Raw genomic sequence first — 144,179 nt, forward strand, 5'->3', positions numbered from 1 at the left:
CAAAATGATAATTTCTTAACCTAATTTTAATCAAGTGAAGTTTAATCCTTAAACACTCTTTGAAGGAGTGACACAAAGTAAGAACCTGCTAAAATGTATCGCTTTTCTCATTTTACCTGAGAACTGAAAGTGCTTGACACTACACCCAACATTCATGCCCTGTTTACCTGCTAAGTTACAGCTGCTCTGCGTCCTCACTCAGGAGGTCTATAGGGGTAAATACTCTGACGCAGACACAGACAGCTGCAGTAATCATTCCTGCCTTGTTTTATTCAGGACATGTGCAAAGAGCATCGTGCCCACCATGTGATTTTTTTAAAAATGGAAACAAGTAGACCCTTGTGCACTCACAGGCAGCGATACTCTAACACCTATCCAAAAATCCAACCGGTCCTCAAAAAGATAGGTGCACGGGCTAACACACACTTTGAGGGGGAAGAGTGAATGTGGAGGATTGCTCTCACTTGTCAAAGACCTATTTTTGTTCCCATCATTTTTACAGTTTTAGGACTATCCAAATGCCAAAATCCAGATTGGAGAAGGGCTGAGTTGATCAAAATGCAAAAACTCTCATCTGAGTCACCTTGAGTTATTACTCTGTGCTCACAGATTTAAGCTTTACAAGCACTAGCAAATCATTTTGTGGATCTTTGTGCCCCGTGGCAACATTCAGCACAAGCTACCCTACAAGGAAGACTGCAGGTCACTACTTAAAGCGATAAAAGTCATCCAACTGTTCGGCATTGTTTTTGCAGAAATAGATCATCAGAGATTCATAAGTGAAAGATAATGGCACAAAGATAGCATTCTTTATCTTACTCAGTGAGCTGCATGCAGCATGGCTCCTGCTTAGTGGTGTTGTCAGTCTCATTAGAACACACATGCTTTCCAAGTGCTTGGAAAACACATATCTTTGCTATGGATGGGGACTTTACACACAAATAGGAGTGCTTTGGAAAATATATGCAGACAGAGTAAGAGACAGAAGGCATAAGCGCAACGATCCATGCAATCTTTCTGAAATCCCATGATGTTAATAAAGCACTTACAGGTATTTAGTTGAGCCGAGAGCACAGAATATCTTCCACATACTCTCATTTACACACACACAACATAATCCATGCTGTTGGCACTGGAGTCTTGGAGCAGTTGCCGTGCTGCACACACTGAAACATCATCTGGCTACTGAGAAAAGCCTGTCAGCTATCACACATTTGGACAGACGTGTACAATCCTGAACTTGCACATCCACATACAAGTACAGTCACACACTCTCGAAATGTCACAAGCACCCACATCACGCAATAAATTATGAAGTAAGCTGTGCAGATTGAATGTAGGTGATCTTCTCTTCTCTCTTAGAAAGGAACACTTGAGCTGCACAGCAATGAATATGACCTCATGAATTCTTCACTAAAACTCTATCAATAAACAAACAGAACAATAAATAAACCACTAAGTTTAGTTGCAGCAAGACAACAGACTGGCAGGAAGGCAGGCAAAGAAAGGCACGGAGTGTCCCATTTGTCTGTTAGCTTTTTGTGTCTGCTTGAGATATTCTGCACAACAATGCACGCAGTAATAAACTTGAGACATTGTTGATTATAGATGGGGTGCAGGGATTTAGAGAGTGATTTACAGGAGAAAACATCCGGGAAGGCAAGCTGGAAGGAGACAAAGGCAGTCTGGAGGACAGTGGATGCCTGTATGCTAAATCATATGGAGAAATGTGCAGCACCAATAGGATTTTCTCAGAGGAGTCCAAGGTAGTGGGATTTGGGCAACAGGATTAGCTGCTGTGTAATAATGTGGATGTGATGGGGGCAGCATGCTCAGAAGGTTCAGCCCATGTGGTGTGTGTGTGTGTGTGGAGCGGGGGGTTGAAGAGAGCAGTCAAAGGGATTAGGATGGTCCTGAGAATGAAATGTTCTTCTCCGTCTTCCTTTCCCAGTTGACAGATTTGATGTATCCATCCCAATTTTAGGGCGTAATGTAACAAGAATGAGGCCGGCTTGGTTTGCTGGTTTGGGGCCGTTCTCATCTCTCTCTCTCTCTCTCTCTCTCTCTCTCTCTCTGTCTCTCTCCCTCCCCCCCCCCCTCTCTCTCTCTCTCTTCCCCCTCTCTCTCTCATGCAGCCTACACATGCACACTGACACAAACAAGACCAGCCCAAACACAGGACTAAGCCTCCCAGTACAACAAGTATTAATTTTAGAGTGAACATAAAAATAATCCCCAGTGTTTTTTGATTCCCCACATCACAACAGGTAAAAACTCTGAGGTGAACACAAGAAACAGTTATCAACAAATTAAAAATAGGAAATGATAAAATACTTTTCAGATGCAGTCAAGAAAAACATTTCCAAACAATTCCTGCTCTGATCCTTGAGAGCAGATTTTTCTAATTTGGGCATTTTTTGAACAACTGAAGAAAACATCATCACATTTATGAATTCTGCTACTGGGAGTAACCACCGTGGAAATTCACACTCGGGAGGCAGACAGAGTAAACAAAGAGCACACCTTTATTGGTGTGCAATCAAAAGAAACAAAGTCCGTGAACAAAGTAACCTACATTGAGGAGAAATTCTGGGAAACACACCAAGAGGTTATACAGACACTGTAACAAAGGACAAAGGGAATATGGCAGTATTTATACACACAGACACACTAAAGGGAATAGGAAACACTTGGATAACAAGCCACAGATGAAAACAATCAAAACAACAACACACAATGAAGCCTCAAGGGCACAGATACAGACAAAAAGGGGGGAGGGGGTTGTCAGGTATTTGCATGACAGATGTCAACTTCTGTGCCAACACTTGCAAAATACTCTGAGCTGTAATTAAAGTTGCATCTTTTGACTTTGAAGGCAATGGTCGCCGTTCCTGATTTGCATTGATCTTTTATAGCTTCGCCACCTTTCTGTTTGCAGACGTTTGGTAGTTGCCATTGTCCGTGAAAATTACTGCCGACTGTGGCAACCTGCTTGAGACCAAGAAAATTGCAACTAGGTTTTCACTGCACTACCAGGAATTTCACACTAGTGACTGCCAGCAACCACTTGCCAAACACTTGCCAACCAGTTGGGGAATATAGATTTTTCCCTTGCAAAGTCCTTCTCTGTGAGGTTGAAAGAGCGGCAAAAAAAAAGAAAAAATGTTTGGACTTTTCTCAGAGGAACCTAATATTATTCTTTTTTAAACTTGCTCAGTCAATCCTATCTGAATCCATTATCACCATAGCTGTTATTGTTCCTGCTGTTTTGTTTTTCAGTGTTCCTACTCAAAAACTGTTCACACCTGATAAATGTTTAGCCAGCCTGAGGACTGCTTTGTTAGAAAACAAATAAAATAGAAAGACATGAGATTATTGACATTCTGTAAACCACTCACCAGGGCTATATTATCTGCTGACACATAGTAAAGCTAAATATGTGAAGTACTGGATTGCGGGGAGACATTTTAACTAAGAAGACATAAAAAACATGTTTAAATCATGCTGATCTGGAAACCCAGTCAGTGTATTCGTAAAGACATCCTGTTTTCCACCACAGCAGGAAGAATGTCCGGACCAATGTCTAAATCCCAATTAAACAGAAAAATAACCTAAAAACTGTGGAAGAAATGCACCACCGACACACTTTTCCTTGTCAGCTAGAAGTGCACTTAAATGCAATTAAAGAATGATCTTTTTTATGCTAACTGTGCCTTTTAAAGCAGAGACACTCAAAAAAAAGACAATTTAAATGTATTGATTATATAACTAAATACATTGTGTCATTTTTAGACTGTCATGCCTCTTGCACAAATCATCAAGAGAAAAAGCAGAAACATTTACCAAGTAAAAATGCAGGAGCTTCCTTATTTTGTCAGTGTAACAGATGCTGATAGCATTATCTGCTGTGAAGCGTGTATTGTCTACAGTTTCTGTCCAGATCAGACAATTATCACCATCAGAAAACCCAGTCAAGGTCAGACTGAAATTTGCTGAGACTAATCAAGTGGTTGTGACATGTACCTCTTGACCTTTGCATGTTATTACATTCCTCTCTGCAATCCCATATCTTTTTCTCCACTGAAAACCAACTAATAGAAAGAACTTCAGAGGAATCATATCCTAAAATATCATCTGACTTTCTGCCTATCTTTTCATATCTCTGTTTACTATTGCTGTGCTTTGAAGCACATATATTAAAATAAGTAGATGGAAGTGATATTGCTGTATTTTCACCTCAAGATACCTGCAGATAAAGAAATACAGGCACAGGGAAAATGAATCTAGATGAATGGAAGAAATAAAAGAAAGTCAGTTTGCATTACTGTGGTTTACACAATACTAACATGGTTGTCCCTGGATCCACTCTGCCTTTGTTCTTGCCTGTGCTTCATTTAATATCACTGCTAGAAAAAAAAAACCCCACAATAAACACAAATATGTCATCTCATATCTGAAATAGGTTGACTTCAATACCTGTACATAGCTTTCTGCTCTCTCAGTTAACAAGCTCAACTCTCTCTCTCAAATATTTGTATCCTATCATCAATGTAAGTGCATTTTTAAAATTGCGTCTCAAAACCTCTATTTTTGTTTTTTGGGGGGCAGTACACTGCAAAAGTCTTGACCCAACCCTCAATTATATTTATTTTGTTTCCAAGGAGCCAGACCAGACTTAATTGTAATTTTTTAAAGTGGTCTTAAGCAATAGTTCTCCAAACCACTTCTTCATTCATTCATCATTCACATTGATTTTCAGTCCGGTCCTTAAAAAATAGTAGGGGACTGGATAAGTGGAGGACAAAAGATCAACAGTATCTAAAAGTATTGTTCTTAAGAAATAGGAAAAATTCAGCAAAGACCTGACACAGGACCTGAGAGTTGCATCTGGCCCTTCATTCCATGTGCTGTTCGCTAAAGCTCAATCAAAAAAGGATCAATCGTGAAGCCCGGAGAACTATCCCTGAAGACTACTTAAAGAAATATCGAGAAAGCTTGCATAAGAGGGTTCAGGTTGCGTTAAAGAACAAAGGTGGTCATGCTAAATATCAACTTTCAAGCTCATTAGAAACGTACAAACCTTGTTTTTGCCTTATATGAAATATTTCTTGTATGTTCGCACGTTTCAATAAAGTGCTGAACCTGCTTCTGATTTTTCTTGCAAAATATACAAAAATTAGGAGTGCTTGAGTTTTTTGGCACAGTATTGTGGAAAAATGAGTCCATTAGACCACCTAATTTACTGTCCAGTTGTGATTGCTTGTGATTCAGAAGTTGTCCAAATGAGAGATATTTATTAAAGATTATTTCTAGGCTTTTCTTTTTCTTTCACTAATGCCCCCATGTTGGAATCCAAAATACACCCTCATTTCTCTCAGTACAATCCCTCCAGCTCCAAACCCAAAGGTATTCAATTATATTCATAAACAGCAGGGGAATGTAAAATACCCGAGAGCCTTGAATCCAAACATATTTTGCTTTGTTTCCTCAATGCAGGAACTTACAGAGGCAATCGATAATCAAAATCATTGCTATTCTGCTTCCAATCAATTAAGTGAAAAATATACCCTTCTTTCTATGTGTAGAATGTTCAATACAAGCTGTAAACAGAGCTATTTATCTTTAGTTGTTTATGTATGTTTTTATTTAGTTTGTTCCTTATCAACTCTTAGAACGGTATATCTTAGAAAAGGCATCATATGTATGTATGATTTGTACTTTTTTCCTTGTGTTGCCAGGTTTTAAAGTGTAACCACCAGATATTCTGTCTTGATTCCTTTTATTCATTGTGATTTTGTTGGTTTATTCAAGTCCTGAAATATTTCATTCCTCATAATTTATGAGTTAACAGTAAAGTAAAAGATTCATCGTGACAACATCTAATCAAACTTAGCAGGTTCTACTGGAAGAGAAGCAATCACTTGACTGAAAATTTAATTTCCTATCCATAACTTCAGGAAACTCTGTGTTGAATTGGCTGGATTGGTTTGTAACACACCATGTTCACTGAACTAGGGAGCAGAACTTCCCCATCAGGTCCAAATGCAAGACCAGCTACAGCTGCAAAATACCCAGAAGGATGTAACAGTCAGTCATCCCTCTGTCCTACTTTCCCTGTTTTCATATTCCTCCTCCTTCTCCTCCTCCTCTCACATCTTCCCACTCTCTAACTCCATCCCTCCATTTTACTCATTCAATGCAAGAAAATAGCATCACTGGTCTGATTGCTCTAAAGTGGCATCAATAAAAATAAAAACGCCACTTTGTGGATGTATCTGGGAAAATTCGCCAGAACGCTGAAGGTTGTTCTGGCTGGCTTGGATCATTGGATATTAAATTACAGATGCCCTTCATGGGAGACAATTTGGGTAGCAATTCTCTAGTTCTCGCTTCATATGTGCAGTAGCTAAATATTAGAAATGAAATAAATTATAAATACGCACAAAGGGTAACTAAAGAGTAGATGCGTGAGAGTCATTCCAATATTGATAAATCTCAAAATGAACAAGCTGCAGAAACACGTAAGTTTATTTCTCATTTCTTTCTTTTCGGTGTCCAAAGAAAAAGCGCCGAAAAACCAAGAAAGGAAGTCAGTATAGAGGCCTGCAGTGTATTAAACTGCTAACTACACATGTAGTATTTAAAACAGCAACTTGTGCAATTCATTCATACACATTTTTTTTTTTTTTTTTTACAAATGTTAAAGCTTTTTTTTAAGATGTGCACACATCACTGTAATTCTCTGCTTTGATGGGGGTTTTTAAAGACACATGGGCAACACAACAAAGCCTATTTCAGTCTGCAGAATAGTCAGGAAATTGTATTTATTTATTCGTGTTTTTTCAAAGAAATTGTAATACTTCCGAATCCAAAGAACAATAAAGTCTGCATATTGAGGCAAGATTTTGAGTCAGAGCCAGAAGTCATTCATTTAATAGACTTGACTTTAAATCCCAGCAGCAATCTTATAATACCAATAATAGCAAGTTTTGGCTGTCATCCTCTGTTTACCCTCTTTTTCACTTGATGTTTGGTTAGGTTGATTAGCTTTTGGCAACAAGAACTAGATCATGTTCTGAGTTAAAATAAAACTTCTACCAATCACTTTGTTAGGTGCAGCTTGCTGGTATGGTGTTGGCCCCACTTTTGTCTTCAAACTGCTTCATGGCAAAGATTCAACAAGGTGTTGGAAACATTCCTCTTAGATTTTGGTCCATATTGACATGATAGCATCAAAGTAGCCGCAGATTCTAAATTGATACTGAGGGGCTCAAAGTGTGCCAAGAAAATATCCCCCACACAATTACACCACCGGCAGCCTGAACCATTAATGCAAGGCTGGATGGATCCATGCTTTCATGCTGTTTCTTGCCAAATTTTGATCATTGCTGCAGAAATCAATACTCAACAGACCAGGCAATGTTTTTTACATTTTTTGTTGCCCAATTTTGGGAAGCCAGTGAGAGCTGTGGCCTCAGTTTCCAGTTCTTAGCTGACAGGAGTGGCACCGCATGAGGTCTTCTGCTGCCTAAGCCCATCTGCTTCAAGGTTCGACATGCTGTTTGTTGTAACGAGGGTTTATTTGATACTCTTACTGTTGCTTTCCTCTCAGCTTGGAGCCTGGCCATTCTCTTCTGACCTTTGGCACCAATAAAGCGTTTTTTCCCAGTGAACTGCCCCTTAGTGGATATTTTCTCTTTTTTAAACCATTCTCTGTAGACCCCAGAGATGGTTGTGTGGGAAAAATCCCAGTAGATCAGCAGTTTCCGAAATGCTCAGACCAGCCACCCTGACACCAACAAACATATCATGTTCAAAGTCACATAAATCACCTTTCTTCCCCATTCTGATGATCGGTTTGAACTTCAGCGGGCTATCTTGGCCATATCTACACGCCTACAATGTGTGTACAACTATCTTCCCACAACTTGTATATGGAACAAAATGTAACCCTTCCATTCCAGAAGAGCATAACCAGCAAAAATCATGTCTGGTTTATGAATGTGGGACACAGGATTCAAGATTTTATTGGTGAATAAAGTAATTTGCCAATTATGCTTTAACTGTGCTGGACATACGAAAACTACAGAGATGCAGACAGACAGACACAGAGAAAGACGGCGTGTCAGACCAATAGAGGCAAGGTCAGCAGGTGCAGAAGACAGGAAGAAACACAGAGAGGAAAGGACATTGACAGACATATAAGACAGAGAAAGACGAAAGGCAGGAAGAGAGGAGGATGGTGAGCTCCCCTGGCTGTGAACCTGCCATGTGTAGAGGCATGCTGCACCAGCTGTGTTGAGACTGTTTACGTAACACACCGCTGCCGCAGAAACCCTGCAGATGCACACCCCGTACCACCTTGCCTAGGACATCACAGGGCAGGGCGGTGCCATGCTTCACTTCCCAGAGCAATGAAAACAACAACAAAAAACATCCACAGCAAAATCCAATGAAAACAAAAATAAAAGTCAGGATATACACTAGACTACAAACACATGAGAAAAGAGGATATAAAGTTTTACATTAAAACATGTGTTTTTAGATTTCAAGAAAGCACTGGCAATAAAGTCAGAGCCAACAGCAGTCAAGAGGGAAAGAAATCGTGCAATAAAAATGAAAGAACTCGACAGCCCGATACTGCCAACACTCGTCACCCTGTAACAAAACATGACCCTAAACAGCAGTGACAGCCATTGACTGTTGTCTGTCATTAGACCCAGAATCACAGCTGTAAACAATGACCCAAGATACAACCACCACATTATCTGCTGAAGCTACGCACTGAGAACAAAGAGAATCAAGACAGTGAAAGAAAGAACAAGACAGAAAGAACAAACAACAGAAGTGATGTCACACATATTGACAGAGAGGGCAAGACAAGGCAAGACGTGAGTTTTGTGAGAAGGGAGCCTAACAAGTGTGAGAGGAGGAAGGGCAAGTGGGGTAAAAGTAGACCATGAAAAAATCGCCAGGGAGGCAGGGAGAGTCTAGTGCGTGTTGACAGTGCTGTCGTGTCTTGGCAGTGCCAGTTAGACTCTGGAGACGTCTTCAGCAGACATCGCCGCTTTTTGTCCAGAACCAAACCAATGTCCACAGGGAGGTGGTGGTAATTATGGTGGCCTCTTAGACTTATTTCGCCGTCAAGCAAAATATTAAAATTTTCACTTCATTTTCATTCCGTTTATTTATATAACAACAATTCAAGACAATAGTTGGCTTGACATGTTTTATTTATTTAGTAGGCTAGAGCCCTTACTTAGTCACTTAGTACTTAGTGACAGTGGGAAGGAAAAACTCTATTTTGACAGGAAGAACCAACAAGGACAAGGGTCAAGAAGGGCCAGCCATCTGTCATGACTGGTTGGAGGTGAGGGGAAAGTGAAGAAAGTATAGGCAGACAGGGCAAAAGAGACATAGAGTTAAATAATTACTAATGCTGGTTTAAACCTCTAAACGCAATAGTGGTGTATAAACACATTAAGAATGAAAGGAGGTGAGTGAAGGAGAAATGCTCAGTTCAGTGGGAATGCCCCTCCCACCAGAAGCGTTCCTGATCGTGAACCATCTCTTAGTGTGTCTTCCAAAACCAAACTGGAGGCAGGTTCCACAGCAGAAGGGCCTAATAGCTGAAGGCTCATGCTGTTCTTAGTTTTTCAGCATCACTTCGAGACAGGATGTTTCTAATTTTAGACTGCAGTAGGAGGCACAAGAAGGCAATCCTACATATTTGTTTAATGAATCCGTTGAAGGACATATCCTGGTCAGAACTACAGATTCCTTAGCTAAGTAATGTTGTGCATTGCAGCGAGGAGTGCTCAGACCTCCGCATAGGAGAAACCAAATAGCCACCCCATAAATGCATGGCACAACATAGACGAGCCTCCTCGACAGAACAAGACTCTGCCGTACATCTGCATCTAAAGGACAAAGGTCACAGATTGTTTAAAAGAGGCACAAAAGAGGCCATGCAAATCCACTGTGGACAACCATTTTTGAACAGTGGCTGTGGTTTATGACACCAACTGTCTACCATACACAGCGCAGTTTTGAACTGAAGAAGCTTCTTGGATGAGAGGTGTCTTTGAGAAACTTCAAGAAGTCCAGTCCAGTCGCATTCTTTCTAAGCTCTTTAGACTACCATCAACTGGATGACTGAAAACCTACACAGACATATACACAGTGAAACTGTTTGGATGATTCAATTTAACCTAGCCTGCTAGCATTTGTGGTAATTGAGCATAGTGTTGGATTAGATAGGCCACCGAACTAATCCTTCAAATTTGGTACATGAGCAGGGGACAGTACGTTTTAGTTCGTGCCCTTCTGTTCATTATTTTAACAAATCTAATCTGGCATCTCTTATTTAAGTTCCCTTAGCCTGACTGCAGTTGGTGCTGATTCTGCAAGCAGCTTTGCAAGCCACCTCCAATTCCAGCTCTTCCTCTTCACATTGTGTCTGATTTAATCAATGTCATGTCTGTTCTGCTGTGGTAGCTGATCTCCTCCCTTCACATACCAGTAAGGGAGGGCTGGGAGTTCCCAGAATGGAGTATTTACTAAACAAATTACTGTAGATGAGAATAAATACCTACTTTTGACTAAAGTGGTCCAGACTGACAAAAAAACAAACAAACAAGATTTTAGCAATATCTGCATTAACACAACAATAGCTAATGGCATTATTTTGTGGAGCTTGAGGTTTTGTTAGAAGAAAAAAAGACAGAGACAAGAGCATCTAAGTCTAAGTTAGTTAATCAGTCCTGGATTCATTGTGCACAGTTTTTATTTGTGGACATAAATGAAACAGTGTTTATTGTCATGAAATTAAAATGATGGGTGTTATAAGTAATTGGTCATTTTAGCCCAATTTGGTAAGTGGTTGTACATATTCTGATTCTGATTTTGATATCATAAAGACATAAAATGTGATGTAGAAAAGACTCTTCAAGGTCTACAATATACTTGTATGCCAAGTTCGGCTGCCCATTTGATGTGCAGGACTAAAGAGAAGCAACTGTGTTCTAGAGTCTGATATCTTTATCCTAAAATCCTTCCCTGATTCTGTTACATTTTTCTTACTCATTACTGTTGTTAGGGGCAAAACAGCTAAAAAACCTTGGCTTTTCTTTCATCTTCTCTACACGGATCATCACCTGTAATAGATAAAACCCTTTAGTAGGACTGCGTTTTTAATCACTCTGCGAGCACTTGCTCAGAGCAGCCTTCTGTTTCTTGTTTTGCCCTAACGCTTATTTCTGTTTTGTTTTGTCAATCAGCTCCTTTTTCTGGTCCGTGAACCCGACTTCCTGCTTTTCCCACCATTGTGATTTACATTCCCTTCCTTATTGTGTGTCTCCAGTGTTTTTCCCTTGTCGTATTTGTTTCCCTGATATTGATTCCCCACCTGTATACTAATCCCTACTTGCCCACTAAAGACTTGCCCTGCCTTGTCCTGTTTTGCAGTCGTCTGGTTGTTAGACAACTACCAGAGTTAAGTAGCTAAAATAAGCTTTCATGAGTGAAACATGAAAAGCTGCTTCTCTGCACATGTTGATAGGATACAAAAGGTTATTTGAATAAAAATCTGATTAAAAATAGTAATATCATAAAACCTAGGTAAATACAGCACCCGAGTGCATTGACAGAAGCTGAAACTGAATATGAATGTCCTATAAAGTCAAAGGGACATGCAGTATCAAGGTTTCTGTTTCACTGAGAGATGCAGAGCACCATATGTGAGACAAACCTGCTTCAATGGCATATATAATTCATCAAAACACACAGAAAACTGCATAAAAATATTCTTATGCCACAGTAGCAAACTTCTTTCATTTATGCCAGGTGAACTTTGCCTGCGCCAAGGTCGTCTCCATAATATCATATCGCAAGATCAAAACCGCAACTTGTTTATTGGAAAATCTGCCCATCTGGCTAAGCATCATGGCTGGCAGCAAGATGAAAAGATGACTCACTGAAATAATGTTGGGGAATGAGGGAAAAGCAAACGATGTGAATCATGAGTATAGCCTGGCAGCACCCGATTGGTTCTATAATGGAAACCAGACTATACTCAGCCAGACGAGGCTGGGTGCCCAGCATTGCCACCTAGGGCAGTGGACCAGCAGAGAGGCACTAGCTGAATGAACATGCCTATTCAATTTGCCAACTGTGCAGCAGAGCATGGAGGCAGAAACAGAGAGAGACAGAGAAAGATGAGAGTTTGAGAAAGACATCATGGTCATAGCTAGAAGGGTTTGGAAGAGCAAAGACTTTGGAAAAAAAAAAGTGAGGATGGAAAGGAGGACAGGAAGTTAGTTTTAAAAGAAATAATGATGTATCTGCTTTGAACAATGTGGACAGCAGGACAGAAGCAGAGCTATGACCTTTCAATGGAGCGGCCTTTGTGGTGTTTCCTGTGCTATGCTTTTTAGTGATGAAACTTTGACAAGTTTAAGTACTATGCAGGAAGCTCAGCAGGCTTTAGTGTCGTAGCAACACTGCATGTGTAAAGATTTCAGACCCTTTCTGCAAGTTTTCTGCATTTTGGTTTTACACTAATCTTACACTAATCATGGAGTGGGGGGTGGGGTATCTATGCACCGTCATTTTTTTTTTCTTTCCAAGATGCTGTATTGGGGTCAGGCTTGAATTCTGGCTGTGGCACACTTGGACATTCACTAAGTTTTCCTGAAGCCCATCCTGAGCTTTCTTGGCTGTATGTTTCTGGTTGTTCTTTAGTTGGAAAAATGAAAACCTTTTCTCTAGTTTCAGCTCCTGGACAATCTGGCTTAACATTTTTTTTCTGCATCCATCTTTCCCCTCTGTCCTAACCACTCTCCCAGTCCTTGTCACCAAAAAAACATCCCCAGAGCATGATGCCCCCTCCCCTGGGTTTGACTGCTGTATTGCTTCCTTTCAGATATGACAAAAGAGATGCATGTAACAATATCTGGTGCTATGAAACTCTAGTAGATAGGAGGCAAGTGGAAGCAGGGCGTACCAAAAGAAGAAAACTGCAGTTCAAAAAGAGAGTTATTCCCCATACTGTCAAAATACCTATAAGGAAAAAAACCATTGCCAGCCTAGCACCAAAAATGATTGATATCTAATTTTGCTCGGCTATTCTTACGGGACACAGTTTGGAATCACATTCTTGCTTCAACTGTATTTAGGTAAATAGCTGAGAGCATTTACACTTTTAACGACAGATAGGTGCCAATAGCAATCTGGGTTAGCAGAAAAAAGCCTTTTCTTTCTCTCAAAAGAACATGGTAGCATTGGTAGTATTCCAGTGTCTAATGTAAGGCCACCTATCTGAGTACTAAAGTTTCAGTTATTGCTGCGAAAGGTGGTTCTTGGAGTTACTGAATGATTAAGGTAAAGTTTTTCACAGGACTACATAGAAAGTCCTGAAATTAGCTTTAATAGCTAGCTGTCTGCTAGATGTTCCCTTAGCTAACTCAAGTCACTGAGCTGGATTTCATGAACCAGTTGGTGACCTCTTGGTATATGCACCCACTTTTTACAGACAGCTACACTGAAAACTGTGTTCATTGCAGATTTTTTTTTTAAAAAAATCTGTCATATTATTATTACATGGTAATTAAAGTACCACTGTTTAAAAAAATCCCCACTTTCTGTTAAATTCATGGAAGCTCTGAGTTTTGAGTTTGTCTCAAATCCACTTAATTTTTGAGGTCCTTCCTTGCTCGTTTTAGTCTCCTGAATTCTTGAAACTTGTACTAATTAAAGCACGACCTCCTGATTGCTGCTTCTCAAACTGTGATCTTCCTCAGAAACAATCCCATGAAACAGTTGTCAGAGAAGTCCCTGCTTACATTTGCATTACCACAAGCGTAAATGCAGCTTTGGCAAGAAAATAAAGGTGACTCATTGCCAACTGTGATAGATGTCATGCCAACTTCCAGCATCTACGAGATAGTTTTCACATTTTACTATCATGAATGAAACAAATGACTCCCTGCAAGGTAGAAAACAAATCAGTGAACTTGTGTTCGAAGATGCCTGGCAGCAAGATAAAGTACATGATTTGTAGTTAATAGGCTAAAACAGACCTTTCATGCATCCCACTGTGGAAAAACAACAACACAGTTAGCATATTGAACTGTTTCAGCATGTTGCAAAGGTTAAAGGAGCATCAGTTTATTATCTTTAATTTTATTGACAGTTATTTATCATGCTTTGCCATGTCCAACTTAAAAAAAAAAGAAATTAAAAATTTATATATTGGAGCAGTTCAATGTCCACATTTTTGCAGACATAAGTTAAGAAAGTTGAGTTTGAAAAGGGAAAGCTGGAGAAGGAGTTTTAACATCCCCTGTCTAGAGGAGGAATACTTGGTTCTGAAGCTAGAGAGGAGCTTATATGTGTAGAGCAGACAGAGTTTGGAAAGTCACGAGAGAATGTTGTAAAAATCAAGACGATGGGATACGAGAAGACAGAACCTGTGAGAAGCTGAGTGCCCCAGTTCATTTTTAAAAAACAAGATGAAACTCCATTCAAGTCAGCAACTTTCATATAAACATGCAAGGAAGATACCGCTGCTATAACTTTTCCTGTCTGTGCCCTGCAGCAAGATGTTAATTCTACAAGGATAATAACAGAGTGGAAAAAAGAAGAAATACATAATACATACATAATTGGAAAGAAGAGAGTTTTAGAATAGAAGGGAAAATCATAATTTGCAAAACATTTGTTTGTGTGAGGACTGACCACAGGTGGATTATTGGGGCTTAAGGTTGAACGGCCAATTTGGAAAGAAAACAAACGTAGAGCACCACTGAATATCTGATGTGGCGATTCTGCTCGAAACAGCCAGAGGAATGATATATGACCATTTATCACCGTGAGACCATGAGAAAAGTAGTGCATTCTCCTAAAACATTCCCAAATTAAACCAGCTACAAGTCCAGAACTATAAATCATGTAACAGGACAGAACCCCTGAAGGGTCACAAAGGTAAAACATTGATACCTTAGCTTGCAAAAACGTTTGCATTTCTTCTAGCCCTTACAAGAAAGCTCAGCTGTATGATACAGTAGGCTATTATGTACAGTAGATTGCCTCTTGTTGTACAGTACAGCTGGAGTAACTGCACTCTCAGCTCTAGCAGCACCGGCACAAGTTTGCACCATTGCATTTAGAAACAAAACCAAAGAAAGTCACTGACCAGCTCTCAGACTATAGGTTAGATTATGACTGCAGCCTTGGAAAATATGACCAGTTAGACAAAAAAGCAAATCAAGTACCTGCCATGATTCAGCAGTTTGTAACAGCAATAGCAAATTTACTCTTCTTTTTGACTTTATCTGCCTGTCACATTATTGTGGAGGAATTTTGGCTCGCTCTACTTTATAACGTTGCTTCAGTTCATTAATGTTTGAGAACATTTTCTTATGGAGCCATTGCAACACCTTGATTCTTTTCTCTTGTTGCAGATGCATATCCCAGTTCAGCCCAAACTTTAGCTGTCAGCCTCACGTTTGACTACAGTCATGGTGCCCAGGTCCTATTGCTACAAATCATTCCTAAATCATGATCCCGCCTCACTGTGTTTCATGGTGAGTATGAGCCAAACGTGTCACTGTGACCAAACATCTCCACTTTGGTCATGTTTTAAACATGCTACCTGAGCCCTGAAGAGTCTGAGATGTAGTTTTTGCAGTTTTTGTGATCAGTGCATGGGTGAATTTGCAATAGGAACTACACTCCTGGGGCACGCACACACGAAACGAATGACAGACTTGCTACTGGCCCAAACTTCTGCTTTTATGCAGGTGGTCGCTCTTACTGATAATCAATCAATTTGATTATCAGCACCTGGCTGCTACTTACCGTCTTAATTCCTATGGAAGCAGCAAAGGTACACTTTCTTTTTCACATTACTGTAGCTGTCATAGTGATCTATCACTGGGGCTTATCACAGCAAAAGAGATAAAAAGGAAAATAAAAAGCTATTTATGCATCATTTCTAGCACTATACTCAGAGGTTAAAGTGGATTGGAACAAGGGCTGCTGTCCTTCTACAGAAGAGGAGCCGGCATAAAGAGAGTAGTAATGTTTTGTGGCAGTTTATTTCAAATGCAATCTTCTAACAGCTCAACAAATATCTGTCACGGTCCTGGGTCTCCTGACCCAGCGTTTTTAGTTCTTTGTGATTTTTGTATTATTGTACTTGTGTGTGATTTATTCTATGGCTTCTAGTTTTGATCCCTTGCCCTTCATGTCTCTCTGTGTCCCCTCTGTTCTGTGTAATTGTGTGTCTTTGCATGTTTGAGTTTCTTGTTTTCTGTCACTCTGCATTGTGCATTATGTTCTCATGGTTGGTTTTTTGTTACTCTCTCTAGTCTAGTCTCTTGTGTTCCCAGCTGAGTATTTCCCTGTGTATTTTGGTTCTTAGACCTCTGCCTTATGGTTTATGTCTCTGTATTTCTTAGCTGCTGTCTCCACTGTGTCAAGTTCGCGTCTCTGTGTGATACTTCCTGTTTTACTTTGATGGTCCGTGTCTCATGTGAATGCGTCCTGCTTTGCTTGTCTCATCAGTCCTGATTTCTCCCAGCTGTGCCCTCCTTCTGTGTCTCATTCCCCTCGTTACTTCCCAGTGTATTTAAACCCTGTGTTTCTCTGAGTCAGTGTCGCGTCGTCCCTCATGCTGTGTGTGGATCTCCCTGTGTCTCCTTGTGAGTTCTTAGTTTATGGTTTCCCAGTTTAGTCTAGTTTTGTATGTTTGTTCTACCAGCAAATAAAGCTGTGTTTTGAGTTCACCTCCCCGAGTCTGTGAGTCCTGCATTTTGGGTCCAACTCCTGCCTGCCGCACAGCGATTCATGACAATATCAGCAAACACACAAACTGCGTCTGTTCAGCGTGACACACAATGTGCCTGCTAGCTAAAGGTACGGCTGCTTTATTTCCCAGGGAGAAAAAAGACAGTGTGATAACTTCACTCAGAGATGGAAAAAGATGTGAGAAAGAAAGATTATTCTTTTTTTAAAGGCAAGCGCTGCCCAGTGACATTTGATAAACTGGAAATTTAAAGCTTACACGTAATGTCCTCATTCATTCTATTTTTTGAAAATAAATCTGATATTGGATGTGCACATGATGGGAAACATCCTGCGAAACAAATTGAGGTAACACAATAACTTTGGTTTATTCAAAGGTGCATAAAAATAGTTTGCAGTTTAGTGCAGGCTACAGTGTTTAGTTTGCAGTGCTGTGGGGAATTCATAATAATAGACTATGTTGGACTGGTGCAGAGAGGCTGTGGTGTTCAGCGTCAGTGTTACATCAAGCGTAGTAAACATCAGTTTGAATTTAAGCTGATGTTGGTGGTTAGATTCACGCACTTTGCACCTTTGCACTGTCTAGATGTTGGAAATCAGCCACGATAGAGCTCGTGTAACCTGTAATCTGTCCATATTTTGATGAATTGAGCATGTAAATCCACAATGAGCAATAACCCTCAGAGCAGCAGCACCAACACATGTCAGCTGATCACAGCCTGTACACAAAGAATATCTACTTCACTCAAAAATATGAATTAATGTGACATTTTTCTATTTTATTTGTTTCCTCCCATATTGCACTACATATTGCACTTTGAGATGCAAATGAGGAGACTTCACTCAGGCAAGTCTGCTGGACCAGACGGAGTGAGTCCCCTTGTCCTCAAGACCTGTGCCCCCCAGCTGTGTGGAGTCTTTCATAAACTGTTTATGCTGAGTCTGAGTCTGCAGAGGGTCCCGGTGATGTGGAAGACATCATGCCTCGTCCCTGTACCAAAGACGCCACGTCCCAGTGGCCCCCAGGATTACAGGCCCGTGGCATTGACCTCCCACATCATGAAGACCCTGGAAAGGCTCATCCTGGACCAGCTGCGACCCATAGTAAGACCACACCTGGATCCCCTTCAGTTCGCTTATCAGCCTCGTCTCGGAACTGAGGACGCCATCATCTACCTGCTCAATCGTGTCTACACCCATCTGGACCAGCCGGCGAGCACTGTGAGGGTCATGTTTTTTGACTTTTCCAGTGCTTTCAACACCATCAGGCCGACCCTCCTGGGTGATAAGTTAGCAGCGATGCAGGTGGATGCTTCTCTGGTGTCCTGGATTGTTGATTACCTGACAGGAAGACCACAATATGTACGTCTCCCACAGTGTGTGTCTGACAAGGTGATCAGCAACACAGGGGCACCACAGGGGACTGTCCTCTCCCCCTTCCTCTTCACCCTCTACACCACAGACTTCAGCCACTGCACAGAGACATGCCATCTTCAGAAGTTTTCTGATGACTCTGCGGTGGTTGGATGCATCAGCAGGGATGATGAGACAGAGTACCGGGCTGTGGTCGACTCCTTTGTCACGTGGTGTGAGCAGAATCATCTGCAGCTCAACGTGGCAAAGACCAAGGAACTGATCGTGGACTTCAGGAAGACCAGGAAACACTTGACCCCTGTTTCAATCCAGGGGGTCAGTGTTGACATTGTGGAGGACTATAAATACCTTGGAGTACACATTGACAATAAACTGGACTGGGCTAAAAACACCACAGCACTTTACAGGAAGGGCCAGAGTCGTCTCTATTTTTTGAGGCGACTGAGGTCCTTCAACATCTGCCAGAAAATGCTGAGGATTTTCTATGAGTCTGTTGTGGCCAGTGCGATCCTCTATGCTGTTGCATGCTGGGGGAGCAGGCTGAGGGTCGCAGATGCCAACAGACTTAATAAACTAATCCGTAAGGCCAGCAATGTTGTGGGGACGGAGCTGGACTCCCTCAAGGTGGTGTCGGAGAGGCGGATGCTGTCCAAGATAAAGACAATGTTGGATAACACCTCCCACCCACTCCATGACATGCTGGTCAGTCACAGGAGCTCGTTCAGTGAGAGACTGAGATTACCGAAAAGCACCACTGAACGACACAGGAAATCATTCCTGCCTGTGGCCATCTCCCTGTACAACGCATCCACTTAACACACTGTTTGCTGCTACAGCTACACATGTTTCTTTTCCAACTATTTATTTATAAGTGACTTATGTATGTATGTATGTATATATATGTATATATTGTACTATTCTTAGTTAGTGTATTGTCTGTCTTGTCTTAATGTTGGTTTAAAATGGAGCACTGTAACAAAAAATAATTTCCCCCAGGGATCAATAAAGTATTCTGATTCTGATTCTGATTCTGAAGACCCATCTGCCACATTAAACCCTGACTGTATTCAGTTTTCTGTTCAGGTGTGGAGGTAAAGTGACTTTACTTTTTCACTTTTATTTAGAAACTATATTTTGTGCTTACTTGTGTCATCTGTGTCTAATGTTTAAGTGCATTTGATCATCTGAAACATTTAAGTGTGACAAACACTTAAATGGAAATCAGTTTGTCACACCTCTGAATGCAAAACATAGTTTTTTTGGCCTTGTTGTAAATTTCTCAGCTGTAACTGTTACTGACTCTGAAGTGGAAATCAAGCAAAACAGTGCTTGACAGCAACCTTCTAAAAAAGGTTGCATAGCTGACACAGACTGGTCCCAGTACAGCAATTTCCAAGTTAAAAGGTGGTAAGAGTTGCACAACCTAAATGCGTGAAGACACTTTTGCGCGGCGTATAACTGTATACCTTAAGCCGTGGAAGCAGTGTGTAAGTTTAAAAAAAAAAGTGTGTGTGACAGGCAGTAAAGGGGAGAGGAAGTGGCATAAAAACAACTGTTAACAAGTGAAGAGTGAAAAAACAAATAAAAGCAACTGAAAGTGCAAAGTTTAAAAGGAAATAATGAGTTTAATGAAGAACTATCAGACCTGCTTTTCAAACTATCGCATGGATGTATCATTGAAGTCCAACCTCAGAGGTGAGTGTAAAGTTCAGGTGTTTAACTGTTTTCATATTTGTCTCAGAGTTGAATGTGTCCACTGGTTTCCAACTCTGCTGTAGATTAAAAAAAAATATCTGCACTTCTTGATCCACGCAATTTGAGCTGGGATCATGATACAGCTTTTCTAATGGCTCGAGCTGACAACGTGCCCTTAAATCGCATCAACCCCAGAATGCCTCAGATATGTCACAAAAAGGCTACGGGGGCAGGGTGACATGTCTCAAGGTTGCGGATTACACGAAGAAAGCAGCCCGATCTACATTATTACTAATTTATTTCACATTAGATATCCCTCAGCCCATTTCAGAGCTTGTTGGAAGCCAGAAGGAGTTGAGCTGTGAATCCAAAAGTAACTCAAAGTTTTAATAATTCAGTTCTCACAGATCTTGTGACAGGAAAGAACCTCTTCACTCGAATGCTCGTCATCTCTTAAATAAACAAAACAGTCAAAATAAACGTACCTTATTAAAGAGCTGTCCTTATTTGATAAGCTGTTGTTTTTGCTTCATGTTCTTTACTGGCTCTGAGTTATTGTATTTGCACAGTGGTTGCAGCTTTAGACATTCATGATGTCTTAATAGACAAAGTGATAGATAATGTGCACTGGAAATAAGTAGCTGCAAGGGTTTTAGGAATCACTCAGACTCTAAAGATGCATCAGGAGAAATGCTGTTCCCTGTCATTCGTAGGTGGAATTGCCTATATACTACAGTTGTGTACATTGCCTGTAAATGCTCTCAGTGTGTTATAGCCTTAGGAGAAATTATATTACTTGTCAGTTTTTGCAGGTGTTTCACATTTTGCAGCATCATGCCTTAACACGCCTCAAGAAACACATCAATTCAGAAACGTGTTCGGATATTTTCGTGCCTCAGCGGTAACAAAATCACTTGCACAGTGCATCTGTTCAGTAAACCTGACGGCAGCCAATCAAATTGCTTGAGAAAGACATCACTTGTTCATGGTTGGAGGAGAATAGAACTTCTTTATCTTGCGCTAATAAAACCTGAAACTTCTTTAACCCTGTCATATTACTGTTTATGACCTTTTAACTAACCAAATATGCCCCAAATAAAGAGTTTTATTGAGTTATATTTGGTTGTAGTGTCATGCATACAGTGCACTTCATTCTGATGTGTTCAGTATTTTACCATAAATGTGGAACATCAGCTGTTAAACAGTCATAATTGTGATGATTTTGTGCTTTTGGGTGTCTGAGAATAAGTTGAGAAAATACTTTAAAACTAAAACCACAGTCTGAATATTTGCAGTAAAATGAGAACTCATTTTAAAAGGTGAATAAATACATCAATCAATCATTAATTCATCAATCTTACACTGGCTTTCCTGAGCCGGCTGAGAGATGCAGCCACAGTAAAGACAAAGTACACTCTCTCAGTACTATAATAAAAACAAATAACTAGTCTTTATCAGGTCTTAAAATACTGGCTCACACTTCTTTACAACTTTGCTTCAGTTCATTTTGGTTTGTGGGCATTTATTTAAGCACAGCTCCCACCACAGCATTTCAATCAGGCTGAGGTTTGGACTTTGACTCAAAAACTGGAATACTTTGATTCTATTGTAGATTTGCTTGTTTGCTCTCTTTTTTCATTGCACTGTCCTGTCACGTGAACAGAGGCTTGTAGACTCCCTCTTAAGTTTTTTGCAGTTTCTCTGAGCATTTCACTGTCTGACCTTGAGGTTAATTTGCTGGGACATCCATTCCTGAGAAGGTTGGCAACTGTCTTGAACGTTTTCCACTTACGAACAATCTTTCTCGCTGTAGAATGATAGATTTCAAATTGTTTGGAAATGGACTTATAACCTTTCCCAGATTGATGGGCAGCAACAATTCCTCCTTGGCATTGTGTTAACACACACCTAAATGCTTCAGACCAGCAAACTGCCCAAATGTCTGCTTTGATAAAGGTGGCCACACTTGGTGATGATCATTTAATAATGAGCACCTGGCTGCTACTTACCCTCTTAATTCCCTTGCTTAGTTTTCCACACACTGCTTCTGCATTTTTGGCTTAGTTTTGTTAAATAAATAATGACACGGTGTAATATGCCATGTGGTGCTGTTCATCAGAGGTTATATTTAACCCTTTAAGACCTACCATAGAACCAAGTCTGCCAGAGCTTATAGTATATTTTTACATGCTGCGGAGCCATTTTTTGGAGCATTTCAAGTTGCTATACATCAATACAACCATTATAGCCCAAATTTTAATAATATGTATGCATTAAGTGCATAGTAATTACATAAATTGCAAAAAAGTGCAATAAACTACAAAAAATTGAAAATCGTTTTTGATTTTTTAACATATATTTCTAGTTAGAGAAATTTAAGAGGCTTATCCCTCAAAACTGTAAATACAAAAAAGTTGCACAAACTAGTTTCCCACCAAAGGAAATTTATTTTAAGTGTCTTCATAGTTTTATTTTTGAGATACACCAATTTTCATATACTGCAGGAAAAACGAAAAAATATATTATAGTGCAAATTTGCAAAATAACAGCATATGCATCAAAATAAACTATTTCCAGCAGTGCAATATGAGTCCTCAGCATCCCAGAAACGACACAGAAAGTCATAAAGTCAAACATAACTTTAAACACAAGTATAGGCTCATAAGGCCACGATGGTTAAAAACTACATTTCCGCAAAATGACGTCACTTCCGGTTTCGGTAAGGTCATGCGGTCATGTGATAGTTCACGATGGAGTAGGAAGTGTTACGAACAGCTGATCGGATCGGCAAAGCGTGTTTCTGGAATATTATATTTTTGTTGCTGCTTTTTAATGCAGTTTTTGCAAAGCTATATGTGGAAGAAAACTGTGACCTAGGACAAGCTGATGGCATAAGATGTAAGTACAACTCCTCTGGTTTCATATGCAAAAAATTTTATTGCGCTAGCTTACGTGGTTGCAGTGCTACCGGGATTTAAAAATAGTTACGCAAAATGGAGCGTGTCCGCTCCGACCGGCTTTAAAGGGTTAACTAATTTTAAAACCTGACAAGGACCAGATTATTTTTATTATGTTTTGATAAGTGGGTGTACTTTCCTTTTACCTTGAATATATAATCACTCAGTTTCTAGGCTTGCCCCGGGGCCTCCTGCCAGCTGCATATGCAGGAAACCCTTCAAGGGGAGCTGGATGCCACCATAGCTGTCTCCTATCAGCGTGAAGGAACATTAGCTCTATTCTGACTACTCTGCTGACGTCTGTGCTCCTCACCTTAGCTTCAAGTCTGAACCCAGCCACAATCTCACTCTCTCCTATTAAGTTGAGGATTGGAAGTTGGGTTGGAAATACTTCAGCGTCCCACTCAGCGGTCTCTTCACCACAACGGTCTGCTTTACACACGCTCCATCAATCCACACATCCATATCTCACACGCTACCTTCCCATTATAGAAGACGATCAGGATCTGGAGCTACTTAAACTCCTTCTCTCGAGGCAACAGCTCTTTCCAAATCAACAGGGACAAATCAGCCATTTTCATCAGAGAACTGTGGCCTCAGATTCAGAGTTACAGGCACTAATTCCAGTCACTTCATACTCAGCTGAAAAGTGCTCCAGTCCATCTTAAAGGTCACATTTTAATAAAACCAACCAAAAAACAAGAACCTGAGTTTGCACTCTCTAAAATAAATATATATTCCTTGAGATTCTGTCTATGGTAATCACAAGAATGATGGCAGACAGGGGGCAACCCTCTCAGAGTCCAACACCCACTGAAAATATATTTGACTACCTGCCAAGGACACAGAATGGCAAAAACAGTTCTGGAAATGTGGGAGGTATAGAGGTAGGTCAAGCTGGTCCTTTTATAACTCCACTTTCTACTGGAAAGAACATTTTAAACGTTTTAACAACCAAGCACACATAAGAGACAATGACATGCAAAAACAAACTGCTCTTGACACGACACAGATTTATTATGACTACCTCTCTCCCCGCCATTGTTCACTTTCTATTAGCTGCTCATGGCGTGCGTGTCCATTGTGAAGGGTTGCTCGTCATAAAAGACTGGTGCTATCTGTGCAACTTAATACTACTGTTGTGACTCTCAGCCGTTGTTCATCTCTTACAAAAGACACTCATGATCTTGTCTCCTTTGTTGTTGGAAAGTAGCAGTTGTCAAGCAGGCCCGAGACAAGCGTAGCTGTAGAGACGGGGATTAGACATGTGAACTTACTGTACACACACACAAGCTCATTGTCCACTGTTTAGACATAACGCCTTTATAAAATATAATAATTATACAGACAAATGCAAACATCTATGCTGAACCAAAAAAGTTACATCTATTTTACTTCATGTACAAATTGAGCTAGACAACATGTTTTTGGCATAATTGGACAAATAATCCATAAGAACCTTTCCTATGAATTAATTTTTTCTGTTAACTGGACTCTTGTACTTCCTCTTGGTCCTCTTTTTAGATTTGAGAAGATCTTGCCTGTGATAGAAGACTCTGACCAATCACAAGGCTAGATCAAGTGAACAGTGAAAAAGTCTGCATATGAAAAAAGATGCAGTTAAGCAAATAAATTTTATCTGGTTACTAGAGCTTCAAATATAAGGCGAACCAAAAAGTTTGCACTGATTTCCTTTTAGAGCTTATAAAGTGTGTGCATATGCTAATCTGATGGGAAGGGCTACAAAAACAGAGGGGAGAGACACATGATGACAGCCTATTCTGAATTTCTGCCTGTAGATTTCCTAGTTAAAAGTCAGTTAAAAAAGTAAAAGCTACCAAAGGTAATTGGATGAGTTATTGAATGCAGAGCACCTAATCTTGAATGCAGTGCATGTATAAGCTAGTTTCTAATGTAACAGTTATTCTGTACCTACAAGTCTTTGTTATTTCTGGCTCTGCATTTCTTTATTTCTACTTTTTGGTTTGCAAGACCTTACTCCATTTACATCTTTAGATATTAGCTTTTGGTCACAGCAGCTTTAAATCAGTACCCTTCAATGAAATTGCCTCAGTTTGCCCAGATCAAGTACATTCATGTGGCACTTTCACATTCCAATGTCAAAAGTTTCAACTTTTCACATGTAAATGTGCAGTGAGGACTGCTCGCCAACTGCTGAGTCTGAAATTGAGAAAGCATCCAATTTTATACAGACGTGTTCTACTGACTAGGAAGCACCATGAGTAGAGTTTTCTCATTTGTAACAATTTGCCTCAAACTAAACTGGCGACATCCAATGACGAACCCTGCACAACCTGCAAGCCACCATTTCAATGAGCTTGGAATGAATTTCACAGGGAGATTTTTTTTTGCAATGACCAGGCACTTTAAAGAGTATGGGTAGGTTGTGTTACTGCTTCTTTTTGTATTTGCTCAGTCTGGGTTTTTCTTGGTGTAACAGCTTGCGTAAACATTGTTGCAACTTACTTTTAAAAAGCTTCCCTATCTGCAACACATAAACCTGTTTTTTTTTACTTTACGTAGAAGGCATGACTGAGTAAAAACGAAGAGGAAAATTGAGTCAGTGTTGTGGGTAGTGGCGCACTACTGAGTTCAATTGTTTGTTGGCTTTTCTGTATCCTAGAAGGGAACTATCAGTGTCTGTCATCTGTGGGTCAGCACTGTCAGCCCTACAGGACCACAGCCACATATGGAGGCAAGCCCATTTGAGACTTATTAAAGCTAGACAAGTACAGCATCCCCCGACTAGCTGCTTCGTAAAAAAAGTGTGTTCCTCTCTGCGTGGTGTCCAGCCTGACTTAGTTTGCCTCATAACACACACCAGAGCAAGTAAACTGCTTTGACAAGTACACGCAGAGACCCAACTCACCAGACATTAATACACAGGCATAGACACATACTCCTCCTATTCCTCTCATTGGGACTGTGTGTGCTGTATCTTGCTGGATCTCAGTGTGAGTCTCAGTGTGTGAGTGTCTTTTTTCCTCATCTTTTTTTTTTTCTTTCCAGGCATCCATCTCTGCATCTCGGCCTTGCCATCTGTTCTCCATGCTGTGGAACATGGCGCTCCCTCTGGCTGCAGGCGTTTTCACATGGTGGCAAAAATTGTCAATTGTGGAGTTTTTAAAAAAAGGGAAAAAAAGCTGAGGACAGAAATTGTTTAGGATGTGGTCTAAAATGCCGCAATTCAGACGTGTGTAAGGAGTGTGTGTAAACATGTCTAGTTTTGATCTTGTTTGAAAGGTGTGGATTATTTATATATACGTCTTTGCATATTACTTTGGAAGAAATAGCAGTTTTATCTTTCCTTTTTTTTGCACTATATTTAAATAGTTTAACAGTTGCTACACTAATTGGCAATTACTGGACCTACTGCAAGCAGGGTTCCCATAGTAAAGTTTTTCCATTTTAAAAGCTGGAAGTGGCAGTAATTTTGTTTGGTTGAGTGCGCATTTTTGTTTTTATCATCTGTCTACCTGCTGATTATCCTATTAACAGAGCTTGCCACCTGCTAAAGTTGGACATAATCAGCAGTAGAACCACATGAAAAGTTGCCTTCTGACTGAAGGAGAACTTTTTGAAATGCAAATATAGTTTGAGATTTTTTTTTTTAAACATTTCCAAAGCAAAGACAGGCATGAGAAGTTTCTCCTAACGTCATATTTACGACTCAATTTCTCCACCACTAATCTGGCTTTAGAGCAGCAGCTTGGGGTTAAGAAAAGCAGCTTTCTCCCCAACATCTTTCTGCCAGGAGGAACCAGAGGGGTTCCTCAGCCAGGTGGCATTTATTATCACTCTAGTGTGTTTTGCACACGACTCATGAGATGTCTCAAATGACATATCCAAGATGCATCCTGATCCGAACCCCAAGCCATCTTAACTGGATCCTTTGAGCTCCTCACCCTCTGGCAAAGGAAAATTCCAGGCATCCAGCAAAGAAAGCTGATGTTTTTCATTTTTGAGTGTTTCTACTGATCTAAAGCCACAGCTTACTAACACCAACACAGCAATACACCACGAATCGCCGGCTGATGTTATCCTGACTCATTAACAAGACTTCTGATGTATTTGCAATAACAACCTGCTCCAAAAACAATCCCAAATAATTTGTCTTCAGAGAGCCACAGACAGAGAAACTAAGTCACAGATGGCTGGAAAGCAGCCTTACTAAATAAATGTTGGAGATCAATGTCTGAGGGCAACACATCAATATCACCAGCAAGAAGCATGAATGCTTTCTTGAAGTTAAAACGCCATCTCTTAGTAAACAAAAGAAGAATCATGACAAGGTACAATCTGTTTCTTGTATGCTCATAAATTGAACTTGTAATTAAGGCCTCAGTCACACAAGGCAAGGGGCTGGTTGTCCTGGCAACCTCTGGTTGCTAGGGAAAAATGTATATTCCCCAACTGGTTGGTGAGTGGTCGCTGTCAGCCCCCGAATGAAATTGGTCACAAAGAGGCCACAGCACCCAAAGCTTCCTTGTCATGGCTTTGGTCATTAACAGACTGGTGCAGCTGCCCATAGCTTGTATAGAAGATGTCACGATGTTTGCAAATACTTGCCAACTACTAGCTGGGCAGAAGGCAATGCTAAACAGTGTGTTGCAGTTTTCACAGTTTTGTGACTGCTCGGTTAGTAGTAAGTGTTTGTGGGCGAGTTGGTGCCTTCCATGGAAGTTTGGGCGACTATGGCAATCTGCTGGTGATTAAAGTTATTACAAGGAGGTCTCCTTTGCCACCAAATCCACCTTGTGACTGCCCGGAATCATTTTCCAATTATTTGAAGAATATACAGGCCACCCTCCCAGCCAGTGATTGGGGTCTCTGAATAGTCTCCAGGCCTGCATCACTGGGGCTTTTACAATCAATCTCACCCTAACTTCAATCTCTAGCAACCACTTGCCAGTCTGTCAGGGAGTACACATTTTTCCCTACCGGTGGTTGCTAGATGTTGACCTACTGTTCCCTCTCTGGTGCCTAACGGACTTAAAATTTCAAAAGCCATGTGACAAACACTACATAGGTAAACAAGTTTGAACATATACACAAATAGGAACTAACACCATATACACGCCACTGACTCTACACTTTACAAATGAAATTCTTCATTTTGCCAGACAAAAAAAACCCCCAGTCTAACAGATCGAATCACCAGAGAATGCAGAGAAGAGCTATTGGATAGATCTAATAAAGTAAATGGGTTCACTAAAGCTCCAGGGGAAAACAACACCTGGGAATTAGGGAACTTCTCAAGCTTTAGTTCAGTGTGGACGCGAGGAAATTATGCACATACAAGCATACACAAAAGGGCAGACGCACAAACAAGGACACAGTCATACACCCATGTTCTCACAGACACACAATTGTGCACACAGTCTCATACACACAATCACGCTGGAGGTCTGCTGTGCCTCCCAGAACTCCCATCTGTTGAACCAGCAGTCCAGGTTGGTCTTAATGAGAAATAATGAGCCTTCACTAAATAACAACAGCTTGGATGGATTTCACCTCCACTTCAGATTTTATTAGAATGCCATGGAGAGTAGTTCATTCTTCAAGCTACACAATGTATTTGTTGTAGTTCAAAAGACATTTTGACATTTAATTTCCTTTTTTTTTTTTTTTTCTGAGAGTACAAAGGAAACTTGAAGCTAAATGACTGTTGGCACATTTTCATCATCTACATCTTGTTATAAGGAATGTATAAGGAAAGCAAGCATTAATTTACTAGAGGGTGGAGAAAACATTATTAAACAAACTTGTTCAAGTACAACTCATACTGATGAATTTGGGGTAATTTCCCGCTATAAAATCCAGGCTCTGAGTAATGAGTGCAAAAAGGAGTTCAAAAGGGAACTCATTTCTTCAAACTTGACATATTTCTCAAATAAATCAGAGCACAAAATTTAATTGCTAGGCCTCTAACAGCTGCATGGCTGTCAGCAAAAACACCATTAACATATAGTTCGTGTGCTTGAGTGTGTCTGTGTGTGTGTGGCTGTACAAAGTCCAAAAGGCATCATGTCAGGGAATCCAGCTGTCCTTGGACGATTTCGAGCTGAAAGAAAGAGGGGAAATGATGAGTTTTTGGAGCGAATGTGTGCACAAAAGAATGACACAAAGAAGGAGAGGAAGTCTGAAAGAGATATTTAAAAAGATCGAAGTATGAAGGAGTGCAAAATGCAACATGGATACTTGGCACAAAAACACGAAGATGATGTGGCATGAAAGTGGCACGGACACACACACGAAACATAATGAAACAAACCTTGTTGTACAAATCAAGCAGTTGCTGGTGGTTAAACTCCACGAAGACATTTTCCTGAACCTGGAGAGACAGAGAGAGAAACGAGGTTAGAGACAAGCAGAGAGGCATGACATTTATGGGAGGAAACAATCGAAAAAGTAAGAAAACTTCAGAAATATACAAAAGCAGCAGCGATGAGGAGAAGCAGCGGCGATGAAAGCACATAGGTAAGAGGCATGACGCAGATTTCTCGAGCTGGCTTCTTGCGCTTTCTATAAAAGCCTTCATCAATTATTACTGGTCTCTGACCAGTATGCACGATCTTTTAAGTCTTATCCATCAGTTGTTTAAAAATACACAGAAGAAAAAAAGCTGTCCACCATCTTGCACAGGGAAAACCCATCACTGTCTCCATTCTGTTGGCTTACTTTAAAACCGTGTCACCAACCGTAGTACAAAACTACACACGACTCAATAATACAGGACACTGCTTCTTCTACACTGTCAAGCATATAAACCATCATCCGCTTTCTATATTAGAATTAAATAAAGCAAATACTCTTTTTTCAGTTTATTCTTTAACAATGTTTTTTTTTTCCATTTCATAAAACAAAAAATATCAAGTAATATAGATTTGAAACACCATGAATGCAATCATGTGATAGTTTAATGAAATTAGTCCTGTTCAAGAAACATTTGCATATGCATGGTGTGACTTTTAGAGCTAAAAACATTTCGATTCATTTGTCTACATTTTTGCTTTTACCAGCAGACAGGTGTAGTGTAATGTCACAAACAGCGGGTCACCCAGGGGAAGCTCATACAGCACACTGACGTGAGGTTAGCACACTGCAGACATTCAAGAAAGAAATGTGTGATTTGAGTAATGGGGAGCCTGTGCCACAGTAGATCTTTATGTCTAACAATGCCTCTGGCTCCTGTTATAGACTCAGGAGTGAAGTCATGTTAATGATGGATCACGAAAGTTAGAGGAGCTTTTGTTTTTTTATACATTAAATGATGCATTTTTCATCTGTGAAGCTGGAATATGAAACTAAGATACATGAACAGTCCAAGTTTGCCTTTAGTTTCATAAAGTTTACTACTTTATGTGCTAATTCTTAGGTTAACACTGGAGCCTTTTTTCTCTGCAGACTCTGTAGAAAACTATACAGAACCAAGGGCAACCATCACTGAACTACCATCATCATCATCGTCATCATTATCCCATCAGAAACTCAGACTCAACGATAATCCACCTATGTGAGCGGGCGTAATGGGGAGACACTTTATCAACACCCATCACAGAGAAAATGAGAACAGCAGTTTTGTAGCCAACTAAAGTGCATTTATTGATGTTACCCTAAATGTACCAAACTCTGATCCAAGAAGGATAGCAGACAGGACGGAAAAGACAGAATGAACGAGATAGACATGAAGGGGAAAAAAAGGAATTAAATAAGTTCATGCTGAAAGGCAGTAAAACTAAATGTGGGTTTTCTGATTGTACACTCCCATCTAAAGCTCCACTCCCAGCAGTTCGGTGCTTGGAGACTAAACGGAGCTTGGGGGCTTGAAGCTAACTGGCTGGCTGGTTGGGTGGGTGGGTGGAGGGAGGCCATGTGTCATGGTAAATTAATGACAGAGATATTAATTAGAAGCTACATTAAAAGTCCATAAAAGAGAGAACAGAGGGCTGTTATCTCTTGTCAAAGCTCCCACTCGACAGCAGCTTCACAACACAAGGAAAATGTAGGACAGCCTTGAATTTAGCTACAGCTGAGGGAGCGCTGCAAGGACAGCCCAGCAGGTACTGAAACAACTAAATAAAATGTTGTTACTGAGCGAGATAAAATGAAAAGAAGATGCACATCAAAGAAGATCTACGAGGTGATAAATCATTTCTCAGAGGAAAGACAGTTGCCGTTAGGAAATGATTTGATTTGAAGGAAAAAATTGTGCATGCAGTGAAATTAGTTGAATGATGAACACGTTTTGCTTCCAGTAGCATTAATCAGCCTCAATTCACGCAACTCCCTCCCATTGATCTCCACTGTGGCAAACACTATTATAATGAGCAGACTCCTGTGCTGCATAATAACTTATCTCGGTTAACAGTCTTTAAGTGTGCTCGGGTCACAGCAGCACCAGGAGACTTGGTGGAAAAGCAGAAATAAACACTTGTCAGCTGGCTGAGCTGCCTATTGTTTTCTGACAGAGGTAAGACAAGGAACAGCCAAAATGACGGTTGTATGTGTGTGACTGTGATCAAAACTAACCTATGAGAAAAAGCGTACAACAAACCGCAGTAACGCTCGGTGTCTTCATGTGAGACTGACACTGTGTTCTGATAAGATTTTCAAAAGACTGCTGTGTGTGTGTGTGTTTTATCTTGGAAAACGCATTCCTAAATGTGTATGTGTATGTGAGTGTGTGTTTGGCCCATCAAATTGTTCCTCAGGGTTGAGATTTTGCCAGGCAGTAACCCAACAAGGCTCTGACAGATCTGGGCTAACACTAATGGGGATAGGATGCATCATCCTTGTCATCACAGCCCTGTACAGCCCTAAAGTAGGCGCACGCACGCACACAGATATACATAAACGTTTCATCTGTCGTAGTGCTAAAAAACAGAAAACAGGATAAACCCATTAACATAATCACAGAATCACTTGCATCTGGTGTTCCATATGCACTACATGTTAAACCGTATATAGGCTAGACACTGAGGGAAACCCAAAGCACGAGGGAGAATGAACAAGCAAAGGCGTAAATTAGCAAATAAATGACCTATAAAGTCATAAAATAAATCAACAAAACTCCTTGAAATATATCCTTGAAATGTAGGACAAACTTTTCTTCTCTCAGTGCTAAAAGCTCTCAACAATGTCACTTGTACAATTCTCAAGATGAGTCAACAAAGTCACAGAGGATAAAGACTCTTTGGGGATTACAGCATAACTCACCATGAGGACACCCTGTTAATTCTTTAGTCTCTGGACACTTGAAGCAAAATTACAACATGCACATGATTTCCACAGCTCTGGCCTTCAGTGCTATCAGTAATAACAATGTTATGTCAGTTTCTCCAATCTGGATGTGTTGTTCGATAGCAGAGAAACAAAGACAGTGAGATATTAAATGGATGCACATTATAGGAAATGTTATTTAGAAGGGAAAAAAAGGTACCATTAACGAGGAAACTGGCTGTAATGTCAATGTAACATCATTATGTAATAAATGGTTACTGATATTCTGGCTGTGTTCACTTGAACTTTTACTTTTAAATCGTGGTAGACAACCTGTCTAATTGGCAGCTTTAAAAACTGGACCCCAAACATCCACCAGATTCACCAAATTTTTTATTGCACAAAAATTGGGTTAAAATTCTGTTGTGATTATTATTATTTTCGTTATTCCATTTTTTATATATGCCTTTCATCCCCAGGACTGCCTTAATTCTTACAGGTACTGGAAACATTCCTCAGAGATTTTAGTCCATATGGACATGATAGCATCACACAGTTGCTGCAGATTTGTCAGCTTCACATCTATGATGCAAATCTCTCATTCCATCACATCTCACAGGCGCTCTTCTGACATCTGATGACTATGGGGGCTATTTGAATACAGCAAACTCACTGTCATGTACACAAAACCAGTTTAAAATGATTTTGAAGCTTTGTGACATGACACGTTATCCTGCTGGCAGCAGCCATCAGAAAATGGGTACACTGTGGTCATGAAGGGACATGATCAGAAACAGCAGTCAGGTAGGCTGTGGTGTTTAAACGATGCTCGGTTGGTACTAAAGGGCCCAAAGTGTGCCGAGGAAATATCCCCTACATCATTACACTAACACCTGGCCAAACTGCAGGTACAGAGCAGGATGGATGCATGCTTTGGTTGTTGCTGTTTTTGGCAGATTCTGACCCTACCCCAGCAGAAATAAAGGCTCATAAGACCACACACTGTTTTTCCAACCTTCTACTGGTCAGTTTTGGCGAGCCTAGGTGAACTGTATAACAATTTCCATTTCTTAGCTGACAACAATGGCACCCTTGAAGCAAACGAGCTCTAGTTGCTGCTATAGCCCATTTGCTTCAAGGTTCAACTGTTGTATTCAGAGATGCTCTTTCCCCTACTTTGTTTTGCAACAAGTGGTTATCTGAGTTATATCAGCTCGAAGAAGTATAGCCATTTTTCTCTGTTCCTCTTCGGCAATACAACCCTTTCTCTGAGAGATCTGCCACTCACTGAAAATTTTTCTTTTACCGTTTTCCCCTTCTGATGCTGGATTAGATATAAGCTATTTGTATTAAGGATAAACTGTGGCTGTTGCTCAGGAGGCAGAGCAGGTCATCTACTAATCGGAAGGTCGGTGTTTCGTTCCCTGGCTGCTCCAGTCTGCATGCTAAATATCCTTGGGCATGATACTGTGAATGTGTGCAAATGTTAGACAGAAAGCACTTAAGCACAAAAAGGGCTTATATGAATGCATGAATGGGGTATGTTGTATAAAGAGCTTTGAGTCCTCGAGTAGAAATATATAAGAACCAGTTGCCCAAGTGTACCTAATGAAGTGGCTGGTGAGTGTATATAGTTTTCAGAGATGGATTTCTATGAACTTGCCACATACATTTGTTGCACCTAGGTGAGGAAACCTAGTAGCTCCAGTCATCCCCTGACTTTGTATCCAGAGCTGCAAACACCAAATCTTTAAATCTTTCACAAATACACTGAAATATTTCAAAATTAGATGTTGGAATTCATCTCTTTTTCCACCAGCATGACATTTGTGATTCATAGTGCAGGTCTGGATGAACCTTAGATAAACTTCTTAGGGTGACCCGACTTTACTGGTCCATTGACTTTCCATCGAGTGTCACAATCAGGTCAAATAAATATCGGCATATTTGTATGACAGGTGTGTTTTCTTTATGACCTCAGAGAGTCACGAGTGTGAATCTTGTCTTGTTCTCGTACAACCTGTTTACTCTTGGCCTTCTGAGTTTTTTGGGGGTTTTTTTGGCTTGTCATATTTTATTTTACAGATCTTAGTATTTCTGATCTGAGACATTACTCCGAGGAACACAACAAAATTTGACCATGACCTAAAACCTAAACCCAAACTGAAGCATTTGAAACAAGAATTTCCCCTTTAAATAAATATGAAATGGAAAAACACTACTCCTCCTGAAGCTCAGAGGGGCAATCATCTACTGTCATCTAGACGAACAACGGGTAACTGCAGCACTGACGTTGAGAACAGAGCAATTTCGTGTTATTCAGCTTAAAGAGGTTTGTTGTATTCTTGAGTGTGTTCCAATTGATAAAGAAAACGACACTTTCAACAAATGGTGCTTTTATCTCATCAAGTTGTTACTGTGGCCAGTTCTAACAATTTTAAAGAGACTGTGGTGGACAACATGGAGCAGTAGCGGCTTTTAATTCACACGAGTTCATTGGAATGGGGCTAGGAGGACGCAAAAACGCACTCTTCATAAATTATTTGCTCCAGTACAATAAAGTAAAGCTTGGATTTGAAACACTTGTCAAAAGGAGTGATTTTTTTCTTTCCTGAGTGCTACACAAAAACTGGATTTCTTACTTCTGACAAATATAAAACAAAGAAGGGCATGATGGGAATAAGGAACGGGAGAGTGAGTACAACATGAAAAGAAAAATAGAATGACAAAAAAAGAGAGGATGGGAGAAATGAGCAGCATACTGAAAGAGTAGAGGACAAAGTGAAGAGTCTCAAAGACAGAATAGTATCTTAAAGGGCAAAAGAATTGTGATTATCTAAGAGAAGGTTCTTTGTGACAAACAAAAAAAACCTCTTCTATTACTTAAATCCAGAAATTTGCAAACCAGATATAAAAACACAGCTGTGGATAATTTCACGGAGAGCGATAGAGACTCAAAGCGGGCACTTTGTCAGCTGTCTGCTGGGTGAAGCAATCTTAAAATATGCATGGCAGGGTCGATACCAGACAGACACGATGTGAAGCAAATCAGACTCAAGTGTTGAATACAAGTGACAATCAATCTTCTGCAGAATAGTTAAATGATATGTGTGGCCGTGTGAAGGGGCATCGCAGTGGTGCCGCGGTGAACACTGTCACCTCACAGCAAAACAATTTTCGTGTTTGATTGAGAGCCTTTCTGCGTGGAGTCTGCGTGCCGTCCCTGTGCCCGTACAGGTTAATTGACCATAACCTCGAGTGTGAGTGAGAAGGGTTTGTACTCTCGCATTTTTGGAAGATTGTTTGCAAATTTAAAGTTAGGTTCTCAGAACAGCAGTTTTTTTGTGTTTGTGTGTCTATTTTCAAGGCACATTCTGTGAAGTTCAGGGTTGACAGCACTCACAGTCCTCTGTGCAAAAACATGCTCACTGTACAGCTTTGTTTTGCTGCTGCGCTCACGACAGTTTCAGCTGAAAATAGTTGTGAAATACGACTGCGCTCGTCTGTATCACTTCTCAAGAAGTGGCGGCATTTACAATACAAACACTGTCCTGTCATGTCTGAGGTGAAACTAATCCTAACTGTGACTAACCTAATTATTTTGATCTACTGAACAAAATACTTTTTAACCTTCTAAAAACAAGCTGTTTTCAAAAAAAGCCCCTAAACAAACAAGGTCATTAGAGATTCCAGTGCCTGTGAACACAGACCCTTAAATTTTTCTGCAAGATGAATTCACGAGTTATTTTTTTAATTCTGGTGCAGCGATCATCACGTGATTACTTTCTGTAACTTCTCAGCCTGCCTCTGTCTCTGTGTGTGTAGAAGCAACCAGCTGTGCCATAGACATGACACTATCTGGGAAAAAGCATTTCCCCAGATAAGCGTTTTCCCTCTGGGGCACCCAGATACCCATGTGGAAGGTTTTTAACATGAAACTTGGCATATCTTCCAGAAATGATGTCACATTCATGAGAGGTCTTAATTAGCAGAAAGAAAAACATGAAGGTTGTGAAAAGTTAAAAAGAAAAGACTCATCCTCTTGGTATTTACACAAACTGTAAAGAGTAATAAAATATTTTTAGGCCTTGATATGTCCCACATGTTTATGGCAACTGACATAAATGATTTAAGAAGTTTTGAAGCCACTGATTCTGACAGATTTTGAGAGCATTAAAGTTGAAATATTTAGCACGAAAAAATGTTTTGCAGTTCATCTCAACCAAAACAAATGTGATGCAAAAGTTTTAATGAAAAACTTTGAATAAAAGTGTTATTAACCTGCCTTTCTGGTTCCTTTAATACGACACAAGAAAGAAAGAGTTGCTCTAATTTCACCAGCTGAAGAGCTCTGCAGTAAGAGGATACGGTACAATCTCTATGACTTTGCTGCATTACAAGTTTTCTGTGACTATGAGCTCTTTCAAAGTTTGTTCAATCGGCAGACTCTGTTGACTTTTCCAGACAAAGAAATCTCTATTCTGAAAGACAAATAGATAGATAGAAAGGGAGATGGATTATGCAGGAGGTTAAGCTGTTGGATTTTCCAGGCCCTATTCTCACCACACACACACACACACACACACACACACACACACACACACACACACACACACACACACACACACACACACACACACACACACACTTGTAATTAGTGACCATCTTTTGATGGGAATACACCAGCTGTGACACCAGCTCTTGGACCTCAACTGCTGTGGAAAATATTATATTTTAATATACATAAAATGATTTTAAAAATTTTTAAAAAACTACAGCGGCCTTGAGAGGTCAAACACATTGCAGCGTAAGAAAACACCCGCAAATAGAACAATGTTGGAAAAACCTTGCAATACACAGCGGAAATTAGGGAAGGTAATGATGCTACAGACACTCTGTAAATGGCAGAAACTGAAATATGTGAAAGATTACACTGAGACACACTTAAAAGAAGTGGAGGATTCATCGGTACTGTGAGGGGGAAAATATGCACGTTAATGTGTGTTCTTATTGCTTTATTCAGATAATACTGTAGTTACAGGCAGCTGCTCCAGCTCAGTGTTGACTCCTCTAAATCACTTCTTTTTTTCTGTTAATTTGCTGGTCTTTTCTTCAGTTTCAGTGTGTTTGACCTAAGGTAAGATCAGAATCAGAATCAGAATCAGAATACTTTATTGATCCCTGGGGGAAATTATGACCATGGGATCGTTGCCTGTCCCACAAGGCTGTGAAAAAAAATGTAGGTACTCAATAAAACGAATTGATATTAAAAATTACTATTGGATTAGGTATGCATTGGTAACAGCAATAGTCCCGTCTTCACCTCCTCCAGTTAAACGACTTATAACCAGCATGTTTGCAGACTGGCAGGCACTCGCAGTGGAAGTAGTTCATACCAAGTTAAGCCCCAGTCACCCAGGTTTAGATAGTGACCTAGTAGCAACCCGAAATCCTTGCGATGTCCGGTAATTGCTAAATGACCAAAATAAAAATTTTCATTTGCTAGCTTATTTTCCATTTGCGGTTGGTGTGTTGGAATACACATTTTTCCCTAGCGACCATTGGTTGCCAACCCGTCACTAGGCCTGAGTGCTCGGGGCTTTACTCAGTACTCATATCTCAGACCAGATCCATCTTCAGACTTTAACTTCATTTGAAACCACAGCTGTAAAATTTGGGCTTTGCATAACTAGCGCTGTTATTGTGTTGACAAACTATCTGGACAGACCGTCATAAAAACATCTGCCAAAGTGCTCAAAACCCTCTTTGTCCTTCTTTGCCCCTCCAGGGCCAGACTTTGTCGAGATGACACACAGACACACAAGGTGAAAACAATACAAGCTGTGCTTTGGCGGGTGGTTACAAATACACCCTTCCCTTTCCTGGTTGCTATACGGTATTTTAAAATACACATATGTTCTTTGTTTCAGCTTGGCTTCACTGAACATACAGAGCATTAACAAAAAAAACAAAAAGGAGCAACAATGGAATGAGCGTTGGTTTATCTTATTCTTGTGGCTCCAAGTTGTCTTTATGCTTGACTGCCGTCCTATCTCTCTGTAGCCAGTTTACAGTAAGTCCTCTGTACACCCCTGTTTGTCAGTTAGCCTAAAGTGCACGCATCACTGCAAACCTGTCTGCTTCTCTGTGTTCGTGCAAGCCAAATTTCACAAGCTCTACCTGGCGTCTCTGTTTCTTTCTGTCATCTTGCTGAAGGGTGATCAGCAGGAGTTACTGAAAGAGGATACGCTCGTCTTTCACTGTGCATGCAGACAGGTGATAAAACTGTGGCATAAAGACTGAGTGGCGTTTAGGAGAAAACAGCAATTACATCAAATACGCTGGAATCTCATCATTGTTGATGTACTTAATAAAGTTGCATACTAAAACTTCCTTCCTTTTCAAAACACATCTGTTGCATCACAGCAAAAAAACAAAGTCAAAATCAAGTGTGAGTCTAGTTTATTTATATATAAGAGTGCTTTTGGTTTGTTTGGTGGCGCATGTGTTTCCATGTACATGGTTGTAAAGGCGCAAAGCTGTCTGTCACTAACAACTCAAATACTGGCAGGTGTGCTGACAAAACAGTCTTTAAACCTCTCAAACATTTTTGTTGTTTGCAGCACAGCCACAGGTGTGCTACATCCTGTTTCATGCCACGAGTGCTTCTGTCAATGTGTCTATCTCATCAACACTTCTGAAATTTGCCTAGATTGCAGCCACCTGATTCACCTTGTTGGATGAAGAACTCAGGTGGGAAAATCAGAGACAGGTCAAAGTTGCAGCTGAGGAGAAAAACTAATTTGTTTAAGCATTATACTGTGCTGGGGAGCTTTAAACTCATTATGGCACACCAATCAAACAAAATGTAATGTATCATAAATCTAACATGTGCTGTAACTACATTTTCGGAACAAGCACAGGGTGCCATAATAAGACAATTACAAAATGGTGACTACTGACCCTTAAAACTTCCAAAATGTCATGATCTATTAGAGCCAGCATTTCTCAAATTAAGGCATGTTGCTGGGTATTCCCTCAGCCAGTTAGTGGACAGGCACAATACATGGTATTAGTATTCAGAAGGTTTTATGGGGTAAAGCATGATTTGCAAGTAAATGGTCACTACTGATTACAAGACGTAATTAATACAAAGATGTTTCTACTCAAGAACTCCACCCAGTGAACTGAAAACTGCCCACAGGTTACAGATTATAGAATTATCCTATCCTAGCATCCAACATTTGCACTATTTTTGCGTTAACAAAAGTGCTACCTACATAGAACTTCAATAAAGTATGACATCCTATCTCTGCAAAACCACAAGACAATTACCTGCTTTTTTGTTTTGCTATTACTTGCAAAAAGGGCGACAAGGTTAAAGATTGTTTCATCTCCCTGAGCCGTCAGTGTCTGACATTTTTGTCCTCACATACACCACCATTAGGCAAAGATCAGAGTAGTTCAGTGCTCTTCAGTGCTGTGATCTAACTTTCGTTTTAGATATCTGATTGCCAGAAAAGTGAGTCGAAAACACTGAAATACTGGTATTATTTTAACTTTTTTATTTTATATTGTAGTAGTAAAATGCACAAATAATAATAGAAATGTGAAAAGCACATTTTCAGTAACATTAAATCTTTCTTTTAAAAACATACAGTGTAACAGTACACAATAGCTCTTATGTTCAGAAATGTAAAAAAACAGAAATCACCAGCTCAATAATTAACCATGTTTAATCTTCCCATGACCCATTGAGACCATAGCCATTGAGAAAAAGCAGTCTATAGGAGCCACATATGCTCTGTGCATAAATGCTGAAAGAGGGGCAACCATTAACTGGTATCCACTCTACAACACTGCCCTGTAGCCATCACACAGTGACAGACATGGAACCTCAAAACGTCAGCCATTCACCAAAAGCCCGTTGAGTGCAACAAATAAGAGCTGTCAAAGCCAAACACTAGAAACTGTCAATCACCTCTGGTATTTATAACAGAAACGGGCACGAGCAGATATGCGCGTACACGTGCACTCCCCACACAAATACACAGAGAAGAAAAGTTATTTTCCAAAGCTCTGTCAGACTTATGACATACAATAGATGACATGATGGAAAACCCATCCTGCAAACGGTAAGTCAGGGGCCTTCTGAAAACATGTAATGGGGCCAACACGTCACTCAGACTTTCTAATTTCTTTGATTTGGAAAAAAAAAGAAGAAAAAAAAAAGCATCGAGCAATAAACTGGCCCACTGACTTTATCCCTCTTAATATTTTCTTCCTTTTCCAACTGTCCTTTTGATAAAACCCTCATTTTCTCTAAACTCTGAAAACCACGGGGAGTAACTAAAAGCATAGAAGAGTGGAGTGCACGTCAGGGGAGACAGTGGGAACTTTGACGACAATAAAAAGATAAATAAAGAAGGCAACACAATAAACAAACTGTAGCTCTTGTTTTGGTATGAAGACAAGAGGAAGCAGCAGGTTCTAAGCCCAGCGGGTAGGATTCCTGAAAGCACACCAGGACACACACATCTCTAACTAGCCCCCACGACAACAAACAAAACATAACACATATATTATAGGCTCGTGGGGACATATATACACAAGCATGCATGGGTACAAAAGCTCACCCACCCAATAACACAAACAATAACCATATACATATTTAGGAGGAAGTAACTTAGAAGAGTTGCTTTTATGTTAAAATGCTATAAAAAGCACCGTTTGTTTGCATGTACACTAACACATCAATTACCCTCTGGATGTTATATTAGGCCATTTATTATTTAAAAGCGGTTGCTGCAATGATACAAATAAATAATTAATATTTTCCGTGTTGGTCTGGGTGAATATGTCAGTGGCCATTAATTTCTGATGAAGGACACCTGCTAAGTGGTTCCAGTTAAGCTGTCTGTTCATTGTTCTTGATTAATGGGTAGCCTCTATCTCTATCTATCTAAGTTTGCCACCGTGTTACAACAGTTAGCGAGTTAACCAGACGATACCAAATTAAATAATTCACACGAAGCACGGTCTAGAACAACGCTCACAACTGTCAGTGATCTGGTTTTTTGTTCTTATCGTAACACCACGCATCACACTGTAGAATCCTACGTCAAGGTCTTGGAGCAGCTGCTCCCTGAATTTCCTCCTGATGAAACATCTGCTTGAAAGATTGGGAAGTCCTGTGTTCAGAAAGTCGAGCGAATTTCTGCCCACTTCCACCAGGAAATTCTTACCCAACTTCAAAACGTTGGCTCAGGTGGCACTAAAACTAATTCTAGTTTTGAGTGGGGCAGTAAAGCCTAAACTCATAGTTTAGAAATTATAAATTAAACTGGACATGAAAAGCAGTTACTCTGGGGCCAAAACTTGAAAGCAAATGACAATCACCTCTGTAGGCAACCTCTTTCAAGTAAGCATCTACTTCAAGTCTTTCTTTTTTTATCAAAACTGCTTGTTTAAGCACAAAGACTGTGGTGTTTTAGTAACATGGGAAAAAAATCATCTGCTTTCATGTGATGCCTCATTTTCATCTCTTCTGTCTATCCCCTTACAAATGCACACTCTGTTCTCCATCTATCCATTTTCTTTCGCTTATCAAGGTTTCTGAGAGGCTGGATCTATCCCAGCTGTCATGGGGTGGGGTGCAGCCTGGACTGGTCACCAAAGAGACAGATAACCATTCATGCTCGCATTCACATTTACGGTCCATTTAGAATCACCAGAGATTATTAGGAGAGCATGTAAACTGCACACAGAGTTGGAGCTGGTAGATTTGAACCCAGGACCCCTCTTACTGGGCCATGACAATCCTAACTGCCACACCACTGTTCCACTAATGCGCATATCTTTATACTCAGTCTGCTATGTTGGTTATTATTGTGATTGTTTCTTTTAAACTACTTCAAGTATACAAGAATTGGGATGCAACTAATAAAACAATAAAACTGTGAAATGTGCAGTTAATACACCGAGAGTCCTTCTAGCACATAGAAATGAAGCATCTCCCCTATGAAAAACTGCACTGCCGACGCTCTGAATGTGAAACTACAGGAGTTTAAAACTGCTGTGCACTCCAACAAGTCAGATAAAAATGAAGCAACTTTAGGGTTGGTCTACCTGCAGATTGACAAGTTGCTACCACGCGGGCATGCAGTGTCCCTCAGTTTCTTAGTCACCTCTACCACTTACTCGTCATGACTAGTTTCAAAAGCGCTCAGCTAAATGCTTTAAAAAGTTATCTGAATAACAAATGGGTGATGTCACAATTGCCAGGACCTGCCAACACATTTGCATGTTCTAAATATTTACTTAATGTGTTTTAACTAGGAATATATTTAATTTAACTACCTAAAATGTACTTTTAGCTGTTATTGTCAGCTAAGTAGTTCTGACGCAGGTTATTATTGTTCCAAATAACTGGCAGCCAAGTTGGTATCAGCTGAGCTTTGAACATCTCCTGTGGTAAACCCAGTTAGAAAGCGTCGCACACACAAATCACAAGTTTGCAGACTCACAGAGATACATCACTGCTAGTACGTGACCTCCTTCCTGTCACACATGCCATGTGGTTTCACAATCACTGCCCTCAGATTGCAGTAGCATGAGGTGAGGTTTTGCTCCGTCTCCTTCTTCCTGTTGAGGTAATTTCTGCCTCCCTGTCCCGCTTTCATCTTTCCCCCATCTCTCACTGGCAAGAAACACTACCCTTTCTTGATGTATGCTTTTTTCTTTATCTCTGTAACTTCGCCTCATCTCCTGTCTTGCCTTGCATTAAGTGACGTCTTGTTATAAACAGCCCATCAGTGAGCTGTCCATCCGTAACCCGCCCGTGGACTGACATTTATTAGGAGTCAGCTTTGCCTGCAGTCTCCCTGCCTCGTTCTGCATCCCCACATGAATACAGAGAACCAATTAGAGAAAGAACAGGGCATATGTAACGTCTACATGCTCAGAGAGGTTAAGCCACATACACAAACAGATATCTAAACAGAGACAGCAGACAGATGGAGGAATGGACAGAGAAGAAGAGGAGAAGGGGACAGAGAGCAGATGAAAGAAGATGGGAGTAGATGAGAAAGAAAAGGGTGCAGGGGAGGATTTGAATGAACCTCAATAAATAGAGAAATAGAAATACTACCTACGGTGCTAAATGGCTGCTGCAACAAAGGCAGAGAACGGAAACACACTAGCTAAATAAACACACAGCACCTTTATTCAAGAGATTAAAAACACTGGGAGACTGCAGACAAGTAAATTGTGCAGCAAACTCTCATTCAGCAATGATGAGTTTTGACATTTACCATGAGCAGCAGGAAGCAGCTCCTGGGGCTATACAAATAATGTCCTCAGTGGTGGACTGAATAGAACGAGGGATATTTTGCCTATTGGTTTAGTCCCACATGGATGAGGTCACCTATGTCCTGCCTGTCCAGTTTCGGTGTTTGTGCTTGTTCCTTATTTGTTTGTGTGTGTGTGTGTACAGTCCACCACATCCTGTGTTGTGGCTAGAGACAATGGGACATGACTAGGTTTCCACATCCGCCTCTTGAACCTTCGCATGCTATGCAGCAAAACACAGCGCAACACAAACACAAACACAAGTGACTTATTGATGATGAGCTCCATGTGACGGATTAATTTAGGCATGAATCACACTCGGACGAGGCAGGGAGACACAGAATGAAATAAACTCCAGTTAGGTATGACATCTGGAACAAACATTGTTCTGTCTGCCTTAACCTTACACGAACAGGTCTTCACTTTGAAAAAGTTCCTTCTGAGCCTAAAAGATCAGAAATGCAACACAGAAAGTTTATTGCAGGCACAAGTTGAGAGACTGTTTGCATTCCTTACAGCCATCACATTATCTCCCCCTGAGCAAGCAAAGACTTTTCTATTACACATACATTTTCTTCCACATGTGCAACTTTGATCACGTACCTTGCAGAAGTCTAATGCCTTCAGAGTAAATCTCCCACTTTGAAAAGGATTCTGTGATCAGCTTTTTTACCTAAATTATGAGGTTTAAGAATGTAAAATTTTAATCTAGGTTTCCAGTGACAGCCTTTGAAAATATATGGTCATTGAACTTTAATTAAAATCCCTACATACGCCGTTTACTCGCCAGCGTTTTTCCTTAATACTCCTCTTCTCGGGACGGTATAAGCAAAAGTGCTGACTGATACGTTGTGTTTTCATCATAATCGAGCTACGAAAACACATCACAAAAGACTGCCTGAAATGCAGTGAACTGGAAAAGATATTTTAGTTACCTGTCTCATACAGCGTGCAGGATCATTTAATTTCTTTGCGTTGGGATAGACTGTTTAATGTCTGAGGTTTCTGTAAGCACTATTAAAGCAGAGACACACACAGGAACAATATACCTAATATGGATACTTCTATTTTATTACCAACTATTATCACCACGTTGAAAAATATTATCCCTAATCACAGATTTTTCTCACATCATGCAGGCTGTTATTAGTTTATGTTCACAGCATAGTACCGCACAATTTCATTCTGACTGGAGGATTAATTAGCATGATGATTGAAAACGTGGAGTGTGTGCAGTACCTTTAATCCTGCTACGAGCAATGCTTTTCACTCCGCACGTAGTAAACTTTATTAACAGGCAGAGTGGGTATAAACATGTGGAAAATAAATGGTTTATGTACTAATAAGTGCAAGCACACCGGTAAAGGTTTTATTTAGATTCTTAATAGTAAACCTAAATGTCTAAAAACTAAAGAGCGTGAATTACTGCGTAAACAGTAGTAGGTATGTAGGTAAACAATAAATAAACAGTGGAAGCCACTTGATCAGTGAATTCTCTGCTAAAGGCAGTGCCAATCCTAACGCTGTATCTCAAAAGTTTAACGAAAGTGATGCCAACACACACAAAAATTGATTTAGACTTCTGTGGGAAATCTACATCTTCACTCACGTAGTAACCGGACACTTCTTATATGCCTACACTGCAACCTTCTACACCATGCAAGTTGTAATGGTATGTGTCGACCCAATGTGTAGTTACATTTCTCTGGAGGTGCACATCAGGTTACGTAGAAGGTTGTTGTGTAGGGTTAAAATGGGCTTCTGGTTATGGCGTAAGTTTTTATGACTTGTTTTGGCTCATTGCACTGACCAGAGGAAAACAGGCAGAATTTACATGGATGCTGAGATAATAGTCTAACCACACAGTCAGACAGGCAGCAACAGTGGAGCTGGGTCTGAGAGAGAACAGTGCAGCGCCTGCCAGAGGTCATTTGTCAGGCCATTAGGTTCACCAGTTAATGCAATAAAGGAATAATAACAAATTCCCCTGTAATGTCCAACACAGAGACTGGCTGTTAGTGTGGAGTCCTTTTTCACCCACCACTTCACATCCTACACACATATGAATACATGTACACACACACACACACACACACACACACAAGAACTGTCTTTTCTTTCTGGGTTTCTTTCTTTCTTGCACACATACACACAGAGCTGACAGTCTCTAGGTGGGCAAGGGTGGGATTTTCACACGCCTCACTCCCCAGAGCACATTCAGTACAGTACAGAGCGTGGCAGCAGGACATACACACAAAGGCTGGGATTGTCGGCACCCCATAAGCCACTCACTGAACTAGAATGACAGAAACACACTGAAGCAAGGATGCACACACATACACAGGCTCCTTGGGGGCATGCCTGAACACACACACACACACACATTCACACACACACACACACACACACACACACACACACACACACACACACACACACACACAGATTCACATTTTTCAGAAGTCAGCAGAGCAAAAGCTTTGCCTTTTGGGGCCCCACGACAAGAATGAAGACATCGCCATACAGATTCATTATTTCATCCAAAAAAAAAAAAAAGCTAATTATGCAGCGATGCAATCACTCAACAACATTAAACTCACACACTCACTCTTTGGCGAGCTTTGGACTCAGGCATGTTGTTTACAAGCTCAACAAACACAATTTCAAAGAGAACCAATACTCTATATGCAAATAATACCCTTATCAACCTGCAGTCAAGCCTTTGCTAACTTTAATGCATTTTGACAAAAGTTCAGCTGTTCCACTTTGATGGCCCTCCTGCAGAGTCATACATTTTTTAGGCATTTTTAGCAGTTAATTCATAAATAATGACCAAGGCCACAAAGGACTCTGGAACCTAACTGAAATAAACATCCAAATCTCACTTACTGTTCGCTGAATAAAATATTCTGCTCTCCTTATTTTATCAAGCATGGCAATATGAAAAGCTCCCTGTATCTCTGTCAAACATGGATGGTTTCTTTCAGGACTGGCTGTTGACATGCTGTGCTGAAAGGTTCATAGAGAATGGATAAACAGTAGAGAGTGGCATATGCACTAAGAGTGCTAATTGTTAAATTTCCTTTCAAAGTGTGGTTTGTGCAGTTTGTTACAGACAACACTTCAGTTTTGTTTTTTTTACATTTTAAGTACATTCTTATTCTTTTCTTACTTCTTTACTTCATCCCTCAGTAGTTTAGTGTCTTCCCATTAAAGGCATTATTTAACTTTTGATGCTTTTTCTAGAAGCAAAGTGACACACTTAAAACAGCATGCCAAAATATGCTAAAAACAACAAAACTGAAATAACAAAAGTATAGATTAGCTGTCTAATAACTGACATTATCACTTCTCCAAGAAAATAAATAGAAAGATTCTTTCCGCTGCTCCCCTCCTCACAAGGCGTTCGCATACTTGATCTGGCAGATTTTATGCTGAATGCCCTTCCTGACATAACCCCCCAAAGGATTTGTGTCTCCTCCCTGTCTCGAACTGGAGACCTTCCACTTCACAGCCAAATGTGTAAACCGCTAACTATGGACTATGGGCCACTGCAAGAAGGAAAATAAGTCACCCTTGAAAGATCAAATTGAAGTGCCTACAGTAATTGATCTACTTCACATGCAATGACTCCACAGGAACACAATTAAGAGGTAATAATCAGCATCCAAGCAGATTATGAGCATCTGAACTTTTAGCCTTTGTCGACCTCGATGAATACTTAAAAAGACACTGTAATTATTAATTACTGTAATGTTAACAAGTCACTTGGGGAATCAAACCCTGGACCTTTGAATCCTCCGAGAAAATTACTCACTCGTATCTCTGGGAGACGTTATTTTTCTCACTACCTACAAGTTGAGGCAACAGTATCAGATGTCCAAAACTATTTACAGTTAAAAATGCTAACAAATGTCAAATGAGTGAAAAAAACACATCTTTCTGCTTGTTTTGAATGGACTGTCAAATACTTTGGTGAGGTTTGATAAAAAATAAATAAAAATGCTGTGCATACGGTACTAATTACAGTGAGGAGGGATTCTGCCAGTGTGTTACAAATCCCAAGAAGCACCAGACTGACCCGTTGGCTTAAGACCCAGGAGATTTAGTACTTTAAGATATTTACGGATATAAACTGCAACTGCTAAGTCAGCTAATGTATCTTATTAGCTAGTCTAACCTGAAAGGATTATTAAAACTCTAAAGAAAAGAAAAAGCAGTTTAAAAAGGAACCAAACAGATGTTATGTCTAATAACTGTGTTGCTAAAGTGGTTCATCAATATAGGCTGCGTTACATTTATATTTATGAAGTGGGAAATGAACTCCCTATTGTATCTCTCACTCTTTGCATCAGCAGGAGTACATCAGCTGAGTCGTAAGACCTGCACCTATGCAGCTCTGCATATTTTAGAGCAGATGACCAACAGAGCAAAGATGCAGATGATCCCTGAGTTTTCAAAGTCAAGTCAAAGTCAACTTTATTGTCAATTCTGCCACATGTACAGGACATACAGAGAATAGAAACTACGTTACTCTCAATCCCTAGATAAAATAGCAAATGAACATTTAAATATAAGAGTGATTAAAAAATGCAGGTAAAATAATTAAAAAGTAAAAATTTAAATAAATACAATACAATTTTACATATAACAAGAAAGCTATACAATATACAATATAATGGGTAAATGACATTGGGTGTAAACCAGGCAGAGTAGTGCAAATAGGCAAATTTGTGGGCTGAGTAGCAGCTAGAACCAGGATCTGACACTGCATTTGCATCATATGTGTGCATTGGACATGTGCACAAAACATGATATTAGTATGTGACTTTAAGTTAAATGAAAGGCACAGGTGACCCAAAATCAAAAATTTCAGACTTTTCCTCTGGCCTGTAGTACTAATCCTTCTACCTTGTTTTACCGAGGGTTGCTTATATTTTGAAATACAGGCTGTAGCTCTACCTTCTTCACTGTAGCTAGCCCAACACTAATACTGATTTCTCTGCTCTGCACTGATGACATAACATTCACTTAATTAAAGAAGCAAAATGTCAGTTTGGGCCAGAATGTTAAGAGTTCAAATAGTTGTGTTGATAAAACTCTAACAGATAAAACGAAATTAATCATTTTAAACACCAAAGCTTCCATCTAACACTGGATCTGATGAGAAATCTTATCATGGAAGATAATCCCTATGTCTTCCAGATAACTGTGTCATGACTTCACTGGAAGGCAAAATATCCCCGAATTCACTTAACGTTTCATTAAATGAGCCAAAGCCATAGCCTGCAGGTACAAAAATGCAATGTGGATTTTAAAGCAAGATAAATACAAGCTGACAGATACGTTTGTCTGCTTGTGATGAGACGAAGGGTTTCTAGTGACTTTCATAAATGGGTGAATGTCAAGCCATGATGTTTTGGAATAAATCTGGTTCACATCTTGCAGGGGCGCGCACTCGTGGTGCTTCAGAGGCAGCATCTGTGCTGATCAGTGGCCTCTTTGAGGCTAAATGACAATGACTGGGACTACCGCATCACTTCCACATCCTTTATGCATGTCTGTCACTGCTTAGCAGCCTCAACTTTAATCAAAAACACAAAAACATGCTCGGCCACAAAAAACTTCTGTGGGGTTAAAAGCAATGCAGCAGTTTTTGTGGTGCCAGTGACTCTTGTGAACTTCCATGACAAATGTTCCGATTTCTCTCCTCCTTCCGTGAACTCTGTTTCTCCAACTTCACTCAAGTGAGGTGCAGCCAAATTATTATTCATCCACATGGGAATCTCTCTCTTCTTGCTCAAGGGAAATATGACAGTTCCTCAATCCCTCTATCCTACTCCTACTCCTCCCTCCCGACTGTGGTCACTGTTGTATAGAAACAGAGCCTGGTTCTGATCATTCTTCTAGCACGTCTGCAATGCGTCATCTGCCATATGCTGCGGTTGCTGGGTTCTCCATGGCTTCACAGGCTCTAAGCCTAAACCAATATACAAGGAATAAGTGCTTGTGTTATTGATTGGCTGCATTTTCACTGCCTAATGTTAATATGCATCCCCACTGCCTAAAGATTAAACCAGAAATCAATAATTCAAGCTTTCAGCGATGAGAGTTTTTCCTTAAAAAACACCACGATGTTATTTTAGACTGGCTGTGGTGGGTTTTTTCATTCATTCATTTATTAATTTACTTTTTTTGCTTGGTCATTTTCTCTGCCTAATAACTGTCCTTATACCAAGCCTCATGTGTCAGCCAGGTTCGATTATGCTTCCAGGCAGCATCGCCCAAAGCTGAGCCAACGGCAGCAAAAAGGAAACAATACACACCATAGCATCTACAAAACAGCTTTTAAATTTTTAATAACTGAATCTGGGGCACTTTCTTCATTTTTTAGAAGACACTGAAATACTTATTGAGGTTTCATATCAAAAACATCCCATCCATTTGATATATAGTACATTTATTTCTATGCTTTCTGTTGTACTGAGTACATTTTAATTCTGTGCCTGACACACTATACTTTGATATATCAGTAATTCCCCCTTTGAAGCCCAGCGTCTGATGCATGACTGATAACTGCTCACAATAAAAGAAAATACATGCAGAAGGCTTTATTAGACTCTAATTAAACCTCTCCATATGTGGTGCGGGAAGAAGCAGTGAAAGCCATTAAGTTTTTTCTACATCAAACCAGTCCCCCAACCACCTAAGCTTGACAATCTTAATGTGACAAACCAGAGCAGTTCGTGACTATTTCATTGATGTATGAACTTGAAAATTTGTAACAAAAGCCTCCAGAGAGTCTTTAAATCCAAGTGCACCCTTAAAAACTCATCTGAGACAAGGCTCAGGCACCTTTTCATCATCGCAAGAGGAATCCTGAGGTTTCAACCCTGTAGTAAATTTCTGTACTGTGAGATGCACAAAGCAAGAAAAAAATACATTTAGCTCCCACCTACAAACCTCCAACTTGTATTTCACGCTCTTTAAATTCGCCCCTTGTTGTATCTTCCAAAAAACAAGCGCTGTTTAAGCTACTACCAACGTATTTTACTCATTCACTCTGTTGTTCTGCTGTGAAGCTTATGAGTATGGGATTCACAGAAAGAAAGCTGCACTTTGAGAGGAATTTGGTCAAGATGAGAAAGTCAGCTTAATGCCAGCTTAACATAAGTGGAAGCTTGTGTTTAGGCACTATGTTGTGTCTGCAAAAATCTTCTCTGTACCTGACCTCATTTTAAATATTTTCTCAACAAAGTAAATCATGAAATGACAAACTGGAGCATTAAAAGATAGAAGATACTAGGGAAAAAGAGACAAAGAGAGCATGGAAGAGGACGTGGAAATAATCCAAGAGCTGGGACAGCAAACTGATGGAAGAGGACAAAGAGAGAAGCCCAAAGATGAGCAATTTCATTTTGATTGTAAGAGAAAAAAAAGTTAATCCATTTCATAGTCACCCACCACACCACCCATCATATGTGGTCTGTGGGAGTGGCAAGGGCTGGGCTGGCCTAGATACATGCAAAATGAATAAAGCTATATTATCCTTTGATACAAGTCTTTGAAACACGTTCAGCTTCGAGCAGCATCTGTTCCCACTTTTAATCTGGTTAGGGTATTTCTCTAAATACAGCCAAGTATTATCGTCATCAGCAGGCGTTACGGATAGGGGGATGTGACATGATCAATGGAGTGCACTAATTTAGTGGAAAATAATGTCAATAATCCTTGTTAATTCAATTTCTCAGTGTACATTTTTAACTCTGTCAGCGACTGTGAGATCCGTATAGGAGCACCGGAGGAAAAACAAAACCCATATAAACACAATAATGTTGATGAATAATAAAACAGCTAATTTGGGTGTAAATCTGAGAGAAAATAGGTTTGCTATTTGGCTCATACTGTGCTCTATATCTCCAACAATCTCCCCTATGTGGCCTATTTAGCCCAACTAACATCCAGCATCTGAAAAGGACCAGACCTCAAAGTGTGTGAAGCCTCTCCCCGTGCTCGTCATTACCATGTTTGTTTATCTACTGCTCACTCCCTCAAAGGAACACCCAGCCTTGTTAAGGAGGGAGAAGAAAGCTTTAAAAGTGGAAATAAGGCATACATTTGAGTCCGATCCCAGGACGATGCGCAGCGCCGAGCTATTTCCATAATGGTAGCTTAACGGGAGCTAGCCGGCTGAGCGAGGGGCACGTCGCCCTCATTAAGGCACTCGCTCAGGAACAGATTAGCGCTTCATTAACATACAGAGAGAAGCGGGGGAAATTACCACTCTCCATTTCACAGTCTGAAAGGCAGGCAAAGACCAGTTAGAGATAAGTGGTAGGGAAAAGATGGACTCAATTTAGGGGATGATAAAAATCGGTGTATGGTATAAAATTTCCTATTAAAGCATCCTGAATGTCTCTGACCATAAATGTGCATGACAGAGTTTCCTGTTTCTGTCCCCATATTTCTTTCGCTCCTTGTCAATCTCTCTTTTACTCTCTCTTTTTAACAACTTTGGCACTCTTACTGCCCCATTGCTTTTAAAAAGATACCTTCATGGCCATCATTATACATTAGTTTGAAGAGAATGCGAGTAGTTGCCCTAGGCTGTATTGCTATATCCTAATACCCTAAGTTTCTGCACAATCAGATGCATCAACAAAGCCAGACTTCCCTCTTCCTAATTAGCCTGATGCTAAACGGGAGGAAGACGAGGCAGGACAGTGTGTTGAATAATGAACCAGCATCTGAGAAGCCAACCTGCCGTTATAGCAAGTCACACTGAACATTATGAATCTTAAATTTTACTTGTAATGAGCTCCTTTAACTATCTCAAATCAACAATGTACATATGAAGGTCGTTTGATGTTCATTTAAGTTGGAAAAAGAATACCGTTGTATCGTGGTGGGTCCCTTCTGTCAAAAGTCGAAGCTCAGGGAGCACGTTTGGCAGAAAAAGATTAATTAGCCCTTTGTGAAGAATTTTAAAAGAAACCAGAGTGGTAAAAAAAAGCCTTTTAGAAAAAATATGATTAGGCTTTCTCCAGCCAATTCTCCAAATGCATATGGACAATGTTCACAACAATTTCCTATTAACCTGCCCTTCACCTTCACAGTCTCATGTCCGATCTTTACAATGATAAATTCCGCTAAAATGTATTTACTGGTTACATTTAATGCGCCTAATTAGTGAAACTACCTGTCAGAAGACGGCAGAAATAGAAATGACCCTTTTGTTAAAAACTAAAACTTAGCTTAAAGAAGTGTCTAATTAGGGAAGCTACCTGCAACAGGACATTTTCACAAAAAGGGAGAATGAACTTTTCTCACCTCTAACTTCATGAAGCGACTTTTACACGTTTCTGCCCTCATGTTAGTGACCCTCACAAAATTCCATATTTTAACCTTTCTAGGATGTTTAATTAGGGAGAGGTCTGTCTTGGCGCTCTGGCCAATTAACATAAGGAAGATGTGAGCATATCCTGGATCCTCTCTGTATATAGGATAAGTATACAGCTATGCTAACTGATCCAAATGCAAACTGTAACAAAAATATTTTGAGCCCTGCTTGGCTCTAATTAGCCTCTGGAATCTAACAAAGACAACTTAGTGCTGAAGTTAACTTACCTATTTTATTCCTCCCCCCCCCCGCTGGTATTAAATAATTTACAGTAATTTCCAACCTACTTAGAGAATTTTCCCCTTTGTCAATCTGTTCGCTATTGATACCTTTCTTTCACTTTAACTCTCAACTGGACTCTTGGAGGGAAGCTTATTATCCAAAGGTTGGCAGGGTTATTATTATCTACACAGTCTGAGCTGACTTTGGCCAGACGGACTCTGACTGAACAATGTGCTCCAAGTTAATAATCTGTGCTTCATTCTATATAGAAAAGAATATATATCAAAGCTCTGTGAACTACACCTCACTGAAGCCATATATTAAACTTTCAGGAGTTGTTTTAAAATCTCTGGTGTCAAAAATTATTTTTTCCATACACATTTTTATTTAACCTAAGCCAGAAGGTGAAGCATGAGATAAAAGCAAAAAAAAAAAAAAAAAAGTAGTCTGGTGTGACACCACACTATGTCGTATTCTCCAAAATTCAAAGCCTTAACCCATCAAATTTCAAAATAATCAACAACACAGATGATTTTTGCCTTCAGGTTTCCTTTTGTTTTTGCAGCTTATGGTGAATTAAATGACCAGTAAAAAGCTAATCTACTACTACAACATCACTTTAAGTTAGAGCTGGGCGATAGAACGATAACGATATGTATCGCGATATAACTTTTACTCGATAGAGAAATTAAGCTATCGCGATAGACCTCGCCGCTCTTGTCCTCTTAAAAGGTCAGCCAATCCAAATTAAGTAGCGCAGAGCCGAACCAATCACAGCCGCAGCGTCACGTCGCGTGACTTGTTACGTACAGCACAAGTGCCAAGCCGCACGTGTGTTTGTTTGGGAAGCAGCCAGCGGGTAATGGAGCCAGCGCGTAATGGAGGAAATGAGTGTGCCGACTAGAAAAATCAACCGAGCGTGACCGAAGGTTACCGAAGAGAAAACAGATGATGGTTCCAATGCCGGAGAGATTGTCGAACGGAAGAGCCAAAGAAGCTCCGTAGTGTGAAGGTATTTCGGCTATTTCAAGTCTGACAAAAAACAGTAGCGTGCACTGTAAATTGTGCCGAAAGCAAGTCTGGAAATACAATAAACTGGTGCATGCGTCACACTGCGCCACGTTATTGTTTCGGTGAAATGAATTTCTACAATACTGTTACTGTTAATTCTACTCTCTGCAGTGTTTAAATGCTTACATATACACACAGTTACTGTCCGTCCACACATACGACTCTGTTCTGCTTCTATGCCCCAGCTTTGTTTACTTTTTCCCACCGAGGCTTCTAGACTTCTGATTGGCCAACATTTCTGCACGGTTAGGAATCTAGCGCCACCTGCTGCTTTGGCATGTTCATAGCAGCGTTTTCCTTCATTTCTGCCTTTATGTGTGGACGGAATTATTTTTTAAAACGAAAACGGAAAATCTCAGTTTTCAAAAATACCCGTGTACGTGTGGACGTAGCCTCAGTCTCTGACTGGAAGCGCTAATTCGTCATTCGGCTTTTGTCAGACTAAAGTAACTGTTAAAACTGTTTGAAAAGCTCAGCTATACAACAAGGAGAGATTGAGAATTTCCTTTTAGTTCTCAGTTTATTTGATATTGACAAAAGTTAGTCAGTTTTGTCTGTTCTTCTGTAAAACAAACTAAGATTTATTTTTAGAATTAATATTTTGTTTCTAAGTGGAATTGACAATTTAGTAGTCTGTTTCGTTTGTTCTATTTTGAAACTTAAACGCTTTAGCGGCTGCCTTTTGTGTAGTTTGCAATATTTGCCTTTATCTATCTGAAAAAGTCTCATGTTCCTTAAGTACATCTACCCTGTCGAACTTATTATGGGAAATAAATATTTAAATAAAAACAAGCTGCTGATTATTTCACATTTTACTTGTGAGCAACGGCACATTTAAATCTTACAAATATAGTTATTTGGCTTATATCGTGATAGATATCGTTATCGCCTGAAATGAAAAAAACATCGTGATATGAAAAAATCTCATATCGCCCAGCTCTACTTTAAGTTAAAAAATAAAATGTAAGAGCTACCATTCAAATTAACCCCAGCACAACATGACCATGAATCGGATAAGTGAATAAGAAAATAGGTGGGTTGGCAGTAATATGTTTTTAACAATACTGGATATCGATTTTGATTTCGGCTTTAAAAGCTGTCCACAGTCTTGCAGTTTGGTACTTGAAATGATTTCTTGAACACGTAGGAATATTTGCAAAGGTTGTCTGAGTAGTAAGATTTCTGTGCTGCTCTGTAGCTCACATAAAAACAGAGACCTGTCGGACACCAAAACAATATAATTAACATGGAGTTAGTGGTGTAAGATACACTGGACTTTAACTACAGCCTACAGATTGTGATAACTTGCAGTGCAATAATTAAAATTCACATTTTAACCTTCTCAACTCTCACAAAATTAAATGAATTAACTTCAGCTCTCATGCAGTAGTGTTCTCCTCTCCCCGAGGAGTATGTCAGTAAGACTACAGTTGGAATTAAATGATAAATGAACCATACAGGCAGCACCACTGCTGACAGTGAGAACACTGATTTACAACTAGTGATGGGATTTCCGGCTCTTTTTAGAGATCCGGCTCTTTCGGTTCGGCTCACTAAAAAGAGCCGGCTCTTTCGGCTCCGAACCGGCTCTTCAGGTTGTTTTGTTGCTTTAATTAATTTATTATTAACAATAATATAAAATTATGCACAAAAGGAATTACTAACGTAAAAAAAAGTGGTTTTATTTGTACATGTTTATATATAAATATATGCGGTGGCCCCTAGAGACAAAACACGTACAAACTCCAAAACACATTTCTAGCATGAACGGAACTTCCAAAGCAGAGCTACTAGATCACTTAAATTACACAATTGAAAGCATGTGTGTATTGTTTGTGTATTTATACACAGGCACTCATATATATTCAAATAATTTAAAAAAAAAGTTCATTTACCTGTTACTACCACACACCGAATCCGGTCGTTGGTACTTGCTGGCTTGTGTAGCCACTAGGTAACAAAAGCTCAACACTGCGCCCAGCATCCTGGAGCACTTCTGTTGTCTTTTGTACGTGTTTTGAGTTTTTATGTGCTTCTGAGTTTTTTGTACGTGTTTTGGAGTTTTTACGTGTTTTGGAGTTTGTACGTGTTTTTACGTGTTTTGGAGTTTGTACGTGATTTGAAGTTTGTATGTGCTTTGTCTCTAGGGGCCACTGTAAATATACTTTTATTTTTTCACTCCACATAAAATGTAATAAATAAATCATATAATACAAAAATCAACTATTCACATTTCAAATTTTAACTATTTAAATTTTCAGCTTTTTCCTTTTACAAATTTAAAGTGAAAACAACACAAAACACTGCAAACCACAACACAATTAAATATAAATTATAATATGAAAACAAAAAGAAGATGCATATTCTCTGTCATATGGACCTGCATGAATAAACTTTCTGAATCCTTTATCATCTGCAACCGAAAATAGTTGTGGATGATTACTATACCTTTCTAATGTGACGTTGTTGTCCCTGGCTCTCTTTCTCTCTCTCTCCCTCTGGCTCTGTTCCTGTGCTACTGAGTGTAACTACCGCCCCTCCCCCCTCTGCCCAGCTTAAAAAAACGCTATGCGTCGCCAGGTGTTTCATCAGATTTGAGGAGTTACCTCCTTTGCACAGTATCAGCTTAAAGCACTTGTTGCAGGCTGCTGAGTTTGCATCTTTTGCTGAAATAAACCGAAATGCACCGAAATAAAGCACCGAAATGTGCGCTGCTTTTTGGTCTGGTTACTACCGTTTAAGTCAGAACCGGTGCCATCCGGATACTGGTACCCATCCCTACTTTTCTATTTGTTATACAAATGAGATAAAATGTAATAATTAGACAGCCTTAAAGGTGTCTGCTGGCAGTTTTGTTTTAGTTTTTCACTGAGCCAGGATAGCTGTTTTAAACTGCTTCCTACACCAAGCTAAGCTGAGCTAAAATAAACCAAGATAAGATAAGCTGAGTTGCTTTGAGCTCTTGCTTCACATTTAACACATACAGCAAGACGCTATTTCAAAGTTTGGATTTAATCGTCAACTCAAACCAGCTTTTACTCCCATATTATCCTGATTTTATCAGAATTCTCATGAACTTGAGTAGAAATCACATTAAACATCAACTCGATAGACAAAACATTCTCAACACAGGAGCCAGTAAGATAGCAGAGGTGTCCACATTTTCAATCGTATCACATGATCTTCCTTAGCAGATGGAGGTTACACGGTTATGATGCAAGGAAACAAGTTCAATCTCACCTCCAATCTTAAAAAAGGCATCTGCTGAGCATTTACCAACAGTTAATGTTTCCAGTGCTGTAGGTGAACTCATTTTAACTTCAATATTTCATACTGGATGTCATATAGTGATATACAGTGGCAAAACAGTTAAATTATAATAATTATTAATTATTCTATTAAAAAAAAACTATTTGTATCCACTGCATCATACTGAATTATAAGTTTGGTCACGTGCAAGAAAATAATTTTTATGATTTCATTTTAATGGAGAAAGACAGAATATCCAGCTCCTGTGGACTGGCCATGTGCCCATGTGGCACAAAGATTACAATCAACTAATGCACAAGGCTGGAATATCCATCAGCAATAAGCTTGGTGAGAAGGTGACAACGCCTGGTGCGATTATTTGGGAACTTAAATAAATATAAAATGACCGTCAGTCTCACTCGGTCTGGAGCTCTGAACAAGAACCTCCTTCTTTCACCCAGAACATAACAATGACCCAAAACATACCGCCAAGACAACAAAGGCAGAGCTAAAAGAAGAAGCTTATTGAGATCACAGAGTGGCCCGGCCAGTCTCCAGACTTGAATCCTATAGAAAATCTGTGGAGGGAGCTGAAAGCAGCTGCCAAGAAATCAAAAAGATTTAAAAAGTTTCAGTCAAGAGTCATCTTTTGCTTAGAGGTCAAATAGTAGCATGCAAATCAATTTTGCAATCAAGTCTTTCTCCATTAAAATGAAACTACCATAAAACTTAGACACTGTTTATTTCTTTGAATGTGAGGAAACTTGCAAATTCAGCATGGAATCAAACAATTATATTCCCCCCAGTTTACCTAATCAGTATTTTACTAGTTATTTAAATATTGTTGTGAAAAAGATCCCAACCTCCTCACCTAGTCTAAATAGAAGAGTAAACATTCATTCATTCATTATTCAGATTAACTGAATAATTTCACATGCAAAGGGAACATATGTCACAATTTCAGCATGCTTTAAAATGATGCATTCCTGAAATAAAATTCAACCCCATAAAATAACATCACAGACTCAGCTCATCCCAATGCAGTAGCCTAGTTTCTGTTTCTCTCTTTCAACATCTCACAGAGGGGGGAAGAAAGATATGAAAGCTTTGATTGTACTTTATCCTTGAAGTATGAAAAAGTAAACGCACAGAGAGAGAGAACGGGGGAAAAAAAGGTGGGAAAGGAGCTTCAGGTGCCATCCAGATTCCACCGCTATCTTTTAGTCTTTCATGACCAAATCAAAACATATCTAGTGTCTCGTCTTTATTGTCAATCCCTTTAATGTCTTTTCCCCTGCTTCAGCTCCTCCATCCATCCATCAACCCATGTTTTTCTAACCTTAAAGCACACAAAGGCTCATGCACAGACAAATAAACACTAAATAGTATCCCATCCATCTCACACTAACAGCCATAACCACACACTTATTACGCAGAAACAACACATGCCCGTGCGCTTACACATGCACGCCTGCATATGCCACCCATTCAGAGAGACACACACCTCAACCACCTTTAACCATTCCTGTCTCCACACTCAAGTCGTGATGGCTGCTTCCAAGATGTGGGAGACAGTAGACGCGTAGCCTCTGCTGAGCCTCCTGAAATGCAAGAGTTGTTTTTCAGCCAGGCTTTCACAATCTCAGGTCAAATATGCTTGCTGCTGAAGGCATTTCATCATCTCGCAAATTTTAGAAAGGTCTATGAAAGGTTTTCCGATGTTTCGAGTCCAGGTTGCGTGCTGTCTCTTTCAAAAATGGATGACTTCTGTCAACTGAAGTGCCTTGCTGGAAATGCAATTCCAAGCTGAACCATTTACCTGCGTGGGTGCGTTCAGGTGCTATCCAACTTTAAAAGTCTTTGTGGTGTCAGTGTTAATAAGAAACTTTATTCCATGCTGCAGGTACAAAATATGAACTCAACCCTTAGACTAATGTGACAGCCATCCAATTTGAGATAGTCCAGATAACTTTGTAGGTTTAAAAACTGTAAAAGCAAGAGTGAAACATGCCTTCAGATAGAATTAACTAAATATTAAACCAATGGTGACAAAGATGAAGTGTTAAAATGTGGGGTGTATGTTGGGGTAACTGTCTCCCTCTGAGGGTTTCTCCCATCTCTGCTGTGACTAAAAGGATTGCAGAGACTTTTTTTTTTGACGTAATAGCAGAGAGAGGAAACAGCCTTCTTGGAAGCAACTGCCAAAATGATTTTTCCATCCTTGCCACCCCCTTTGCCACCTTCCTCATCTCCTTTCTCCTCCTCCTCCTCCTCACTAACCTATCTCTTCATACTGCTCTTCACACCAATGTGTCTTTTTTAGAGCCTTCAGAGGCTGGGTGTCTTATCGAGGTTTCCCAGGTCTACGGGCAAAGCTGAGGAGAAGCTACTGTCAACTCCTCTCTCTGCTATCAGCCCCGTGGCAGTCACAATGACACTGACATGCATACTCAAGCAAGCACATTACCACACGCACACAAATGCACGCACGCACACACACACAAGGGAATTTATCAATCCCAAACAAAAGTCTGCTTTAGACTGGAGTCATTTTCCCAGAGGGCTGCAGCAGAAAGAAAAATTGTGCTTAATGGACATTATTGTAAAAGTGCTTTATGAAATCTGTCAAAAGGCTACCAGACCAGTAAATAGAGCAGGGTGAAGCTTACAAGAAGCCGACACCTTATTCAAATAAGATGCTGAACACATCTAAATCCTATCCAGTCGGTGAAAAGCAATGCATAAAAAGCACATTCTTGCCAAAATGATTTCAAGAAACAAAGAACAGGACCATTTATTTTTTTCTCCTCAGTTGCCTCAAAATGATGTAATTGACTATGTTTCTCAGTGTTAATAAGACAAAACAAAAAGATCCTTTACCAACTGTTTTAACTCCATATATCAGCTGTTTGTTTACTTCGTTGCTGTCATTTCACGGCTAACTGTCATGTTTGTCTCTCTTAAAAACAAAGAACAGTCAATGAAGAATCTAGACTGTGTTTATTATTATAAAGTGGTTAACTACAAATTTGTGATGAGTCATGTCATAGACAAAAAAGTACGCTGTGAAATCTTCCTGTTCCTCAAATTTACATAAGATCTCTGATAACAAAAAAAAAAACAGAGAATGGAGAGCCATTCCAAGAATGAGGCAACATGAAAAGACATGCAGACACTTTAGTTCTTGGTCCATTGTTCTCTCACCCTTTGCCAGCGTGTTTATCAGATGAGCAATGTGAACCACTCCCACTGGCTTAATTGGTGACCCATGTATCTCATACAGTAAACAAACACTCTGAAATAACTTATTACGCCCTGTGCCATGTTATTAATGTGTGTGTGTGCGCGCGTGTGTGTGTGTTAAAGGGAGGCTGAGTTGGAAGGAGAAAAGGTGGGTGTGCTGTAGCATGACAGAGAAAAACATTCTCACAAATTAAAATTACTACACTAAAATGGGCTTCGCTTAGCAGAAGGCAGCCAAAGAAATTAACAAGCATGTCAGAAAATTCAGCCAGGATCATCTATCTACATCATCAGAGGTTCCTAACTGAGAGAGTTTGTCATTAATATTGCTTAACATAAAGAGACTTTTAATATATGTATATATTTATATATAAAATGAGTAATATCATAAGAGACACCACAAGCCTCCACACTTTAAGTCTTTAAGTAATGTTAGATATGTTACATGCTCCTTGGGGAAATTTGTCTTCTTCATTTGACCCATCCAATCTAATTAGAGGCAGCAGGCACTCACAGTGCAGCACCCAGTGGCCAGCTCCAGCTCCTTGGTCAAGGGCAACAGCAGGAGTATTCCCAATATCTAACACGGTGTGAGAGAAAAATGGCACACACAGTGAAAGCGAATGCAGAGAGGACAAGTAAAGTTTTTCCTCTCTCTTCTGTTCTGTCTTTATTTAACCTACTTCTCTATATCTAGGAGAAAATTGAAAACAATATCAACTTCATGCAAAGCGAGTTTAATATTGCCTTGGAGAGTTGGGGCATGTGACATTTAGCTCTGGTAACCTTTGCTTTCTGTGGCTTTACTCTCAAAGCTGCAGGCAAAGTTAAATCCCAGCAGTTTTGTTTACACGGCGTCCAGTTTTCCTGACATGCACAACAGGATGTGTGTGTGTGGGGGGGGGGGGGAATCACTTGCAGGATGCATTTAATCAATAACAACCACTGCAAGTTGTTTGTGTAAAAAGATGTGCAACACCAACATGTGTATGTTACATGTCCAAGAAAGGTTGCCCGTTTTGCTGTTGTACAGAAACTTAAATATATATATGAAGGGGCCAAAGTCTGTGAAACGTAGAGGAAGAAGACGCCTACATAAACAAGTGGGTTCTGACACTTGTACTAGACTTAGAACAATGAGGATTACTTCTCAACACCCACCAACACTGGCATGTTCTGGCCTATCTGACAAGCTGTCATCTTCTACATTGTTCACTCTGTGCAATTGCACAGTGACAAATGGTATGAACAAAACTGTGTAGGAGAATAGCACAGATTTAAGAGAAAAAAATGTCAAACTACAGTACATAATCTCTGCTACTGGCAATCATTTAAACAGCTAAGCTAGAGCCATGTGCACTGAATCTACCTACACATCAAATATCGAGCTGAACGCCACATCTGCACTGTCAGATATCTTCAATGGTAATCCTTCGCCATTCATATCAACTGTACAATGCTAATGCTAATACTGAAAAACAGTGCCAACAGCTACTGCCCTTCTTTAAACAATAAGTTGCCTGTCTTTCATGCGACAGTGTCAGTTTTATTTGGCTCTCAACAACACATTATACAAACTGAAAATTAATGCAACCTTCAAGCTGTTGAACCATCACCAAGTCACAGCTGGGAGCCACTTGGAAGGCTTTTATAGTTGCTTTAAAATGGGGGATATATTCAGAGCACTAGGGGGAATTACAGCTGAGTGTGTGTGTGTGTGTGTGTGTGTGTGTGTGTGTGTGTGTGTGTGTATGCATTACTCATTTAGTGGGGACATAAATCCGTTTATATAGTCACAGTTGAAGGGCTTTCCTTTTTTCTTTTTAAATAAACAAGAAATATGACAATTAAATAAATTAAATAAAATTTTATTTTGTCCAGTCTAATGATGGCCTCCTTCACTTTCATTGACATTTCTTTGGAGAATTCAGTTCAACGCTTGGATCCAACTTCAGATCTTCTATCTGCTTAACTTGTCATGAAATAATGAGGGAACATGCTTCACCTGGACCTCATGACTGCTTAATTGTCCAATTAACTTTTCAGCCCTTGAAACTGTGGGACTGTGTATAAAAATCACTCATTCCTCAACAGTTAATTCAATACTTACATTAAACCCTTCAAGTTAAATGCACTCCAATCACATCTTGATGGTCTAGAGACAAAATCACCAAATATTACCAGAACTTTGTGCTGTCCAAATACTTTAGGACCTCACTGCACCTGTACCTTGTTTGTGTGATGAAAAGCATGTGTGCTAGAAATGTTACAGCTGCAATAAAGAGGTGAAACTGGAGCCTTCTGATGTGTGACCTGTGGCTTTTTTTGCATTCAAAATGTTGACTTGCTTTGAGCCCAATACCTTCCCTGTGTTTTCTTGGTATGGATGTGTGTGTATTTTCTTCTACGTTGCTTATCTGTACCTAAAGCATAAAGTTTAGGGTACGCATCCCGATGAATGTGTCCTCGCAAACACAAAGAAACCAACAAGTGCGGAGTGTGTGCACTGCACATCTGTTTGCACATAATGTTTGAACATGAGAGAGCGTGTGAGTCTATGCATGTGTGTGCACCATCATTAGAGGAAAGTCAGTGTGACACCCTGTATGCTTTATAAATAATGTAAAACAGCACAGGAATTAGACTTTGTAATTATAACTCTTCACAGCACTATGGCTGCTCTTTGCATGTATACATGTGTGCATTATGAGCATCTGTGTCTTTGTGTGTGTGTTTGTCTAATCTCTAATTAGCTCCAAGAGAATACACTGCCTACTAAAGTGTTGCATTACTTATTGCTGGGGATGAGGGAAGTGGTGGAGGGCTAAAAATGCCTCGGTTCATTATCATTTGTCTCGTGTAGTTTATGTGGCTGTTTTAAAGAAATTCACAAAAGGAATACGTGAGAGAAAGAAAATGGGGAGAAAAGAAAGACAACATTTAGAAATATGCAAGCTCACAGGCTTATACTCTATTTGTATGAATGAGCATGAGTGAATGGCTCATGTTTATAAAGTGAGCCTGGCAGTGAGTGTATGTGAGTGTTGCACTTGTAATCATATTCATCCCTGTCAGGTCAGCCACAGTTTACACTGCCACTTTCAATCTAGCGGCTGTGACTTCGCTTTAAACAGCACACACATGGTATTTGGCTGCTATTCTAATGACATTTAACGCTGACCGATAGGGACTGCATGTCACTCTAATTAGAAGCGTTCCCCTGTATGGCTAACTGTTAGACTAACATCGACTCCTCCCTGCAAATTTGGGGATGAATTATTGAAAAGGGCAAAGCTGAGCACCTTGATGAGGAAGGCACATTTGGCTGGCTGAACGGTCAAACTGACACAGCTCAGAGAAAGAGAATAAAGGCCATCACTATCACACTAGTTCAGAGTGCAGCTTTGTGTGGAACCTGGACCTTATCATAGAAACTACTGGCAATCCATCCCAAAGATGACCTAAAAGCCAGAAGTTACCAAAGTTCAAATTAACATAAAATTTTGAACAGCTGCCTTCGTGGTCGTATTTATCAGAAACCAGCATTATGGCTCAGCCACACTAGAGTAAAAACAGGATGGCAACTCCCTCGTGATTAGGAATAACTGGTGTTTGCACAGTAATTACAATTAATTTATGTCCACATTCAGCAACAGACTGCTGGCATTTGGGGTGAACAAGTGGTTGTCCAGAGGTTGACTCACAAGACAACTGCATGGCTCACCTGGTCGGACTAAATCTGTCTTCAAACAGTCGCAGTTTGAGAACTGACTGTAATCACCTTCAGACAGACTGACGAAGATTTGCAAATAATCACAGTCTAGTTTATAAATGCAGACACTGTCCTAAACATTCAGTCAGTGTGTGCACCACAATTCATTTATGACGCATCTCTTTTCAATAACGGACTTTGCTGAACTGGTTGTCAACTGGTTGTATGAGTTTCTGGCTGAAGTTACTGCGAAGTCCCGTTTAATGAGAATTTCTATGCATACAGATGCAATACATTTGCAATTTCCACAAAGTTACCGTAATCGCTGTATGATCAGAAACAGTTCTCATATAACTGCCAACTTGACTGGATAGCGGACATATTACTAGTCATATTATTGTTTTATCGTAGTCTTGATAATTGGTCACAGTAACTTTGGTCATGCCACAGTTTCCAACCTCTGTTTTCCCTACTGTGACTAGGGCAGAGCAATTTGGCCAAAAATATTTATCACGATATATATTTGAAAATTTGCAAATACTTTACAACTCCACAACTTTATTAGTGCAAAAAAACCCATCAATATATTTTCACTTAAACAAGCAGCTGTTTTTTATGTGCATTAAAGCTATATAAAAATTTAACAGTGCAAATGCAAATTCCTTGCTGACAGTTTAACCAAAAGGCATTTCCAGTGGAAATTGGCCGACAGGTCCTCATCATAACCATGTATAATATCCACAAAACTTAAAAAGAGGTTATACACACACACACAATACCGTAATATTATGTTGAAGCACAGTACATATCACTCCGCGAGGCTCCTGACTACAGTAGCCGTAATGCTGCGACAATCCATCAAGCGGAGGGGCTTCGTAGCTTAGCAAAGTCGTACTAAAACATTTTTTGACAGATTTTCAAGCGCCGTGTACGACATAAAATGGGTTCGAGGTCAGTAAGCACGACCAGAATTCATACATAAGACACACGGGATTATACGATTTTTTAGAAAATCAAAGGATTGATTTTAAGTGTGCCTTATTTTCTGAAAAACATGGTAATAACGACGGCCCGCTTGCATGCTCTACCAAAAATAGTGCTTTGGTGTGTATCTGACGGATGAAAGCCAAACCAGTTCCACACCACTGAAGTTCATTTTTTCAAACCAGTTCTGGTTCATCTATTTCATTCAACGATCCGCTTTCGCCCTTCTCATTCTCCGTTGCCGCCATGCTTTTTCCGCCATGTGCGAATGAAAACAAAGGCACTGCGCATGCGCGTTTTACCCATATTCTATCGCGATATTTCACTTTCTTATCATTGCCCAACATTATACTGGTATTACCGTGAACGGTATGATATGGCCCAGTCCTAACTGTGACTGTAGCATTAGGTATTAAAATGTTTTGAATGCAAAGGGTGTAGCTTCAGTGCACCTAGCAGCAAGAGCTTAATGGCCCTCATTTACTAATATGTGTGTAGAAATCTTCTTATCCTGTGCAAATAACAAGTGTGTACACAAAATTACCGCCGAATTTATGAAAGGTGCACACTTGTGTATTTGGTTCTTACCACTATTTGCACATTAATAAATCAGAACCAATAGCTTTGTCTATTTTCCATACAATCTGTGTACCATCTAGATATTGCCACGACCTAATTCCTCTAAACTTGTTTGCTTCCTGGTGAAGCAAAGGCAATGTTGTGAGACAAAAATCTACACCTCGCAGGAAAGAAAGCTTGAGTGTGTGTGTGTGAGAGAGAAAGAGTGTTGAGTGTGTATGTGACTTTGTCACAAAATGTACTTAAAATTGAGGGTGGCACTCCACAAAAATGCACCCCCCCCCCCCAGGAGCCAGAGGCAGACAGAGATGGATGCAGGAGAACTGGGCCATCCACAAACCCCAAGAGTACCGAAGACCTAAGGCCACACATTTCGGTGATATCTGTGCTCCCATCCTAGTAAGAGAAGGAGCCACGGCCAAGGGGTGGAAGTCCCAGAGGACCAGAGTCGACTGGTGCGAGCAGAGATCAGGCTCCCAGGGCTCCAGGTGCCCAAGAACCGCCCAGAACCCGGTAGAGCAGTTTATTAGTCAGTGTAAATGTTTTTTTGAGGACACTGTAAAAAGAACCAATACATGTGCAAGTACCAGCCTGTTTTTATAAAACCATAATATGTAAGTGAACTGCAATAAGCGATATGGTGTGTTTTTGCTGGATGTCACTTGAATTCTTAAAGGCTGCAGAAAAAAGATCAGACTACCTCAAAGTGTCCGGTGAGGTGTTGATAATCAATTGTACATTCAGACATAATCGAATAAATGTACTTCTTTGTTTTCAGTAGCAGACGCAGGGAAACAAAACAAATTCATTGATATGCCTTCAGCTACCGTGGGGACATTTACTTAAATGACTAAACTGAGATGACTGAAGATTGAAATCTAATTTGTTGCTTTGCTACATTCCAAAAGCTTTCTTACCGATCGCTTTGATGGCTGAATCCAAATTTTGCTACAGAGCAACCCAAATAATTAAAAGATTCAGTGCAGTTGTAGATCCTGAATATGTGTATAAACCTCTTTCATGTGTGAGCGTGAGAGAAATAAAGAGTGTGTTAGCCGTTCCCAAGTGATGATTGACGCCGCTGATGACAGAACGGTGGCATCGGATTCTTTTCCGTCTTGCTCCCAAGGCTCCTGACCCACCTAATTGGTTTTCATTGTTTAAAAGACCAAACCATGAAAGGCACCACTGTCAATCTGACGGCTTTCACTTTCAGATTAGGCTCTCTCTATTATTTATAACTGACAAGAAACTTTCTGATATACTCTCTCAAATATACAGACAACAATCCCAACTTGTCTACATACAGACCACATTTTGGTGATCACATATGCGCACTTATGCTTTCTCTGCGAGCGTGCGCGCACACAGAGTGTAAGTACGTTCAGAGACAGCCAGCACACCCTGACACAGCAAAGAGAATATATGACCAAAGGGACTTTTTCAGTGTGTCTGTGTGTGATTGTTTGTGGATGTGGTATGTTTGAGAGAGGAAAATGAAGATGGACAGTGTGTGTTTGCATATGTATGTATTTCAGAAGGAGACAGACTGATTTTGTGAGTGTGTGTATGTGTGTCTGTGTGTGTTCAAAGCCTTCATATTTTGCCTCTGTACAGACTCTGCAGAACTGCTTGACAGTGCAGAACTACCGACACTTATACAAGTTCTGTGAGAGTTTTTGCTCCAGACAATACAGAAAAGGCTCATTCTAATGATCAAAGCACTAGAATAACCCAAGGAAATGTCACTACATAATCCTGGACATTAAAAATAACCTCATAAATTCTTGTTTAACTTTGCTGAGCACAAAAATAAACACCACGCACAATGGACTCGGAGGCTTAAATGTTAAATTCCAATCAGAGAAATATTTGACATAAAATAAATGTCTCTTCCCTCAAAATGACTTTCCCATCGCCACAAATAGGCTAAACTTCAACAACTCCTCTGACAGCTACACAAACATCCTCCCGTTCAGCCTGTTCCACATCAGCACGTTAGCTAACGGCTGAAAAAATAGTCAAAACCACTACAAACAACATTTTCCTTCCTGCTATGCATCTAATCTGCACCTATCTCCCCTATCTCCACATCAGGGATACAAATTTAGCACAGATTGAGTCGTACTTTGACAGGAGGCTAGATGCTGTGAAGCTATCTTTCTAGGTTGGTGGAACCCCAGTATGCAGTCTGATAACATCAGATACATCTCAAACCAGGAGAAGGTCCGACTCCACCTACTTCCACCTACACATGTTCAAGGTATTCACTACACAAACACATACACACACCTCTTTTATCCCAAGCTCTGTTCCCTCTTTAAGATGCCAATCAAACATTGATAAGCACTTGCTTTTAGACTTACAGTGACAGCATCCTTCTCTACCTGCCTGTCTATTGTCCTTTCTTCTTTACACAGTTCTGACAATATGAGTTTTGTCAATATTGCATAGCAGCCTCTCTTTCATTCTCCCTCTTTTTTCCTACTGTGATAGTGATCCTAGCGATAAAGCTTGCCTCTATTATTAGCAGAGTAATAGAGGGCTGTGGTTGTGAGGATCTGACAAGGAGATGATAACAGAAGTGCTTACTCCTCTGTTCTCCCCGTTCTCCTCCTATATCATTTAGAAAATAGTTGCAGTGCCGCAGCAGATCATGGCTGGCTAATGGCCTTAGAACATAACTGCTGCCACAGTAAGACACACTTACCATTACTCAATTTGTACAGACATTAAAAAGAACATCATTAAATGTAAGAATGTATCTGTTATTTCACTACTCAAACATCCAATAAATATTTGTGACCAGGCACAAGGACCAGAAGCCAAATTAAGAGGTGTAATTAAGAAAGAGTGAGACTTGAGCTGTGCAGGCCTAGGGCTGCTTTCAGGATTGAGCTTCCTATTACGAACTCGCAGCTGCTTTGTCTGAATGTGCATACCTCCTGGTTTTGGCAGCTCTCAACCAAAACATGCATCTTTTTCTTTTGAAATTGCCAGTGGGTGCATTTCCAGACATACTTATCTTCTGTTGCAAATTATTTTCTTTGGAGAAGCTCCAGATCTGACACCTGACGACATCAAGGAGTTAAAATTAGGTCTACAACATTAGGCTTTAGGGGAGTGTGCTCATTCAGTCCCGAAATACAGATCACATTTTGTCTGCCCAGCAATGTAACATCCATGGAATAAAGTAAAGACCCTAGTTGAAGAAGGAAACCACTTTATTTGTAGTTGGGTCTAATTTCAATAACAATATGCAAATGTAGACAAGTAAAATACTGAAATCTGAGAAAACAAAGCCAACACCGCATCACAGTAAAAGAGGGAAGGAAACAAAAGCAGTCATTGTTAGAACAGCAAAAGTAACCATCACCAGTCAAAGTTATGGTCACTTTTAACAAACAGACTGGGTAAAACTGTTATAAATGAGTTCATCTTAGTGTATCTGAGGGTTTCTTTACAACTTGTAACATGTCACGCCTTTTGCTGTCAAGTATTTTCAATTTTATTGCTCTTATTTTATTCACTAACCTTTAGTGTAATTAATTTGTATATTTTAATCAATTTTTTGTCTTTTTTCATTAATTTAACAAAGGGTTTCTTTGAAGCTTTTTCTTAACTGCTCATTTTTTTAACACTGTGTGTAATTACCAGTTTGTTCAATCGTCTGTGAAGTACTCTGAAATACACTATCCTTCATAAAAGATCTTATACAGCACAAAGCCTGATTGATGTTCACTTAGTCCGTACAATGCTGTTATTACCAGCATGAATTTTTTGTATGGCGTCCAACAACAACAGAAGACAACACAACATAATGTAGTAGTGTGGCAGTGAAGAAAACGAATGAACAGACATGAATTAAGATTTCAGCAGACACGACGTAAAATGGACCACATCCCAGTTTGAAAATATGTGTGAAAAAGTCCTGTTAAGAACGTGTGTGAAGTTTCTCTATCTGTTAAGCTCAGAAAAAGAACTATAAACCACGAGCTTATTTCCACAGGCTAATGATTATTACACTGCAAGTATTCCTGAGCCTGTTCTGAGAGAAAGGTCAATAAGAGGTGCTTTTTGTATGAGTTTGGCTCTGACAGCATCACTGAAGACAACCAAGACCTGCATAGATTTCTAGGGGGTATTTATTTGAGCGCTGTGGGTGACTATGGAAAGCGTTCAGAATAAAAAAGGAATAGTTCTCCAAGAGACCACCTGCTGTGTGTCTCTACACTATGAGTTTTCTGCTATGCATCTGTTACTTACATACACACAATTTAGGCTCGGTTTGAACACATTCACCTCAAATGGTGTGCTTCTCTGTGTGTTTGTGTGTCTGCATCGAGTCTAGCGCTCTCAAGTGTGTGTTCCACCAAGTCTAAGAAGGTGACATATCGGCGGAGCTTCCTGTATCTATAATTCATAGTGCAGCCTCTAAACAAAGAACTGAGTGCTCGACTCCCATCAGATATGCTACAGGGGAACTGACACGGTTGCAAAAGCTGCAAACAAAATATAGCTGGATAGCTAGGACCTGGAGCTAATAAGAGGTATTACAGACTGTGATAACAGAAAAGAGTACACAGACTGACAAGCAGGCTGACAGCCACATGTGGAATAAGGAATACTATTTTCTTTCTGTCTCTTTTTCTCGCTGCCTTGATGGATTTTCTCTGACCCACATTATCAGGAAACAGACAGGCAGACGTGTAAACAAGTTCAAATATGACTCAGTGTGCTGTCTACACTGAAACAAAGGCTCTTTCAACGCACTGCAATATTTCCTTTGTTGTGATAGACACCTGTAATCACCCCGTGCTCACAATGAGGACAATCATGCAATATTTAGAAACTCAAACTCCAATCATTCTCCGAGGGAAGATGCAACATTTATACCTGTTGTGTGCTGAGGTTTGTCTTCATGCTACACAGGTAGAGGTTTGTCGCATTAGTCAAGCAAACCACTCAACCCTGCCGAAGGAAACATTGTGCACCTTTTTCTTTAAAACACGGGGTGGGGCGGGCACAGATCATTTCAAATAAGAGAACAGCCAGAGTGCAAATATTGAACATAGCACAAAGGTGAATAACTGTAGAGCTGAGAAGATGAAAAGCTTATTTGTGTGAGAAAAATTAATAATCTGCAATTCTTTTTAAATCAACTGAAATGTTTAAGTAATCTTTCATCTGTTTTATATAATTAGCCAGTGAATACATGTGGATTTTACAGAGTTAATATAGATGTTCCCTCTGACCACACTGACAGAGGTATATGCAAACACTTCTAGTCTCAAAATGTGTTCATGGTGTTCTGCTTGTTGGTACTCGCAGTTGCGTGGAAAATGAACAGAGAGTTTAAGAATTTATCTTCTGCCTGCTGTTTGTAGCTGTGCATGTTTGTGAGTTTGGACATGTCTTCAACAAAAAACATGAACCCTTAAATTTATTATTTGCAGAAGTTCAGACAGACCGAAGTTAATCTTAAACAAAGACAATCAACAAATTAATATTCTGTGTTTAAATCTATAAACCTATTTCAAGTTCCGACATTTGCCTTTCCTAGAAAACAAAATTTACTGGTGCAAATAATGAACACTCTAGTCACACACTCTCTGAACACTAAGATGCAATGATGGCAGCATATAGCACCAACCTCACATCTGTTCCTGTGAGTCTGTGTCCTCTTAATTAAATAGCTCCATATTGTTAATAGCAGGTGACAAATGTGATTCTCTCAAACACAAATTGTCATGGGCTTCTGATAACAATGAGATGCTTGCTGCAATTATCGCACAGATGAAGGAGCCAGGCAGAAGGGAATATGTTCATTAAGACGGTATAAGGAAAAATAACCTGTTAGAAGAAGACAAAAAGAGGTGGAAAAAGAAGGATAGGTGATTGCAAAGTTGGTAAGATACATTTAGATTGGTGTAGACGAGACATCGGCAATGATGGAGTGGGAAAAAAGTGGCTTTTTCACCACTGATGGAAGAATCATTCCTCGTCTATTCAGATGTAACTGGCTCATCCTTCAGTACAGCCAAAAATAGCTTCCTCGCCAATTGCACATGGTACATTCCCCATCTCATTCATTCTGTTCAACACAATCAGAGGATGAAGGAAAGTAAAGGATGTTGGGATTATAATTCATATAAATATGTAAACATGTGCAACAGCATAAGACTAGTACAGGACTGTGATATGTTCACTACGGTGCAATAATGTTCCACAAGTGTAAGATTTTTTATAAAATTTGCTGTGATTACTTCTGGTTGTAGAAAACTGTCACATTTGCATGAAATGATTCATTTATTTCTTTAAAAAAATCTGTTTTTATTAGTTAAATTATCATGATAACTGATAATGATTTATTAAAAATAAATAAAGCAAAACAAGGTTTCGAATTTAAAAAAAAAAAGTATTATTAATAAACTCCCAGAAAGGTCTGTACATCAACACTCCCCATCCCAGCCAAGAGTCTGGCTGATTTTGCCAAGAAGAAAAGGAAAAAACCCAAAAGAAAGCTGTGCCAAGCTTGTAGCAAAATTTCCACAAAGACCTGAGTCTGTCAGTGCTGCCAAAGGCGGTACAACCAAGTACTAAGTAAAGGGTCTGAATACTTCATATTTTATATACCCAAATATACTGTTCTGTAAGTTTTACTGTGAGAAAATTAATACAATATAGAGTGGTGTGTTTAAATTAATGTGAAATATATTAAATTAATTAAGGTGCATATTAAATATTACAAAATTGAAAGGGTCTGAAAAAGGGCCAAGTATACAGGTATTCACTGAGTGAACACAAGACTTGATGTATTGTGCATTCAGAGTTACTCCTGCATACTTTGGTTGTAACAAGAGGCTATTTTGGTTACCGTTTCCTTCCCACTAGCTTGAAGAAGTCTGGACATTCTCCTCTGACCTCTGACATCAACAAGGTATTTTCGCCCATAGAACTACTATTCACTGGATATTTTCTCTGTTTCAGAAATGCGTCTGTAAACCACTGAAGTGGTTGTACAGGAAAATCTCTGTAGATCAATAGCTTTTTAAACAGTCAGACCAGTTGGTTCGCCACCAACAATGTCAAGTAATTTAAATCACCTTTCTATGTGACTGGCTGATTAGATACATCCATTAAAGACCAGTTGAACAGGTGTACCTAACACCTTCGTAGCCAGTGAGTGTATATAAAGCACAACTTTAAAGTTTTGCAAGTTTGTCAGTACTCCTGATGATGCTTGATATTGGCACCAAAACCAGGGTTTGGGGCAGTTATATAACACTCTTTTTAAAACGACTGGGCCATCAGGACTTATAAACACTGACAAAGGCCAAACTGTAAACAAAGGCAAGAGTAGTTGGAGAAATGTAACTAATGTGCAAGTGGAAACAGATTTAACAGCAAAAAAGCAACAAGTACAGTATATCCTATTAGAATGGCACCTGTCTGGAAGTAGCCTGGTGCTTTCACATTGTTTGTTGACACCGCCCACGTTGCTTAGTTGGAGGGTGACACTGAAAGGACGCAAATCATATTAGGCACCTAAAAATTACTGAGTCCTGAACTGGAATGACTGGAGCTGGCAGCTTATCCGTGGGCAGAGGAAATGCTGCCTGTGTGGACCATTTATCCAGTGCTATTCAGCATCTGATTTTCAGATCAACCCTCGCAATGCTTTCAGCTCATTTAGGCTATGCCCACACCAATGAGATACAATTAAAATGCCTTAAACAGGTGAAGAAGATTTTTTGGAATACTGCCTAAATTATTTTTTTTAAGTTGAGGGCACAAGGGTAGTCTGATATGTTGTTTTTAAGCAGCTTAATTTTTAAGCAGTAAAATCTTCCCTAATTAAAAACTAAATAAATAAATCAGACTTTTTAGAAGTTCGATTGAAATCAGTCAAAGTTTGTCCAATTTTCAACATCACACTTGTCTAAGTTACTCACTGGATTGGGTTTGAGTTAAGAAGTCACAAATCTTGCTCAGTGCTGAAGGCGCTCATCTTCAGCACATATTTTGAGTTCAAACTCTCAGCAGAAGCATTTCAAAATAAAATTTCAAGTACTTCTAGTGAATTACTTTACCTCAAATGCATTCGACAGCTGAAACAGCAGTCGAAGAACAAGCCGTTTATTTCTCATAAACATTAGTATTGATCACATTTATGTATTTATCCAAAAATCTTCAATAAACCAACTTTATTTATGATGTAATGTTAACTTTAAATTAATGTTTACTAATGCAATGAATATTGGAAAAAAAAAAAAGAGTTATAAGAGGCATCTACCCTAAAGTTATTTTCCACAAACTCAAGGCAACTAAATGCTGGCACTGCATTGTGCATCATGTGGAGCTGAAGCAAGTCGTGTGTAACTTTGAAGCCACTTTTGAATTTCTCATGAACAATTACTGAATGACTTTATTAAACCATTTAAATGTGTCTGGCAGCACTGCAGACATAAACAATGCTCTTCTGGTGCCTTCCTGACAAAGTAGAAGCTTAATGAGTGTTTGTTCACTGAGCTGCACTCATTGAGCTTATTGTTAATACCAGTAAAACTGCCAAGGAAGACAATTTTGGGAGAATCAGGTCAGGATATTTTTCCACAGCTGTCCTTTCTAACATGCAGAGCACCTGCAGGAAACACACTAATTACTTGTATATACTTCTCATTAACACTTTGTTAGAAGCTCACATCATCAGCTTGTATCGAACAGCTGCAGTTCCTTGCGTTTTCACCCACATGCTGATCTAACACAGTCCGTTATTTCCTCAAATTCTTTTTTTAAACCCACAACACTCATGTTTAAGAGCATCTAAATCAGGAGGCTTGACGCTGCGAGCCAGGGAAAATGGAGACACGATCAGCTCAAGCGCCAAGACAAACAAGCCAAGGAACACGAGCCGCTTGTGAGCCATAACAGGATCATTATGGTGGTGGCAGCTAGGTACCCTCGCCTGATATGCAGAAACAGGGAAGATGCCATGTCATGTACCAGTCTCTGCTGCCAAGCTCATACACTCTGTCTCCTTTCCAACAGGTCTGGGAAATAACGTTCCCACTGATGTGCAGCTACCACGGGAAAGCTGCAAAGACTATATATTGACTGCATGATGTGAACTAATTTAAGAGCTCTAAATTTTGGGCTCCTTTTGCATAAAACCCCCATGTTTGACAAGCCCCAAGTTGTACAAGCAAATTTAAAGTTTCCTCCATCAGACCCGATGCTCACCTCTGAATCTGCTTACTACAACATGATATCGAGACAGCACAGCTAAAAAAAAAATCTGTGTCAAACCTTAATCATCTAAATGTGTGTGGGGTGAGTTGAGGAAGAAGTGCAGCTAGCCAACATCTTATAGCACGGGCCTTAACTAAGGCTTGGTGTGCCAGATTTGAGCATGAGAGGCACTCAACCCCTTCAGCCAGGGCCTCCATTTTGAAACAGTAGGCATTTTAATGTATTAAGTTGGCACAAGGTTAGAGTGGAGGTCATGGGTAAATGAGCTGGGTCCGTTAAGGAGAGAGAGAGAGAGAGGCTCGCAGAGGACGAGTAACGGCTGCTATTCACCACTGCAGGCCTGCTTCTCTCTGCTATGTGGCAGCCCTAGACGATTACCAAGGCAGCCACCCTGTGCCCCTATGGTATGTAGACACTGTCGCTCTCATACACAAGGAAAGAGAAGGGGGAGTACTGAAATGTGCGTGTGAGAGAGAGACAGAAAAAGCGATATGGGGTGGGGTGGGTTGAGGGGCAGTTTACAGTACAGCTTGCAAGAGACAATAGCCGTGATCCTTCCAATACAGCAAAACATTCCATCTCGACCGAACAACACAAAGCCAGATATAAATATGGTGTCATCAACAAATACTGTAGCTATGAGAAGAGACAATGAAGTGTTCCCACTTCTTTCCTGTTCTATAGTTAATGCCAAAATACAAAATCTATTTATTGAACACGGCTGGTTGGAAACCTAAAAATGTAAGAATCAAAAGGAAGGAGAAAAACAGGTATTCAATGTCAGGTCAAGTGTAGTTTTCACTTAAAACCCCAATTTTGAAAACACGGAGATGTTTTGCAAAATGTAAAAAAACGAACAATAAAAAAAACCCAGAATGCAATGATTTGCAAATCTCATAAACTTTTGTCTTATTTACAATAGAACAAAACAATAACAATAATCGGTCATTTTTAAAACTGATGGTCTGTCTACAAACTGTGCAACAATTTCAGAATAAAGCCCCTAAACATAAAATTGAAAATTCTTTGAATAACTTATCGTCTACAGTATAATATCATCAAAGTATTCAGAGAATCTGGAGAAATCTCTGCGCGCAAAAGACAAAGTTAAACAAAAATAGTGGATCCCCGTCACTTCTGGCTTGCACTGTATTAAAAATCAGGCATGACGGAAAACACTGCACGGACTTGATGATTTCTTAAAAAGATTCCAGAAATCACTAACTGTGTATACAGTTTGCTGTGCGATCCAAAAAATGCTGGTTAAAGTGCTATCAAGCAAAGTTATATAAGAACATGCTGCTGCCTTCTTTGGGCCAGAGCTCATTTTAAATGAACTGAGGAAAAGTGGAAAACTGTTCTGTGGTCAGATTAATCAAAATTTGAAATTATTTTTGGAAAACATCTCGTCCTCCGTGCTAAAAATTACAGAGAGACCATCTGGCTTGTTATCAGTGCTCAGTTCAAAAGGCTGCATCTCTGATCGTATGGGGGTGCATTAATGCCTATGGACCTAGCAGCTTGCACATTTGGAAAGGTGCCATCAGTGCTGAAAGGTATATACAGGTTTTAGAGAAACATATGCTCCCATCCAGACAACATCTCTTTCTTGGAAAGCCTTACATATTTCAGCAAGACAATGATAAACCAAATACTGCCGCTACTACATCACCATGGCTTTGCAGTAGAAGAGGTGGACCTGCAGTCCAGACCTGTCACCAACTAAAATTTCATGCATCATGAAATAAAAAATACAACAAAAAAGACTTGGACATCTTTCCTCTCCCAAAAGTCCAGAAACTGACTTCAGACGTTTACAGGCTGTTAAAAGAAAAGTGGAAGTGACACAATGGTAAATGTGGCCCTTTCCCAACGTTTTGAGACATGCTACTGCCGTCAAAAGTGAAATAACCTTGTTTGTTAAAATGTTCATTTCCTTAGTTTAGACATTTAATATGTTTTTAATGTTCTATTGTAAATAAAATATGAATTTATGAGGTTTGAAAATAAGCACTTTCTGTGATTATTTACCTTTTTACACAGCGTCCCAGCGTTTTTTTGTTTGTTTTCTTGATTGGGGTTATATTTCTTTGTTCTTTAATCACTACACGTCCATGCTACAGTAGCGTTTGGCCTCTTGGTGCAGATGACTATGAAATGAAAATGATTCAAAGCTTTTTAGAGAGCTGTAGGTACATATAGGCACAAAAGAGGTCATTTTAGCCTATTACTAAGTGGTTGCTAGGAAACATGATGACATCATGATCTCTGATATGTACCTTCAGCCACCTAAGATGTACTTGCAACACACAGACAGAGATGTCGTGTATTACAGTACAATACTTGTGTGTATTTAAAATGGCCATTTCTTGTACGGCTTCCTGTTTTTAGACACCATTTGAGATGCTTGATTCATTTTTGTTAAATCAGAAAACAGGTTTTATAGAAAATCGTGTTTATTTGTCCATCTCACAAATGCAACGGATCGCATATGCTTCTGATCAGTCAATACAGCTGTCTGCACAGCAGGAGCAACATTTGGTGTTCCACTGGTGCTTTACAGTTGCAGTCAAGAGCCTAATTGAATCCATATACATGTGTACTGTGTATACATCTATACCCATGGTGCAGGTGAAGCAAATAAATTCCACTCTGAACATATAAAGTAATTTCAAAAGTACTGCTTTATCTTCCAACAGTCAAATACCAGTGTATCATCAAAGAGGGTGGGCATTCAATAAGAAACTGGTGACAATTTGTTGATATAGGCAGAGGGAGCAGTCTTTGCCCTATCATTGCAAGTCAGACGACAGCAGTGTCAGGCTGCAACCCACTCATTATAATCATTATTTCAAGGCAGGCAAAAAGCCTATAGCTCAGATCCTTTCATTGTGATTACATCTCGTCACAGTGTGATGCAAGCCGACAAAGACAGCTCGGAAAACAAAAGAACACAGCGACAAATACAATAGAAACCAGAAGAATAAACATCCAAACCTGTTCCTGATGCGACGATATGTCTACATTACTATCAATATCTGGCATTTGAATAAAGCAAAAACAGCCTTTTCATTCTGTATGCCTATAAGATAACTTTCACTGGAATGAATGGATGTGATTTGGCTCTATGCTTCTGCAATCAGTGCGTCTTGTTTAAACTCAAATAGTTCAGCCAAGTAGCAGAGCATCTTCTCAAAAATAAATGCCAAAAAAAATGAAACGATGAACAGAAAAAACACACACGCACATCTGAAAATGGCACTCTTAAGCATTTCCACCAGCTTCTACAAAATGGCCAACAGATTAACAGGGGATTAATGATTACTTCACAAACTGGGTGTAAAACAAAATAGGCTGAATAACCAAAGAGAAATAAAAGCTGATCACAGGAGTGGGAGATGTGAGAATAAAAGGGCGACGTTAAATCAATGAGATTTAAGTGGAAGTTGCAGTTGGATTTGCAGGGTTGACGGTTCGCCTATCTGGGTGTCAAGCATGTACCGTGGGTGTGCTAAACAACATCCAAACATACCCAAATCCCCCAGGCGCCTTTTAAGAGGCGAAAGAATTTGGGAAGGGGATTGGCTGAGGAAAACAGGAGTGGAGGTTGGGGAGAGAGCGGGGTGGACAGGAGAGATATAGAGAGTGTGTAATGGGGAGATCGAATCAATGGGTACCCCCGGAGCAAATAGGAGCCATGACATCATCGTATGGCAAGCAGCAAGGAGTGGGGTGGCGAGAAGTTGGGGGGAGAAAGAGAGAGAGAGAGCGAGAGAGCGAAGGCAGAGACGAGAGGACCCACAGTCACCCATTCTGCATCTCGGGGCCCATCCACTAGAATGGATAAGAGCTGAACAATGCACTCTGAATGAATGGGATCCCAAATCCCAGAGGAGAAAAACAAATCACCAGTGGGAAAGTGGAAGGGCGAGGGAGAGATGGAGAACGAGACAGAGAGAGATGGAGAGAGAAAGGGAGACCCTTAAAAAGATGTGCACACAAAGCAACAAAGCATCTTGGGACATGTAGAGCAAGGCAAGTAGAGACTGAGACAAAGCTGCTTTTGTCCTTCCCGGCTGGTGGGTGGCTTGGTGTGAAGGATTTGAACGTGGTACCATTTACATCAAAGCTCTCAAATATATTGATTGGGCCATGTAATCCCTCAAATGGAAAAATGAAAAGGTTGGATCTACACCGGATGAGTTGTTTTTTGGGTCTACATGACGACAGCATGTGGGAGGCAAGAATGAGGCCTTACGTAACTTGTCAGGAGGACTTTGAATTGCGTTCAAAGTTTGCCCGGCATCTTCGTGATGCCGGTTTGACAGAGACACGTGAGGCAAGCAGGGATGTTCAGGGAGGCTCTGATCACAGCACCTCCTCGCAGAAGTCAAAAAGGGATGTTTAATTGCGTGCCTCATCACACAGTGTTAATAAATAAAGTCACAGCCTTCACCGAGAGGGCTCAAAACGTGTGCCGAGTGTGTATTGTTGTGTGCTTTCGAGCACAGCGCTTTCATTCCTCCGTCATTACAGCACCGGTGCTATATGCCAAAACAGAGAAAATAAATTAGAATCACACAACAAAAAAACTCTTTCATGTTGGATGCCTTGATAAGAAAAACAAGCAGGTTTCCACAAACTACATTTAGTTGTCTTATAGTTTGGAGCTAGCTAGGGACAACTTGACACACAAAAAAAAATAATAATACAAATTTATGAGATTCACTCATAAAAAAATCACAAATAAAAGATAGGAGAGAAAAAAAAGTAGGTCGTGAAATTTATTTGGGGATCGATAAAAAGGAAAAGTGCTGAAAGCGTGGACTGGAGTAAAACTATGCAAATTTGGAAGAATCAGAATAAGACCCAGAAATGTGAATCAGGAATCAGAAATATGCTCTTTCTGAAAAGAAGCACTTGCCTAGGAATGAGCACAATTAACAGCAAGCTTATTTGATGCTTAGAAACACTCTGCCTACGAGAAAGAAGCCGCTCTTCCGAGTCCAAATTTTATTGAGAGCTGTTTAAACTACCACAGCATCATCCACCATCCTTCAGGAACAGTGACGCAAAACAAGCTCAATTGTTCCCTTTCCAGACGCTACAACAAGTGGACTGTTGACTGTTTTACTTTGGTTACAGTTTTGTGTTATACTATAGTGATCTGTTTGTACTCTGTGACATTTAAGAAGCAGGTGAGTACAGTTAAAATGACAGATGCATTTAAACATGATTTATATAGCAAAAAGCTGAGATTGTGAGGTCTAAAGCGAGCCCAGACATTGAAAACAGGACCAGAGGAGACACTTGTTAATAAAAATGTAATCTGTTAGTGGACTGAAATTACCAGGAGTGAAATACTGTATCTCTATGAGATCAGAGGTGCTGACCCTAATCTCTAACCTCTGAACTTCTTTTAATTAAGAAAGTATTTTCTCTACACTTACTCTAGCTACATTTTTCAATCAATTAATTGATTAGTCTACAAACTGTCAGAAACTGTGATAAATCCTTGTTTTCTGAAGCCCACAGTAAAATTATCAAATTGCTCCTTTTATCAAACTAAACATCTGTTAAAGTTAAACGATAAAAAACAGCAAACATTTACATTTGAGAAGCCAGATATAGCAAATATTTGCCATTTTCAATTTATAATTACAAATTACAAAACCCCCCAAAACAAATTCCTATTATCTCAGGTGACAGACACTTAGAGAAGATCCTCCTCTAGTTTGAGCTTCTCCTCTTCTCTCCTTCATGTGTATATATTCCCTCTTATTTATAATGGGGAGGACATCGCTAGGTTTGTTAAAACTGTTTGAGTTTAAAGAAACATTTTATTTTTATCGTTAAAAGTTTTTTAGAGTGAGGAGGCTCTAAGGCCAGCAGGGTCTTGTATCAACCAGTCACTTGAGCCCCATAGTGAAATGAAAAACAACAAGACTGAATGAAACAAGTACTTGGGCGGCGTCCAGTGGAAACTCCAGCTCTAGGGGAAAAGCTATTCCCGCTTACAAGTTTTTGATTGAATAGGCCATAGGAAGAACATAAGAAAAATCTGTTGGGAAAAGTCTGGGATTTGTCTCAAAGCTGCATTTAGTACATTTTTTCCCCTTTGAGGCTTAAAAACTCAGAAGAGCTTTGCTTTATCAATTCTCATCAAGTCTGTCTGAAGCTATCAAGCAAAGATATCCTTTGAAGTCAGAGCCAGCATGTAGAGGGTACATTAGCTCACTAGCTCTTACCCCGTGCTTTTGCAGCCTAGCATGTGCACAATAAATATTAAAATCGACAGAGTCTGTCAAGTCAAGTCAAGTCAAGTTTATTTATAGAGCACATTTAAAAACAACCAAGGCTGACCAAAGTGCTGTACAGTAAATACAGATAAAAATACAATAGAACACAATTTCGTAATAACACCTCGCTGATAAAAATAAAATAAAAATATATAAAACAAATAAATTAAACCTTTCTAAAAGCCAATGAAAAGAGGTGAGTTTTAAGAGCGGTTTTAAAAGTTTCTAGGCTTTTGGAGAGTCTGACGTGAGGAGGTAAACTGTTCCACAGTCTGGGTGCAGCCACAGCAAACGCCCTCTCTCCCTTTGTCTTTAATTTATTAGTCTGCCTTGCAAGTGGATGTTCCGTATTATAATTTTCACCCTAGCCTTTGGTCAGCAGGGCAGTGGCTCATCCTAACGCCAAAAGATAGAGACAGACACCAAGAGCGGTAAAAGATTTTAATTTTAAGACATCAGAATTTCCGTTTTATGAATCTATGTTTAGAAAACAAAGTTAAGCATCCAAAGGTTTTTTAAATGAATCAGTCTATCTTAAGGTGGTCGCAAGTAGCACCGCTAAAAGGGGTCAAAAGGCTGATTTGTAATATTGTTTTACAAGCTAACAAAAATTTTAAACAAATGCAGGCTGTGCCAACTTGAGTATAGCCACTTGTACTTTCCTCCATGGAATATCTGTCTTTTCATCGAATTATTTATCCGAGCCTTTCAAAACAGAAAAAGATCCAGTGTGCTCCTTTAAATGAGTGAGTGGATATTACATCCTTAGCAGTGCTTAAAGCCTCCTCAAAAAGCCTCCATCAGAAGTGGGTTTTCTCTCTGTCCTATTCCCAAAGCGTTGTGCCGCACAAATTAATAGTGCAACTGATTGACGTGTTTACACTAAGCTGCTTATTCTGTGGCCAAATATTTTGAGTATGACTAATGGCCCTGCAAATGCTTACCTTACATCATATGCTTAAAAAGGATCGTTTGATACTGTGTCTTTATTTTTTTTTTTGTCTCATACATATACTTTAGAAATTATGGCTGCCAATACAAAACATGCCCAAAATTTCAAATAATGAAGTTGGAATATGTACAAATAATTCTTGTGCTCTAAAAACTCAGGCTTCACTCTGGTCTAAACACTGAGATTCAGACAATCTTTCTTCTATACGATGTCAAACACAGTTCCTAAATATGATCACAGTCATGGCACAATGAAGGTACACTATCTGTCAATTTAAATGTTTTATACAGGGCATAAGTTTTAAAAAATCTACTCGTATTGGTCTAAAAATTAATTCAGTGCCAGGTCAGATCAACAACATATGGCACATAACATCACATAAAGCCATTATTTATTTAGTGTGATTAAACAAACCCCGAGATTAAACAAAACCAGCTTCAGCAGAAATAACCTGAATTGTTTGCTGTGTAACTTTATTAGTCGTTCAATCATTGTGAAGGAATTTTGGCGCGCTCTTTTTTACAGCTTCAGTTTATTGAGGTCATTTGTTTCCCCACAGCTCTCTTAAGGTCCTGGCACAGCACTTAAGTCAGGATGAGGTCTTGACTTTGACCGGACAACTGCAACACCTTGACTATTTCGTTTTTCAGCCATTCTGTTGCCGGTATGCTTGGCATGATTGTCCTGTACCAAAACAAAATATTGCCTAGCTTCAGCTGTCGGACAGATGGCCTCACATTAGACAGAGGAGTTCATGGTCGACTCAGTGACTATGAGGTTGCTGTGGCTGCAGAACAAACCAAAATCGTCACACCTCCAACACCATGCTTGACAACTACTTGATTTAATAAACAGTACATGGCTGCTACTTACCCTCATAACTCCTGTGAAAGCATTAACTTTACTTAGTTTTTCACACTGTCTGGTTTGCGTTCAAATCCTTTGCTTTTGAGAGGCAGCCAGTGTTTCCGCACCTCAGAGATAAATAAGATAAATAAAGATGTGAATAATGCAGAGTTCCTGCAGTTTAGTTCAAGAATAATTCACTTTAATGTTTTACTTTCAGCGCCCTTTTTATCTTTGCCTTTCTTTTATCTATTATTGAAATATTCTCCTCTTGCATGTTTGCTTTCTGTGAGCTGTGTCTTTTTACAAATTCAATAATCACAGAAAAATAATGATATCTTGTTAAATACTTTGTGGCCCAGTCATGGTGTGATCATGAAAACATATGGCTAAAAAAAGATCTCACTTCCTCAAGTTTTCAACACTGGTTTGTTGGCATGTTGGTTTGTTGTACTAGAGATGCAAATACATAAATTTATGAAACTAAGAATCTTGTTTTTTTTGTCAATTTCTTTCATTCATAACCTACCGGCATATTTGAAGATTTTCAAAAAGTTTTGCACTGAAGGATAAAGTCAGTAACTTGGAGAATGAAAGGGAGATGTCCATTTGGTTCTACAAACTCAAGCAGTCCAGTATGCATACAGCAGATGCTGGGTAGAAAGCCAGTATCTGTTTTACACATCATTATTTCTCTAAAGGCAAAAGTCTCACAAACAACACACCTCTGACATAAAATGGAAAAAACTATGCATTTATATCTCAAGGTCTATGCAGCTGGAAATGTTTAATCGGGTTATCTGCAGTCTAGCTAGCATGCCAACAAAAACCTTCTCGAAATACAGATAAAAGCAGACATTCCTGTTTCTCAGAAGCTCAGAAACACTTCCTGTTGGAAAGTCGCATGCCATACACACGACTATTAAGAGGACTTCACATAGCCTAATGCAAACTGCATAAAAAATTTCAGCAAATTCTCACTCTCATCTTTCAGTTGCCGTTCTCGAGTTTTCTTTGTAGTCTTTTCTCTATTGTTTGTCCTTGCTATCACCTTCTGCTGCATCCTAATCTTCTCCCTTCCATCATCTGCTCGCATCAAGTTTTCCCCCAAACTTTTCTTTCCTTTTGACAGCAGATCAATCAAGTCATTTTTCTGTCTCAGCCCCCTCCCCACTGGGATAACAATGCAACAGGTCTTGCGTCATACCTTCACTGAACGAGGCCAATCTCACCGGTCCTTATGAGGGTAAACTAGAGCTCTCACTCCTGAAATATTAAGGAGTGCATGAGAAGACATTTATGCCTTGTGCCGATGTACTGCAGTGCTTCCTCGGTTTTCATATCTGAAACAGCAACTTTTCACCAAACCCGATACAAATTCAGTTATGAGGAAAATATCATCTCACATGGGTGAGGTCACACAATTATTGAAACAGAAACTATAATCCATAAATTCCGTGTTGGTCCACACACTTTAGAGACAGAGGGTGTTATGAAGATCTTCCCCTGATATTATATACTTCAATAAAACACAGAAACAAATATAAAAATCCACTCCACTCACTTTTAATTTCAAGTATGCCATCTAACATCTTATCCACTCTACTGCAGATACACTGTACATCACATATAGTTTGGAGAATGAGATGTGAAGCCCCCTGGCAGTCCTCCTCCTCAGGAAGAGTGCTAATGAAGTAGGAGGCCAGTCGGATGAGAGAGTCTTACTCTCCACTTAGGTTCCAAGCAATCAATAAAACACAAAGTGCCACTGTTGCCATCCCCTTACACATCTTTTGCTTTCTGTTCTTGATCCCAATTTTCTTCAGTATTTCTATCCTCTTTAATTGTTTTACTTGTTTTCACTCCCTCTCTCACCTTTATATTTCAATATTTCTGTCCTTGTCACCTCTTAATTCTCTGCTTTCTTCCATTTGCTGTTTTCCCTTCCCCTCGCCATTAGACAGCCAGCAGTGACGGTGCTATAAATCTGTGCTGTAATTAGTATGACACTTGCAGCAGAATTTCATTTCTATTCACAACTAATTTACTTCTCTGTCATTGCAGTGTTTTGACATCTCAAAAGTTTTACTGAGGGATTCTCAGAGTTTGGAAGCAAACAAACTTACTGTCAAGAAACTCTAATCAGAAAGCACCAATGGAAATTTAAAAGAAAAGTGCACGCTCAAAGTACCTTAATACAAACTTAAACGAGGAATCTTATCCATCTCAGACACTTCACTGCCCCTGAGGGCTGCTTACCAAACTGTGAGGCAACAGTGCCCCCTGTAGGTCAACGGTGAACGTGCACCTCAATGATGTTCAGTGAAGTTACACTTTTAACCAGCCTTGTTTTAGCCCCCCAGCTATCTCCTCCCACAAGGGAAATTGTGCAAGTGGATTTAAATAAATTAATACCTCTTCTGCAAAGCCTAGGGAGAACACAGAAGAAAACCACAAAAAAATAAAATAACGTACCGCTGTTGCATTCACAAAGATAAAGCAAAACACATATTTTTTTCTGGCTAACGCCTATAGGGCCGCATTTAAGATGACAGCAATTTGAATATGTCATGCCTAATTCTACGTTCAGACTGAGCCGACATTCTCTAGGGTCTGAATACAAAGCAGTGTGCGAGAAAGACACTTGACTAGTCAGCTGGAACACCACTATCCAGGCTGTGGGGATAATCAGTCTCACCATTCTGAGACAAAAACTGCTTTACAAGAAACCGTTCAAGTGCCCAAAGACCAAAAATCAATTTTTAGTATCTGTGCCAACAAACAAAAGTCGTGTGCACCACTCATAGTCGGCAGAATACATTTCAAGTATTTCTCAAAAAAAAATAAAATAAAATAAAATCAACAACATTTCACTAAGTATGTGTTCATGTTTGAGGCTGAGCTTGTTAGGAGAATTAAATCATTAAGACTCAAGAAAATGTTTCAATTAAATCTCAAACTTCAAAGGTTGAAAATCATTTAATGTTAAAAAGACACTGTCTTTTGAGTTCTGATTGCTTCCACTACAGCTACAGAGCTCTACCTCTCCCAGTGGAAAAAGAATAAATGAGTGAGGGAGGCTCATGAGGTCTCAGTTATCAGAGTAAGTACATGGTTTTAGCTAATTGGGATCCAAACAAACTCTGAATAAAAATAAATAGAAACAGGAAAATGCTTTGATAGAAAACAAAAAGTCAAAACAATATGTAGCTCATGCTTCTTGGACCTTTCCTTTGAATATTTAAGGTTAATTAGATTTCTGCTTAATTATTTGTCCTACTATTTGTGGGTAAAACTTGCCTATTAAGAATCTTAATGAAGAAACTCACTAGTGACCTCAATAAGGCAGGCGCCGAGACTAAATCATATTCCACCAGAGCTTAGATGCTGGGCATTCAAACAATTCAGTGCTGGTAACAAAACAATGCCCCAACACACTGACCAATTTCAACCACACAATAAGTCTCTCAAGAGAACAAAAGGACCCACGAGGTTTCTGATAACAAGCTCCCTGATCTCTGATCCATACACTACAGTTACCCTGGAGCTAGATGCAAGTCTACCTCTGGGTCAAGACAGAGACCAGAGGGATTAGCAAAAGAACAGAGAAAGACTGATGGTGCCTCTTAATTGACATTTACAAAGAACAGCTCTGTGATCAAAGTGCACAATAAGTCTTGGAGCAAATAGGATGTTTACAATAGATAAGTAAAGCTATAAGAAAAGCAGACTGTCTGTATGTGTCCATACCTCAGAGTCTTCACCCTGGAGCCCCAGCTGGAGGACAGCACTGGGAGACTTCAGTCTGGCATGGCTGGACTGAGCCATCTGCAGGTTCAACTGCCAGCCAACATACTCCAGCTGAAACACACAAACAGAGTTTTAGAATTAACATAACCGTAAAAATAAAGCCTCACACTTCAGTTTAATAACTGCCTCAGGCAGCTTTTCAAAGACTTAAAAAAGTGTTTTTCCCATAAAATAATTGCTATTTTATTATTACTTCTGCCTCATCCTCATTATCTTGGTACTTTTGACCTGATTTTTTTATTATCCTTCATTTCCTTCTCATTGTTTTTCCCTCTTTTTTTTTTTACTGTTTTATGTTTCCAAAGCACTTATTAGTCAAATTAATCAGCATTGCACTTTTTTTTCCAAAGTAGTTATTACTAATTTAGACTTTTCAATATTTCATCTGTTCGTGTTAACATTTTGCCATATTGCTTTGTTACAAGGACAAAGGAAAACTGCTATTTGCTGCATGGCCACATTTGTGTAGACTTTTACTTTATCCCTTCATCCAAACTTTTCTCCAACAAAAGTGAAAAAAAAGACGGTCTGCGTGATGTGATGTGAACTTGTAAAACTTGCAGCGTCTCCTTATACCAACCTCACCAATTCCCCCACCTGCTTGGCTGATTTAATGACAGACACTTCACCAGTCAGCTGAAGCAGTGTGATAGATTAGCAGCGGTGAGTCAAGGCGGGGCAGTTAAGTGTTTTATGATGCAGGGAGAGGCCATAATAATAAACCATGTGTGACTTATTGGTTGTGGATGCATCACAGCACAGGTGTGAGGTGGGGAAGGACTGAAATACGTTTATTTATACTGCAGAAACATTCAAATTAGCAGGAATAAACATTACAACTCTGCGGTCGTTGGTCTTTAAGTTTCTTTACATGTAAAGAAATAAATCTGAATACATTTAATAAACACCTGCATATTTTATTATCTTGCATAAGATCGGTCAAAATAAATGAGCATTCTAATAGTACATTACATAGGCATTGCTTTCTAACACATTTCTGCTTTTTCTGCTTGATCGTCGGTCAGTTTGCTCATTTTTAGATAAAAAAACAGAATGAAAGGAACTGTCCCGACAACCTCACATGAAGGAAAAATTCTTAATTCTTAATTAAAACAGCAAATAGCCCATTCAATCACACAACAGCCAGTAGCAAGCATAGAGATTAACTTGAGGTCCTGTTCCCACATGTGTGACATTTATATTATTTTGGTATTTAGTTCTCACAACTATTTAGATCGCTGGGGTGATGTGGTCTGTGATTATTTGTAAGACCGTTGCTCGTTTCTGCTGTGCATTCAAAAAACTATTTACTTAATTTGTCAATCATGACACACACACACGTATATTTGACACGAGCACTGAGCTTACAGCTACATCTCGCAGTTATTTTCCTTATTGATTCATCTGCTGATTGTTTTGTCGTTTGCTCTGTAAAATGCCAGAACACAGTGGAAAATGTCATTTATAATTGCCCAAGGTGGGAGCTTCAAATGTCAGCTTTTTGTCCAACCAACCAAAGATATTGCATTTACAATTGTGATATTATCAGTGAAGAAAAAAAAGAACCAAGTCCTGATATTCCAGAGGCTGAACTCTACAAATTCTTTGATACGCGCAATTAATTGCTTAATCAAAAGCGATGCCAGTTAACGTTCAGTTGGTTGACTAATACTTGTAGCTTTATTTTTCACACCCAGTTTTGATATTGAGCAAGAAATAAGAAATTTATGGCTTTATGTTCAATGAGCATGTGGCAGAAATGACAAGATGCCTGCTGAATAGAAATGGTGTGTATGAATATGAGACTCAATTTAATCTCAAATGTGCATGTGAGACAAAACATATTAATTTAATTATTACAGTATTAGTATAATTACGACTCTATTCTCAAGGATCAATAGCTGTCACATCCTTCCATGTATAAATTCATTAGGGAGCGAGGGGAAGTTTTGCCAGACACGAGCAGGTGAGACATATAAATGTCTGACAACAGCAACGGCCCCAGCATAATGTGACTGATGTGTACATGCTGAGTATTTATTCCGCGTTTGATCTTAATTCCCTCGTCTCTGAAAGGAATGCTGTTTGAAGTGTCGCTCTTTAATCAAGTTATAGAGCGAAACAAGTTTAGAAATTAATGAAACAACTTGTGTGAGCTTTGAAAGAAGTCTTTGTAATCCATATGGCTGGAAAGAATTCACACAAAAGCAGGTCAGTCTTAATGTGGACAGTCTGATGCTTATTTTCAATTCAGTATCACATTATGAATTCAATAGAACTCGGCTCGCGATGAAAATAAAATAGAACGGGCGGCTTTGGGTTTTAAAGACGTTATAGCAGGTGTAGTCAAAGTTCAGGTATATCAACACTAATAATGTTCCCAAAAGAATATTACACTGTGTACAGTGTTGCTTGCTTTTACTGTTCCTCCACAGACTTACTGCAACTGAAATTTCTCATTTACACCAGCACAGGCACAACTGGTGCATGAATGACAAGAATAACTGGTTTACAAGCACTGTAAACAAGCAATGTAGTTTCTGCATCAGTGGTAAAACTCTTGTTTGGATATATTGTTTGTAAAACATAAATAACAAACTGTAAAGGGTTTGCTGTGTATATTCTGCTAAATAAAAATAAGCAGTCTGATGCTAACGAGGACAAAAAAAAACCTTAGACTGTACCTTCTTCGGGGCAAACAAATTACATTTCAGTTTCTCCACCAGTTCGGGTCCAGTAGTTGCCCAGGTCTGAGAGAACACCTCAGCCTTCTCTGGGGTTAGATGGACCATCTCCAGCTGTTGTTGCAAAGAGGCTGGCTTTACATTATGATACACTGCCTAGTAAAGGTGATGAGAGAAGAGGACAGGATGTGTTAATCAGCATCAAATGTATTCATTTATATCGGGTTATTGTGCAGTTACAGTTATAAAAGAACAATCCATTTAATCTAATACCAAACACAACATTGGAAATACAACTACTCGCAACACAACAGTGACCCCAGGTGGAGAAATAGGCTCACTGTGTGATTCAAAAGCTACAGTACACACTCCATGCCAATCTCCTCATATTAAGATATTTAGAAAATATGCAAAATGTGCATCATTTGAGTCACTTTTTATGTGCACTGCAGGAAAAACAATGTGACCACTCACTTGCTCTAATATAAAGGCAGAAGTTTCCAAGACTAGGTTGAGAGCATTTTTATCCAATGAGAGAGCAGCCTGGAGTTTTTCCTCCTCTTCCTCACTGAACGTCCGCTCTCCCTGTGTAGAAAAAAATCCAATGTAATGTAAAAGCGTCCTGAAATAATAACTAAATATATGAACGAAAAGACACTGTCTGCTTGACAATCAAAACATTTTCAGAATAAGCTTTAAAACACAGTATGTGGGTGTCAGTGTTAATCTGACAAGTCTGACAACAACAAAGGTTTTCCTTGAAAGGAGCTTATATTCATAAGCAACATACAGTATTAATCTCATGTTACTCACACTAATGTTTTGCTGCGCGCAGCTCCTCTGCTGCCACTCGTGAGTGACAGTCAGTTCAGTCAACAAACAGATTTTTATTATAGTTTTATTTTGGATATTTTTAAAGCAAAATGTGGAACATTGCAGTATCACAATTACCAAAGTTAAGTCCTTGTCACTCTGCTTTCTTCAACTTATCCAATTCAGGGTCATATAGCAGCTAAAGCCAATGTCCTATCTCAGTAGTCATAGGGTAAGAAAGGAGGTACATCCTGGATAGGTTGCCAGTTTATCAGGGCTAACATTGAGAGACAGAGAGAAAACCATTCACACCAACGGCCAATTTAGAATTGCCAGCTAACCTAACATGAACATGGCTTTGGAGGAATCCAGAGTACCTGGACATAACCCACAAAGCAAGAACGTCACAGGTTTGAATGCTTCTGAGTTTGCAAGTTCTCTCTGGGCCTGTGAGCCAATGGTGCTAACTACTGTACCACTGTGCCACCAGTTAAGTAAATAAAGCCCCTAATCTTTATTTAATGTGGATGGTAGGTCATGGATAGACTGAGGCTTGTAGCAATTGAAATCAGACATGCAAAAGGTTGAAAAACTGCTACTGTATGAATAAAAAACAAAGCATAAACTAACAAGGAGTTAAAATATTCATTCTAATTTCATAAATATCAACAAAACAATTCATCCGCTAGGCTGAATTGCAGCATAAGAACATTAAATAATATGATCGCCTGTTGATACATGTCAAAATATCTATTTCATTAAATATTATTATTTTAAAAAGTTGCACTGCCTCCTATTAGCACTTCAAAAAAAATAAAGAAACCACGCAAAGAGTCCCTTGAATAAAACATTTAGTTTGACGAGTCAATCTTGTGACAAACCAGAAAGATTTGCAGATCCAGGTCTGCATGTGCATTAATTAGAGTCAAGTGTGAGCGATGCTCCAGTAAGTCTTTATGCATGCACGACAGCTGTGCTGCGAAGCCTCTCATCTTTGGCACAGATAACATTGTGCAGTCTCCATACCTTCAGATGAAGCTTCTGTATGATGCGGGAGATCAGTCTGGAGAACTTGTTCACATCAATTGCATTGATGAAAGTCACTGCTTCTTTTATGCTGTTTAAGAAAAAAATAAGAGTCACACGTGTTAATGACAATGATGTAGGACAGGAGGTAAAAAAAGAACATCAGCTGTAGTGTGAAGAGTGCATAGCAGCGTAAAATGAGGCTGTGTACTACAGAGTGAATGTAAAATTCTGGGACAATACTAATAATAATGTGTTTTGATTTTATTGTAATTTATTTCATGTTTTTAAGCCAGACAGATGCATGAATGATTCTTGTAAAAACTGAAATTTAAAGGTCTTTCATTTCTTCATCACTACATTTGAGCATCTAGCTCAAAATTAAAATTACGCACCTACTTCGGTTTACTAGCAACATATCAGTAAAATCACTGGGTACAAAAACAGCATCTTAGAGAGACAGAGACTATCAGAGGTAAAGATTGGCAGAAGTTCACCAATCTCCACAAAGAGAATCTGGAGAAATCTCTGTGCACGAGGGACAATTAAAAACAGGCGTGATTCTGTCATAGAAATCACTGCATGGGCTCAAGAATACATCTGTGAATGCAGTTCCCATGCCATCCACAAATGCAGATTAAAGCTCTAGCATATAAGAAGAATTCACATGTGAAGATGATCCCGAAATGCTGCTATCTTCTCTGCGCCAAAGCTTAATTCAAATCGACTGAGACAAAATGGAAAACTGCTCTGATGAATCCAGGTTTGAAATTCTTTTTGGAAAAACATGGACGCCACATCATCTGGGCTAAGAAGAAAAGGATCAATGAGCTTGTTATCAGCACTAAGGTCAAATGCCTGCTTCCCTGATGGTATGTGTGTGCATATGTGCACCGGCAACTTGCACATCTGGAATGTCTAAACCCATATATACCTTTCAGTGCTGAAGGGTATATGCTTCCATCCAGATGATGACTTTTTCAAGGAAGGCCTTCTCATATTTCAACATGACAATGGAAAACTGAATACTGCACTTAATACAACAGCACGGCTTTGTAGTAAAAGAGAACTTTCACCAACTGAAAACATCTGGAGCATCATGATTTAGAAAATACGGCAAAAAAGTCTCAGGACTGTTGAGCAGCTAAAATCCCAAAGGTCAAACAACTTGTCTCCTCAGTTGCCAGATGTTTATGTACTGTTGTTATAAGAGACAATACCATGAAATTAACTTTCATGAAATAATGAAAAGTCTTAGTTTACAAATTTGATTTTTTTTTTCTGTTATATTATTCCCAGATCATTTCCCATTGTTTTATTTAATACTGCACAATATCCCAGATAGACAGACATCTGTGCATCTATCTATGGTTGAGTGCACTGGCTCCTGGAAGAGATCTATCCTCTTGGGCTACATGGGCTAAAGGTTATCACAGAGTAAAGCCTGATGGAAACGGGAATATTAAGACTGTTACAAATACAGATAATCAATTATTTAAAAATCCAACATGCTGAAATACTGGCTGATATTTTTTTTCCATTCAGACCCACTAAACATAAACATATTTCCCTAATTTTTATAGTATGTAGTTATTTATGTACTCGTTTACACTCAGTTTGGCTCATTTGTAGTATTTGTATTTCTTTCCAAAAGGGAAGTTGCAGAGTGCCCTCGGGTGGACCAGTTATGCAACATCAACACTCATAATATGGTTGAAGGGTGTTTCAGCAGTCTCTTCTTTACTCTTTCAATGTTAATTTATTAGTCGTTATAAACTGCGATACTAATAGACAGGCTGCAGATAAACCAGCCAGGCTATGTCCGTTAGAACCATTTTCTCAGCGATCCTGCTTCACAACCAGATTCAAAACCTGCAAGAAAAATACCCCAAACAGCATAGTAGTGACACCACATCCCCTTATTGCAGGATTCAGGGGTTCAGGCCTTTTTGTTTTGTTTAGGGTTTGTTTTTTTAAATCTATCTTGATCGTAAACTGGCCTTTTCTTTCATCAAAAAGTTTAAAAAATATATTTAAATCTCTTGCAGCTATACTACATATAGTAACAGAAAGTCTAAATGGGTAAAAGTTTTTTTATTCAAATCGATTACATGATATGATTTCAACTGTCTTATTAAGTGGTTTAAAGGCGGCCAATACTTCTGCCCAGTTTCAAGTTATAGTAGTTTTGTTTTTTAAGCATAAGTAACTTTAAGTAACTTGTACAGACTTAACTCTAAATATATCCTTGTGGGATTTTACTTAACCCGGCACCCCAGTAGTATTTTTATTCTACAAAGACACTGCTTAAGTGTCATTAAGTCATTGTGCGCATAAGTTCGACCACTGTACCAAAGTATGACTCGTTTACTCCAGCCCACCAACATACTTGCTAATGTTACCATACCAGACTGAGCAAACGTGTAAGGCTAAAATGGAAGAAGGCGCATTTGTGCAATTCAATCTCACCAAAATGTAAAAAAGATAAATATAGATACCCTTTGCTAACATGTATTAATGCAACAAATTACAATATCGACTTTCGGCATGCCTTCGTATGCTACAGGTAGCTCAGGCTTTGCTACAAGATAAAATGTCGTTACATGTAATTTTTTTTTTTTTTTTTTTTTTTTTTTTACATGGGGGGTCCCACCTTTGTGTTTCTTTTATAATGGAAGTCATTGTAGTCTGCGTCCTTAAAAATAGTGTTTGAAGAATTGAAAAGCGTCAAAGCCACAGCAGCATCCTCACACTGTTGACATTCCGGCTTCCTGTTGTCACAAGACAAGTCATGTGACCGTCAAAGCTGCGCGGAGATGCGCAGTCACGGCAGAGAGTGGATCCGCGCTGGCTGCTGTTAGCCTGCTGGATGGAGGGAAATCATTTACTTGCATTAAAAAAAAAAAAACGAAAACTTACTGCTGACATTTGTCATCATGTCACTTTCTGCAAAGTAAAGTTTCTGTGAGATTTTGTTTTGCGTAAAAACTGCGCACAGTGAATCTCTAGTCACTACGGAATCAGCATTGGACAAATCAGTGCCTGTCCTGCAAGAAAAGCGCTAAGAAAGAAAAAAAAACAAAAAAAAAAACGGCAAAAGCACATAAAATGTATTTTATGCTTTATCTGACATTTACCAGAACAAATTTAGGGCTCTGCTGGGTTTTTTTTTTTTTTTTTGGTTTTTTTTTTTTTTTAAACCTCCCCCTTGCAAATGGACTGTTGTTCTGATAAAAGCCCAAATACAATCATGATAATACGTCATTTTAGTTTACTGGTTTTTGTTTTCTGTTTAACTTGTTTTTAGGCAATAAAGGCGCGACATACTGGATAAGAAGGTTTTTGGGTGAGTTTTGTATGTTTTTGTCCCAAATTTATTTTAAATTGTCCATTGCACTGTTCTTTTTCTCCACCTCCGTGGTTTAAAGTTAAGATTTGATAACCCAAAAATGTTTTATGAGTTGACTTGACAAAAAGTACAGTGGATCTGAGAATTTGTAATAAATGTTAGGCAGCATATTTATTTTAAACATTTAGTTAAATGTAATGTACCACATACATATTTAGCCAAGTATCAGGGGTGATTTGTAGCAGGAGGAACAAGTGTGAAAGGGAAGGTCTAGATGATAGTGAGACTTCTTGTGATAGATGGTTTGGAGACAGTGGCACTGGCAAAAAGACAGGAGGCCGAGCCAGGAGAAACCGGGATAGGGTGAGACGGAGGCAGATAATCCACCATGGTGACTCCCAACAGGAGCAGCTGACATAAGATCTTTATAAAAATGAAGTAAGCCAAGCACACAGGTTTCGTTTTGACGTTTATTATGTTGAAAAAAGAAGAGAAAATAAGTCATATACACACAAAAATTAAGAGCATCATTTGGTAAGACATGGTGAATCTTTGAAAAATACTTTGCATACAAATAAAAGAAAAATCATTTCATATATATTTTTCTGTCACACAGCATATCTTCAACATAATAATCTTCTGTACCCTAAATCTCTCAATACTGTACTAAACTGGTTCCAATTTTGGATTCGAAATATTTTTGCTTTCACTTCTACTTGACTGATTCTCTTAGTCTGGAAAAAAACAAACTCGTAAGACTGCCCCAAAAGGTCACTTCCTGCCACGCAATTCTCTTTCAAGTAAACACTTTAGCCGATTCCAGTGAGCTGAAAGTCATGAGCCAACCTTCAGTGAGGCGTAAGGAATGTACCATTCATAAATAAATACTTACTTTTACTTCAAACTGAGAAAAATAACACAAGAAGAAAGAGAAAGCACACGTACAAGGAGTGTCAGATCACACAGTACCTTGAAGATTTATAGTTTTGATAAAAGTTGGTGAATTGAGGTTGTGGTAAACAGATTGCATCACTGTAAACATTGGCTGACATCTGCAGGTTCGGGATCTCGCTGCCACTATTTGAAGGAGGGTAAATTTGGCACTTTTATGCTGATGTCACCAATGTTGATGTTTCTGGGCATTTCCGGGAGGTTCATGTTCTTTACAGCTGATACGGCACGAGCGGGCGCTCCTGCAATACCGGCCTATACACACACACGCACAAAAAACACACACAAGGAGGGTTGATAAGACAAACCAGTGAAGCAGAAAACATGCCGTTACAGGACGAGACACTGAAAAGTGAACACTCGACACACACAGTGCTAAACAAAGTACTAGACAATCAACTGCTGACAAAATGCAAAAGCACTGACAGCTACTGAGACAGACAACATGTGCAAATGTACATTCAGATGCCTTCATAGCTTCATACGCACATGCATTATTTTTCTTATTTTCTCGAGAATGATTGGATCACAACCAGAGCCAATTATGCGTCAACGGTGAGGACATACTGTACTACACCATTCACTGATTTTGAGCACTACTTCACATTCATCAAATGGACAAAAGGCAGCATTGCTTGGAAAGTGAATCCACCGGACTCTTGAGGACCGATAAGGTTAAAATGGAAGGAGAGAATTGGGTAAAGCAGAAGAATGGATTTTGATATGAAGACGGTAATGATGTTCGGATAGATAGGTGGGTAGATTTCAGAAAATGTACAATGTTTGCTTTAGGAGTAATAGTACAGGTGATACTATACCTCTAGTGAGTTGAATTACCTCTGGGAGCCTACACATGACAGTAGCTAACATTTTTCTGTCTAAATACATATGAACAAAAAAAAAAAAAAAAAAAAAAATAGTGTGTCATTTGCATGTGTGTTGTGTTAACTACTGATGATAGGAAAAGGCTGTAAGCCTACTAGCACTAAACTACAATGGGAGATCTGTTTTCAGTTACAGAGGAGGCACTTCACTCTAACACAATGAATCTCAATGTGAAATTATATAAGAGAAATTGAGCGTTTTTAAAGGGAAGAAACCAGCCAAGTATAGTTTTTATGATCAATAACACAGATCTGAATACTGAATGATTTGATGTTTTTGTCTCAAGTACGAGCAGACATTTGAGAATCAGTGCGGTTAGAGAACCCCCAGCTGAATCTTTGGAAGACAGACCCAAAAATGACCAAACGGATAGAAAACTGCATGATCGCTGCCTCGCTAGAAATGAACACCCTTGTAAATAATTTCAGAGCCTGACACGCAAGGTACGCTTGGAATGGAGATTAATCCACTTCATGTTTCATAAGGTTATTTCAATAGGCTGTTTGTCTTAGGGGGTGTCCCTCCCTCTGCCAGGAGTCAAGGAGACTTGTGTTAGACGGAAAGATAACCGTGTCGTTAATCGAAAGGAATGCTGAGCCAGCAAATTGGCTCGGCATTAACAGTGAAGGATACTTTGTTGCTTTGCAGCAGGTCGCCTGAAGGCCTGCTGTGCAAATCCATTATAGTGGGTTTTTAATAAAGTACTGCGTGACGAACACACACAGAAATAGCAACGCCAGCTTCGTGTCACATAACTGCAGTTTGATTCTGTGCTTCACCTTCAAGCTCCTCCAAAGCTCGCTGTGCATGTGTAAAAACAATGTTTCACTGTTTAAAAAGGGACATTTTTGCTAGAAATGTTCTTGGCTTGGACTTCTATTATTATATTGTTTCTGCTGCGCAACACACAATCCTACAGTAAAGTCTCGAGCCACCCCTCATTTCTTTATATTTTGCTTCCAAGCAAAAATTGGTGTTTAACAATAGTTCTCCGTGCTGCACCTAGATCCCATTTTCCAAATAAAAATAGAACTCAAGACTTTTTAGCGAATAGCCCAGTATACAATCCCAGACAAACTGCACTTTGGTGACCTTTAGAGATACTAGTTGGTTTTACATAGACAAGGTAAAACATTTCTTTGTTTCTATCTATGCAAAGCTAAGTTATCCACCTGCTACATAAAAACCACTCACACATAAAACTTGTATCTTTTTATTTTGTTTTTTTATTAGAAAGACAGCATGCTACTACATCTCTAGACTGCAATTTCAACGACCGCGACCGTTTTTGTTCCTGATTAAGGAGGGAAACATTTTTGGGTCTGCCACGAAAGATTCCTACTGTATGTTAGTGACGTCACTTTACTTCAACATGGAGGGCCATATGAAGAGACTCAAGAGGGTGGGGGGGGGGGGGGGGGGGGTGGTAAACTGCAGTTAAGGTTACAGTACTTGGTTGTAAATTTAGCAGTACCTGTGTCTACCTGTCCTGCCTGGTAGACTGAAAGATAAACGTCTGTAAAGAGAGAGAGAAAGAGAAGAATGGAAAGAACTGGACAGGGTCAGGAAAAAGAGGAATGAGGAATGTTAAAGCAGATTAAAGTAATTACAGTTTATCTCCACAGAAAAAAAGTGATAGGACCTATCATACACCACAACTGTAAACTGTATACTACAATTATGTATAGCTGCGAAATATAGAGATATTACGTGACAAGAACGTGCGTTTTGAAATGCGATTAATATCATAATCGTTCCTTGCCAGTCGTGGAGAAGAACGGCTCGTTCCTCGGTCTCCAGAGACTGACCTATAATAGAACGGTGCCACTTTCAATTAGCATCAGTGTGATAAACGAACTCTGTGGTCTACGATAGGTCCAAGAGGGAAGAGACAGAGCAGCTCAGATGATCGTAGAACAGTAAAAGATCTGCTTACAGAAGGTCAATCGAAAAGGAAGAGTCTGTCTGCTTAAAATCACACAATGCAGCTCAGATTATTAAAAAATATATACACTTTTTAAAAAAAAAGAAAAAAAGGAAATCTACTGTTAGAGCACACAATTAATCAGCCAGTTAAAAACCTGAACATGAAACCCTTCAGTTTGTCAAGGAAGCAAACAAAGTAGAAACAAATTTGTATGACTTTGTGACTTTCGCTGTAAGAGTAAAACAGGATTTCACCAAAACTCTGACTCAATGCTGATACATTACTGCAGCGTGCTGCAAGTACTTTGGAAACAAAGGGCCAAATCATTAGTGCAGTTCGATTTTAGGACTATCAGATGCTACAATCCACATTATTTTGCAAATAAGTGATTTCATAAAATTGTCTCTGGCTGTCTGTCAAATTAAACTTTTCAATTCGTAAAATGAATGTTTCTCTGCTAGCAAAAGCTGTGTGCAAAGCAAAGCAATGTCCTTGCATAGAGCAGTTATCTAAGCAAGGACACTGGCTTGTAGATGCAAGAAAACAAGTCTGAAAAGCATTTACTACAACACGGACAGCGCAGAAACTTCACATTCTCTTCTAAAATAAAGAGCATATAAAGACACAGCCTGGAACCAGCATATTTTCACTACTGTATTTCAAATATAGATGATATGGCTGATTTTATGGTCACTGAATCTGGAGGTGCTTTGGAAAATGGTACAGTTAAGTCTTCATAGAAATGGTAGAAGTGATGACTATGGCTGTATAGTATACTGAGAGATACAGGAGAGAATATGTTGAGTCTTGATCTGAGTTGAGAGCAGTGCAGCAGCAGGAAAAGAGACCAAAAAAAAAAAAAAAGAGCACAAACACTCAAGAGTGGGTAGGGAGCATCCACAAGGTCACTGGAGAATAGCATGCAGGGTGCAGCATACACACATGCCTGCATACTGTATACACCACCTCAGAGTTTGGCGGTAGCATCAAGACATACAGTTGAACTGTCAGGGTCACGCTTACCTCAGACTTCTCCATCTTGTTCTGGGCATCCACCTGCGTGATGATTTCATTCATGTTGGTCTCCAGGACCATCCCACCCATTACCATCTCGGCCAGAATGTTGTGGACCTGAGAGGAATTACCGGTAGACGTGAATCTAATCGTCACGCAAAACTTTTTCCTCATACTGCAGCATTACAGTGCTGTGAGAAAGTCTTGAGACACCCCTTATTCTGTGTATTGTTCTGTATCAACATGACATGTCTCGGCATGGTGTGTGGGCCTGGATAAAGAAATGGGAAAAATCCAACAAAGACCTGACTGATACATCTGGCCCTTCGCCTGATCCATCTACTGTTTGCCAAAGCCTCATCGGAAACAGTCTGAATGCAAGGGTGGCTGCCATGAAGCCATTCATAAGGAAGGAAAATGTGGAGAAAAGACTGACGTATGCCAAACTGCACAAGAACTGGACTAAAAATCAGTGGCAACAGTTCTGATGGAGTGATAAATCCAAATGTGACATTTCTGATTCAATTCTCATCAATATGCACAGAGGTGCAACAGTGAGTGTCAAAAGCCATCTTTAAAACACAGAGGAGGCTCTGTGACGGCTTTGGATCTTGACAAAATTGATGGAATTTTGGACGTAAAAAATCACCATCAAATTTTGAACCACCATGCAAAATCATCTGGAAAGCATTCAAATAAAAGCTTTGGTTGTCCTCCAAGAAGCCTGGAGAATTATTGCTGAAGATTCCTTAAAGAAATTCAAAGAAAGCTTGTCTAAGAGAGTTCAGGTTGTACCAAATATCAATTTTCAAAGCTGTTATTGCCTCACATACTTCATTTCCAAGTTTGCACCCATTTCCCATTTTCTTTGCTAAATATAAAAGTAAAGTATGTGACCTTTCTAAGTGTTTTATTCTTAAAATAACAATGCAGGGATTCTTCTGGTTTTTGTGGCTCCCCCTTAACCAAGTTTAACCAGAACCAAAGCAGGATTGCCTGAATTATCAAACAAAACAATGAGGGTGAATAGACAACATTTGTAGCCAAACTACAGTTCAATCTCAATCGGTCCCCTAAACACTGAATTAACTATATAAGAACAAAAATGCCGCTACACAACATGTTATGGAACAAGGCAGGTTATCAAATTTTGTACCATAACATGAGTCACTAATGGCTACAACTGATTTCTGATTTCATAGGAGGTTGAGGTCGTTCCGAGGCTCAAACAAATGGTATTATAAACATGTTACATCACAAAGAGACAAATGAATTTATTACCTTGTCGACATGGAAAATTAAGTCAAGCTCACAGACGTTCTCAAAGCACTTGTCCAGCGTTTCCACAAATACCTGCAAACAAAATAGAAGAAAGGGCTTGTAGACCTAAAGGAACACAGTCTGCAAGAAAGATCCTGAAAGCACACCGACAACTATGGTGAAAGAGACGGTGGCATTATTGTTTTTCCCAGGCTTTTACCTGGATTAAGTCTAAAATTCCTAGTTCGCTCTCTGAGGAGTCGACACAAAAGACAAAGTACAATGTGGCGTAGTGTCTGTAGATCAGCTTGTAGTCTGATCCTCCAATCAACCTGAAAAACAAGAGGCAAGAAAACATTAGAGAAATTGCTCCTCATGAAATATATAATGAGGCCTGTCAGGCATGCCATAGAAACTACGCTCTACTATACACTTAGATAAGGGAATCTTAATGTATGCTAATCTTTTGAACGTACGCACAAGGTTCACAGGGAGTTTAACACTCAGAGAGAACTCTGAACCCTGAGAATGACCTGATTTAACTAGTATGAAGTAAACACAGATAAAGACGTGAAGAAAAATAACAAGATCTTTTCAGTTATTATGAGTCAGTGTAACGGTAGTACACAACATATACAAGCGTGAAAAGATAGAAACTGGTAGTGGTTATTCAGCCTCTTGCTGGGTTTGATAAGAAATCACAGTTTCTGTTAACAACAGGAAATGTAGGAACTCTCCCTCGGTATTATGCAATTATTAAATAAAATGAGTAAATGAAATTAGTTTTGGGTTGTGGGCTTTTTTATGCGTTTGTTGTGCTCTCCATTCAGTGACTTGATTCTTATTAGGTTTTTTTGCTACGTATATTTTTTCATTACCCTTCAATTTTGCAAAGTGTAATGAGACAAAAAAAAATATGCAAGAGCAACTGCGAGCAGTGGTGTTTCACAGCTCCACGCCTAGTTCCTCATTCATGAATGTTAAATGAAGATCAAACGAACACCGTTGCTATTGATTGCCATTCATACAGCCCTCCGAGCTTTCCTTTGGAGAGTGAAATTAAGTCCTGTAATGTTGCGTCAAAGTCAATTATCTTCTGGAGTAGATTACTTCCACTAAAGCCTGCTTCTTTAGCATTTAGACACAGTCGCGTATGCACAAACAGGCTCAACCGAGCAACCTCATAACTTACATTCCTCCTTCGAGGAAATTGCAGACATTCTCATCTCTTTTTGAGACCAAGTGGAAGGTTTCCCTGATGATCTGTTGCTCTGTGTCTTCATTCTGGAGGACGAATTAGGAAACAACAGGCTGTTAAACACAGCGACAGTAAACAACGTGATGTTTGCCCACTTAATTGCTTCCAGTGAGCCAGTTCATTACTATTAGCCAGAAGACTGGTCTGACAGGATATTAATGGTTCCTCTCACCTCTCCCTTTTTGTTTTTTTATTAAATACGTGTATTCCTAAGTAGCTAAAAATAAAAGATTTATATAACAAACACATTTTTCAAAATCAAATATACAATACCCAGAGGTCACAGAGGCTCTTACTAAACCATGTCAGGGAGGCTTATCTCTGCAAAGAGATGAGATTATGTTCAAAGCATTCAATATCCTTAGGCATGTTTGAATGAATAAGGGTACAAAATCTTCTTCATCAGATTGTTCTGTCTTTTAAATCATATTGAGGGCTCACAGAAAGGATCTAAAAAGACAGTCTCTGCGCTGTCAATACAAGCTCAACAACCTTGCTAAAAATCTGCTTTACTGCAACTCTAACAATGACACAGTCTCACCAAAGGGTGCTAACGTCCTCTCTGGATCTTTAACAGTTCAGTGAGTAAAGGGAGAGCAGAGGGTGACCAGTATGCAGCTGGCTAAAAATCAGTCATGTGATGTGCAGCATGGGACTTAATGATACAGTCACAAAGCAGAGCAGAGCAGTGAGCCTATTGCAGAAACAGCAGCAGCTTTTAAACATGTCAGAGTTTGAGAGTTTCCCCATCTGGTTACATGAACCTGCAAATCTATTTGAAATTCTGGAGGTTCACAAGCAGCAACACAGTATAAGTTACATTTAAGGACCAACAGGAGGCTAAATAAATAACACGATAATATATGTTAGCATATTTCATGTGGTAGCCAAACATACCAGAAACCCTAAGATTATAGAAGGAGATTTTTAATTACTAGTATTCAAATTTTAAACCGTTAAAAATATTACCAGGTGAAGCGATTTTCCCGTTACGATACCGAGAAAATCGTTATCAATAACGGCCACCAGAAAATATCTGAGCCCTACTCACCTTTTTCAATCCCCCTCCACCTGAGGACTAACCAGTTATGGTGAAACCACACCCACTGTAACAATTGTTGGAAATTGATATCACCATGGTGACAAATGCAAGTCAAAACAATGATCAAAACTACATATGATGGTCCCTATACAGCATTTTCCATTATGCAGTAGTTAGTATGCCAACGGGGGGCCAAAGAAGGTCAGCCAATGAGCCTGTGACACAGGACATGGCTGCCTAAGGCTCACTGATGTACAAAGAGTGCAAAAAAGATCTACTACAGCACAAGATGCTGACAACCCTAATGCTGCCTGTCATAGAAAGTTGAACCTTTATTTGTATGGGGCCTGTGTAGCCACAGACCACCACAGAAACCACCAGCAATGAGATCAGAACAGAACAGTGTAAAAAGGAGAACTGGTCTGAACATTTACACCACATGTGCCATCAGGTCTGTGTTGCATTATTTACCTGTGGAAAGAAGGCAGCCAGTTGCACTATAGGAACTGGCTTGCCAGCATAGCCATTGTGTTATACTCTGTGCAACATCCAACTGGGAAACGGTGGCTGGCAGTTATGTTTATGCTACATTAACAGATAGCGTATATCCTTTCACTGCAACAGTTTTCACTGATGCAGATGTGTTATTCAGCAGAATAATGTGCTCAGCAACACTGCAAAAAATAACTCTGGAATGGGAATATGACAGAGGTCAGCGTCACTGTGCTTGATAGCACAGGACACCTTCAGAGCTGTTTTGGAGGTCAGAGCTGTTTTGACAGCCTGGACGAAGGGGAGCTACAAAATATTAGGCAGGTGGTTTTAATGGTGCAGCTTTCACAGTGCATGTTCATCCACCAGCCTCCACTCATGGGTCTGCACATCTCTCCTAAAGCATGTTTTAGCACATTGTTACTTTAACACGAGAACCACGACGTCCTCATCAAAAAAAATAAATCATAAAATAAGCAAAGCAACTTTTTTGTAAAAGCAGTAGCACAAAAAAAAAGTCTATACTGCTACGTAAAAGTTATGGCTTACTTACTGATGATGAATGAATTATATATAGGGAGAATTTTTATGTGCACATATTTCTCCCTCCTCTCAAACTGGACACATGCTTTGGGTTTATGTCTGAGCCAGCAGGCTGGCTTTAACAACCAGAACAACGCCTCTTCAGCTCTGCCACTCAACGCAGACACACACACACACACACATATAAGGCACAGCCACACTAAGACAAACAACATACCGAGGCTTAACAATAAACTCTTATCAATTAACCGAGTCCTAAAGATAGTTTTCACAGTCAGTCGGATGTGTGAAATTGTATATGCAGCCAGCCTGTAAGCCGACACCTCAACTGGTAACATAACAGATGGCATCTACATGGACTACTTCTAATCCAATCAATTTGTGTTTACCCTCCTGAAATACAAACGCATTAATGTCCATCTCAATAAATAATTATGCAACATGGAAAATGAATCTGAACAAATATTTATATGGTTAAATTCATTTGCTGCTTTCTATTTTGAAACCCCTTTTAGAGATTCTGCTTTCTAAAAATGATGCATACATAATGATGAATACATAAAACAAAGAAAAGCGCCATATCAGCAGACTGGAGGATCTGTAATGAGGATGCCAGACTGACTAATCAATCAAATTACCACTTGGTATATACTTATGTTTTTAAATACAGACTGCTGGGTGATGCCCATCATCTGTTTTCTTAAATCGAATCTTTTCGGGATGTTGTTCTACCCTAAAAACATTCAGTTATCTAGACTGAGATCAAATCGGAAATCTGCATTTATGAGTTCCAGCTGAATCCATCTCCAGTGCTTCTAAATCCACTATTGAACAGCGCAACGAAACTCACATGTGAAAAGCAGGTGCTTGGAAAGTGTGCAGAATTTTTAAGCAGGTTCAACTTTTTTCTGGCAATTCATCTGTTAATCAACTTTTGTTTGTGTGTGTCCCCAATTTGTCCCCAAGAGTTCATTCAGGGAGCTGGACCAACGCATGTGCAACCTTGTTATTGTGATACCTACATAAAAAGAAGGCGGCCGTCTTGAGGTATAAATCCAATTATAAGACCAAGCCAGCACAGCTCACACAGCAAATGACATTACATAACCTGGCATTTGTTCCCTGTAGCTTTTTAAACAGAGCAGGTAGCCTGCTTTAGTGATGCCAACTTACAGGCAATAATCTCATGGCATCAGTGATGGTGATGGGATGGACTGAGCACGAGTCACTCACAAGGGCCACAGCTATTACAGTCATGTGACACAACCAGTAAACCTGCTTCGGGCTGTGCATCACACAGACTGTATATAGGCTGCATGAGATTAGATTTAATAAGCTAAGTGAATAAAACGGAGCTCACTCCTGTTCACGCAGCCTCAGCGGGAATGTGATAGCCTCGCTTCGGCTTGCACACGTTTAATTATTCATATTTTTAAAGGCCAGCGTGGATCAGAGTGGCATCTTATAGCCTACATCAGTTTGAAACAACTGCACATTATTGAAGTACCCACAGCTTCCCATTCAAACAGTGTGCAGCACAGTGTCATTAATGCTGACAGTGATTGAATTTTTTTAAAAGTGTCCTCAGCACAGCTGTACAGCTTGTGATATTTTTTTTAAATTAACCGTTTCCACGTTGACCCGTGAATCTTACATATGTGCAGCAAATAAATGAAAAATATTAAGAAGAAATTTTCACTCACATAATGTTCGTAGAATTTAGAAAGCCTTGGTTTGCCGTGGTTGTTGAATATTAAAATGGCTTTTATCATGATTGTAGCGGATCAGAATGAGGCGGGGAAGAGAAAGGGATCAGTCTGCGAAAGACTGGTGTCCGTCAGCTCCGGTGAACCCAGATCTGAGCGGGATTCACGGCTAAAGCCCGTCTCGATTTAAGGTTAGTAAACGGGATAGCTTCGAGCTACACTCTGCTACTCCTTCATCGTCTCTTTACGGAAATATTCCACGTCAAGGACCAGTCATGCTCTCCTCCTCCTGCTACAGCAGCCGAGATGGCTCAAACTTTGCTGTGGGTAAATGCAAATCACGGGGTTAAAAAAAGAAGAAGAAGAAGAAAGAGCGTTTATTGATTTGTTCCTCATTCTAAGAGTGATTCTCTCCACATCCACTGGGGTCAGCCCAAGCATTTTCTTAATCACTGAACTTATTTTACTGTGATCACCATTTTTAATATTAAGTTGATGTTTCTTCATCTTCTTCATCTTAGTGGAACTTAGATTACCCCTAAAAAGTCCTGAAAACTTATTAGAGTAACTTTAAAGGTAGGATAATATTCATGACAGTGACATCTTTGGCCAGTTAACCTAAAGCACATATCTCTGGACAATGAGATGCAGGTGGTCAACGGCGTCACCAAGGGGGGCGTGGCCACTGGCCAGCCACCAAGATTATCCTATGTTGCTAATAATGTTAATAAACGTGATTACAAGAGAGCAGAAGGCACCCAACAATCAATCGATCACTTAAAAAAGATTATTATGGATTTCAAATCTTTTATCTTATTTTCATCTTATTTGGTTAAATGTTGGTCACTATTTTCAGTGATATCAGCTTTAATAGCAGGAAATTAAGTAGGTATATAATAAGCTATATTTGACAACAGCATAATAAAACTAGAAATTTTGTTTTTAGTGTGCCACACCAATATTTTTAGTGGCCCCCAACTAGCCACCCCAATGAAAAAATTCTGGAGGTGCACCTGGGTGAAGTAACTAGAGGAAATCCACCCAAGCACCCGGGAGAGCATGTAAACTCTACACAGTTTCAAACTAACCGTCTTGCCATGAAAACACAGGACTAACCCTGAAGCACTGAATGTCAAATGAAAATTTTATCCAAAGTTCACAAGGTTGATTATCTGGGAATATTTTATATATTGTTAGTGCATTCTCCAAAAAATTGCATTTGGGTCTGGTGACATTAGAGGAAACGTGATGAGGTCACAAACACTGACCAGGTTAACAAAGGACCAAGAATTCAATCATCAAATTTCATGACGATATAAAAATATGAGATATAGCCATGCTCAAGAAGACAACAGTAAAATGTGCTGTAGTCTTGTTTATGTTCTTAGTTAAACTTTTAACTTTGAAGGAACATTATTTGAAATTATAAACATAAGAATTTTTAACATTTGTCAGTGTTTGGAAATGTTGCCTCACAACTTGGCACACATTTAGCCTTTGTGTCTTTATACAAGCTTTTAATGTTTCATTTAATTTAAACATGTTTTTAATCGTTTTTTGGTCCATCCATCCATTCTCTTCCATTTATCCACATTTTGCAAAGGGGGCTGGAGCTTATCTCATCTGTCATAGGGCAAGAGAGGCCAGGTAGACCCTGTAAAGATCACCAGTCTATTGCATGGTCAACACATTTGTGCTTAATTTTATGACACAAACCTTTTTGATTTTGTGTTAGAAAAAACTGGTTTAAAAGTAACTTAACTCTAAGGCAACTTGTTTTTTAAGTTAGAAATTCCACATTTTTCACAGGATCACATCATTGATCCTGGCCGATTTCAGTAATATTTATTATAGTAAACGTTAGAAAATCTGGTCCTCTAATGGTTTTTATACACTCAAAAAAATGAATGAGGTGGATTGTTCAGTGTATATTAATTATTTATTTTCATTTTACTTAAAATATATGTTTTTGTTAAGTTAACATATGTTTTTCTAATCAAGTCTACGTAATTGTGTCTATTATTCAACGTACATAATACTAATGTGTTACTTGATCGCATAACATTTAAGTTAAGTCAATGAGGATCGATATACCTTGTATATCCACAAGGTGGCAGTAATGCAAAAACAGTTGTAATGAAACCGCGCAGAACAAGAAGGTTTCACGGCTTGTGCCTGCTCATGCGCAAGACTTCAAATTTAACTGAAAAAGGCTGTTTTGGCGCCAAGCTGCTGTTTCTTTGAGAGGTAAGACCACTTTTTTCTTTGACTATGTTGTGTAGTATCTATATGTCCAGCATGGTTATATTTTGCGTTTGTCTTACAAGACATGTTATATCGTTTGCGTGTGCTTGTTTTACATTAGTTTTACTGGGTCCTGGACATGCTTATTTTGTGGACTGTGTAAGAAACATTTTTATTGTTTTTTGTTTTATTAAGGGATTAGCTACAGGGGTTCATGGGGTTATTCTTTCAAGGGGTTATTTTTCCATTTGCTTTCTTGGGATTCCTTTTCTGTAATCCGAGAGTCGGAAATATCGAATAGGATAGCAAGGATAGCATAAAGTGACATTTAAAATCCAAAAAGTCAAGGGCGAAAGCCACTGTGACACCATTGTTCTGCTCTATCAGTAATCTGTATTATGTAAAAATGGTCTGTAAATACAGCATGTTTCCTAGCGGAGTTATACATATCAATGTAGTTATAAATTACAGTTTGTGAAAGTACACACTTAATTTTTTTAATAAAATTATTCAAGACATATGAGTGGACAGACAATGGAGGTCGACAGACCTGGTGATAATTGCTTCTATAGAAAGTTAGCACATGGCAGTGTCAATCTCTTGCTTTTCTTCTGAGTAGTATTTTATTTAGTTGTAATTCAAACAATAATTTGCTTCTTGAAATTAAGTAATGAATTTCTTGTTTTACTTTATAAATCTCAGATCCTGCCTTTACCTGCTCCCTCCTATACTGATGTGGTGTATGTGGTACTGCTGAGCTTGTATGTGGTATGTGAACTGTTATACTTTTAAAAACAAAACTGTTTTATAAGTTAAGTTTTCTTTTGTGACCCATCCCATGCCCCTGTTATTTCGTCTCCACATCTGAACCATGGTAAAGGTTGCAGTTCAAGGGCCTGAGGCATGAAATTCTTTTCAGATCAGCTGTGATCAATATTTTTTGGAACTTGATAAATAACAATAAAAGCTGTAATGGCTCCATTAGCATTTTGTGTAAATGTTTGTGTTAAAATTATAGCTTTAATGAGGTCTTTCTACATTAGTTTTAGTTTGTATATGTGTACATATAGTATGTATATTTACAGTACAGTATGTTGTGTTTGTTGACATATTTTCAGGTGGAAGCAGAATATGTGAGGATTACTACTGCTGCACATGTTCCAAGGCTTTTTACACAACTTGACCAATACACTGACCAGCTCATAAAAGTCTTCAAGAAAAAAGGAGGCGTTGCAGGGAAGAAAATTAGACAAACTTTGGCCCCAGCCACACAGGTGCGTTATTCTGTTGGTAGCAAAATATTATGGCTAATAAGATCATTTTCAAATTTAAACAGCTAGTGTATGGTAGCTGCACAGTGCACTTACATTTATATTAAGCAAGACAAAGTTTGGTACTCAAAACGTTGGAAAATTTAAATTACCTAAACATATGTAAAATCTGATCCCTTGATTTAGGTTAAACCAGAAGTGAATGTTTTTATGTTATGTTTTGAATGCAAAAAAGATGATGTATTAGTTTGTCTTTACCTCCATTATGGACATATATAATGTGGTGGAAACCCTGCCCAACAGGTTAACTATTCATGTCCATGTGATGATTAGTTGGTCTTGTGTACATGTCTATCTGTGCAGTGGCTATGTCATTCATTTTGCGTATAATGTGAGTTTCTGTCATCCTAAAGTATTTCTGTTTTCTCTTCCTGTATCTCTGCCACTCTCTACAGAAGGAAACCATTGAAAAGGGGAGGGAGTGTGTCCTCAGGGCACTACCTTTTTACCTGAATGAAGACTCAAGCATCCTCTTCAAAGAATAATTGGTTGGTAATTTTAGTTTAGTTTTTTATCTGTATTAAACCAAATTTTGAATAACTAATGTTGTTGCATGTTGTAATGTTGTTGTTGTTGTAATTTGCATGGAACCTGTTTAAATGTTTTGGGAAATCTTCTTGTATACCCAAACTATTTATATTTATCGTTGAATCTGTAGTCTGAAATAGTGGCGCACTGGGGTGCATGTTCCTAATATTGTGTTTACGTCATTAAAGGGTAGCTTTGGCCCTTTTTCTTTCTTTTTTTTAAAACTGGATGCCATTTTTCTATGTTTTTGTGTCTAAGCTACAGCTGTTCAGAGGGAGCTGGAACAAATTACCCTTGCTATCTTTACCATCGAAAGAGCTGATGCCAGCACTCCTCCAGCCGATGTGGGTATAACCATCTAGTGTGTCCTGCATGACCTGGAAGACCTGGCCTCTGCATGTGCACTCTTAATGGGTGGGATATATGCACTGAATCTCAGTTAACCTCAAGACTGAAAGCTAAGAGACAATCAAAAGTATTGAGATTTAAAGGATTTAATTGAGAGATGATACTGCACCAGAAATGTTGAAGGGTGGTGTGTATATTAGCGTTCAAGGCATATTGTTATGAGGTGGAAATATGTTCATATTCAGTTTGTGTTACATTGTGTGCATTGTAAAGGTAATTGCAATACATACTAAAAATAAGGGTAAGTTAGGAGGTTGATCTGATATCCCCGTGTTGGTGTTGTTCCCAGATCATCATACTAAATGTTGTTCCAGGATCAACATTGCAAGTGACCAATCAGAATGTTGTGACGTCATACTTTTGCGACTTCGGGAAAAACCGGCGTAAAACAAAAAACTGTACTTAAGCTGCGTGAAACCGCCTCTGTCCGCCGATCAACTGACCCTAACCCTAACCCTTTAATAAACAGTAAGCAGAATTGATATTGTCCTTGCAACATTGGAATTTCATAAATGCACGAATGGCTTGGCGCGCAAAAGAATAACGTCACAACAATGTGATTGGTCACTTGCAATGTTGAACCTGGAACAACATTTTCATGATGGTCTGGGAACAACACCAACACGAGGATATCAGATCATCCAAGTTGGGAATGCAGGATGAATGTATATTTTGTGGACTTTTAAAGACGAACAATTGTTTCCATGTTAAAATGTTTACATCTGAAGTTTTTTGCCCAAACACTGGTAAAATAAATGTTGACAGTGGCAAGTGTTAAATGGTTACTGCTGTGCTGTTGCAAAAAAACTGAACGCTGACAAGCTGTTTTATTGTTAGACCATAATGTTGGCATGTTTTGTTAAAGTTTTATTTGGGATGGTGATGTAATTTTCTTTGATTGCTAATATCAGTGGACTATTTATTATTATTATTATTATTATTATTGTTGTTGTTGTTACATTTTTTTTTTTTTTTTAAATTGTGGCTGTTGAGGTGGACACTTCACTTTGCATTGTTAAAGGAAAGCACTTCATTGGCATTGTGTTACTGGACTGACCCTAAGCAATCATTGCAAATAGCAACTTTGCTATCCATTTTAGACACTAAAAGAAAAAAAACACTCACAGACCTTACTAGCATCACATGTGCATGACTCAAGTGTCATCTTATCAATGTGTTATGTGATCTTCAATGCGTTTTTTTTTTTTTCTTTTTTCTTCTATTTCTGGTAGATGCAACATCAAGACTTTAAATTAAATGTCTGTATCTGTCTACATACTGTTAATTACTAACCCTAATGAGCTGTTGTGTTTTATTTTGGACTGGGTTTACACAAATGCTCACTGAATGTGTTGGCAATAAAATAAATTTTAAAAAATAAGTTGGATGTACTTAATTCATTTGTATGGAACCTGTTGACAAAATAGATTTATGTAAAACTAATTAATAAAGCACAAGGTGGCTGAAAATATAATATTTGAATTAATCTAACTTAAATTTAACATTTTACTGCCACAAATAAGAAATGTGTTGAAGTAACTAATCTAAACTATCTAACCTGAAAATATATCATCTATGTTCATACAACATAACTTGATTTAGTTAGTCTTAAATATGTCTTGTTAATCTTAAGTAGTTTTTTTAAATTAGATGAACTAAAGATTTTTGCTTTAAACTAACACAATTCAATTTCGTGGAACCTGTTGACAAAATAATTTTAATTAAAGTCAACGTTTCATTTTTTTGAGTGTATGGTTTAATGTAAACATCTGCATGAAAAATGCTATGCAGTCTAAAGTCCTCTTGCACTAAAAACACAAACTTGAACGATGATTTAGGCAGCCAGCAACTGTTTTTTGTTGTCACCATACAGCATACAAAAAGAAGGCTGTCTTTTAAAAAGATGAATTTACAAAGAAAACTCAGCATTGTAAAAAAAGACAAACAAATGCAGTCATATGAAAAGTTTACACCAGATGCTGTGCAGTCCCATGAAAAACTGCGTTCACCCTTATATTATAAATGAGTAAATAGCAGCCAGGTGCTGCTAATCAAATGCAATTCACTGACTGATAACCAATAAGTGTGACAACCTCTATAAAACCAGAAGTTCTGGCACTTTGCTCCTCTGGAACATACAGGTTGTGTGAACACTGAATGTTAAAGTTCATAGTAGAAGAATTAATAAGAGACTGAAACCTGATTGAAAGAGGTCAACACCAGAAAGCTTCTTCTTTCTATAAAAAACATGGCAGCACAGCTTATGTTTGCAAAGCTGTCTCTGAACTTCTGAAGGACGTGACCGAAGTGCTGATGTCTGTCATATTTCACAGGACCACATTTGGCAAAAAACAAGCTTATCAATGCAAACACTTCATACCACGTCAAGTACAGTGGTGGAGGGGTGATGATTGGGTATGTTTTGCAGTCATGAGACCTGGGAACCTTGCAGTCATTGATTTGACCATGAACTCCTCTTTATAAATATCTCTATAAATATACGAGGCCATCTGTCCAAAAGTTAAGGCATGGATGAAACTGGGTCGTGCTACAGGACAATAATAGCAGCAGCAAATCTAAACCAGAATGACTGAAAAAGAAAAATCAAGGTGTTGCAACAGACCACTGAAGGTACAGACCACTGAAGGTACAGACCTCAACTTGGCTGAAATGCTGTGACAGGAGAGCTGTGCATAAGCAAGTGTCTGCAAACCTCAATGAACTGAAGCAACATTGTAAAGAAGATTGGTCAAAATTCCTCTACAACAATGTGGGAGACTGACAGTCATACAGAAAACAATTCCTTCAAGTTATTGCTGCCAAAGGAGCTTCTCGAAGCTATTGAATTTTGGAGTGTTTTCGGGGTTTTTTGCAGGGTTTTGGGGGGGCTTTTTCCTCAATGTGGGCAGCTCCACCTGGGTAATCAAGATTCAAAGTTTCAGCCACAAGGTGGAGCAAAACTTCATTTTACAATGCTGATGTGGCAGCTTAGAGGAAAACTTGGCACATTGTGATGCAAAGAAAGTTCTCCACTCTTGGTTCTAGTAAACACGAACATGATGCTTCCTCAGACAGGTTGGATTTTCCTCTAAAGTACAGATATGTGTTGAATGACAGAAAACAAATGCAGAGTATTCCTGCTGGAAAAACCTGAGCTCAGCCATGGATTTAGACTCTAATCTGAAGTCAAAGTAAATAAATAAAACAAATGATAACAATTAAGTTTTGTGATAAAATTAAAAAAACAACAACAACAATTACATAGATTTATGTAAGTTATGTATGAAAAATGTAAAAACTGTCTTTTTCATCTCCATTTGAGCATGACATGGTGACCAAACTTAGCTCTCTAGTATCTTTTTATCTTTTATATTTTAATCAGTCACTGCACTGTACAAACTATTTATTCATTTATTTATTTCCCGTATTGACACACACTTTTGTCACACTTTATTTTTGAGACAAGCATGTGGAGGACTGGAAAAGAATCACCTGTGTGGAATGTGTTACGTGTCTTAAGAAAAATGTGCATTAAGGTGGGACTCACTGATAAACAGCTGCTAGAACACAGTGTGAAGATGTTGGCAATCTCATCCAAAATATTTCTCTGACTGGTTCTCTTTGTCTCTATTTGAAAGGAAAAATTTCACAGACAAGGAAATGAAAGCATTTAATCTTTTTGATCTCCAGATTATGTCACATTTTATGATCACAAAGGTGCATAGATTTGAATCAACCTTTATTTCCACTTATGCTGACAATCAGCTGGTTATGTTTGTTTATGAGTCTCCCATCATAACATATCCTGCTCTGGTACTTTTCCACCAGTGATAACCTACACCCAGGAAAGAAAAAACCCCAGTCCGTGCTCATTGCACAATCTGTAATTAAGTATTCACCCATTTTTTTTTCAAATAGATAACAGCTACTTAAGTTGCCTTCTTGAATTAATTATTTTATTTTTATTTTTATTACTGGATTGCATTTATTAAAGGATTTTCTTTTTCTTCTTCTCTTTGCATAGTTTATAATTTACATATATAAAAACTTGTTGTAGCTTTTTTATTTTTAAAAAAGCAAGCATTTTTTCAGTACACCTCTACAGTATTAATCTAATGACTTCGTGAAACTAAATCACTTCATGCAACTAAATCAAAGCTAAGCTAAAGACAAACACTATTAAAATATACAGTAATATATGCAGACACACATTTTATGTCTCCCATGACATGACTGCTGCCAATCAAACGTTTTTCCCACGTTTTCTCCTCCATCCTGATTCAGTTCTGCAACAAATGGATCAATTCAGAGGAGAGCGCCCACAAAAAGAGGGGAGAAAGGCCATTACTAGAGGAATGTCTCGGTGGGAGAAGAAAAGGAGACAGAAAGACACAAGAGGTGTCTGTGTTTTGACAACGTGGTGGAGCCGGCCTCAGAGAGGATTAGTCCAAGTTGTTAAAGTGTGAGATTAACGGATATCTTAGTCAGAACATACAAAAACATAAAATTCACCTCTATAAAGTAAGTGTGGTGAAAATACAACCCCGTGTTTCTGTAACTTTCCAGCGAGAGAATATTCAAAATTTCAATTGGACTGTTAGATGTGGGCGTTCACCATTTTCCGTAATGGTACAGTCCGTCTCCAGCTCCCCCCCCAAAAAAAAAAAAAAAATTTGCGGTGCCGGCCTATAAAAACTAAAGGACTGTGCAAACTAGAAAGTCTTCACCACCTGAAGTTTTAACTGAAGCGACATACCTGAGAGAGAAAAAAAAAACTCTCCTCTTCAGCACAGCGATGGAGCAAACCGAGGTGGTCAAACCAGAAACCCTGGACGACTTGATAAAAATCCTGCACAGCATTTTCGAGAGTGACTGCATCAATGTTGAGGAGGTTCAGAATTTAATGGAGTCATATGAGAGCAATCCTCAGGAGTGGATGAAGTATGCAAAATTTGACCAATACAGGTAAAATATTCGTGTTTCTGTTTGTTTTGGGGGTTTTCAACACCTACCCACCCAGATATTCCTCATCTATGCTGTTGTCCTTTGGACTTTTGCACCTTGACCTAGTGTCGTGTTGCTTTATCGATATTCAAAATTATATTTACTCTATCATGTTTTTGTTTACCCTAAACATGTGTCATGAGTCCCTTTTCTTTCCTTTTTTAAATTGAAAAGGTACTATTGAAAAAAAAATGCTGTGGCAAACTTCTGCATGCATTTGCTCAGTAGCTAAAAGCATTATTATTTTTTGAATGAAAGCGGCTGATTTATTTATTTATTTTCATTTAGGTGACAAAACTGTTGCTCTAAGGTTTTACTTTGAAAAGAAAATTGCTTGGCCTATATTAGTGTGCTTTATTTTGAAAGGTCGTGTTACAATGAGGAGATATGCAAACCAGTTCATTCCTCAGTTCTCTGTTCTATTCAAAACTTTAAAGAGCCCCCCCGTCCCAGTCTTTTGATTAGTGAGGGTTCAATGGAAGGCGGGTGTGTGCCATCCAATCAACACCGAGAACTGATACACACCCGCTGATTTTTGGCAAATGGGACAAGTTTGGTCTCTGCCGGGCAGACTTTCTTTTTCCAGCCTGGTTAAAATTGTTGAGCAATAAATTTCAAACAAAAAGTATAATATTTCATTAAATCTAGTTCAGGAAACAAATTAGTTTTATTGCCTGAACCCTAACCAAAGTGTGACTGAAAATTTTGAATAGTCATTAAAAGAGCGTTTTTGTTTTGTTTTTTGTTTGTTTGTTTGTTAGAAAGTCCTGAAAGCCACTAGTTTCCCAATCTCACAACTGCATCTGCTTGCTAATGTTTGCACACGTTGCAATTGCACAGTCCAGAAAATACAGGCCTAGTAAGAACACAGACACAAAAGTGGAGGGTATGAGGTTTTCTGTATGAGGACTATTGGACACTCTTCTGTTTCTTTGTGGGTTCCAGCTGGATGACGTGAAAGCTTCTTGGATTTCCAAAATAAAATTGATTTGTATTAATGTAATGTACAGCTTATTGTGAAAACGTTATTTCAAGTCATTCATCAGTTTTCTGCATTTAAGAAAAGAGAAAAAAAAAGGAATTTAATCACTTGAAAATCAAATATTATATTTTGACAAGACATTTAAATCAAAAAAGCTCCAAACTGCTTGTAAATTCAGCCCTTCACTCCTCTGTAACTGTATAGTTGTGACATAATGCATCATATTTTTCCATGTACATTTGACATATTTCTCATTCCTGCAGATACACAAGGAACTTGGTTGATAAGGGTAATGGGAAGTTCAATCTCATGGTTCTCTGCTGGGGTGAAGGCCACGGCAGGTAAGATATTTGTATCTTTAAAAATAAATAACATCATTATAATTCATATAAAATAATCTGATCAGAAAACTGAATTTGTTTAAACCTTTAATAATAAGATTTCTGTTTCGGGGTTTCAGTCATGTTACAAGCCTATACTCTTAGATACTGTAGGCCACATGGCCATGTTTCTCACTGGCAATTATTGCATTAGTTAATAAAGATAACAAAGTCCAATGTTCTACACACTGACAGATTATGTAAATAGACATTGTTTGATATCTTATGTCCCACTTTGTCAGCAAATGTCACCTGATAATTCCTGGATGTGTTGCAAATCTTTTTATATGATTACGTATTAAAAGATGCAGATCAGCAGCTGTCTTTTTTTCACACAAGAAAAGACTGTTTTATCACATGGCTGTACCAGTACTAGTGTTTTAAAACAGGGACTTGTTAAGTAAGACTGTTCTGGGAATTTCTTGTTTTGTTCTCTTGAACATACAGTATTGGTGATATGATATGGGGCATGACTTCTAAACATAGCTGTTCAAAGTATGTTTAGCTCTTGCCGTGAAAACTTAAGATTTGCCTCGTCTTCCCAATTTTTATTTTTATTTTTTAACATCCTCATCATCTTGTCTAATTTTTATGAAGAGAGCAGTGTTGTCATATTCTGACAGTGTTCTTTAACGCTTTGCAGTAGTATCCATGACCACACAGAGTCCCACTGCTTCATGAAGCTCCTGCAGGGTCAGCTGAAGGAGACGCTGTTCGAGTGGCCAGAGAGCAAATCACACGGCGATATGGTCCAAAAGTCACAAAGAATTCTTCAGGAAAACAAGGTTGCTTACATAAATGGTGAGACACCAAACTGTCTGACTATCTTTTTTTTTTTTTTTTTTTTTTTTTTTTTTTTTAAACCAGAGCTTGTTCTCCAACAGAATTTAGATCTGTGCTGATATGTTGATATCTGTCTATGGAGTCATTTTAACTGGTGCTTCATTTTACTCACATCTTTATTATGCCTATGCAGTGTTCAATACAATAGACCAAACGAACGTATGTGATCATTCGAGATATGCTAATGTGAAATTTCCTTGAAACTTAGGCAAGGCTGTTAAATGTGTGGCTTCTCTGTCAGCGTGCAGTAAAACCCAAGTTTCCAACCTCTGCAGTTACATAATGTCTAATTGGTCTCACAGGCAGCTGTAAATTTACAATGAACTTTTTTTTTTTTTTTTTTTTTCCCTTCAAATCCCTGCCTGGCGTGTATGTCCGTGAGGCAAATAGAGCTCTGGTGTCATGTTTCTGCCTTTAACTGTTGTTGAGCCATGTTTTACAGCATTCCAATGTTACAGGTATGCTGTTTGTTCATACATGTGTACGTGTGTGTGTTTTAGACTCCATTGGTCTGCATCGTGTGGAAAATGTCAGCCACACTGAGTGTGCAGTAAGCTTGCACTTGTACAGTCCCCCTTTCGAGACCTGCCAGACATTTGACCAGCGGACAGGACACAAGAACTCTGTCAAGATGACCTTCTGGAGCAAATATGGAGAAAGGACTCCATTTGTAAGCAGTTTTTTTTTTTTTTTTTTTTTTTTTTTAAATTACTTTAATACACATAGATTGAGTGAAACCTTCCGATTCATGCTTTGACCCCCCCCCCCCCCCCCCCCCCCCAAGAAAGGCTTGAGTACTGAAACTTAAAACTCACAAAGATGCATTTGTCAGGTGCATAAAATCAAATCTAGTCAGCGTGCATTACAAATTACAATGTAGCTCTGTTACTGTACAGTGGGCACACTGCTTACTCCATTCCCCGCTTCCCCATGTCTCACCCAGCAAAAATACCTTCTAAGCAGGAAATGGGAAGAGCTAATACTTTCTTGCTTTTTTTTCATTAAGCAGAGCCCATAAAGAATGAAGGCAGCACTCCTTTAAGATTCAAGAATTAGTAGAAAGTTTCCATTTCCTTTCCTTCCTTTACTTTATTGTGCTTCCAAATGCTTCAGCTTTAACAAAAAGTTGCTTGAGTGAACAGAAGAGTTAGGTATTGAACATATAAGAGTGTTAAAGTTCAGACAGACAGGGAGAGAATAATCAATAAAGGTCAATTTATTATAAACTAGAATCAGCTCGTCAAGGTCTTCAATAAATTAGTTATTAATAATTACACAAAGGGGGGAAAAACAAGACCAATTACACTGTCGGACCTCCGCCTGTTTTGGCCGCCCTGCCAAAGAGCATCAGCCTTATCTTAAATCTACAAGTTGTATAAGCATACCTTGGTCATAACACTGTTAATTAAGTTCATTTGATTGCAACACCAAACATGCAAGATAAGATAAGTATATCTGTGTGAGCACACAGTGAACCTAGCGCGGCATACGTCCATAGTTCTCAACAACTGTTCGAGGCTATTTTACAGACATTACATGTCTCCGTTTAGACCATGACTGTAAACATTCCTGTTTTAGCTTTGCTCAGGACTTGACATAAAGGAAAATGTGACCTTATCTTAGTCTAAAATTGTCTTTCTTCCCAACCCTTTCTTAGGAAACCACAGTTTCGCAAGAGAACAACTAAAGGGCACCAAAAGAGACTCCAGATGATGAAGACATTTGAAGTGACAATGTTATGATATTGAGTCAACGGGAAACTGCTGGTGAAGCGAAAATGTGGACCTATGACTAAGCAACCTATTTAAAAATCAGGAGTTGGCTAGTTCAAAAGGACAACCCAGTAATTAGAATGGCTTTATCACTGCCCAGTGTGAGCTTGGCAAATACTGATGAGCACAGGACGAATGCATGAATAGGCTTGGACATGGATTGAATCTGCCTTTTGTTTGCTGGGCCTGAGGAGACCCTTTTCCAATAACAACATTCCTGTCTATCCATGACCTGTGTAACCACACTGTGACGTTATGGCCAATAGTCAAAGACTAGACCTTTAGATTTTCCTAAATTCTATGTATTTCCAGATTTTTTTGGGGGGGGGGGGAGGAGGAGGATCTTAAATCTGGTTTGATCTCAATGATGTACTTTTATAGTTGTATTTACTGTTGATTTACGCCACTGACAATTGTCTTAACACCTGTTGAAAATTGTAATGAAATGTAACATTGTTTGTACAGTCTAACAAGTTGGGTTTTTTTTTTTTTTTGCATTTGGAAAATTAGTTGTAAAGCTTTAGTGCTGCGTTGTTTTTAAAGTGTCACGCTTGTAATTTATTTGCAGGATCTTACGTACACTGAAAGAGTGTTTAAATCTGCTCTTAAATGTGTTCATATTAAAGGTTTGACCAGGCGAAGTGAAGCGACTACTTTTATTGGCAGAAAATATATTTAGGTTACTTTCTCTCGGGATTTTAGCGTATTGTGATTGTAACTGCATTTGTTTAGTGTTTAACTTTACAGCAAACCACTTATTATAGTGCTGTCAACATGCTAGTTTTCTGATGCAGTAATTGATACATCTGGCCATAACTGAAGTCCATTAAACACCATTATTGTTTGCAGAAAGTTTCAATCTGTTTTGTCTTTATTTTTCATGTTCTGAATTTTCTTCAATGCTTATTGTTATTCATAGAATTTTTTTTTTTTTTTTTTTTTTTTTTTTTTTTTGTAAGCTTAAATTTCGTTGGATAAACCTTTACAATCACTTAAATCGCATCTCTCTAACCAGGTACAGTATTAGTAATGAAACCTGTGGGTCGATAACATTTGGCGCGTTGGCTGGTAATTATAAGCTGCCTGTATGGAAATCTACATTTGGCCAAAGTATATTTGGGGTATTTGTTGCCTTACAAAATTAAAGGTGGGTCTAACTGGGATCTTTTAAAAATCAAACAAACAATTTTTAAATATTAACCAATCATGTAACCATGAATAACTTGCTGTCTTGTTAGGGTATTTCAGTCAGTCCTATCATTTGTTGTGTTTGATTTTTGTGTTTTAGGATGCCTTTTGATTTTCTTCTGTTTTAAAGATCCATTTGGGGACGGGCATTGCAGACTAGATTAGGCAATAAATGCTGTGGTGTGTTCCCTGATTCATGTTACATACTTGTCCTTATGTAAAAATGAACAAAACTAAGACAAACTCAGTCACTATACTCACATACAAATTCTGCCTAGAATTCCACATAGTGTATTTGAGAGACATTATCAAAAGTTTCAGCGTTACAACACCAAAGCAACACAGTGAAGTTTGAATTTCTAACCTTTAATATCTCCTGCTGATGTATTATACACTCACAGGCACTTTATTTGACACATTTTGTCAATACCATGTCAGAGTCCCTATTCTTCATGGTATTAAGTTGAAAAGGTTCCTTGGAGATTGTATTTCATATTCAAATGATCGCATCACACAATTTCTGCAAAATAATCAGCTGCACATAGCAAACCTCCCATTCCACTACATCCTAAAGGTGCACTGTTGGATTAATATTGGTTGTATATGGAGGTCATTTGAGTACAATGAACTCACTGTCATGTTCAAGACACTTGAGATAATCTGACTTTGTGACATATCCTACCGGAAGCAGGCATCGGACAATGGGTACAATGGGTGGTCATGAAGTGATGGCCGTAGTCAGCAACAATACTTTGATTAAACATTAAACCCTCACCACAGGCAACGTGGTGGCATGGTGGTTAGCACTGTTATCTCACAGCAAGAAGGTCCTGAGTTCAATAATACCATCAGGCTGGGATCTTTCTGTGTGGAGTTTGGATGTTCTCCCTGTGTTTTTGTGTGGGCTCTATCCAGGTACTCTGGCTTCCTCCCACATTCCAAAGACATGGAGTTAGTGGGGTTAGGTTAATTGGAAACTCTTAATTGCCCATGAGTGTGAATGGTTGTCTGTCTCTATGTGTTAGCCGTGTGACAGACTGGCGACCTGTCCAGAGTGTACCCTACCTCTTGCCCTAAGACAGCTGGGATAGGCTCCAGCAGCTGCAGCTCACAGAATATTTTCTTTTTTCCCGACCATTCTCTCTAAATCCTTGAGATGGTTGTGCAGGAACAGAGTAGAACTTAGCAGACCGGCAGATTCTGAAATAAAGTTCAAAGTCACTTAAACCACCTTTTTCCCCATGTCTACATGACTTGAGTTGTTGGCATGCCATTGGCTGAGTAGACATCTGAAACAAGCAGTTGGATGGATATAGATAATTTGGTGGCTCTATATACAGAGCGATGCAACACCCGTGCCAACTCACTGATTATATCTTCATAGTCACATAAAAGTACTCCAGCATTATATTTGCAGGTGACAATAGCATGGTACCAGCATGCAAAGAAAGCAAACAGCTGCATTGATGTACACGTTTCTATGTGTACTTTGGTTAGAGGGAAATATTGATTGGCCATTAACTTGACTAGCAAAAACATTTTGGTAAAAGTGCGCTGATAACAATATTAAGGAACCAGAGATCAAGGTCTGCTGCATTTTACTGGCAAGCCAACAAGTGTATTAAGTGTACCACTTGTGAATCAGAAAGATAACATGCTACTGAAAAGTAAAGCGTACGTGCACAGAAACAGCAGGCTTCATCATGTTCCCTGTGTCAGTTTCACATGCCCAGTTAGACTACTGCAGACTATTGCAGTCAATGACCAGATAACACAGTAGGTAATAGTGCACGAGGTAAGTGCACTTTAATCTGTTCCTCTATGTTGCATTTTGGGTGTTCTTTGCACAAACATATGGCTTCTTAGTCTCTGTCCTTTTATTCATTTTTGTACATTGTATAATGTTATTTGTATATAAAAAGATGACAATGAACAGTGTAGTTTCCACAAGATAGGAAAATGAGTCAGTTTACGCAAAGAGGAACAAATGAAATGTTTTCATACTCATATAAAAGTGACAATTTTGGCCAGAAGGTTACATATCCTCATCATGTGCATGAATATCATGGTCATTTTGGGCTTTTAATTATTTCATTGAGCTGTTCTTTTTCCAGGGTACAGCACACATCTTTAACCCTCTGGGGTCCAGGGTATAATTGGCCGTTTTTGACTACTTTTGATTTTACCTCTATATTTCACCTTTAAAATATGTTTTTCTTGCCTTGTTTGGTATCATTATTTTCGGCACAACCTCAAATATCTGAAATTTGAGTTGTTTTTTCATTTTGGTATACTATATTAGCACAGTTGATCTAAATTCAGACAAAAAATTCAAAATCCGAGTAGAAAAAAGTTATATTTTTTTACTGTAAAACCTACAAACATGTTTAACGAATCATTTTCATGACTTGAAATGCAAATAGAAATTGTACATTTCTAAAAATTATGCACAAGTTTTGCAAACAACAAAGTTATACGGTACTATTTACCTAAAAATGCAGCCAAGGCCTCAGGCGTTTTTTATATAACTATTTAAATCTATTTACAGAACAATCAGGTGTGCTGTATCAAATAAGAAGGCACACAAATTATTTGTGCCAGTCCAAAAAATGTAGTTTGTGTTCAGTATAAGACAGAGGAGAACACCAAAGGCCCAAACCCTGCAGGTCTGACAGCAGTTGCATGAGTCCAGTTTTCCGTGTGGGAACAGCGTTTACACTGGAATCTGCCTTTGACGGCTTTTTTAGAGCAAATATGAAATTCAGCAGTATAACTGACACACAATACAAGACAATAACTACACAACAAACTAACTACAGCCTCCAAACACGCTAAACGTCACTAATGTCTCACATATGAAAACTTGCTCTCTCTCTCTCTGTCTTCTGCTCGCCCGCTTTCCGTCGCGGGTGTCACTCCTAAAAACTTCCCCTTCTCCCTAAACAACAAAATGTCACATGTTGCCTTATCCTTTTTTTCGTTTGGCTGACATGGTAAACTCTAACATCAATAGGGAAGGGGTGTTTTTTCTTTTTTCACTCGTAAGCTTAGAGTGTTTGCTAGCGCTGTCTGTAGAAAACGCCGTTTTTACCGTCCTTCCCGCTGTAAACACCACTGTTTTGTTCAGAAAAAAAACATCGGGTGTATTTTTTTTATCATAACTCTGGTTTTACGTGGCCCATCGACACAATTCAAAAACTGGTATATATTTTTAAGTCCGCACTTTCGACCCAAGTTGAAATGGAGACTGTCGTGCTGCACCTTGTAGCTGTGTCGTCTTAAATTTGTCATGTGATGTTGACGCGCCGGCGTGTCCGGCGACCTCAGAGGGTTAATGACTTAAAAAAAAAAAAAAGAACTATGTTCAAAAGTTTGAACTCACAATCCACAAGAGTCTAAAGTATACATATGCAGACATGCACTTACTTAAATCCTTTAATAACTGGTGCTAAAAGTTGTACAACACATATTAACTCCACTTTGAATTGACCTCTCATTAATGATCATGACTGGCTACAACTGGTAGTTTCTCTCTTTTCGCATAAAAGCCTTCAAGCTCCACAGAAATTTGCAGCTGACCACATGGACAAGCTAAATATCTTCTGGAGAAAAGTGTAATTGACAAATGAGAGAGATTGGGCTATTTGGCCACAGTGACAATAGGTTTGGATGAGTAAAGTTGAGGTTTTCAAGCCAAATAAGTCTCCGGGCCAGTCTTGGTAGCCGGGGATCAGTCCACCAGGGCATCCGCTCCTGGCTGCCGCCCGGCTCACAATGCACCCAACCCCTACGGTGCCTCCTGCTGGTGGTGGGCCTGCAGGAAGATGGGCCCATGTCCCTTTTTCGGGCTGGGCCCAGTTGGGCCCTATGAACTAAGGCCTGGCCACCATATGCTCGCCCTCGGGCACCCTCCCTGGGCCTGGCTCCAGGGCTGGGCCCCGGTAAACTGTTCCTCCGGTGATATTCTCACAAGGGTCTTCTGAATCGCTCTTTGTCTGGTCCCTCACCCAGGACCAATTTGGCATGGGAGACCCTACAAGGGGGCAAAAGCCCCCAGACAACATGGCTCCTGAGATCCCTGAAACACACAAACCTTTCCACCACGATGTGGTAGCGATTTGCAGAGGGGACAGTGACCAGAGGTGGTGTATGTTTACCAACTGTCAAGCATGGTGGTGGTAGCATAATGCTCTGGTGTTGTTTGGCTGTCAGTGGTACTGATTAATTGCTGAAGGTGGATGGAACAACGAGGAAGGATGTCTACCTCCAGATTCTTAATCTCAAACCAACAGCTAGACAGTTGAAACATGGAGGCAACTGGGTGTCCCAACAGGACCCAAACAGACATAAAAACTGGCTAACATTAAAATTCTGGTATAGCCTTCCCAAAGCCCAGACTTCAATGTCATTGAAAATGTGTGGTCTATACTTAAAAACTGGGTCTGTGCCAGGAAACCAACCAATTCAGAATTCTAATAACTGTGCCAAGAAGTGTGGTCAAATATGAAACTAGAATCATGCCAGAAGCTTGCTGATGGCTGTCAAAAGCATGTGGTTGAGGTGAAGCTTTCTAAGGGACATTTAACCAAATGCACATGGGGGTTTATCTGTATATTTGAGCCTGTATGGATACTTTTGATCGTGTGTAGAGCAAGGCAAGGCAAGGCAAGGCAAGGCAAATTTATTTGTATAGCACAATTCAACAACAAGGTGATTCGAGCAGAGAAAATCCAAGATAAATTCAAAGTTGTGCATCCAATTCTTCTGTTTTTAAGTCATTAAGGATGTATGCTGTACAGTCATTCCACACTGGAAAAAGAACAGACTTTTGACCATTGCTGTATACGCTTTTGAAACGTATTTCGTTGACTTTGCTCTCCTCTCTCCAAACAAACGTCATTAGTTGCATTTCTTCACTATTTACCTTTGGAGAGGTAAATCACAGTGTTCTCACAGGAATGAGTTTGTTCCAAATAAATGTTCCCAGATTTTCCTATAACAAGTCAACAATGGCCTACAGCCAGTGTTGCATAACAATGAAGCAATCGCTTTGATTATCCCGGCAAGACTCCAGTTTTATATGAGGGCACGATTAGCATGAGTGAGAGTAAAGAAATTGCTCCTATCAAACAAGAACATTGTGAACACAACTTATCTGTTAATATTAGACTATGACACAAATGCTTCATGGACTTAAAAAAACTCTTTATCATTCACATGTTCATGAGAAGACTTGATGTGTCAGCAATTAAGACAACTGGTGCATTTGATACTCGCACAGCATTTATTTATATTCATTTATTTATTTAGATACACTGTTCTACATATTTGTTATGTACCATATTTCAACTGATGATGTGGTGAGTCCCTTTCCTTTCCATTTTGTGGATTTAAACATTTCTGGGAAAAGTGCTGAAAGATAGTATCATGTAATTTCCTCAGTGTACATGTTGATCTTGGATGATATTTTTGGCCCAGACAGAAGACAGTTTGGCACCTTGTAGTAAAAATGTTCTGCAGAAATATTTGGAAGTGTGTCAGTTCTTGTTGTGGTGTTTTTTTTTGTTAGGTAAGTTTTGATACACAGTCTCCACCTTGGATTGTTCTCTGTGTTCCCTCATTCTCACCACTTAAATATTGCAGTGTTGGAGCAGCTGTAGTTGTGGGGAAGCCATAAACCTTAAAGACAGGTTTCACATTGTTTTTGTTTTTTTTAACCAACTACTAGCGCTGAGATTGAAAATGCAGAGAATAGGAGTGTGTCCTATGATAATAACAGCGATAACAATAAGCCAGGCTTCTAAAACTTTCTAGCACACCAGAAGAAACTGAAAAGCTAATTTACTTATCGAAGCGGCCTCTGTACATTGATAGTGAAACACTCATTCACAAATATGTTGCACTGTACACTTGGCAGCCCAGTTTTTATTACAGAGTCATAAAATATGTTTTCTCTGCATTGTCAGGCCTTTTAGGTCATCACTTTATGTAAATATTAAAGTCCACATTTGGTCGTTTATATTTTTCTTTCATGTTCTAGGCTTTACTGTATAAAGTCATGTATCTTGATGCCAGAAAGATGTTTCATATTTATTTGGTGAAAGTGAAATTTCTTGCTAAAAACTGACTGCTCAATATTTTGTGTGCCTATGTGTAAACATGTTGCCTGCATTGTAATTAAACCAAGACTGGCCTTCAATTGAAGAAACTTGTATCTTGTATCCACTAGCTACTTTATCTGTCTATACACAGTACTGTGTCTTGACTCACTCCTTATTTCTTTGTATTTTTGTAGGAAAATGGGAAAAAAGGTGCAGCAATTATTTTTAAACATATGCAAATATAGAATAAAGCACATAAGGCAAAAACAGTTAACAATACTAATAAACTTGAAAGTCCACCTTTCTTCGGCAACACAGCCTGAGCTCTCTTAGGCCAGCTTTCTTGTCATTTCTTTAAGTAGTCTTCCGGAAAAGTTCTCCAGACTTCTTGAAGGACATTCAAAGTTCTTCTTTGGATGTTGGCTGCTTTTTGTTCCATTGTCCATCAACATGGTTCCACACTGCTTCATTGATGTTGAGGTCCGGCTTCATCCCGACGTTTTGTCACGTCCCGCGGCATTCCTGAGGAACACGAAAGGTGACCTTCCTCGTTCTAATGGTATGCGCCGGGTTATGGATGAAATCCAGTGGAATAACGCTCCTGCAGTAGTAGACATTGCAGCCATGTATTCCAGCCCTAAACCTAACCTTCTCCCTAACCCTAACCTTATTCCTAACCTTAACCAGCAGTTTAATGATGTGAAATAGTGTTTTCGGAAGAGTTTAAAAAAATAAAATAAAAAATGAACGAGCATGTGTAGATTGAGTCCAAAGGGTTGTCATATTTCCTAATTTTTCCGATGTCGTCATTTAGTAATGTGTTGGGTGGCCGAAAATGTAATATGTTGACAATTTGTCACCTAGCATAGAATGTTAGGCTTTGGGATGAGAATGTGTTGGCACGGCCAATCCATGTGTTTTTCTAGGTATGGTTTGACTGCATTGAGAGTATGTTGTGGACCACTGCCATACTGAAAAGAAAAACAAAACAAAACAAAACAATGTCATTCGGATGCTTTTCAGATTGAATGGTGGAACAAAATCTAACCATACTTTTCTGAGTTAACGATTCCACAAAGTTTGACAAGATCCCTAACATCACTGGCTGAAATATAGCCTCAAACTATGACAAACCCACCACCATATTTTACACATGGCTGTAGTCGCTGAATCTGATAGCATTGTGTTGGTGTTGCTCCTGGAGCAAAAAAACTAATGTTGGTTCATGTTTTACATTGTGAATTGACCAATCGCATTGTAGTGTTGTCATAGTTTTGCAATATTTGAGTCACACCATACACCAAACCGTAACCCTAACCACAATCACATCTTAATCCCCAACCTAGCACGTTTTTCCCGGACTCGACATTAGCAAGTTTTTTTTTTTCTTTCCGGAAAGTATGACATAACAGTGTGATTGGTCAGTTGCAATGTTGACCTTGGACAAACATTGGCTATATCCCAATTCAGGGTCTGCAGCCTTAAAGGCTGCATTTTTTACATCACAGTGACGCGACGAAGGCTGTCCCAATTCAAAGGCTGCTCGAAATGCAGCCCTCAAATGTGTCCTTCATTTCCCTGAATTTTAAGGCTGTGACGGTGAACGAATCGTTCAATACTCGAGAATCTCTTTACTGACTCGTGAATCATGATTCACAAGCGCAACTGACTCACTGACTCATCCCTGTTGCTGTTAGCAAACTAATTCCATTAGTAGAAAAATATGTAGCTTATAATTAAAATTGTAGGGAAAAAAAAAACAACAGCCAGTTTATTACCAAAACCATTCCTGCTCTGAACTGGAAGAAAAAACCCTGAGTAGAAGCTCACATCAAGACAATAGCTCCTCAGTTCACAGTAGCATCGCTCTGCTAACATGCTAACAGCACATTTGAGGTACTCACCCCCTCCCTCCTGTGCTGAATCATAGCATAAGCCAGGGATCGGCAACCTGCGTCTCCGGAGCCGCATGCGGCTCTTTAGTCCTTATAGTGCGGCTCCGAGTGGTTTGGGAAAGTATTTAGCTGAATTGTATTTTATTTATGTTAGTTCTTTTTTAACTCGTAGTTCTAAATTGGAAGATTATTGTGATATTGAAATACAAAACTACAATTATATTCTATTATTTCTTCATCACTCAAAATAAGCGTCACACTCGCGGAAGCCGGTATACCCGCCGAAACACCGTGCATTTACCGAGACTTTCAACCCCAGGTAGGTCAATTATGGATCTTCGGATCCACATTATGTCAGCAGCTGTTCTCCACCGTGAACTACGTTAAAACAAACACCGCTCACACCTCACAGATGACAGCTTACAGTCCTGCATAAAGATGAAAGTGACTTCGTACAGCCCCGATTTGCAGACGCTGTGCGCAGAGGTTCAGGAGCAGAAGTCCCATTGTAAACATACCACGGCCGACCCGACGATGTTTCCATGAACACGCTGTACAGCTTCTCTTTATTGACCACTTTTCACACATGGTTGCTGTACGCATACAGCCGGCAGTAGCTTTTCAGCTCACAGCCCGACACACACCAACACAACATAGATAGCACAGATGTTAAATCGGCAAGGTGTGATTGCTGGTGCCGCTCAGGTGCGTCCGCCTCCCCTGCAGTGGCGCAGCAGACCACGCCTTGCCACACACATTAACCAGGTGAAATACATATTTAGGCAGAATTTTGTAAATATTTATTTATTTATTTATTTATTTAGTTAGTTAGTTAGTTAGTTTTTTAGCAGCGGTTCGCAGCCGAGTGTGAAGCAGCGGGAATGAGGATCAGCACCTCCAAATCTGAGGCCATGGTTCTCAGCCGGAAAAGGGTGGAGTGCCCACTCCGGGTCGGGGATGAGTTCCTGCCCCAAGTGGAGGAGTTCAAGTATCTCGGGGTCTTGTTCTCGAGTTTTGGGAGAAGGGAGCCGGAGATCGACAGACGGATTGGGGCTGCAGCTGCAGTAATGCGGACGTTGCACCGGTCCGTCGTGGTGAAGAGGGAGCTGAGTGTAAAAGCGAAGCTCTCAATTTACCGGTCGATCTACGTCCCTACCCTCACCTATGGCCACGAGCTGTGGGTAGTGACCGAAAGAACGAGATCGCGGATACAAGCGGCAGAAATGAGCTTCCTCCGAAGGGTGGCTGGCCTCTCCCTTAGAGATAGGGTGAGAAGTTCGGCCATCCGGGAGGGGCTCAGAGTAGAGCAGCTGCTGCTCCACATCGAAAGGAGCCAGCTGAGGTGGTTCGGGCATCTGACAAGGATGCCCCCTGGGCGCCTCCTGGGTGAGGTGTTCCAGGCATGTCCCACCGGGAGGAGGCCCCGGGGCAGACCCAGGACACGCTGGAGAGATTATATCTCTCGGCTGGCCTGGGAACGCCTTAGTGTTCCCCCGGACAAGCTGGAGGAGGTGGCTGGGGAGAGGGAGGTCTGGGCCTCTTTGCTTAGGCTGCTGCCCCCGCGACCTGACCGGACAAAGCGGATGAAGATGGATGGATGGATGGAGTTCAAAATGTGTTAATTACATAAATAAAATGTAATTTTCTTTGCAGCACTTCATGGATTTCATAAGCAACACACCTTAGTTGTTCACACAAAGCATAAAGTTAAAAAACAATATATACAGTGTTATCTTCATTTTAGATGTCAAAAGGTATTTGCGGCACCCAGTGTTTTCTTTTGCGTGGAAACTGGGTCCAAATGGCTCTTTTGCTGTTAAAGGTTGCTGACCCCTGGCATAAGCCAATAACTCAGGACTCACTAACCCCCTTCCTCCTGGCTCATAGCTCAAACGAGTTGAACGAATCACTGACTCACTCACTCACCCCCTCCCTCCTGGCTCACAGCTTCTTTTCTTCTTCTTGGTTGGCAACCAATGTTAAGGCACTTTACCGCCCCCTGGCTCACAGCTCAGTGGACATTTAGATGAGAAAATATATATTTGACACTTTTAAGGAAAATACCAATAAACTAAAATAAAAATAAATAAATATTCCCTTTAGAATTTTTTTTGCTCTTTTTTGCTCTAAAGAAAATAGTTGTTTTCGTTTACGATCATTCATCTTAGCAGTAGGATTTACATTAAAAGAGAAACAAATTAAGTTTGAGTGAAAATATACATTTTTGCCCTCTCTGGTCAATTGACTCAGTGACTCAAATGACTCAAGAAACCCAATTCACTTTGGTGAGTGACTCATTAAAACTCGATTCAGTAAAAAGAATCGAATTTACCATCACTAGTGTAGACTTCGTGGCCCAACATATCCCACAATTCATAGCGCTGCAGTCGGTGTGGATAATTTTGCCGCAGATGGCAGAAGCAGAGAGGCCGAAGAGTAAACTGTTAAAAGTAAGTACTGAATATTATGTCACTCATTTATGTGAAAATGTTTAATAATGAGGAACATTAAAACATTACTTTGGTCACATGTCGGCAAAGTCGCCATTAGCGATGTTTGTACTTTCAGCGTTTACTTGGTTTTAAAGCCTTTAAAATATAATAATACAATAGCTGACCTTAATCTTACAGAGAATCTGATGATTTTATGGATAATTAAAGTCAGTCATATATCCACAAACACAACAGGCTGAAAGTCAGTGATGCTGCTCGGTTTGAAGTCCTGAATATCACGGCACAAGCAGGATCCACTGCACTGTTAATGTTAGTTATTTTGTTATATTGCTGCCTCTGTTCGGTGGTGTCCAGCCAAACGGACTTTAACGTGTGTTTGAACTCGTTAAGCTGAAAGAAAGATGCTTTAATCACAGGAGTCACACATGTGTCCACTGTACCATCTGGGAACTTTTCTTGTTTAGCACAAACACTAAATCCTCCTTCTCTTGTGCTGTTTTGTAGCAGTGTATACACCTGAGACTGTCACCTGTCTGTCTGTCCTGCACTCGCTCTCTGTTTCTTTCTCTCCGATTGTGTAATAAAAGTATGAACATGTAGTTATAAGTTACACTTGTGTTTGAATCCTGCAGCTTATCACACATTTGATTTCCATGTGTGACAACTGCAAGTGTCCAGAGTGAGGACAGACTGAGGGACCCACTGCTGCACATCATCTGTGAGGCTTTGCACCCCTGATGATCCACCAGGACAAACTCAGCAGTGTGTGAGGAAGAGGAGGAGGAAGAGCCAGCAGCAGCTGACAGATGGAGAGAATAGACAGACTGTTCCCTGTTTGTGAAGGACTGCTAGAAAAGTTTAAAAATAACTAATTGTCTGTCCTGAATCAGTCTTATTAGGTAATGTTCAAATAATTTTATCATTCCAGTGTTTTCAGTGTGGGAGAAAGTACTCAGGGCCTTCAAGTTACACACTATGAAAGGCAGAAACAAGTTTCATTTCATTTTTCATTTCATTTATTTGTTCATTTTCAGGCACAACAAATACCTATATTGAACATAAAATGCACAAAACAAAAAACAGAAATTGCCTGAAAAAGGAGTGGGACGAAGAAAACTTATTAAATCCCACCCCTATACTCACTCATCAACAAAAAAAAACAATAAACTTCCCGCAGCTACGCCCATCATTGCATACAGACCCATCAACAGCCCCGGGCACATACAAGCATCTAAGCGGCAGCTCGCAAACAACAATTAGAGCCTTCATAACTGAATACAGAATATATAAATTATAAATTGCATTACCACAGGTAACAGGCAGTAATAACTACAAGTAACAAACACACATACATATACATACATATATGTACACACACATGTACATATATGTACATACATACGCACACTTTTTTTTTTTTTTTTTTGAATCCATACCAGCAATGGTAAGAGAACAGACATTACAGAGCACACTAAAAACCATCATTGAGTATACTGTGACCAGACCAACTGTTTGTAGAGAAATTTAAATCTATGAATATTTTTGCATTGTTTCAATTGTAAACTCAGACTGTTCCAGATTTTCACACCACATACAGACACACAAAAACCTTTACAGGTTGTTCGAGTTCTGGGTAATTTGAATTCTCCAAAGCCTCTCACATTATAAACCTTTTCTCGAATTTCAAATCTAGTTTGTAAATTTGCTGGTAAAAGTTTAGTAAAAGCTTTATACAAAATTATGGATGTATTGTAATTAACCAGATCCTGGAATTTAAGTAACTTTGCCTGAAGAAAGAGTTTGTGAGTATGATTTAGATAACCAGCCTTGTGAATAATACACAGTGCTCGTTTCTGTACTGTGACTAATGGATTAGTTGTATTTTTATATGTATTTCCCCACACTTCCACACAATATGTAAGCTATGGAAGAACCAGGCTACAGTACAGAGTACGAAGTGCATCTTTATCAAGGAATTGTTTCACTTTGTTCAAAACTGCGAGGCTTCTGGAAATTTTGGTTTTTATGTGTCTGACGTGGGGTTTCCATGAAATTTTATTATCAATTACGACTCCCAAAAATTTGTTTTCACTCACATTATCAATTGGTACACCTTCAATGATAATTGGTAATTCTATATTATATTTTAAATTACCAAAAAACATTGCTTTAGTTTTATTTATATTTAATGATAATTTATTTATGTCCATCCATTTTTTTAAATTAATTTTAGCTCCCTGTTTACGGTCATTACAAGATCAGTATAATCATCGCTACTGAAAAATATGTTGGTGTCATCTGCGAACAGTATGAGTTTAAGTACTTGAGAAACATCAAAAATATCATTTATGTATACATTGAAAAGTTTTGGTCCCAACACTGACCCTTGGGGAACACCACATTTAATACCAAGTTTCTCTGAGTGGTAATGCCCTATGCTAACATATTGTTCCCGACTCGTTAGGTAACTTTTTAACCAGTTACCAGCTTTCCCTCGAATACCATATCTTTCCAATTTATCCAATAAAATTGAGTGATTGATTGTGTCGAAGGCCTTTTTGAGATCAACAAAAATACCAACTGCATATTTATTTTTATCCAGTGTATCAGTAATTTCTTCTACTGCCTCAATTATCGCCATTGAAGTGGTTCTTTGCGTTCTGAAACCATACTGACCAACATTTATTATTTGATGTTTTTCCAAGGAATTTTTCTAATCTTGAATTAAAAAGTTTTTCTAGAATTTTTGAGAATTGAGGCAGTAGAGAAATAGGCCTATAATTGGTAAAACTGTGTTTGTCATTACTTTTATATAGTGGTATTACTTTCGCAATTTTCATTTTTTTTTGGAAAACAACCGGACTGAAATGATAAATTACAGATATATGTTAAGGGACTAGCAATATTCAGAATAACCTGTTTAACTACAGACATATTTATTTGATGATAATCCATTGAAGACTTACTTTTACATTTGAATGTGATATTTATTACTTCTTGCTCATTTGTAGCTGAGAGGAACAGTGAAAAGGGATTTGATTTTATATTACTGATATTTTCATTTTTATGACACGGGATGTCCGCTGCTAGTTCAGGGCCAACATTTATGAAGAATTTATTGAACCCAAGTTTAATATTCAGAAACCTAAAGTATGTATCAGCAGCAGAATGGACCTAAAAATAAATGTTTGTTTCAGTTCTATGAAGCTTTGAGTATTTTGGATTAGTAGTACTGCTGTGTTTGTTGCATCAAATTGCTGTAATTGTTTATATGCTTTATATATTCTGGGGTAAGTTGATCTATAGTGTTACATCATATTTTATAAGGATGTTATGTGTTTGTATACTTTCTGCCCAGTTTGACCCATTTAGCAGAGGTCAGCCTGTTTAAGGCTCTGATATCTATTCTGTATGACTTAAAGCAGTTATGACGTGGTCTGATTTTCTCACCCAATGAAGGAATATTTTATATATCGGTCTACTCTTCATTCTATCAGAAACAGTTATCACAGCTCGTACATTTGCTTTTTACACATAAATGTAAGCATTGAGCCAAATGTAGTAATGCTAACATACTGAAGGAACAACATTTGTCTCTTATATATAATACATCTATGTATACACTGTCAAAGATACTCGTCTTTGAGTGAAGATTTAAGGTGATAGGAACGATAAATAAATGCAACTTGAATCTTTACTGAAGCTCAGTATTTGACACGGAGTTCAAACTCCCTGCTGTAATGACTAATAATGATTAATATAATAACTATAATATTGCCCATATTATATTTACATTACCAAAGTGAGATGACTTTAATCTCATGAACAACATTAGCTAATTGTTATTTACTAGCTAATCTTAAAATGACTGTTCAGTACAGAAATGAAGCCCAACAATCATGTTTTTACAGTCCCATGGTCTCAGCCTCAGATACTTATCAAATCACACAGAGCTCATGTAGAAACAATTGAACTAAATGTGTTCTCCTTCATTTCTGTCAAACAAAGCTGTATGACACGTTTCCAGCTGTTAGTATCATAATAATAATAATAATAATAATGGATTGGATTTATATAGCGCTTTTCAAGGCACCCAAAGCGCTTTACAATGCCACTATTCATTCACTCTCGCATTCACACACTGATGGAGGCAAGCTATGGTTGTAGCCACAGCTGCCCTGGGGCAGACTGACAGAAGCGAGGCTGCCATATCGCGCCATCGGCCCCTCCGGCCAACACCAGTAGGCAGTAGGGTAGTGTCTTTCCCAAGGACACAACGACCAGGACAGAGAGCCCGGGGATCGAACCGGATACAGCCATTATGTTGATCTAGGAACAACACCAACACAGGAGTATCAGATAGACCACTGTAAACACTCACTGTTGTACCTTGCTCCCGACTTTCTCCTGTATACTAACCTTGGTTTTTCCCCCCTTTGTTTCCCTTCCCTGAATCAACTGATGAATCAACTGAAAGGTCAGCCACAACTCCCAGTGTCTGTTTCAGGTCTTTGCTGTATTTTTTATATTTTTTATCAATATGATTTTCAGATACTGTTCATCTGTTAGAGACAGTTTTTGTGTTAGGCCATTCCACTTTTGTCCTATCATAAGCTACCTAGTCCCACAAGGGGAAATTTCCTTCATGTACTCAGTTTCCTTAATTTTTTAAATGATACTTTGATGACCATGCCAAGACATATTCCAAGAGATCAGCTAATAGCTCTGTGGGAAACACCTCGATGGTGCAAAAACATGTATTTTATGTGTCAAACATTGTTAGGTTTTGCATTTGTTATAGGTTAAAAATAAAAACAATTTCCTGAAAATGGTCAAGTACAAAGACTGGACTGGAAACAAATGAAAAAAAGCTAACGTCCAAAGAGCTATTTTGAAGAACCCCAGAAAGCCCGAAGAATTAGACATGAGTCGTGCCGCACAAGTTTAGATAAAATAAAGACCTTAATTCACTGAAATCTCAGCCAAAATAAGAGATACCACAACCAAAATTTACCATAGAAAATAGTTTGCTCCAGTTTCTCCACTTCCAGAAATTCTGCTGGACCCTGCAGTGGACTTGAACACTGCAATGCTCATCAGGATACAGCTCTGACTGTAACTAGAGATCCACATTAGAGAAAAGACAATGGAAACAAACATGAAACTTTAGAAGCACAAGAGCATCCCCAAATGAGCTTGCATTGGTTGTAGGTAACATGATAGGACATAGTGGCAGGAGATTCATATCTGACATATTGTAAAGTCTAGCTCCTTGAACACTAAATATCAAGAAATGAAGAATGGGTCACAATTTTGCACAGTACTGTAAATAAAAAGATGAGTTAACAATACTTGTTATAAAGTGATATCTAAAATATTGGAAATCTAGTAACCACCATAGCCGAAGCAGCAAATCTCTTTAGTGTTTGTAGATAAATTCAACTTTTAAACTAAACTTTAATCATCTCACTGAGTCAAACTCATTCTCACAAAGAAGTGAATAGACTGACAATTCTGCGGAAATGAGCAGAAGCTGCAGGGAATTGTGCTGATAAGAGGTCAACAGGCTGAAAATTCTGCAAAAAAGAGGTGAATCATCAGAATTTCTGCTGAAAAGAGATGAATCAGCTGAATTTCTGCTCAAAAGAGTTTTTTCTGAAAACAGCTGAGATTTGTGCTGATAAGAGGTGAAAAGGCTGAAAATTTTGCAGAAGAGGTGAATAAGGGCGACCGTGGCTCAGGGGGTTGGGAATCGCATCTGTAACCGGAAGGTCGCCAGTTCGATCCCTGGGCTCTCTGTCCTGGTCGTTGTGTCCCTGGGCAAGACACTTTACCCTACTTGCCTACTGGTGTTGGCCAGAGGGCCCGATGGCGCGATATGGCAGCCTCGCTTCTGTCAGTCTGCCCCAGGGCAGCTGTGGCTACAACTGTAGCTGCCTCCACCAGTGTATGAATGTGAGAGTGAATGAATAGTGGTATTGTAAAGCGCTTTGGGTGCCTTGAAAAGCGCTATATAAATCCAATCCATTATTATTATAAGCAGAATTTGGGCTGAAAAGAGGTGAATGAGCAGAATTTCTGCTGAAAATAGTTTTTTTCTGAAAACAGCAGAAAAAAACTAAAAATTTAAGGGGTGAAAAAGTTGAAATCTGTGTTGAAAAGTTTAACTGTTAACTGAAAGAAATGTTGCCATAAGCGGGATTTGAACCCAGGCCTCCCAGTCTGAGAATGGCTGCTCATCTCACTGAGCTAAAACACAGCTCAGCCCGGCAAGGAAAATCAGTGACCACACTGATAATGTGGAAGAAATGGGCAAAAAATATTGCATAAAAAATTCAATATCTCAAAAAGTATAGAAGATACACAAAATATCTGTGTATCTTCTTCAAGATATTTATTAGATATTTATAAAGAGATCAGAGGAGCTGCAGTGTTTTGCAGAAATGGCGCATCCCCGTGAGCAGTTATACTAGCAGCATGACACAAGGTAGGCTGAATTTGTAGCCAATCAGCCGAAACATACAGTCACAGAAAGATATCTGGAGCAACAAGAATAACAGGGATTTCAGAAATATGAGCAAGGTCTGGGATTTGCTGGAAAGTTGCAAAAAGAGAGATATCACTCAATTTCATGTCTCAGACGTCATAAACAGAAAAACAAAGTCAACATGTACACTTACTGATCACAACTACTAGCAGATATAGCTACCTCCCCCCCCCCCCCAAAAAAAACATAAAAAGTTACAAAATTAATGCAATTAATCAACCTATTTTACATATATTTCTGTATTCCAATTAATTCTGTGTCAAAATATCTTGAAACATATAAAAATTGAAACTGAAATTGGAAGCATTACGCACAATCTGTCACCTCTCCAGAGATCCGTTCTGTTTTCGGTTGACGTTTGGTGCTTACGAGTTAGGATAATGTGTCAGAACTCTGTGTGCGGGCGTGCGGAGGTGAGGATCCAAATGCAGGACTCGAGAAGACTGAATTGCAACTGAACTACAGCTTTATTGCTGGCGATGAACAAAACATGAACTGAACAATGAATGCTGAGAACGGAAACACACAGGCACAATCTGAGAGTACGACGGGACGCTGAACACTGCAGGACAAGTACACAGGCAGGAACACGAGGGAGCGAGGAACAGGTGGGAACATCCCGGAGAAATTAGACTTAACGAGACAGAGGATGCGAAACTAGAAACACTGATATAAGATCTGAACCTTCAAAATAAAACAGGAAATCCACAGACAGAATACAGATAACTCTGACAGGGAACAGAAGGAACACAGTACAGAGGCCAGGGTGACATCAGGGGCAAACGAATACACAAGCTAAGAAATACAGACCCACAAAAGTCGCGCTTTGCTCACAGTGAGTCAGGACTCCAAAAAAAACAAAAACAAAAACTGGAGTTTAAATATTCACACAAAAAATATTTCAAAAGTACTTTAGTTGTTTTCCCAGCAGGGATTTGTTTAATTTTCTTACCCTTGTGACACTTTAAGTTGGATTTTGAAAAATAACCTATCAAAAAGATGGTTCCTGACAATGAGAATAAAAGTTATGTTAAGGTTGCATTACTCAGTAGGCAGCTGTTCTTGTGGTTCATATCAGATAGAAGATCACACTAACTCTAAGTCATTAAATATTAATATTAGTTTTCTGTATTGCACATGATGAACAAACAGTTTATGTATGAGCACATGTTGACAATGTTAAATGTCAAGTTTAGAATAAAGATAAGAACACTTTATTAGGTGTAAAATTGCAAAATAGTTTATTATAAACTAAATTTAAAGCAAAATAACAGGAACATTAAATTGTGCCATTATATATCATAGAGCCTTAAAAAAAAAACCTCTAAATATAAAAAATCTGTCATTTAAAAAAATTACTTTAATGTCCAAAGCTACAAATAAGTAAGAGCACATGTGAAACAAGGAATGACACTTTGCTTTAAGCTCCCATGCAATGTCTTGAAATTGTAAACTTTCTAGTATTTGATTGATTGCTACAAGAATCAGGATTATACTCGAAGAAACAGAGTTACAGATTTGAGAATGTCGCACTGAATTAAACTGCAGATTCCCTGCACTTTATGAAAAACTTCAATAAGACTGTAAATGTAAATCTAAAATGTAAAAACAATAATATAAGGCTAATTTTTTAAATCACTTATTTATTTGGGTTTAAATGCAAAAAACATTTTGTTTCCCTAAACTGAAATGATTTGGACTGAAAATGCAAAAAAAAGAAAAAGAAAAAAAAGAACAAAACATTTATAAAGGTGACAAAAAAAAAATCTACAATTTAAACGCAGCGAATATCTAAACATAGAAGAAAAGGCACTGACACACAGGGAGAAAGTTTATGGTCGCCTAGTTAGGATTCATTATCTGACTGAACCCCCAGATTCTCCAGAGATCTGACCTGCTCTAGAGCGCCTCTCGTAGAAGGGGCTTTCCTCTCTGACCCTTCTGATCCTGACTGACCTACTGTCACCAGCCTTCCATTTCCCCTGTTCCTTGACCCTACTGATCCTACAGACTCTTTGTCGCTTAAAATGTCACTAACACTTGCAGACGAACCACCTCGAGATCCATTGCTATGAGAAGCACGGTTGTAAGTGTAGCTGTTGCTGAAGCTGTATCCATGGGAACTGTTGTTTCTGTGAGAGTTGCTGTTGCTCGTGGGGTGGCTTGGCCGAGTCTGGGAAGTTTTACCAAAGGAAATATTATCAAAGGACTTTTGGCTATAAAAACTGTGTTCAGAGCCTGAGTCGTGCTGGGTGTCAGGCTTTGAAAAATGATTTGCTTCCTCTTCTACATCCACTACACCACTTGCTGCTGGTGCAGAAGCCTGAGTGAAAGTTACATCAAGTGACCTTTCTTTATGAAGGGCTGCTCTAGTAGGGGATGGAGACTTGTGCAATCTGGTGTCAGACAATCCAACGGGGTAGGCAGATGGGGCACCTCCTACCTAAAAACCAGAAATTACATTTGATGAGACAATGTGAAAAACGATTCTATTCTAACTATTCTAATCAAAACTAAAACTGAAGTAACATTAATAATGTCTCATTAACAGATACTCCTCTTATCCTGAGCTGCAAAAGAGAATGTGAATGCATTAAACTATAATTCTTGAACCTAACAATCTGTAGTCAAAGTTAATCTACATTTCTGCTTGATGTGCTTACAAATCTAATGTCCACCATTATCACAGAGGGCAAGTCTACAGTGCTGTGAAGCAATGATTTATTTATCCACAATTTGCGTACAGATTTGTGCGCAAATTGGCTTATGCAAACTTTAAAATATTCACCCCACCTGCCAACAGAACATGCTTCCAAAGTTTGCTCTGCATATTCTTACCAAAGACAGAGCATCGATCCTGTAACGCCCTCCAGGCGGTGATGTCGCACCATGCAAAAGTGGTTCTATTGTGGAGGAAAGCTGAGGTTTTCCCAGAGGGTGGAAATCTGACTTGTCAATTCCAGCCATTGAAGCTAGCTGACCTAAGCTACAAGAAATTAAAAAAAAGACATGCAATCAATTAAAAATGAACTTCCAGAGTAGATAACCAGCTAATACCAGCCTACCTTTTTCCTACAACAAATGCAAATAAAAAAATGATTATGGTAAGATGTGACTAAGATAATAAGATATTGGGTACACTGGTGGTGTAACGGTGTGAGGGGATATTTTCTTTGAAGCCCTTTATAACTGCACCACAGCTAATCTGACTACTCTCACTGATCCCTTTATGATCCCAGTGTACTCACCTTCTGATGGCTGCTTTCAGCATGATAACGTCATATTAGTCTTTGAACATGACAATGAGTTCACTGTACTCAAAGAGCCTCCACAGTCACCAGATCTTAATCCAGCAGAGCATATGTTTGCTTAATCTATTCTATTAATAATTAAGGTAGTTCTGAAAGCAAAAATGGGTTCAACCTTGTGCAAGAAGATGCACCTAACTAAGTGGCTAGTGGGCGCATTTTAGATTTAAAAAGATTCCAGAATGATACCCTGACTGAGTGAGTAACTGACTCAAAGATGACTGCGAAATTATACCTAACCCATGGGCTTTGGTTTCCACGTATTAATCCAAGAAATGACAATGACAAACCTAGAGTTTCGTTTTGAATGAAACCCATCCTGTCAGAATTAAACTGCAGAATCAATATCAAATTGGCCAATATTAAAATTAACTTCAGATATTTCCGAAAGAAACTGAAATCTAAGATGCACACCTTTTTTAAATATCACTAGTCTAATATTTTAGAAAATACACCTGTTTGACATCTTATCCCAAGTCAAATACGAGCCATTAACTACACAACCTGTGGTTTTGCCAAACATAACAATTTAATGATACATCACTAACAGAAGTGTGTAATCTGAGTATATGCTCTTTCTATACCACTTGAATGTACTTACTCTTGCAGACCACATTGTTACACTATAAATGATAAGAGCTACAATAATAAGCTGCTTCATCGTGCAGCTGAAATATTAAAGCTACACAAAAGTTTACTCACAGGGTGCCAGACTGTAATACTCTACAAAAATCAAGCAAACACTTTTCTGCAATGTTTTGTACGATGCACAAAGATAACTTTATAAAAAATAAAATATAATAAATAACTGTAGGTATCGTCCTAAAACACACATTAAATGTAACAAGGGGAAGAAAGACAGTTAAATATAAGCCACTTAAAATGGGGATCCATTCAAAACAAAACTAAAGGCCAACTTCTGGCTCAAGAAGTGGAAAAAAGCACACCCACACATAATGAAACTGAAAGATTTTTAAAGAACGGATTTTCAGTAAACCACGTAGGTCCTGTGACAACAGTGGCATTTTGTAATTGCTGCCATTAAAAATACCCACCCAGCATCTTTGAGCAAATCCAGGAAAGCGTGAAACTTAGTGAATGATGTCTCAATGCTCTCCAGAATTGCCTCATCTTCAAGAGCACTGGAAGCCGGTGGTGCTAATGCAGAGCCACTGGCAGCAAGTGCCTCTGACAGGGAGTGATTGGCATCTTGAAGACGAGCATTCTCCAGCTCATACTGAACAGAAATTACATAAAGAATAAAGGCACAGTCTTATTTATTCATTAAAAAAAACAACCAAAAAACACGACTGTTCAATAAAACTGACTCTTCAATAAAGGACGAGCTGTTGCATTACTTCATGAAAAATCAATAAGTACCTCCCACCTGACTCACAAAGAATCACACTATTTTCTATAAACAACTTTGAGAATCAAATAACATGGGAAATAACACAGTTTCAATAGCAAAAGTACACCAATTAAACCAACATGCTGTTTTCTGTTAATTCCCTGGAGTAAATTTAAAACAACTTTAGACTTGCAGCCACTAGAATGCATCTCTCTTGCACTTATGAGAGCTCAAAATTGCTGGTCAAGAATAACAGATAAAAAAAAAAAATGTAAAAATGTTGACCCATTTTTGTGTATTTCAAGGGTCTGTGATTTGGAACATGTTGGTCAAATTAATTTTCAAAGATTTTAAGAAATCAGCTGATTGTGAGAGGGTTGATTTTCTATGGATTTTCTATGATTAAAACTTGCAATAAAAGGAAAACATTAAAAATAAATAACAGGCATAAATTTATCTGTATGTATTACAGATTTTATTTACCTCCATGAGCCTGGACTCAGCCTTCAGTCTGGCCCTCCGCTCTTCTCCGAGCCTCATACGGCACTCGTTTAGCTCCATCTACAGGGCATGGATCAGAAGAGCAGTGTGTGAGGTGGTTTTGTTTAATGAACTCTTCACATACCACATCTTTGACTTTAGAAGCAGCAAAAACACATTACAAAAATGACTAACCTGTATTTGTTCAAACCTCCGCGAAATGAATCTGTCCTGACGATTAAGAGAAGATGGTCTCGGTTCCACTTCCACCACTTCCTCTTCATCATCCTCCTCTGCCTCTGAATCAGACTCCATGGTAACTTTCACTGTGGCTGCACCCTAATAAGATATTAACATTAATGCTGCTGTTTAGGGCTCTTTATTCATTACGCTGCATTACACACAGACACAAGACAGCTTACCTGAAAGCTATGGTCTGTTACAGTAATTCCAGGAGGCAAACCTCTGCAGAAGCAAAAACATAGTATTAGTCTCTACATGACTATAATAAACAGTGAATGCTTTTTAAACATATAATTACATTCCCTACAGGTTTCCATATGCAGAAAAAATAAACTTCCAGACCCCCAAAACACACACACAATCCAAACTATCTTCCAAACTTATTAATGGAACATAGTTTTTGTTGTTTGCTTGTTGTTTCTTCTGAACATATCTTCACCTTTGGCGTCCAGCTCGTGCAGCAGCACGCCAAGGCACATGGGGGGTGCGTGATGGCTTAGGTTTCAGAGCAGCAGCTGAACTCCGTCCACCAGGAGATGGTCCTTTATGAGTGGCTGCAAAGAGAAGACATGTCCATGAATTCTGAGAAATCTTCACCTCTAAGAAGGGCGCAGCGTTGATGATGCAAAGTCCTCATAGTATTATGAACTGTACTTTATCACCATTTATTAAAAGTGCCTTGAGGTGTCTGTTGTGATTCGGCACTATATAAATGAATAATAATCAATCCATCCATCGTCTTTTGCCATCCAATTCAGGGACGTGGGGGGTCTGGAGTCTATCCTAGGAGTCTCAGGGCGAGAGGCAAGGTACACCCTGGACAGGCCGCCAGTCTGCCACAGGGCTAACACACAGAGACAGACAACCATTCACACTCGCATCCACACATATGGGCAATTAACCATCATCAATTAACCTAACCTCGCTAACTGCATGTCTTTGGACTGCAGGAGGAAGCCGTAGGAACCCACACAAACATGGGGAGAACATGCAAACACCACACAGAAAGACCCTGGCCTGAGAGAGGACTTGAACTCAGGGCCTTGCTGTGAGGCAACAGTGCTAATCACTGCATCACTAGGCATTAATGTGCATTAATAATATTTAATTAAACTGAACAATGATAAA

General features: G+C 39.2%; 4 protein-coding genes and 1 long non-coding RNA gene across 10 annotated transcripts in view; 2 read left to right on the forward strand and 3 right to left on the reverse strand.

Annotated features, from left to right (window-relative positions):
* Positions 1 to 28,361: 28,361 nt before the first annotated feature.
* On the reverse strand, positions 28,362 to 94,376 carry commd10 (COMM domain containing 10). The gene is made up of 7 exons (XM_080894729.1): positions 94,220 to 94,376; positions 91,567 to 91,657; positions 90,202 to 90,312; positions 89,728 to 89,883; positions 86,984 to 87,094; positions 29,128 to 29,187; positions 28,362 to 28,917 (listed from the first exon to the last, which is right to left on the reverse strand). The coding sequence occupies exons 1-7, from the start codon at positions 94,246 to 94,248 to the stop codon at positions 28,879 to 28,881; spliced, it is 597 nt and encodes a 198-aa protein (XP_080750855.1). The 5' UTR covers positions 94,249 to 94,376; the 3' UTR covers positions 28,362 to 28,878.
* A 995-nt stretch (positions 94,377 to 95,371) lies between these two features.
* ap3s1 (adaptor related protein complex 3 subunit sigma 1) lies at positions 95,372 to 106,288 on the reverse strand. The gene is made up of 6 exons (XM_080894260.1): positions 105,991 to 106,288; positions 102,145 to 102,236; positions 101,173 to 101,284; positions 100,974 to 101,045; positions 99,702 to 99,809; positions 95,372 to 96,121 (listed from the first exon to the last, which is right to left on the reverse strand). The coding sequence occupies exons 1-6, from the start codon at positions 106,057 to 106,059 to the stop codon at positions 95,993 to 95,995; spliced, it is 582 nt and encodes a 193-aa protein (XP_080750386.1). The 5' UTR covers positions 106,060 to 106,288; the 3' UTR covers positions 95,372 to 95,992.
* Positions 106,289 to 108,104: 1,816 nt separating this feature from the next.
* LOC308403584 lies at positions 108,105 to 111,271 on the forward strand. Of its 2 annotated transcripts, none has more exons than XR_013972937.1 (5): positions 108,105 to 108,240; positions 108,940 to 109,005; positions 109,356 to 109,511; positions 109,964 to 110,056; positions 110,355 to 111,271. It is a non-coding gene; the product is annotated as an uncharacterized lncRNA (long non-coding RNA). The 2 variants fall into 2 exon arrangements; XR_013972938.1 differs by lacking the exon at positions 108,105 to 108,240 and adding an exon at positions 108,247 to 108,396.
* A 3,905-nt stretch (positions 111,272 to 115,176) lies between these two features.
* Positions 115,177 to 120,351, forward strand: cdo1 (cysteine dioxygenase, type I). Its single transcript, XM_080894049.1, has 5 exons — positions 115,177 to 115,469; positions 116,754 to 116,831; positions 117,514 to 117,671; positions 118,214 to 118,383; positions 119,371 to 120,351. Exons 1-5 carry the CDS (start codon positions 115,300 to 115,302, stop codon positions 119,398 to 119,400), a joined length of 606 nt encoding a protein of 201 aa, XP_080750175.1. The 5' UTR covers positions 115,177 to 115,299; the 3' UTR covers positions 119,401 to 120,351.
* Positions 120,352 to 137,995: 17,644 nt separating this feature from the next.
* cep78 (centrosomal protein 78) overlaps positions 137,996 to 144,179 on the reverse strand; it is an 11,376-nt gene continuing 5,192 nt past the window's right edge. For all 5 annotated transcript variants that reach the window (XM_080894004.1, XM_080894005.1, XM_080894008.1 and 2 more), the window contains 7 exons: positions 143,491 to 143,605; positions 143,231 to 143,273; positions 143,004 to 143,147; positions 142,812 to 142,889; positions 142,033 to 142,214; positions 140,508 to 140,655; positions 137,996 to 140,112 (listed from right to left, as the gene is read on the reverse strand). In XM_080894004.1, coding sequence (XP_080750130.1) covers positions 139,516 to 140,112; positions 140,508 to 140,655; positions 142,033 to 142,214; positions 142,812 to 142,889; positions 143,004 to 143,147; positions 143,231 to 143,273; positions 143,491 to 143,605 — 1,307 coding nt within the window. In that variant the 3' untranslated portion in view covers positions 137,996 to 139,515. The remainder of the gene's footprint in view (positions 140,113 to 140,507; positions 140,656 to 142,032; positions 142,215 to 142,811; positions 142,890 to 143,003; positions 143,148 to 143,230; positions 143,274 to 143,490; positions 143,606 to 144,179) is intronic.

The sequence above is a fragment of the Rhamphochromis sp. 'chilingali' genome (genome assembly GCF_963969265.1).
Source record: "Rhamphochromis sp. 'chilingali' genome assembly, chromosome: 10".
NCBI lineage: Eukaryota > Metazoa > Chordata > Actinopteri > Cichliformes > Cichlidae > Rhamphochromis > Rhamphochromis sp. 'chilingali'.

Excerpts from the sequence above, each read along its gene's own strand:
- cdo1 (XM_080894049.1), top strand. The coding sequence starts at position 115,300 with ATGGAGCAAACCGAGGTGGTCAAACCAGAAACCCTGGACGACTTGATA. Across the intron at positions 115,470-116,753 it reads GCAAAATTTGACCAATACAG|ATACACAAGGAACTTGGTTG; the intron begins GTAAAATATTCG and ends TCATTCCTGCAG. Across the intron at positions 117,672-118,213 it reads CAAGGTTGCTTACATAAATG|ACTCCATTGGTCTGCATCGT; the intron begins GTGAGACACCAA and ends TGTGTGTTTTAG.
- commd10 (XM_080894729.1), bottom strand. The coding sequence starts at position 94,248 with ATGACTTCCATTATAAAAGAAACACAAAG. Across the intron at positions 90,313-91,566 it reads TACAGAAGCTTCATCTGAAG|GGAGAGCGGACGTTCAGTGA; the intron begins GTATGGAGACTG and ends TTTTCTACACAG. Across the intron at positions 28,918-29,127 it reads TGCTTGATTTGTACAACAAG|CTCGAAATCGTCCAAGGACA; the intron begins GTTTGTTTCATT and ends TCTTTCTTTCAG.
- ap3s1 (XM_080894260.1), bottom strand. The coding sequence starts at position 106,059 with ATGATAAAAGCCATTTTAATATTCAACAACCACGGCAAACCAAGGCTT. Across the intron at positions 102,237-105,990 it reads CTAAATTCTACGAACATTAT|AATGAAGACACAGAGCAACA; the intron begins GTGAGTGAAAAT and ends TTCGTCCTCCAG. Across the intron at positions 101,285-102,144 it reads AATTTCCTCGAAGGAGGAAT|GTTGATTGGAGGATCAGACT; the intron begins GTAAGTTATGAG and ends CTTGTTTTTCAG.